The following is a 114781-nucleotide window of genomic DNA, read 5'->3' as shown; positions in this document are numbered from 1 at the left end:
GATGTCTTGCAATCCTGCCTTTGAAGCTGGGGCGTCTATGTCAAGCTCTTGCTAGATTACTATGACACGTGCCTATGTTACCACCTTATAAAACAAGTTTCTTTGGCTGTCTCTTTATAGGACTTAGTTCAGTGTTACCATCCTATTTGCATTCAGCACTTTTTATACAGCAGATACCTTATTTCTCACCAAACTTCCCATCCTGAAATGCTGAACACTGGCTCCAAGAACACACCATTAGCAAACCTGTTTTCCTGGAACAAGCTACTAATTTACAAGAACAGGAATTACACCAAGTCAGGGGAAGTTTATGAAGGACATTAGGAAGAATTTCTTCACAGAGTGTGAATGATCACGAATGAACTGCCCAGGAGGTGGTGGAATCACAGTCCCTGGAAGTGTTAAAATAAGGATGGGATGTGGCACTTAGTGTCACAGTCTCGTTGACACGGTGGTGTTTGGTGGTGTGTTTGGAGACTGGATTTGGTAACTTCAGAGGTCATTTCTAACCTAAATGATTCTCCGAATATAACTCAAATACAAACAAACTGACTTTCTGAACAAAGTTTATTTACACAGAAGGTATCAATCACCAAGGCTCCTAGCTTGACTTCCCTCTCCTACTGAGTCTCTATTCAAACCACTGGAAGCAGCCAGCAAACTCAGCCTTCGCGATGGCAACTTCCACCACCCTCCAGCCCTCCAGCCACACCTTCCCTTCCCGCGCCCCAGGACAGCACCCGGGGCCGGTGAGTGGGCAGCTCCCCCGGAGCCCGCTCAGGGCACGGCGGGGCCCTAGACGTGGGTGCCCCGGGGGGCGGCGGCCCGCTGCGCGTCCTGCCGGTATCCCTTGAGCAGCTGGTTCAGCAGCGTCTTGTCGGAGTCGCGGCGCGGGCGGACGAGCGGCGGGAGCGGGTTCCCCTTCAGCTCGATCACCGCCATCTTAGCGCGGTCCAGCCCGTCCCGGTTGGGGATCTGTAGCAGGCGCGTGTAGCTGCCGGGGTGCGGCTGGAAGCGGGGCGCCAGCACCTTGAACAGCTTGTGGATGAGGTCCTTCTCCTGCGGGGCGGCACGCTCAGCCCCGGCACCAAGGCGGGCCGGGACGGATGTGGGGCTGGGGGTGTACTTACGGTCAGCCAGAAATCCGCCATGCGCATGGCGCGCTCGTCCTTGTCCCCCCGCTTGGCGTAGTCGATGAGCTGCGGGAGGAAGGAGGCGGCGGGTGAGGAAGGAGGGGGTCGGTCACGGTGCCTCGGCCGCCCGCCGCCCCCCGGCCCGGCCCGGCCCGGCGCGGTGCCGCCGCTCACCCGCTCGGCGTAGCCGCGCATCTCATCGGCCCGCGCCCAGGGCGTCTCGATGCGCTCATGGCGCACCAGCGCTGTCACCAGGTTCCGCAGCAGGTCCAGGCGCGACCGCGGGCTGAGCCCGAACCGCCGGTAGACACGGCCATGCGAGATGGCGGCCGCCACCGAGAGCCGCATCCCGCCGATCGACCGACCGCCCCCGCCGCCGCATCCCGGCAGCGCCCGGGCGCCGCGCAGCGCGCCGGGAACTGTAGTCACAGCCACGCAATCCCGCAGTCCCGGAACGGGTCAGGTTGGAAAGGCACCGCGGCGGGACACCTGGTCCAGCCTTCCTGCTCGAACAGGGTCGTCCTGGAGCACACGGCATAGGAATGCGTTCATGCAATTCTTGACTGTTTCGGAAAAGGGAGACTCCACACCCTCTCCGGGAAACCTGTTCCGGTGCTCGGTCATCCCAACAGAAAGCAGCTTTTCCTCCGGCTCAAGTGGAACTTCCTGTGCAGTGGTTTCTGCCCGCTGTCTCGTGTCCTACTGCTCCGCGCCACTGAGCAGAGCCTGGTCCTTCGTCTTACCCACCCCCCCTGCAGACACTGACAGACATTGATGAGGTCTCCTCTCAGCCGTCTCCTCTGGAGGCTGAACATGCCCAGCTCGCGTACCCTTTTGTCGTAAGAGATACTCCAGTCCCTTAATTACTCTTGTCACCCTCCACTGGACCCCCTTCGCGAGCTCCACGTCTCTCTTGCGCTCAGGAGCCCAGAACTGGACACAGCGCTCCATGCTGGCTAGATGGACACGATCACGTCTTGCTGGCACTGCTCTTCCTCACGGAGTTCAGCCCGCAGCCGCGTACCGGGCGGGACAGGGAGCCGGGACAAATCCGGCGGAGCGGGGAGATGCTTACGGGCGTGAAAGAGCCGCACCGCGGCGATTCAGTGTCCCGGCGGTCCTCTGTTAGTTGTTTTTAAAACTATCGGATATAAGTTAATTAAACAGGCAGATTTTAAAATGTCTGACTTTAATACACTGCTGTGTAACTGGTTCAAAGTAAAAGAACTGCATCATCGTGTCATACGACTACCATCTGGCTTTCCCCAAATGCACACATTAAGTAACTGAGATTCTGCTTTCCATGAATTCTTTACAGTTCTGTTATCCTCATACAGTCATGGAACAATACAACTAGCAGGATCCCCAGTACAACCGGGAACTCCTTTATCTACCTTTTCATTCCTAGATCTGCTAACCATTGATTTTTGTCTTTAACATTTTGCTTCTACTATCTACTTTCTAAAACCGAAGACGGTTGTTACTGTTCTATTCCAGCTTGTTCTTTTTCTTTTTCTCCTCTCCCCACCGCCCCATGTTTCACTATGATTTATAGATACTTTTCATTTTACTTTGTTTACACATTTACCCGCATATGAGCGATGCTGGATCCTGGTGGTGGAGTGGGATCCTGCCAGGAATGACAGCCCTGCGTCTGCCCTTGAGGAATCGCGCAGGCAGTGTGGGCTCTGCGGGGAGTAAGGGGCAAGACGGGCTCCTTACTGACCCTCAGCTGTCGGAAACCGCTCTCAGGCTGCTCCTGGGGCTGCGGGCAGGGGCTTGACCGGATGCGTGTGAGGGGCAGGCAAGGCCTGATGGAGTTAATGGCTCATGTGTTGTCATTCCCCCTTTCCCCATTAACACTGGTGATAGGATGCCAGGGAGCTCTGGACCCCCGTATCGCATCCCCAGGCTGTGTGGAAGCTGCGCACACCCGGCAGCGTGCGGTGGGGTGCTGGATCCACCCTCATGTAGCCCTGATGTGACACAGGAGCCACCATCCATCCACAGAGCAGGGGTGGCTGTGTGCTTTATCCCCACCAAGACTGAAACCCACCCTAGCTTGCAAGAGCTCATGTCCCAGAGTCAAAGAACTATGACTGGTATTGTTCAGCTCCAAGAAAAATGCTAGAAGGCAGTGCAAGGAGATTTCCTGTCATCTGTTTCTTCCAGCCAACATCACTGTGTTTCAGGGAAAGGGTAATGTGTAACAAAAAAGCAGCTACCAACAGTATAAGAAAAAATATCTTTGTTATTATGAATACATCATAAAATCACAGTCATCTTAAACACATTTTAGTATTTCATATATAAATAAGTGAACAGTATAGTTACTGGAATGTGTAAAAGGAACAAATGTCGGATTTTTTAAAATGTGAAATTAACAGGGAATTGGACCCCACCCCCACTTTTTGTTGCTGCTCTGGGACTTGGTACATTAACTCTGAAATACTTCTAGGCAGAAGGCTATGCAAGCTGTGATGCTAACAGTAACTCCAGGCATTACCCTAATTCCATTTACAATCAATTTTCCTCTCCTTTTCCTAATTTAGCCTGGCTATATAGGAATTCCTGTGTGTCAGAACTACAGCTTTGCAAGAAAGACCAAACCTTTCTGTACTTGGCACAACGTTGAAAGCAAACATTTTTCAGGATTCATGATTTTGTTAACCCACTAACAATCAGAATTTTCTCTGTACTGCACACTCTTGAAAATGTTCCCATTAAATATATTTCTAATATTAATAAAATAACAAATGCTTTATTATCCTTCTGCTTATAATTTGGTGTCTTAACATCAAAATAATATTTCTTTCTAATAAAATTTACACTTACCATTTATGTGAAACAAATCTGTCATGTAAATGAGCCTGGTAATGAGGCTAGCCATGAGTGTAGAAGTTTCTGCTTTCTTGTTTTGGATTCTTGGGAGAGTTTCTTTTTGGAACCACAGGGTAATAAATAATTTCCAAGATAATGACTTCTCTGGCTACCTGTAACAAAACTTAAGATTGGAAATGATTCCTCTGCTCCGGCTTTATGAAACATTGGGTATGCTGAAGAAAATGAAACTTTTCTGAGTATTTATGTGTTTGCCCTGAAATCTGAATGAAATGTTGCTGATGCAATGTTTTATGAGTTATCACATAAGTAATCAGAAATGAGAAAGTTCCATGCAAAGATCCCAGCTGGATGCAGACCAAAGGCTGATCCTTCCAAGCCAGCTGTTCTCACAGGAACTCTCCCTGCTGCGAGAATACCTGGGTCATACTGAGTGGTCTTTGCTGTAGTGTCTCCTTGCTGCTGGGACTCAAACACTTTTGAGGCAGGAAATCTGGACAGAGGAGGGTAAGGACAAGGGCAAACTCAAGGAACACATTCTGTCACCTTTTTTTTTTTTTCAGTACTGTGAAAGCCAATTATGCCAGCTGCAGAAAAGGAAGTCATTGAGGATTCCATTCAGAAAGGAATGTGCTGTGTTTATATCCATGAATCTGTAGGACAACTTGCTGTACTTACAATAGAATATGTATTTTATTTGCTTTTCTAGTCCAGTCTCAGAATAGCTCTTCCCTAGTCACTTTTACACAGTGGGGCAGTTGTCAGCTCTCCCTATATTTGATGGTCGAACTGTGGGAATTTCTCATTTGGTATGTGCCTCTACTGAGAAAACCAGAACTTAGAACTGAAATAAGTGCGTTTTTTAGAGTACACCACCTTGTTGGCAGTAGGCAATAGAATTTAGTTTATATGTAGGAAGCGACTCATCTACCATAAGTTAGATCATTCAGTATTTGATCATTCAAAATCCTGCAGCTACTCATTCTCTAGCGGGAACCAGCCTGATCCAGCAGGGTGCAGTGGTAAACATATATAAGTTCCATAATTTGCTAGATTTAAAAATACAACATTTGACATTTAACAAATTTAATTAGAATTGCATATTCATAAATGATGTAATTTATACTCAGTAGCCTGATTGAAATTAAGAAAATAAGACAGAAATGCCTCAGTTCACGCTATCTTTGAGGGTTTTTCCAGCCTGCTGCACATAAAACAATGCCTCTTTTGGACACAGGTACCTTCCTCGAGTCTCCTTTATTATGTGATTCACAAGGTTGCTTGGATCTACAACTGCTGGCAGAGCTTCTCCCAGACAGAGAAGAAGCCCAAGGACCACAGAGTTAGATTACTATATATATATATATATTTATTTTTTTTTTTTCAGCTATCCCCATGACTTAGGCATTGCTTTGTAAATACTGTTAGATATAAAATATGAAAAGCAATACAGAACACTCATGTTCTTAAAAGCTAATGCCCTGGCTTGTGGCTTAGTGGCAGTGAGACATTGGGAAATAGCTACAGGAGTGAACACATCCTCTTAAGACAACACACAGAGGTTATGGAAAAGTCTAGACAGCCATCTGTTTATGCAGCATGACCTGTACTGATGCTATCAGGATTACACCAGCTTTCTTTTGGTCCAGAGAATATGGAAGGGAATCCAAACCTTTATGTATTATCTGGAAAGGTCCTTCTTATATTTTTACCTGTATTTATTCTACTAGAACATGCAAGCCCTGAAAAACAGGGCAAAGTAATATCTTTTTCTTTGCATTTGTGACATGGACATTACTGAACACGAAACATACTGTAGAAGTAGCAGCTACACAGACACAACATTGAAATTTTGTGCTTAATATACGTCTTTATATTCTAAGCATGGCAAAGTCCTCAGCAGCTGCGGTAATCCAAAAGAAATGGCAACATACATCATCCATGAGGTATGGTATAACTTGTGCATCCAATTTTCCAGTGTAAATAAAGGGCACTCCCTTTTATCCCCATTCACAAATATAGGATCCCATGTGCAGTACCTCACCTTAGCCATCCTCGTACCATGTCATGTGCACTCCTGCACCTACTGACACTCCTGATACACCCAGCCAAACATGCTGCCACTCTGTGTTCCAGTTTGGTGAAAGCCATTTAGGTTGGTCTCATGCAGCAGAGGAACAAAACAGGTGGAAGCTCTTTGCAAACATGAGGACTCTCTCTGGTTTGATTTCACTTCAACTTCAGAATTTCACCAAGGAAGACATGCACCTGCAGGAGGTCAGAACCTGACTCTTTCTGCAAGGCTGGGATATATTTTTTTCTTGCCAATAAGCCTGCTTGATTCACTTTTGATTTGATTTCCTGCTTTAAACATCCCCTTTATCTTGCTCATCTTTGTGTAATGTATCCAACATGAAACTGTTGAGAAAGCAAACTGGCCTTCACACTGAGCACTGGGATGATGGTGAAGAAAAAGTAGTTGTTCGTGTGTGTCCTAAAGTAGTTTAGGACGCACATATCTTTTGACTGTCTTTGAACAATACTCTAGCAACACAAAGCCAAATAATTTCCCAAACAAGCAGCAGCACCCTTGTTTAACCCTTTAACATATTTGTTCCCTTTTTCTGCCTTGATGAGGCATAATAGAGGACATGTCTCACTTACAGTTGGCCTCTGCTATGAAACAGGGATCCACTTCTCACACTCTCCTAAGCCTGGGGACAGTAGCTGGAGACTTGAGTTCAGTGGTATAATTTATTTGCATTCGTAAAATAACTGTGGACCAAGGTGTTCATTATCAACATCATTGAGGGATGACGTTCAGCTCACCCTCTGTCCCTGGCAAAATTTGTGTACTGGGTCATGTGGACATAGAATGCAAAGTAGGTAGATGGAATGCTGTGGTCTGTGTTATTAGCTAGAGCATGCCTTAATCATATTACATGCTAAGAAGGTTTTTTTGATAGTCTAGATAAAATGCACAGTGCAGGCTTGGCGATATGGAATTTCTGCAAGGAGGCTACCATGAACCAGGAAAGCTACAGTACAGGCAGCATGGTTCAGGAAAAGCAGAAAGAAAAATGGGAAATTATATATATATTACATTGTCAGTGCATTTTTTTATATTGAAGAATTCTAAAGAGGCTTTGTTTTTCAGTAGGAATAGCTAAGGATGGTCTGCCTTCTGTATCCTGGTGTTTCTGGATGTTGCCCGTGGTTTGTAGTCCTCTCCAGATCCAAAATCTACTGTGTCGTGATAGTTTGTGAATTCCTGAGGTAATGGAAACTCTTCCGTTGATGAATGAGTCCTGTGCCCAAACACTCTCTCTTGCAGCTCAGCGATGTCATTTCTGATGTCTGCCATCATCAGCAATAGGAAATCAAATGAACCTGGTGGGCCCTGCAGTCACAAGGCACTGCCATTAATAACAATCGACCTTGCTCTTACAGTTTTCAAACTGACTGATAGAATTACTCCTGCAGGTGTTGTTCAGTAAGATTCTGCTTTATATTACTTGCCAAAAGCTAATGGTTTCTTTCATAACCAACTTTAATCTGGAAACAATTTTCAAAAGAATCAAATGTTTTTACAGACAGAGCTTGCATTTACAAGATGCTCTGCCCTTTTGTCACTTAACAATTGCTTCACTTCGTAAGAATATCTTGAGACCTCATGGGAATAGAGGAGATTAATCTTGGTTTCTTGTCTTCTTACCTATTAAACTGACAGAAATTTCTTAGAATGACTAATCATCAAATTCTTTTAAGACTGTTATTATTTTGCAAATGTCTTTCTAATATGGTAACCTCATTGCCATCCATCACTTACTAAATATATTGGTAATTGCAATGCAGAGACTCTCTGATTTTAGAAAATCATTATTTCTTTTTAGCTGACTTCACACAGTGAAATAAACTGTTTAATACTGAGCATACCCCAGGCACACTCTTAAAAATCAACTCCAACAATGAGAAAATACCATAAGTAAATTAATAGAATCGTAGTTTGGGTTGGACGTGACCTTAAAAACCATGTAGTCCAGCACTTCTGCCATGGGCAGGGACACTTTTCATTAGACCGGGTTGCTCAGAGCCCCAGCCTGCTTGGCCTTACGCACTTGCAGGGATGGGCCATCCACAGCTTCTCTGGGCCATCTCACCACCCTCACAGTAAAGAAGATCCTAATATCCTAATGTCCTAATAAATATCCTAATATCCTAATATCCTAATATCCTAATATCCTAATATCCTAATATCCTAATATCCTAATATCCTAATATCCTAATATCCTAATATCCTAATATCTAATTTAAACCTTCAAAGCTTTCAGTTTGAAGCCATTCCTTAGTCCTGCCATTACACATCCTTGTGAACAGTCCCTTTCCTTCTTCCTCGTGGATTCCCTTCAGGTACTAAAAGGCTCTAATTAGGTCACCCTGAAGCCGTCTTTTTTAAAGGCTGAAAAATCCCAACTCTCTCAGCCTTTCCTAACAACTTAGTGGCCTCCTCTGGACTTCCTCCAACAGGTCCATGTCCTTACTGTGCTGGGGATCCCAGAATATTTTTAAATAAGTTCACCTAAAAACAGGTTGTCAGTACTCATTCCTTTTTCTGAACTCAAAACATATAGTTTCCCAAATCTGAAAGAGATGAAGAGCAGGATTTTAAAAAGTTCCAGGGATCAAGTTCCCATTGGGAGCAGAGGTCTGAGAAGCAGCCTGCATAGTTCTGCCTTCCGAGGGTGTCTCAGCCCCACTATAAGGCAGAGGTGCCCCTACTGCCTTCAGTCACACAGCCAGCAAGGGAAGAGGTTTGTAGAGAAAAATAAAAATAAAAATAATAATAATAAAAAAAAAAGAGTATGAAAACAATTAATTACTTTGTTTCCAACATTTTCTCTGTATCTATGTGTTTTCTTGGCACAGGAATTTTTTTTTCTTTAACTTTTGGCTGACCTGTAGTTAGTAGTCAACATCACTCTGTTATGTGATGGAAATTCCTCCTGTGTGGAATACTTACAGGTATCCCCTTTGGTCCTGGTGCTCCTCTCTCCCCCTGTAATCAAGACCACCCCAGTTAGTTTGCTGTGACTAAGGGAAATTAAACAATCACCATTTGCTTCTGCAGCCTCACTTACTGTCCCCAGATCAAGAATTGTCATCTGGTGCTTCTTTGGAAAAAGAAAAGGAAGTGAAGGAGGAATGCAAGGAAATTTCTGCTGATTCTAGTGGGAGCAGAGTGGGCCATTTCTGATATTTCTCCTGGACAGTAACAAGTGAATCAATGAAACGGAAGAATTTACAATGAATGAAATGGGCTAAAACATCAACATTTCTTCATGGGAAAGCCAAAAGAGCTGCAGAGAAAGAAAAGAATGCTGTGTGCCATGTTGCCTGGCAGGACTATTTGCAAGACTTTCAGAATGGCAAACACAAAATAGCAGAAGGATGACACGAAGATGTTGGACAACAGGATGCTTTCATCCTAGCAAAGGAAATGAGGTGGTAAAAGGATGTGACTACAAGTGTGTAGAGTCTCTCCAGCAAACCTGCACTTCACATGTGCATGTGCCTATCTTATGGAAATTAGTACCTCTCCTCACCTTGCTACCATCTCTCCCTGGGGCTCCAGGTGGGCCCTGCAAGAGAAAAGAAAGTATTCACCAGGGTATGAGAAGTTGTGGAGCTAAGGGCAATTGTGCAGGACATGTCAGGAGGCAGGAATACTGACCACAGGGCCCCGTCTGCCCTGCTTGATGTGTGATATGTCTGGAGATGGGCCCATAGGTCCCATTGATCCACGAGGGCCTGGCTGCCCAGGAGGTCCAGGTAATCCAGGAGCTCCTTGACTCCCTTTAGGTCCTGGAGCCCCTGAAATCAAATGCAAAAGTTATGTGTCAAGGAAAGCCTTCGGAACACTTCATCAGTGCAATAAGGGGGAACAAATATTTTTTTAAAGACTCAATGGGCTGGTTACTTTTACACACCCAAATCCATAGCAAAACAACCAATTTATCTGGGTCTGCACAGCAGCAGCCATCTGAGACAACATAAACCCTTGTTACAGTAGCTACAAGAGCTAACCACCAAACAATTAAATCTTGTGTATAACAAGAATTTGAGTCTGCCAGGTGCTCAGGGGCACAGATTGACAATGAAAAGAAAACCACAAATGCCTCATTTTCACACAAAGAAGAACAAATCACATTTGAGGAACATCTCATAAACAGAAAGCCTCAGAAAACTCATGGGAATTTTGGGTCGTGGGCATGTATGTTACTGACAGAAGCAAGATCTTCGCAGTGGGGGGCTGCTCCTCCCTTTTGCCCACTGCAGTAGCTAATGTGTTAAGTGCAAAAGAGGCTCTGTTCTTCCATTTTGCTTTATATAATTTTCAGTTTCTGCTGGTTCAGCAGAGCAAGTTACTTTTTAGGAAGCTCTCAGGCAATAAAACATATATTTAGCTCAAAAGAAACAGTAAGAAATATAAACCAGAAAATCAGGCACCTGAATCAACATTTGCAGACAATAAAGACCATTAAAATGCTGCTAGCTGAAACACTTCATGATTGGGGGCGGAAACACTTCTCTTCATATTGAGGGCACACAAAAGACATAGATAATAAAAAGCAGAGAGTAAATAGCATTCATCAGGACTGAATATGTACAGTTAGGATTTACAAAAGGAGACAACTCAAGTTCAGTGATGTCTCCCTGGGATTCTTCCTGGGGGGGCAGCAGAGGAGGGGAGCAGGGGTGGTTTTATGGGGAGCAGATTTCTGCAGTACCTCGGACAGCTCAGTCAAGGGGAAACTCAGTGGGTGTGAGACCTGCAGGGTCAGGCCTCTCTTGGGGGGGTTGCAAAGCAACCCACTCTATCCTTCAGAGTCTGTTGTAGAATTTCCAAACACACTGTCCTTGCACTTATGTTAAACTGAAGACTGGAGATACTCATCCTCCAGGAAAATTACTCATCCTCCAAGACAATGAGATAAAAACCCAGAAAAAAGCAAGACTGCAAAAGGGGGTATAAATGGGAAGGTTGGATGCATTTCAGGAGGGAGTAAATCAATCCTCCTAAGGAATATTTGCCAGTACTCTGTATGAATCCTTCTGAAATCCAGCACAATGCTTGGATTTATTGCTGACCCAAAATTAGATCTGCATTCAACAGAATTTGCAAAATTTTGGGTATTGCTGGCCAGCAGGTGCGAGATGCCTGGATTAAGTTTGGGCTTTAGGATCACTCTAGTTTTTTGCATTGTTTCCATCTATAACTTAGCTAACAAGGTGGGAGTGGAGTTACACTTTGCTTTTCAGATTCCTTTCAATCTCATATACAACATAAAACCAACAGATGAATCCTCACAAATCAAGGGAAAACAGAAGAGTTGGCACAAACTACTACAAACTGAAAGCCCATTTTTTTCCCTACTACTGACAGTGGGTTAAAGCAATAGATATTCCTGAAATTAAATGGAGAGAGTTTTAAGACAGGGTTTAAATACAGGAAATGACAACTGAAGCAGGTGAGGTATCCCAGGGAGAGGGAGAAATTTAACACATGCAGGACAAACACAGCTTGCCTGCCGAGAAACACATGGAGTCACAATGGATGATGTCAGACCGTTGGCAGACGCTGACCACAAGAACCATAAAGTTTTTTTTTTTTTTTTTTTTTTTTAATTTAGCACAAATGCAAACAAATATATCAATAAAATATGAAATATATGCAATGATATCACACTGGAAGACTGAAGTTTTACATTTTTAGTCCTAGCACTATTGCACATTTCCACCCTCTGGTCTTACCTGGAGGGCCTGGTTGGCCAGGCTGGCCTGGAGGGCCAGGGATATATGCATTAGAGGCAAGCACTTTTTCACCAGTGATTTGTTTGCTAAGATCAGCAGCATTATTTGGCAGCAAAGCAACCTGCCAAGACAGGGGAAAAAAAAGAAAGAAAGAAAAAATCTATGTAAGATATTCATTGTTCAGCCAGACAAATCACCTAATTTAAGCTTTCATGTAAACAAATTATTTAAATTTTCTATTTAAATATTTCAGGAAAATATAAAATGTTTATTCATATCCTTGATTGATATACTCAGAAAAACGTTCTTATTTTGTGAGTCTGTTCACTTTTCAAGTCACTGTGTAAATATTGCAAGCCAATCCAAGAGAAGACAGAGGAAATTCAGGAGCGATACAGCAACAAGTTCTGAAAAACTTGAGTCTCATTACTGCTTCTCAGGAAACTTATTTTTCCTTATTTGAAGTTTCCTCTATTAATTTACTGCCTATCTCAGGGCAACATTTGCTCAGAAATTTAAGTTCTGAATTGCTGCACAAGCCACTAACTTTCCATAGGTTTTAATGAGAACCCTAAATCCTTTGTGAATCTGGCCCTGGAAAGTAACCACACTGTTTAACCCATAAGATGCCTGGATCTGCTCTGCACAGACACACAAAGATAAAGTAAGTGAGAATGTGAGGAGAATTGCACACTACAGTTTAAAGTGCCATTGTCCATTACCTGTTTAATTATCTGTGAAACATTCATCTACCCAGTTGAATATATTTAATAATTAAACATATTTAGAAATACTCTGCAAATGTTTAGTCTCTTAAGAGGCAGCTGAAGGGAGACGAGAAGCCAGGAGGCTGGTCTGCAGTGAGGAAAGTTTATTAGTGGTGAGTGGCTGCATGTAGACTTAGGGATTTTACTCTGCCAAATTTAACTGGAAAACTGTTTCAACAACAGCACTGCAGACCTACCTCTGGTTAAGCTTTGTTGAAGCTTCTTGAAAGAATTTGGCCCATTGGATAATTTGATGCTGAATTCTGCAACATTTGCCTGTGAGAGCTGCATTGAATAAAATAGATGATGACTCCTGCTATTTGACAAAGCTTTTTATCAACTATCTGTAATTCTCTGAGGTGGGCTGTTCTCAAAACTCCTACCCATTTCTGTAATTATTTGACATATGTTCTTCTGCCCTTACTGCAAACCTAATGTTAGTAATACATAGAGAAAAAACACAGTATTATGCACCTGCAGTATCTACTTGAACTGGGAAAATCTCCTTTGGCAAACAAGTTACTGCTTAAGGATTACAATTTAAGGGCAGCCAGTGCTGCTTGTAGTTTGGGGTTGAATGCACAGAACAGTTTTGAAGAAAAACGTCGGGAAAAACAAGTTGGAAATGCTGAGACAGTTTCTGCTGGCATTTCCAGAACACCAGTTTGATTTTGAGACTGGAACTCCAAATGTGATGACAGGGACACAGGGATTTATCAGCCATTTGTGAGTTAGGTTTCAGAGAGAATTGCAGTTTCAAAGACCGGATGACTGCACTACAGGCAAATTAAGGATCATGATGTAAGTCCAACAAGAATTTGGTAGATTTACTCCACCCCTGTAGAAATCAGTGGCTGGATGAGGTCATATTTTCACAGAAGTCCCTCAGGGTGTTTCTTATATTCTCATTCTTATGAATTTGCTTTTCACACAGAAAATGAGGATTCAGCACACCTATAGCTCTGGGGTAAGCTGTTGTCTCTGCTCTTTCAAAGGAAAATATATGCTTTGTTTACCAGTGATCCTGCAGCTTTCTCAGTCAACTTCCCAGCCAATGCAGCACAGACCAAACTGTGGGATTACTGAAGACAGAGGGCTGCTCTGGGGACACAACACCCTGTCCCTGGGGCTGAAGAGGAAAATTCAGTAGGTGGGGGCTTTCACAGCCTCACAGGCCAGGGACCAGCATGGGAAGCTCTACTGGCTGGCTCTGGACAGCAAAGATTGGCTTCCTCGAGGCGTGTCCTGTCCAGAGCAGGTTCCCGGCTGGATATAAAGGAAAGGCTTACAAGTACCTTGGTGCAAGACTTCCACTAGATGACACAAATCAACCAAGGATTCTGCAGTGTCAACGCTGCAGTACTAAAACTGTGATAAAAAGTCAAATCATGTGACTACCTGAGAGAGTTGTATTTTTAAAGAAGTTTTTGTGAGAATATTTTCAGTGTCATCAATAAGTGCTTCTCCTTAGGTGTGGCCACAACTGAGTGGCAGATTAATTGAAGTCCTCTTTTCAGCTTGTGTGTAAATTTCCCCAAATACCTCATTCTAGGGACCTATAGCTATATCAGTTGATAAAAAGATGTCACTTAGTACATAGACTCAGCCATGAATACTCTTCAGGTTATACTGCAAATGAATACTGGCGTAAAAAGGTGCAGTTAGTGGCAAAGACTCATCATGAGGTGGATTTGGAAGTGTATTCTTTTCTGATGCTTAAATATTTACTTATTCCTGCCAGCTAGGTTGTTGTAACAACTAAGTTAGAAAAGAAATCACATAGCTGCTGTGAAAGCATCTATGCATGCTTCCCCACTGACTCAGCTGGGCTTGAAGTATATACTAGGAGTGCCAAAATACCCAGGCTCTGGTCTAGCTCACTGCTCTTTGATATCTTCTGGCCAGAAATTGGTCGTTACATGCAGTGTGCCAAACCATGTGTTTTGTTGTTGACTCACATCCTCTTAGCTATTGGCTATACTCACTGCCCTAATTTCTGTTCACCTTTTAACTGAACCAAGATCCTAGTCCAGGGTAACCTTGGCTTTCTCCATCTACAGATCCTGATGGCCCTTGGAAAAGAATGGTTTGTTTTTTCCCCCATGCGCATGCAAGTATTAGCAAGAGTAAATTCTAAAGAAAGACTCTTCTAGAAACAAGGCTTCCAAATGCTGTGCTGCATGCTGCATTTGGAGGTTTACATAGTTTCTAGGAGGTCTGTGGTTTAGAAAATTGGACAGTGTTTGTCAGGACTGATGTTGAACATGACTTTCTAATTAAGATGTTTAAACACATTTGTGCAATAGGATCAAACTTACTCGGTTTTTTTCTTTTTTTTTTTTTTCCACTGTTGGCTATGTGTCAGTATGCCAGATATCTTTCCCCCAGTTTTTCAGCTTTCCACTCTTCTTCCTTTCATCAAGGTCTCAGATCAACCTAGGACTGCCCACAGACCTCTAGTCTATCAGGACAGTGCATCTCATTGGATGACAGGCTTTTCTGCTAACCGCAATTTTGAATGAAGTTCATAAAATCTGAAAGCCTTAACCACAAGACTGAAGATTCATTTCATAAACCATCTCCCTGGCAGACAGAAATTAACTTTTCTATGCAAAACAGAACAGCTTTAACCACAGCTATTGAGGGCCATCCTCCCCAGGAGAACTTGGCCATGGGGAGTGGCTGGTGAAACATGAGGGCTGATGTCTCCCTGGGCAGAGAAGCACCATGGGGCCAAGTTCTCCATTCAACACAGACAAAACCTCTCCTTTCTGTGGGGTAACAGCTGCTGAGGGTATCAGGAACCTTCTCTTTCAGCTCTTTCTGTGTGGAGCACAACCCAGTGGGCTCCCTCTGAGGTTGCCAAGTCGATCAAGTCTCACTAGGGGGATACTGGGGGAAAAATTAAGTTAGGGACTATGACAGGACTTAGCTATGAAGCAAGAGTGGGCTGCTTATTTTGTCCACAGCTACTGTACAAATGCCCACAGCAACAGGTATCAATGGTCTGAGTTTTCCTGGAAGGAGTTTCGAGCACAAGCATCTAACAGCAGAAGTTAGACACCAAAAAACTTCCATTAATTCCATTAATCAATTCTCGAGCGAACAACGTAGCCAACAATGTGACCCTCGGATCCTTCCCTGGAGGTCAGTGTGAGCCTGCTCAGCATCATGGACAACAGCTGAAGAAACAGCCACCCAAAATCATGGATCCTTTTTTAACCTCTTTGCCACCATGTTTTTGAAAATCAGAATTTTCATCACACATGAAATTTTGTCACTGACACATTTGTGTTCATACTGATTCAGAAAGAATTCATGATGTTACGAAATTCTGGAGAAACGTAGTATCTTCAACCTCAGTGAATTTCACTTTAGTGGAGATGATTTCTTTCTGCCTAATATTAAATGAGTAACATTAAATGCAAAGAGTGAACACGCCATATTGTGTTTTGACACAATGGAAAAAAATAATTGAGTACCCTGGGTGAAATAATTACAGCCTGTCAACATGAATTGCTGATAATATTCCTACAGAGAGCCTCAATTTGAAAGAACCTCAGTCTTCAAATGAGTTCTCATCAGAAAAGGCATTACACCTGCATCCCTGCATAAGGCTCTCCAAATTTGAGACTGGGTCTTTGCATTATTTCAATCCTACCGAAGTGCAAAAGGAAGCTACATATAGGAGCAATTAAAGCCCAGAATAAGTTTCTAAATGCAGTAGTTTCTAAAGTTCCTAAACACAATTCTCTACTTGCAAGGGGATAGGTGAAAAAAAAAAAAAAAAAAAAGGGGTTTGTGATTGAGGGTTTTTCTTTTTTAAGGGGAAAATCATATTTAAAGCTAGTGATATTTTTTAGTCTCACACCTATTCGGCAAGAATCCTGTATCAGCATCCTATTAATGAAGAATCATGTTCCTGCATCTACGAAATGTCTTGCAAGTGCTTACTCTGAAGGTTGATCGTGTCCAATATCCTGTGCATTCAGAGTGAATGAAAAGCTCAGGCTAGCACAGATTGCCAAGAAACCTGGGCCCAGCCTGGGATGGGTGTTTGCCACACTCTGTTACCACAAACTTGGTAACACAGCTCCACGAACGTGGGGAGCAATCTGCTTACAAGTTGTATAGAAGCATAGGGGAGAGATGCCATCCCTACATGATTTTAAAAGATACTGCCATCCTCTTTCATATGTACAAGAACCACATGTCAGTGACAGCCCCAAACATAGAAATTAACCTCAATTGTTGTAAAACATGCAGGTCTAGTGAAGACATGGGTGATCAGCGTTCATACCTTTTGCTTCAGCTGTAAAACCGTCTGCTTTATTTGATGGAATTCCTTACAAGAGGCACAGCATGTCCCTGGTTTTGCCACATTTTCAGTTTTCTCAGGAAGCCCAGCTGAAAGAAAGCAGTTTCCACTATAAATATAAACATCCAAAAGAAAGAAATTCATGAAGGGATAGCAAAAGTAACTTGAAGGTTGTTGTATCTCCCTAGACTGTGGAAAGAGGAGGAGATCCTGTCATTATTAAATATTTGGCTGTGAATTTCTGTGTAAGACTGAGAAACTTTGCAGGGACAGCTCTGAGCACATTTTTAAAGCAGCTGTTTCCAGTTAACAGTCCCCAGAGAATTCATTTGTTTAATACCTGGAAAGGTTCACACCCCTTCTTTTATCTTTTTGTTTAGGGTAGACTAACCCCATAGATCTGAACAGATTTATAGTCCCCTGAAGGGCAAATTTTCATATGCTATAAATTACAGTAAAATCCCTCAGAATATGCTTATTTTGCTCGTTTTGCACAAACTGCTCTTTACCATCATGGGTTATTCTCCATGTGATGGAATCAGCCTATGCAGAGATGGGGATTGAGATTAATGACAGGGATTTAAATCTGGACAACAAGAAGGGTCACATCTGTTGATACTATGCATGAATAGGATCTTTTCAAGAATCTATTAAGTTCTTCAAGCAGTGAGAGATATTGCAAATGTTATTTTTGTCCTTTTCCCAGTACCATACACAGTCAAACAGTTCTGCATTGCAAGCAAACAAGCATTGTTGTAACAGATGTCTGTGTAAAGATAAATCTGGATTCCAAACACCAGGGTGACACATACTGACAAACTCTAAGTGAGGTTTTTTCACTTCAGCATTGATAGGAAATATCAAGTCTCTTGAGGCTTTGCATATGACGTGTGGCCTTGTATGATGTTGCCTGGGAGGGTTGCTGGGCACATTTGAACACTGACCTTTTAGAGCATGTCATGCAATGGAAAAACTCTGCAGGTGCTCCTGTTAAAGCCAGGGAATCTTCAAAATCTTCCAAAAGGATCAACTGCATCATGCTGAATTACTGTGTTACACTTGTCTCTTGGACACATCCTTAAATGCCCTTCATCTTTTTGGAAATGTGTATTGATTTTGAAAGGTCTGCCGCTTCTTACATGAGCCCTGAAGTTTCTAATACTAAAAATACTATGTACTACTTGACTTTAAATATTTGCAGGGTCCAGTATGGAAGATTGCAACCATCTGATGGTCATTTATGGTCCACCTATGCACATATTTAGGAAAGGCTGATTTTCAGTATGTTTAGTCCATTGGCTATAATGACATATAAGGTATACTTGATTTTAGAAGACAAAAATTTATCATGCTTATCTGCTAATCAGTTAGGAGAGAGATGTAGGGGCAAGATGCTGGAATAACCAGGAACATTAAGACAGCTATTAGTACTGAACTGATTAGAAAATTGGGACAAAAAGGCTTGGGTATTTTTCTCCAGTCATGAACTGCCTGTTCTCATGGCTGCACTCCAAGAGCCTTACAATACTACACATATTATTTACCATTTTTATGGCAGCACATACACACTGCTGTTTGAGCTTCCCAGCCCTTTCCCCAGCGCAGCTGTGGTACTTGATCAGCTTTCTGTGCAGTGTTCAAATGGCTCAAAGATTTAAGTCCAGATGGTACTACTTGGTGCTTTTCAATGGACTCTACACGGCACAGAATAGAATTTCATCAAATTTCAGCTATTCTGGATCCAACGCTATTTAGCCACAAGACCTCCTGGAGGAACTCCAGTGTTTTTGTGAAGGTACGGGAATACACAGCATACGCTGCTTTCCTGCTGCTCTCCTATATTCTTAATACTTATAAATTTTGCTGTTGATTCCCTCCAAAGTCTCCTTGCCCATAAACCTTTCTTTTGCAGATGAAATAATCTGCACCATGCAGGGCTTTTTTTTCCTTAGAAGGAATTGATGTGCTGTAATGAAGACACCACTTTACACTTCTGTAAAATAAATTTGCTCTTGACTAGAAGTCAGTTTTGCAGAGTCTTCCCTCCCTCTTTAATTTTTCATCTTCCTTTAGAAAAACACAATGTCTTGACATGCCCATTTTTGGACCTGTGTAGGAGTTACAGATGGATGTATATGGAGCCATTAGGGAAAAAACCCAACAACTTTTTTTTTTTCCTTTCTTTTTCAAAGACCAATAAAATCTGGATTTTGTACTCATCTCAAAAAAAAATTCTTTTAATAGCTATCTCACCAAATGAGTTCTATCATTGTGTTAAGAAATGTTGCTGAAAGCAGCCCACAGTCATGGGGAGAAACTGCCAGAGCCTCTGCTATTGGAAACCTAATGGAATCCCACCAGAATCTGTGGAATTATATGCAGATTAAGAAGTGGTGAATTTGGCCTTGTGTTTCATTATAAAACCCAGTTTGTCTTCCAGAAGGATGTGACACACGGGGCTGACAAGTATAGATGAAATAGAGCTGTAACAATCCATGGAGACAGATGCTGGGGGGGATCAGTAAATGTTTGGGAAATGTCATACCAGTGAGATTTCTCCAAATCTGGCTGGATTGACTTGTCGGAGAAAGAAGTCCAAGACTGTTGTATGAGCAAGCATGAGCTGCATCCCAGGAGAGAGGTGGAATCCCCCTAACTCATACCAGACAGAGGTGATGATTTGCCCAGGGAAGGAGTCATCCATCAAACATTCGCTCTACCCCCACCCAACCGTGTATCAGGACCCAACTACGAATAAGGCCAGAATAAAGTGTGGATAAAGCCAGAAGCCACCTAGGACAGGCCAGCAGAGGCAGAAGGCCATTAGATTGAGCCACCCACGCATGGTGCAGAAACCGACGTCGTTTACTGGGGCTAGCTGGGCCAGCATGGAGCAAGGCACTTACATAACTTGTTGTCACTGCACAGACCTACACAAGGAAACTGAAATTTTTTGGAAGAAGGCTTAAAGCAGCCCCATTTTATAAAGGTTCTCAGAATACAGAGTCTAGCTACGCGTGATGGCAGTCCTTTAATCTTAGTGAGGTGCTGGTGAGCCCCGTGGCACCTAATTGCTAAGAGATCTGCCTGGGGGAGTGATGTGTTTTCCTTGTGTATGGGTTCGGAGGCCGTTCCTTGCTGGAAGAGGAGGAGATGCTGGCAGGGGAGAGCTCTGCAGGAGCTCTACTGCAGGCGGTCTTCACATGGAGGGTCTTGAGCTAATCATCTGTGTTGTATTATCTGGGCTCAGCCTGCTGGGATGGTTTCATCTGCCTGCTTCTGCATGGGTAACTGCATTGTCTCCATCAAGTGGGACAGTGCATGCAAGAAAAAATGCTCCTTCTTCTTGAGTCCACTAACCAACCCAAAGCTCTCTGTCAAGCCACTTCCAGAGCCAAAAAAAGTCTGAATTCCATCCTTCAGGCGTGGAACGATGAAAACACGGCTGTATCTCGCAGAAAACACACTCCATCGTTAGAGATGGAGAGGGTTACACGTGTTTTTGCCTCTCACAATAAACTTTAAAATAAAATGCGAGTGTTCCGGCTACGATGAAAAGCAAATGATTTGTTTGTTAGGCAGCCGCTCCGGCACGGATCCGGTGCAGGACTGGGGCTGGCCGCGGGGTGGAGCGTCGCTACAGCTGGTTCCTTACCCAATACTCATTCCTCGGAATGAGTTATGGACGCGACTCCTCATTTGCGCCAGAGGTCTGAAAATTCGTGTCATTTATGTGGAGTACAGCGGGGTAGCTGAACAGAAAGGCATCCCCCTTTACCTCGCACAGCTGATTTGGGAGATACCTGGAAAGATGGTGGGTGTCTCATTCCAGATTATTTGCTGGAACTGACATTTTTATGTGCTGTGTACATTCAGTGTAAAAATGGTGGTTTTCAAACAGTAGAATGATTTCCATAGCCTTGAGTATTTTGAATGGTTGGTTATCCTGAATGCTTTGGACATTACTGTACCAAGAAATTGAACTACCCAGGGGAGAAGTTTAACCCCCTCCCTATTTTTAAGGGGATTATCTAGGTTATATATCTTTGACACACACACACACACACACACACACACACACACACACACACACACACACACACACACACATTCTGATAAGGAAAAAACCCCAAAGCTACAAGGAACAATTAAAGTTAATGGAGTCACTCTTGTTACACATTTTCAGATGAAAATGAAAATTATAAATTGCTCTAGCCATCCGGTGGGAATTGGATCACCCTGTGGTACCACATTCAGGCATTAATTGATGAACCTGTGGCAGGTTGCCATTCATCAAAAGTTGGTGGGTTTTTTTGTTTGTTGGTTTGTTTTTTTTCCCGGACCACTGTTCTCTCCCTCCTTTCTTTTTGGATTTTCTTATCAGCATTTAATCCGCAGCATTCTAAATGCTGTAATTTAATAACTGGGATGAAGTCAAAACCTTTAGAATCATTTGTACGCAGCACATGTATACACTTTGAAACAACGAGATGCAAGGACAAGCCCTTAGATTTACCCCTTTTCCATCACATTTCATTTTCAAAAAAGAAAATTAAAAAAAAAAAATAAAATTTGACCCCAGCCACAGGATGCACAAACTCATTGCAGTTCAACAGCATTTGGTCTTAGTCACTGTAATTTAGAATCGATTTAAGCAAGGCTCAGAAAATGTGTTGTACTCCAAAGCACACATTTTCTGAGCCTCTAAAGGCCAAGGGGCACTAGTCATCCAACCCAGGGCCATTTGCTAATCTCAGATGTGGGTATGTAAATACAAATTAAAATTACTGAAATTATTTAATTAACAGGTGAAATCAGTGACATTTTTTAAGGCTCATTATCTGGAAAGAGTTTTTCTTATGTCTCCTTAGTTCTGGACCACAAAAAATTTATACTCCAGGCTAGTATTGGAGCAAATTATGACTTAGCAACTGGATCTAGAAGGAATGATCTAACTGAAGCTGTCATGGTAAGTTTCATTATTTATCTGTTTTGCATCCCTAGGAGAAGATGTCTTCTATATCCTCCAGTGTACTTGTACATTGGAGGAGAGAGTTTGGCAGGGCTGCTCCAGAGGTGCTCAGGCACCCAGCAAACAGCCCAGCTGCCCCAGGAGCAGCAGCTACATCCCAGTTTTGGACCCCTGGCTCCAAGTGTAACATCGGGAACAGTTCCTCTTCATGACAGACCAACCCTTTAGACATCCTTTTGGCCTAGGACATTTAATCTGCAGTAGCACCTGCCTTTATCTCCTTTGGTGCAGGTCCTGCCATCCTCCTCCCGGACATAGCCTTCGTGGCATTCGCACCTGTAGCTGCCCACGGTGTTGACACAGATCTGAGAGCACAGAGTCCCATTGCTCGTGGCACACTCATCAATATCTAGAGAGAAGCAGAAATTAAAAATGTCCTGTAGCTGGAGGTTTCAGACCTCCAACACAATAAAATACTTCCTTTAGAGGTAAAAAGAGATTTTGTGGTCAAATAAACAAGTAACTGCAGCACCACAATTGCAATTGCAGCCGGAGCCTTTGGTCTGGAGCTCAGGGCAAGCTGCACTATTATTATCATTATTGTTGTTGTTGTTGTTGTTTGTTATTGCTATTGCTATTATAATCACACTTGCCATTTTATCAGTGAACATTGCTTGACAGTCTCCTTGCACTGAAAACCTCACAAGCAAAGCTCAATCCTGCAAATCTTGTCTCCCTGCCATGGCAAACCACGCAGGGCAGGGCAGGACTAGCCACAGTAGGACCACACATAAATGATCAGTCCTGAATTACATACTGGCCATCTGAATCAAACCCCAAGGATTAGTTTTAGTAGTTAGGCTTGGCAATAATGCTTCAATATTCAGCAAATATGGCTCACAACCTGCAGGAGGAATTAAAGGAAAAACTGCATCAGCCCAACACTTCAAAGTGTTTGGGTGTGTATGTCTTGTTGTAGGTAATACCTCCTAATAATTCTGGGGGAATCTAGATTTCTCAATTCTTAACATAGTTAACCCCCACATTTCTTCTGTAATAATATTGAGAATAAGAAATGTTTCAGATCCAAATGGACTCCTAAAAGACCCAAGGAAGCAGGATGAATCATTAACCATGGAGAAGCTCAACATGCTCATCTACCCACCCAGGCAGTAAGGCTTCTCTCTGTTCCTGTGCCTCTCCCGATCGTAGCGGTATCCAGGATAGCAAGTGCATAAGACTCGCCCGAAATTATCTGTGCACTGCTGTTCGCAGGGAGCTTCGGCACAGACATCGTAGTCTAAGGGAGAGAAAAGCAGGTTAGGAAAAATACCAAAGTCAGTAGTTGGATGATACTTAGATTGCATATGTTTCACTGTTTTTAAGTCTCTGTTTTTAAGGACTGAAAGAACCTAGATATAAAACATTCATGAGACCTAAGCAAAGGAATATATTAAAATTGTAATTGCCATTCACAGCCTTACTGCAGTTAGACTATTTCTTAAAGCTGTATTTTAAACAAGGGTCACTTTTGCAGTTGCCAGATTTTAGAAATTCATTTCACAGAAATATTAAATTACCTAAAACTTTCCTTTACTTTCTGCAACAGATTTTAAAGTCTGATAGCAACATTTCCTGTGCAGAGTACTGTGAAAAACCATGAGGTTAACTGCCAAAGCTAGGCAGAAAGTATATCACAAGGAAAAGTTAATTACATCACATATTAATTGTTCAAAGAGCAATTCTTCTACCAAAAAGTGCATAGTTACAAACCCATAATCTCTCTTAATAGATGCAGTGTGCAAATCAGGGTATGTCAGTGAAATCCCAAAAGACTGAAATCCCTGTTTGAAACCCAAAGGGGGGAAAATCTGTTTGTAATTTCACTGCTGTGTAGCAGCAGAACTGAAGCCTCAGGGATGGACATCAGGACACAGTGGGGTTTGACCCGCATCCCTGTCCTACCAGGGGCTGGATGTGGCCCCTGGCATGGTGCTGGTGGCAGGGCTGAGGGAGAAGGACAGCTCCCAGCTATGGGTGTGAGGGTTTTGCAGTGCCAAGGAGAACATCTGCCAGGAGGCACCGGGAGCTGAAGAGGCATCTGGTCTCAAAACCAGCTGTGGCGCAGCCCGCCCAAGGTCAGGTTTTACACCAGAGCAAGTGGCGGTTTCTGCGACCATTTCAGAGAACATCACCCTGCAGAGAGCATCCAGGTGGCTGCAGCAATCCAGTGAGCGGGTGCTGGGGTCCACAGCAGAAATATCTCATCCATGCTCCAGACCAAACATGTCCAAACAAAATCTAAGTGGTTCAAGCGAGTTCCCAGCAAAGCATGGTGTTTCCATATACATAATTAAAACTCATTATTGACTCACCCTAATGACTAGCAGATACCTCTGGGTACGATGATTGTTCCAAACAATTTAAGTGAGCTAAGAGATGGTAAAGCAAATGAAAACACATTTTCTGTACAAAGTATATAGAGCACATGCATAGCACTGGGGTTAAAAGTGACAGTACGCCAAAATACAGAAAAGCACAAAATGAGGCTGAACAAGATGCTGTGTGTCACAGCAGAACCCCTTAGAAAAAAATGTATTCTTGTAATAGACACACTACTGTAACAGTGCCAAGCATTCTGCTTGTCACCTCCTGAATAATGGGCATTCTTTCTTTCCTTTTGCTTCACAACTTGAAGTCTGCTCTCAGTGCTGTGGTGGTGAATGGCAATGCCAGGACCCCCTGCAGTAACCAGGGTCCAACGGAGCAGAGCCATGGAAGGGGAGCATAACTCTTGCCTTCAAACTGTTCAGTTTGGGGGTAGTTTTGACTCTCTAGGTGATGCTGGGCCATAAAGTCCTGTTACATTTGGCCCTATTAAATAGTCCCAGCTATGAAGCATTGCTGGTGTTTTTCATGGACAGTTTACAATTTTTGTTTTCCACTGAAACAAAATCAGAGTGAGAACAGGATGGTATGTCCAGCATGGAGGTGAACATGCTGCTCCTTACCCAGTGTACCCACTCAGGTGTGGGACTTGGCCTGTGCCATGTTCAGCCATTCAGAGCAGAGGTAAAACAAGCTCTGGCCTCCTTGTCCTTCCATGAATAGATGTGCCCTAACAAAATCAGGAAAAAGAATGCTGGAAGGGGCCATCTCCCATCACAAGCAGGAGTAGCTATGCATAAACCTTTCCTGGTTTTCTTTTCCTTAAGGGATGGATATGGCACACCCTGCGGACTAGTCCAAAGATGAAATATCCTTATCCTTGCAGACAGAAGAAATATCCTTTTACTCACATAAAATCCCAGCTCTCCTTGGAGCCACTTAGGCCCATTATTTTTGTCCTCTTCTCCTTGGTCATAAAGAACAGTTTACCTTCCCCTGTGCACCAAGTTTTCACATACCTAAAAGCTCCTATCATATCTCCTCTCAGCCTCCTTTTTTCTAGACTAAACAATGCCAGTTCTTTTTATCCATCTCTCGCCATATTTAATGTAACCAGTCTTTGAACATGGTGTTTATGTCCACCTCAGCACAGCACCATCATGTCCATTGCCTCACACATCATGCTGTTTAGTTTCACACAAAGCTGGGGAAGGGTCCAGGAAGTACAAATATCCCTGCTGGCGGTCCCACACCATCAGCCCTGATCACACAATAGTTATAGGCAGGTCCCAGGTCCCAGAGCTGTATCCCCAGGGCTTTGGTCTCAGGTAACTTGACTTAGAAACAGTTCTCACAACTGAGATGAAATTAGGTGAAAGCTGCTGCACCACTTGTGTGTGCTCTGCAGAGCTGGAGATGAACCTTCCCTCCTGTGTTCAAACCCCTTGTTTGTCAGCTCAGCCTAAGAAATGTGGTTTCAGCATGAATCAAGACCATACAATGAGGATCAGGCTGTTCCAGACCTTAGGAAAATGCAAAAACCAAAACAGAATAACAAATGTCTCTATATAAGTTTCAATGAACTCAGAAATGATGATACACCATGGAAAGTTCTACCAAGGAAATTTTTGAAACAACATTAGTAAGGAAAGAGCAAATCTGACTATAGTATGCCTGTAAGAGAGTATTTTACTCTGAATTCTTCCACAGCCAGCTCAGGAAACAAACCAGCAGTAGGAAAGGTGGTCTCCAAAATTAACTGCTGCATACTGTCCTTTCTGCACTCTGTGATGCAATGAGACAGGACCCAAGACTGGACTTGGCTGGAGCTGTGAGTCTCCAAAGCAAAGAAAAAAGCGATTACACAGGAAAAAAAGGTGAGGAGCTGGGTTTTTAATTTAATCCACTTTGCTGAACAGGTGGAGCAGGGATACTCTAGAGAGACATGGGGAAGTAAGTCCACTCAATATTTATATTTCCTGAGGATCGTTGCTCCCTGGTCCTGCAGCTGAAAGCTACGGTGAGGAGGTGAGTACAAAACAAATGAAATGCAGAAACTGGAGGCATAGACTCCTACTGTACTACACTGATTTCTGTTCCTTTCAAGGACAGATGGAAAATAATAGGATGAAAACCAATAAGGGACATGGACAAAGCCACAAGCCTTTGGGAGTGTGTTCAAGGAACAGATGTCACAGAAGGAGATTGGTGTGTTCCCCAGGCACCTATAAAAAGGTGGACAAGGGAGGATCTATATCTCTGTCAGCCCTCCCTGCAGTCACTGCTAAATCACAGAGAAGACAGGACTGGAACTACTTCTCACAGTTTCAACGTGCCAGTACTGGATTAAAAGGTGCAGATGTGCTCTAATAAATTCACATCTGCAATGCATTTATGTGGCTGTTTGGAGATATGGATTTCATACTGCTACTCTGTCAAGATTATGCCAAAACAATGTGTGAATAGCCAAGTGATTTCTTGTAACAGAGTAAGTGAAACAAATACTTCAGTAAATCATGTTTCTTGTCCCTGTACCAAGGGCCTGAGATTGTCTCGGATGTTATAGCAACTGCTGTGGCCTCGAAGTTCCAGGCAAAATACAGATAAAGCTGAAAAGATGGAATGAAGAAACAAAGGGAGAGAAGCCACAGCCAGCAGAGAATTGAATTAGGGGCGGAAACTCTCAGGTTACTAAAATGCAGTTAAAAGACAGTATTAGACAAAGTCAGTGGGCACATAATAAAAGCTGCTTTCATAACCACCTAACATCTCAAGAGATGAAAATTAGAAGCTAAAGTAATAAATTGCCATGGCTCTCATTTTATTTTTGCTCCTGTTAATTCACCTGCTGTATCCATTATATTCAGTGAATAGCCAGTATATAAAATCCATAGGAAAGCTTTAAGCCAGACTGTGGAGTCCTGGCTTCTTTCCATCCTGAAAGGATTCAGGACTTGTGCCTCCAATGCACACAACTGCCTCCTCCAAGTGTCTGTCACTCTGAAACTGTCACCCATGTCACCCAAATTTCACCCAAACCCTACCTGGCTCCTCCAGGCACAGAGTCATCATGGGCTGTTTCCCTCTTTTTTTCCTTCCTGCCCCTGCCCCCACCAATCCGCCAATTGTTTTAATGTTTCTAGCCAGCAGCAAAGAAGACTCAAATTGAAAACAACAACAGCAACAAACCCACAACAAATCCACCAGGATCAGTGCTTGGGTTATAATCCCTTTTAACTCAAAACCAGCTGATTCTCCAGTATGTTAATTTGTCACCTTTTTTTTTTTTTTTTTTTTTTTTAACATCACAGTCACAAACCAGGAGAATTCTCAGACCAAATCAAAGCTTTCCATATATCATCAAATAGAAGATTGTGTTGCCATAGATTAACTTTTAAACTTACATTTTGTTAAAAAAAAAGTTTATTGGCATGTCTTCTCTGGGCATTTGCCCCTGCCTGGCAGTTCCTGTGGTCCAACAACTTCAGAGCCAGTTTCATCCAAATGAGATCCATTTTTACTACTGCATGAACTCTCCTGATTAAATCTGCATCTTCCTTGGCCCCTGGTGACAAGGAAGCCATGCCCATAGGAAATTAAAGGCAGGACTAACTCACCTCACCATCTCCCTGTGCACTGACAAGCCAAGTCAGCTGTACCAGATCCAAGGGATAAAAGGGGAAAGTCATCATCCAGGAAAGGTGTTCTTCTGGGTGCAAAGAGTGCTCCCAACTACCCAGCCAAGGGCAGAACTGACTGCAATACTCCTCTGACTGCAGTGCAACAGGTCATGGCACAAGATGTGTGCAGCCACATGTACTTAGGGGAGGATCAAGGCTTGGCATGCCTTGGAAGTTGTGGATATTTTTATTTTCTGGACAATTTCTGGGAAACAGTTCCTCCCCACACTGATATATGAGATATGGACAAGCCTGTGCTTACATCAGGTTGGTCTTCCAAACAGACGACGCGGAGAAGAGGGCAGATGGGGAAAAATAAATGCGTGGAGACGAGATATGTAAGAACAGTGAAATCACATACCTTCAGGGATGCACTGTCCAAGAACAAACTTATAACCCTTACAGCATTTTTTCCTGAAAAACAATAAAATAAATAAATGAATAAAAAAATGTGTTCTTTATATATAGGTTGGTGCTGCCTTTATAAACAGCCATAAGTGGATTGTGGATGTGATGAACCAAACCAGAAGAGGATCCCGAGCAGCTGGAGTTCAGAATTACAGAATACTACAGGGAAATGCACCTGGCCCAGGAGGGATTTCACATGGCAGCATGTCCAGCCACCTCAGAAGCCTGGGGCAGAGTACCCCAACACCGACCCACCCAGCATCCCAAATAATTTCCAAATATCCTGGTTTCTTGTGTTGGCTGAATGTTGTCTGGACAGCTCAGTCCTGTCCAAACAGGACAACTCAGGTCATCATTTTTGTGGCACAACGAAGGGTGTTTTCAAATATCTGTCATTACAGTGTAAACCGCAGGGAAGGGGTAAGTCTCAAAGAGGAGTACACAGAGGATAAGTATTATCAGTCATTTCTCATCTTCTAATAAACCTGGAGCAGGTAAATTAAATATATTGGGTATTTGAACTGGAGCAAGGGAGAGCATCTTACATAGTCTGAGGGACAAAACTGCGGTGTAGAGTCAACAGGATCAGACACTTCTTATGTGCCTATGATAGTAACAAAGTCTGAATGCTGAGAAGTTACTGTTTTGGACACACTGGCCTGAAATGGCACTTAGACATCCAGCTAAACCTGCTGGTTTTCTCTCTAGGCAGTAAACCACACGGAGTCACCAAGGCTCTCAGCAGCACTCAGGAGCCTTTACAAATGACTGTGTCCCTTATCATCCTGAGAGTCTCTCACTGTAGGGACCTGGTGACTTTCAAAGGGTCCCATGTTGGTGACTAAGAAGACAGCTGAAAAAGAAAAAAACCCTGCTGTTCAGTGCATTATTACATGGAGTATACATGAATCTGAGGAAAAAAAAAATCCCCTCAGTATTTACGACCATGCTGATTATCTCCTGAACTGGGAAACCATCTGTCCTTTCCTTTGATTCAATAACTAATGCAGAAGAGTGCTAAAGCCACATCAGTCAATGGCACAATACTCCCCTGGACAACATGTAGCCATTACAAATCATCATTATGTTGAATTTAAATCAGTTTAAACTATCAGTTGCAACTTACTACTTAAACAATACATCTCTACAAACAGTGTAAAAAAAAAACTTTGGCTCCGTATTTTACCCTCCTCCAAAGATTAGCTGGAATATAAATTATGCTTAATGAGTGTTGAACATCTGAAGAGGAAGCCTTGCTTTGTTATGCAAACAGTGGTGCCTCATTAGACTTCTCTCTAAACACTGCTGTGAAGTTTTATCTGCAAGACAAACAAATGCAGGAGGAATGAGTTCAAAGGTGCATTGGGAAGGCCATTCATATGCTGCAAGCCCTGCTGATGGCCTTCCAAGTGCACATTGATCTCCTCCTGTCAGCAGAAGAAGAGAGGCTTGCTTGTAGCTGCTCTTCAGAGGAAGATACAGCCCAGTTTGAGAGGGATAGGAGATGAGCAGGGAGAGGAGGTCATCCCTGCCATGACTTGGTGACTATGAGGTTGTGCCAGCCAGAGCTAACCAGCCACAGGGAGCAGCAGCTTCCATAATTTGTACCCTTCTCCATGGAATTCCCGCCGTATTTTCAGGTTTAGGACCAATAAGACCTGTGCCAGCAGATGATGTGATAACCTCCTCCTGGGTGAGGGGTCACCTGCTGGGAACCTTGCAGGAGCTGGCTGTCTCCTCTCAAGTTTGTCTGGTGATGGCTTTTGGCTGGACTCATTGTCTTTCTTGTGGCTAAAATGAGGTTTTATCTGCCTGACTGGATCCTCCCAAAAGCCAAACCACTTGCCCTGATCAAATCCTTCTCCCGCAGCCATATATTGATAACCCACCGCACGCCAAGTTACAGCCATTAAACTCTGCCCTGGCACCCTGATATTGCCGCAAAGCAAGCACAGCCTTGTGCTTTAGCTTTCACTTAAAACAATCAGAAAATCATGTTCCCCTGGCTGATATCCAAGTGCTTGCTGAAATCCCCCTTTTCAGCGACTTCTTGCAGCAATGGGTTCCACAGTGGGATGAGATGGTTTTGAGAAGTGATTTCCTTGTTTTCAGTCTCCCTCTCAAATTTTTGTTTGAATTCACCCAAGCCTTACTGCTAAGGAGGTTTTGAAATATTTTCTCTAAATTTGTTAAGATTTTTCTGCATTGTGAATATTTTTAAATCATACTTACTGAAGTGTTTAGAAGAGGGATGCCCTGCCGTCAGACTGCATTCCAGAAACCAATTCCCCATGATAATCTCTTCCCAGCTGGAAGTTAGAGATCTCTGCATTTCTGCAGTCTGCGCTCAATAGCACTCTTATCAGCATGATTTTGCCAGGGAAAGTTCTACTTTAGGGTTAATGCAAAGGAAATAGAGTATAGTACCTGTTTCTCTGAACATTGCATTGCAGCCCTGGGATTCCTGCATGCTTTAGCTTTCTACATTCTTAAACTGAAATCTGTCAAAATGATGGACACATGAGCATTAGCAAAGGCATTTTAATAGCAACAATCATTTTCAGACGTCCAGGTCCAGGCTGACATGTCTAATCAACGTTGCACAGCAGCAATCTCATTGTACATAATGGGAGGCAAGAAGGGGTTCCTACTGATAATTTTAGCTACTGGATAACTTTAAGCAAGGTGGTTGCTATGCAGCTGTACATGTAGCCATGCATGAAACACAAACACACAGCTGTGTAAGAAGCTCAACCACTAAAACCTGGATCTCTGGGGAAATTAGGTTGATTCATTAACCTGAAATCTGGTTTACAAAGGATGAAGCTTCTGGCAGATTTTATCTGTTGCAGCTTTTAATAGGGTACTTCAGCAATTAAAAATATGGTAACTTTTGATTCTTGTGCAATATTTGCTCAGGAATATGAACCCTGGCAGAGAGTTTGAGGCACCATGATTTTGATTGACACAACATTCAGCTTTTGTGGTTTTAAGAAAGTTCCTAGTGATAGGGACACCCCCAAAGTCAAGTCACCCCTTTTTTTTTTTTTTTTTCTGGCGGGTAGCTGCTGGAGAAGGAGGGAAATATTGTGCTCCTCCCTTCTGCTCTGAAGTGCGAGATGCTTCTGGATCACTAAATGCCAGAAGATGGGATTCAGGGTCAAACTTTCGATACCAATAAATATATCCATGACTATATGCAAGTGGCAGATCTGTCTTTTTTTTCAGGATTTGTGGCCCATTACCTTTCAAATTCAGAAAGAAGCTGACCTTTTCAGGAGCTCCCCTGTGTCCCATCCCCCCTAGGCCCCCCAGAGTGCCCAACACAAAGGGGTGCATCAGCACAGCACCCCTGCCCCATCCTGCAAAGCAGTAGCTGCTTGATAGCATCGCTTCAGACAGGCTGGACTAGAAGTAAGATGGGAGGAATGTGGCTTAATTAAGGCACTGCTTTATTAAGTTAGCTTATCTGGCAGCTATCAGGAGTAACTCATCCAGCAAGGACCATGTTTTTTTTCCCATAATTGCTTCCACCTGGCGCAGAGCTGCCATCACCCCAGCCCACCTCCTGCTCTGCACGGGACACCGCAGCGACGCCAGAGACACCGACTGCCGCCTGCTGAACCCAGAAAATAAACACCCTGTGTGAGAGGGGAGGGAGTCACTCAGGGTCCTACAGCTGCTGAAAATCTTCAGAAATGCAAACTATAACAGGATAAACATGTAAAATTATAATTAACCTGCATCTGTCTGCAGTAACATGACAGTGAGTTGGGTTATAACAACAGCTGCTCGGTGCGTTTATTGAGGTTTTGGAGAGGCAGCTCTAAAACTCTGCCATGAGTCACGCTGAAAAAAAGACATGATGATTGTGTAGTATTTGAAAAAAGGGAACACAAGGTGGAAATGCAAAGGGAAGAAGAAAAATTCAAGTTTTATACTGGTTTAAGACTAAACATAATACGTTAAGGAGGCTCTTGCTAAAGATGTCAGAAGTAGTAAGAGTCTGCTCAAAGAAATATTTGCCTCCTAGGAGCAAAGCAGACACAGAAATCTCTATGCTAAGCCCAAAAGTGAGTTCTTAAGATAAAATATTGCCTTTACTTTATCCCTAAAATGCTGACAGGCAACCAGTCTCCAGGCTGACTCCTCCCAGACACAGGTAGTTCAAGAAGAGGAACTTTGCCTCCCATTCACTGGGGCTGGGAGAGCAAACGTGGACAGTTTCTAGAGCTCAGCTGAGGCCTGAAGTCATGCCACTGGAAGATGCAGCGACTCTGTAGGTGGTCAGGCAGGTCAAATCCCTCCTCTCCAAAACACTCTTTCTGACCTATGAATGTGAGATCAGCTGCAATTTAGGGGGCAGAAGAGATGCTTACAGATTTAAATAGATCAGCACTCTTCTTTGAAGCTGGTGCTGGTAGAAGGCAATGATAATACACTCAAGAAATATCTTTAATAAAAAACTAATTTCCGATTGGGAAAAGAGAGAATTTCATTTTAATATCAGACTTCTTCAGCCTAAATCATAACTTGAACTCAGAAGAACTGGTGCTGTGTTCTGAAGACCTGAGTTAGCAAAGGCCATGGCATGGTGTTTTAATTGCACAAAGGGTCTTTGTTAGATCCCTCTCGTTATTGTTCCTGCCTGGTGTTTCTTTTTCAATTACTCTGGCTTTGAGAAATACAATACATAGCAAAAATGCAAATGTAAAATGCAGAAATTTATGTACAAAAAATAGTTAGACATCCATAAATGCCAGCAAGGTACACTAAAAAACAGGCCTAACAAAACCAACCAGCAAACTCAATTTTCTTCTATATGACATCCAAATGAGCAACATGTCTGCCAAAGCATGCACAGACAAAGCCCATCTGCAGCACAAGTGCAGCAGCTCAGTAGCTGTGCACATTTTCGCCGTAATTCACATGGAGAGAAGATTTATGTCAACATGGTGTAAAACTGAAGCAGTGCACTTTATTTTTGTTTGCCTTTCTGTGGGACACATACCGAAATCTTGAGTAAGAGGGGATGGCCTCCTTGCAGACACTTGCTCAGCATACACTTTGCCATGATTTCCAGACTTAGTCCTTCGTCAGTTTTGTAAAGAGATAATTTATGTTCACATTGGGTGTAATGCAAAGTCCAAGGCCAGCCCAAGCCCTTCCTGTCATCGTCCCAGCTGAAGACAAATAACCCAAATACAGTGAAGTCTTCCAATGCTGCAGCACCTATGACTGCTGTGCGTACCTGTGTGCTTATTTCCCTTAACTGACTGATCAGAGCAGGATTTGCCTGAACAGCCCCAGGGAACTCAGATCTCTGAGAGCAAATCACTGCAACTTACTAGATGATTTCTGTAGAAGTAAAATTTTCAGTGGTAAAAGCATTTTCTGAATCTGTCTTGTTTTTTGTAAGCTGTTAAAGTCAAATGAATTTGCCCACATATAATGGTTTACTTTCTCTTAGGGGGAAAAAAAAAAAAGCGCCCTGGTATCTGCTCTTTTGCTCAACTTTGGCTATTAAGACAGATACCAGAAATGAAATCACATTCCAGTCATTGCTAATGGGAAGGTTTTGATAAGATTCACAGTTTCTGGACTCCTCTTGTGTGAACGCAAACCAGGGATCAGATCCTCCCCTGGCAAAAGCCACATACCTCTCTTGACTCTAAGGAAGTGTGCCAGTGCTTACCCTGGGAGACCCTGACTTATGCTCTTGAAAGCTTTCAGACACGCTCCTTGGCTGCTCCTTACTGTTAACTGAACCCTCCCCTCCTCAAAGTGCTGTTTCATGTCATCTTTTTATGGCCAAAGGGATTTTTATGATGGCAGAGCATAAACTGTTGTTCCTTCTTCTCAGCAGAGACCTTCCAAACAATATGATGGTTTACAGCCCCTGCAGAGCACAATATTCGTGAAAGCTTATTCCTCTATAAAATAGAATAAAAATACTTTGAGGTGTGGAAGGAGCCCTCTACCCCACATGGATATCAGTGGGCTTGGAGGTGCTGACCTGCATGAAACTGAAAGATGCACAAAAAACCTCCTCACAGGTCTGGCAGATTTAGCCACCAATAAAAGAGTCTGTTCTTTTCACAGGACACCCTGGGCCTCTGTCTTCCATGGGCACAGTGCAGGACGCCTCTCCCAGTGGGGTTATGTAAATGAGATGTGGTGAGGTATTTAGTAGAGGTTTCAGACAACATCAAGGCAGACAGACCATTCTCCCAACAAATCCTCCTGCATCAGCACATCAGCACTCGCAGGAGAACATAATTTTTGGATTTTTGTAGGGCTTCAGGATGCAGAGAAAGTGGTTGGTGTGAAAATCCTGAAGGCAGCCACACCAGAAAAAAAAAATCTCAAGAGCTTTTGCTCACTGCAGAAAGAAGTGGCAACTAAACCTCAGCTTTCTGTCTCTCTTTTGGGCAGAAAAAAGGGGCCTTTGGAAAAATTTCCTGAGATCCTCCCTTTCAATGTGTAGTGAAACAAAAAGAAGCTGTTGGGATTTCCACATGAGCCATACAGACCGTGGTTCCACACTTTTGGGGAAGCCATGACACTGTGCAACAGGGCCAGAACCAGTGTTTTCCCTTGTGGGTTCCTGGCCCACCCGGAGCCTCGGGGCTGCAAACGCATTGACCAAAGACACCTTTTTCTGCAGCACAGACCAACTGGCAGCACTGGTAACCATCAGGGCCTGTGTTTCACTTAGCATACCAGTGCCCAAAAATGACCAAATAAAGGTCTGCCGGTGAATGTCCCCTAGGCAAAGAAGGAAACTCTCAGCAGGAAAACATTATGAAACTTCAAAATGATAATGACCTTTTCTGCCACTGGAAAAGACATTTGTTGGATATTTTACATGCACGTAAACATCATCCTCAAAATCACATATGAGATTCCTTCAGTGCTAGACTGTACTTTCTTCTGCTCTTTCTTGGACTTTTATTTCTAGATTGTTTTTTTTCTTAACGCAAGGGAATGCTCATGTGGTTTATCACTAGACAACACGTCAAAAATAGCAGAATGATTAAATAAAAAGCTTTTGACTGTTTTCATCTGCTTAGACTCAGCCTTATATACATGCTGTCAGCTTTGTCTCGATCTCTTTTCTAACAAATTTCTTCTATTTTCTGGCATTATGCCAACAAAATTATTTTGTTTAGTTTTGCAGGTGAAATTGGTATGGATTCTGCAGAATCAAGTCAATGTTTGACAGGTATGAAATCTGAGGAGAAGGAAAAAAGGAATTTTATACAATGATAGCACTGATTGCATTTAATAAAATGTCCAATGAACTGGCAAAGTATAATGCATCCTCATAAATATATAGTTATTTCTATGAACGAGTAGCCTTGTAAATATCAATTTAAAGGATCCAAGATTAAGCCCGAGTTTTAAAATAGTTCACTGCTTTGAGATTTAAGCAGGAGAATTGAGCAAAAGTCTTCTATTTATTCCACCACCTCTGACTTCCAATTAGAGGACTGCAAGCCAAATTTCCTTCCAAGTCTGTAAGTAGTTTGTTTTGCTGACGGCACACATTCAGTTATTTATCTAACCCAAGGTGAGCCAGAGTACAGGACTAATCACAGCACATCTGTCCTGTCTCGGATTTTTTTAAACTTCCATGACTCTTCATTTCATAGCTCCAATTTCCTACCAAGTATCCATGTGAGATAGAGAGTAATAAATTCCATTTCAAGAGGGAAGGCAGAGCCAGAGCAGTGCTGCGAGGAGCTGCGCTCATGGGCTGGCTGCTGTGCTGGTGCTCGGTCATTGGAGTCAAACAGCAATAAATTGCTGGCAAGCCCTCAGACTTACTGAATCCAGTCCAACGCAGCCCTGTGTATACAGCATCTTTCATCAACAAGATCACAAAAATGCTGCATAAGCAATGTCTAATAAACTCCTTTCAATAAACAGCAAAAGGAAAGTGCCTTTTACGCACGCATGCACAGAAAAACACATCACACAAACTGTGCCAGGAAGTCAGATCTCTAAAGCTGGGTCTCAAAACAGGACATAAATCCCAATTAACCTTCAGAGACAAGCTAGTCACTCTGTCTACATTTACTTACTGGTGTCCTGATATTAAAGGGCCTGATCCTGGTTCTGCTGCAATCCCTGGCAGCTTTGCCAGGAATACGTGTCAAACAGGGAACAGGCTCAGACCAAGGATCAGGATGGTGGGTGAGGACACGCTCAGCTCTGAGGATGTGCTACAATTGGACTTCTCAGAAGAATAGTTCCAAATAATCACTCTGACATAAACTTGATCAAGTCTTGCTGGCATTTGTCTGTGAAACAGTTGCAAGACTTCCTGGTTTTGATGGATTTGGGATGTAACTTGTACCACTGCTTCTGTACTCTCCTCCAGGCACAACATCCATCTATACCTTAAAGCATCCATTTACATCCTAGACACACACCCAGATATTTAATACAACTTTTAATTTCTTCTTTGAGTGGTTTTTGAAATTCCACTCCAGGAAAAAGGTAAGTAAATAAGTCCAGCCAGACTGACACTTTCAACTTAAAGAGTCTAGAAGTGAGGAGAGCCAAGCACAAAGCCTTCAGCTTTTAAGGAAGTCAATAGCATGGAAAAGCTCTTGAAGAGATACATCTTTGAGCACCTTACTCTCCACACTGGCTGTCCATGGTGTCCAGACGACATTCTGGCTTCCAGCATTTGGCTGGAAATTAACAGCATGAGGATGATGTCTGCATTTGGATACTCTGCCTCTCTGTGGAAAGCTCATAGTGAAGGGACAAGAGGCACACAGGGCACAGAGGTTTATGTGGATTGTTCCTGATTACTGGGACAATGTGAAAATCTCCATGGCCACTCTCCACACCATCTGTAGATAAGGGGTATGTGATGCCTCCTCTCTTCAGAGCACTTTGTGCAAAAGGCACAGCAATCTAATTTTATATGTTGAGAATCGCATAAAGGTGCTTAACAACTCCTTATGCCTAAGGATTTTTATTCTTCCAGAACTGTCTTAGAGTCACTAGGGCATGACCCTGCTTTAGCACAGCCTAGGGGATTTTTCAAGGCAAGGTTTCAGCCAAGCAACAGAAACACCCCCCGCTATTTTTAGCAAAATAGATTCACAACACAACTTGAGTGGCAAGGGACCTTTGGAAAGCTTGTGATCCAAGTGCACCTGACAGCAGAGAACTGCACGGAGACTTGCCCAGAGGAGTGTTGAATGTCTTCAGGGGCGGAGATTGCCTCACTCCTCTTGGAGCCTCTTCCAAGTGTTTAACCAGTTCACTGCCCATTTTCCCCTTCATACCTGCTTAAAATGTCCCTGCTGCATCCTGTGGCTCTAGTATCATGTTGTTTTGCAGTGCATCTCTGAAGAAGGTCTGGCTCCATCTTCTCCATACCCCCAGCACCTCTTCCCTGTAACTCCCTATTAGTTAGTGGCAGACAACAATTAAATTCGCCCCTTAGCTCCCTCCTCTCCAGACTAAACAAACACAGATCCCTTGGGCCCCCCTTGAATACAATGTGCTCCAGCCCCTGAGCACCTTAGCTCCAGCTTATCGGTGAGTGTATGAAACTGCACACGACCAAATCAAAAAGTAACACTAGCAGGTATCCTTTAAAAATAATAATAATAATAAAAAAAATGGAAACAAGCAAACAAAAAAATGAAGAAAAAAAAAAAAAGGGAGAAAAAAGAGGTGATCTGCTAAATTGCAATGCAATGGCAGCTTTGGTCCCCTCTCACTATTATCTCTTCCCACTTCATTTCCACAACAGAAATTTAAAAGAAGAAAAACTGACAAAAAAAGGTAGTAAAACTTGAATGGAATACAAACACTATTTTTTTCATTAAAATATTTTCAAACAGAAGAATTGGCTGGTTATCATCACTGTCTGAGCAACAAGAACTTAAAGTTGTTTTTTTTAATATAATTCCAACATCAATAGCAGCCATGAAATGAAGTTCTTAGTGTAAGTCCTTGGAAATATCTATAAAGACGCTAAAACGATAATATTTCAAGAGTGTTTCACTGATCCAGATGTTTCTCTCTTTCCCCCCCTCTGTTTTATTGCTCCCAGAGAAGACCTTATAAATGCTGAAACTGCTTATTAAGTATACAGACTTAATGAATTGGACAAGGGAAGAAATAATTCTTAACGTAACATGTTCACAAGTCAGACCCATGTTTATTGTCAATGGAGATGATAGCAAAATACTCTTCATGCACTGAGTAGTCTCTATTAGGACAGAATCTCTCCATGAACCACTTCCAGCATACTGAAGAGATTAATTTCTAAGACAACGCAGTATGAAATTTTGTTGAATTATGTAGTGATGCTGTACCATGGCCCTAGTGCCAAGGTTTATTTTTAGAGCCACACATCTGCAGGTTATTTGTTGCAGGATGAGGTGGTTGGAGTGAATCCTTAAACTGTTTTCTAAGTAGGGAAGCATTACTGGAAGGAGCAGTTGTTTATATGGTGTCACTGGAAGGCCTGGTATCTGGGATGTGGCAGTGGTGTTGGAGTTGCCTGGATAGCTGAGACTACTCCACTTATGCTGCAGTCAGCAGACAGTGGAAAGTTCACAAAGCAGCTTTTTGATGTGGCACTTACCACCTCTGCTCAAAGTGTCAGGAGCAGGAATGCCACCCAGCCATGGGCTGCAGTGATTTTGGCACGGAGAGCAGTGCTCTCTCAAAGCCAGTGTATCTTGCTCTTTAATTTATAAGCAAATGGCAGTTCTAAACATATGGCAGTTCTAAACATAAAAAGCAAAGCTATTTTCAGAAACTTCCCTGCATTCCCCCACCATGCTGTGTCCTTCACAGGGCTCAGGTTTCAATCCAGCTTGAGCTAGTCAATTACCTGTTAGCCATGTACTAATTGCCAGAGCAACCACACCATGCCCTAACTCATCGAACCACAGCCTACTCCCAGGTTTTATTGTCTAATTTAATGGGACTGGCACTGGCTGCTGCTCTTCTTTCTCACCCCACTGCTCGAACATGGTTTTAGCTCTGAATAATCTTCTGAGGTTGAACATAAGACTTCCAAGATATGTGGAAATGCACACTCCCATTTCACTCTGTATTCTTGATATTTGCAGCCATGTTCCACTTGAAAGATTCTTCTCCCTACTCGCACCCAGTCTCTCAAAAATAGAGGCGAGGTCTGCTACCAGGCATGACACTTGGGCAACCTGAGGCAGGATGAAGAATCACTTTGCTCTGGACATTTATGAAACACTGAAAGCAAAGAGGTAGAAATGAGCCAAAGGAAATTGGACTTGCTGTGGGGTGAAACCTTGCTGCTGGGACGGAGACTTTTGCTTAAGGCAAAAACTTCTGGGATGCAGAAGGGAGCTGAGAGGAATGGACGCAAACCCAAACTTGGACCCTCCCATCCTCAGATGGGCAGGGAAGGTGTTGTCCTGAGCTGGTGATGGATTCATGGAGAGCTGCAAGAACGATGAATTCTGAGAGGAAACCTGATGGCTTGTAGCATTATGCAGTTACCCTTGTAGTAATTCCACCTCCCATTAAAATGGGATTGTGTTTTCACATCTGGTTGGTGCAGGCATACACCGAACTTGTATTACTACAACCTTTCCTAAAACCAGTGCACACTGGGGATGACTCTGCTGGAGCTGGTGCAGCAGTTCTGGTTCCAGGCAGCAATTCAGAGCTGCAAATGCTGGAGTGACTGCATTTGAAGCATCAAAATGAGCTCAACCTTTGAGTTCAGAAGTGAAAAAACCTGACATCAGTGTGAGAACAGAGTAAGAATTATTGAACAATTTGGCCAAGAAGATTGAGTAGGCCCCTCAGTTTGCCTCATTTCACCAGGTTTCCCCTCCCTGCAGATCATCCTGGACAACTGGCCCGTGCACCAGCCCAGTTGTGACATTCAGTGGTTTTGTCTGTGCCTGCAAGTTCTTTTCAACTCACTTGCAAACATTTGTTTTCTTCTAGTGATGGGACTTTGCTTTGTCTGCCTTATTTCTGTGACCCACAATGAGGGCAAACATCCTGCTGGGTGTCGGTTTTAAGACATGCTTGCTGCTGGTCATGCTCTCGTTTGCCTGTGGGAACCCATCTCTCCCCATCTCTCTGCCATGGGCTTTTGGTATTTCTCTCACAATGTCACTTTTTTGTTGGCTAATTTGGTGGTCTGGGTCAGGCTGCTGTTTCTTGACAATGCTCACTGCCACATTTCTGGTTCTTCCTTCACTATTAGTACATTTAAGGTATTACAGCATAAATATCTTGCTACTCTAATGCCTGTTCATACCCAGGAAATATGTGGAAGGATGGTCCTTGTGGGAAGGACCTGAACCTACCTGCACAGACCTCACTGGACTGGCACCATAGATTTGAAAATTTGGTGTTGTTAACACAAAAATTACACAACTGCTACAATATGTACTTTCATCTCTGCTAATCCATTATTCTCTAAACAGTGTTTAAACTTCTTTTTCATGTCACAACAGTCATGGCTGAGAGGAGGCCTAGGACAAGGCCATGGTCAAGAGTCATCACCTTCATCTAAAGCAAGCCACCAGGGAAAGTTTGGGTGATTTCTTCCTATTGACTTATCCTCCCCTAATATGTTTCATGCTGTGTCATTACTAAACTTCCAGAAATTTTCAAGCTGATGTTGCACTTAAATAAGTAAATACAGAGAGACTGCTGAGGAGGTGTAGGAGATAAGACAGCAGTGTATTTTTTCTGACTGGCTTGCCAAAACTGGTGTGACTGTGGGTGACAATCGCTTTGGCTCTCCATGAGTTATATTTTGTTCTTCCTGGAAAGTGCAAGTTGTGTCCAAAAAGTGGTCTTGCAGGTAAACACACTGTACACCCAAGGCATCTGTCTGTGCTAGCCTATAGAGACAATGCTAAATTTATACCTGAGGCTAAATAAGTATAAGTAAAAACAAGATTATAATTGCTAGATTCATACTCAGAGTATCCATATTGTGTTCCTCTTGGAATGTACATTTTGTGTCACTTTGTACTGCTTCTACACTACCACCAATTTATCTACATGTAATATTTGTGCATTGCCTTTGAGTGCACTGTTCACACCAGAATACTTTTGTAGGAGTTGCATTTTATGCAGAATAAAACAACTGAGGCACTCCAAGGAAGAAAACTCAACATTTTTACAGGCTGAGATATCAATCTGATTCTGTAAAGCTGTTTGAAAGCACTATGATATAACTAGCACACTCGAAGATATTTGGAATAAAGGTTTGGCATGTGGTGTAAAGCAGTCTCCCCCAAACCCATGAGTGCAAGCAGCAAAGTGAAATCAATATTGAGTGCATTCCTTGAGAAATTTCATCTCAGAGTGGATTTTTTTCCCCCCTTTTCTACTGATGAAGTGCTTGTTCATCAATGTTACAACCCGATGGGCACAGTATGTATTACAATCTCACCATCTGCATCATTTACATTCCCAAATGTGGAATCTCGGCCAGATGTCTAACTTATCTCCAAGGCGCTGACTGCGAACATATGGTTTTATTTAAATGAATCACAATACTAACAGAAATCCAGTATCTATTATCTGTCACAATTGCAGATAATAACTCAGAATAAATTTAACTTGAGCTTTTTATTGTTGCCCACATAGGCACTTCTGTGGATGAATCTCCTAAAGTACAATAATAAAAACTGAATGAAAGTTAAGGCAGAATGTTAAGCAGAATATTTCATTATAGATGAAGTTTCAGATTCTATTGCAAGCACAAGAAAAATGTGCAACTTTTAGTAACGTAGAGATCCTGAAGCAATGCATGACACTGAGAAACAATTCAATGCCAGGACATTAGGTAACCCCAAGCCATACTTCTGTTAATTCCTTTAAGAATCCAGCAAAACCCAGTGCGCTGATGCTCAGCAGTAATGATTGCCTTCATGTGTGGGGAGGTTCATAGCCTGAAAACAGCATCACAGTCTCCTGTTTGCACACAGAGCTTGAAGTTTCTACTCAGAACTTGTGTAGTGTTTGCTGGCACAAAACCACCCACTTGGCATAAAATGTACATATTTGTTTAGAAATGTCTCATGGTACATATTTAGCTCTGACTTGGATTTCTGGACCTTTCCACACTCCTAATTAGTACTGGTAGTAGTAATAATATGCTTTTACTTCCACAATGTTAACTACTAGGGGATGGATGCTGCAAATAGAAACTAAGTTCAGCATAAAGAAAATTGATAGTTCCTTACTTTTTTTTTTTTTTTCTTCCAACTTCTATAATTCTATGATTCTAATTCCTTAGATTTGCTACCAAATAAACACCATTCTTTACCTTTCACAGAAGAAAACTATTGGTGCTTACACTAGATTGATGTCAAAAAGTGACTATTGTGGACAAGAATCCCAAATCCTTATGCAAACCCTGAGCAGAACAATAATTTCTGGCTGAATATATTTTCAGTTATGACAGGATGGAAGGACCAGGACAGAGTTCTCCATGTTAGCACATTGTGAGTGCACGAAAATGAAAGCCATCACATTCCTCAATATAACTGTACACAATTTTCTATGAAGTAGCTGAATTTTGTATCAAAATCACCATGTCAGCATGCACAGGGACAAATATGCCCAAGTGCAGTTGCATCTGTCTTCCTCAGGGAGGGACAGATGCTTCTGGAGGGCATCACAGCCTGGCATTGGCATGGTAAAACTCCCAACCCCCGTGCCTTGCTTGAGACATGAGCAGAGAAAACTTGCACTTTAATGCCCCCGTTTTCACCGGAGCTACATAATTTCTTTACACTCTTTCATAGCTTTACTCCTATGAAATGTGGCCAAAGGCCATGCAATGATGAAATTTGCACCAAAACCAAAAGGAGAAGGTGACCTCCTTGCTCACTCTGCTGACAGACTCCAGCCACATCCTTTCTGGGGTAGGGAGACCCCACAGAGGCACCTCCTCAACGCCAAGCACCCCTATGCACCCACACATCACCCCGTGTGGGAGGCTGGGCATGTGCCTGTGGTTTGACAGCTAAGTATTGTGAACCCAGAGCTCCTCCAGAGAGGGGTCAGCCTTGAGGGATCTCTTATAGGGGAACTCTGTTTGCAGAGCTGGACACAGGGGCAGCTGCCCCCTCAGCTGTGCAGCTCCTCTTGCTCTCCCTGTGGATTCAGCTGTTTTGTAAGCCAGGGAGAGTACAACACTAAAACATCATTGCATTTGGACCTCTCAGGAAACCCTTCCAGAAATGGAACTGGAAAAAAACTCCAGACTACGATCATGTAATTAAGTGCTAAATCACAACAGAAAACCACAGAAGTCCAGTGAAAATTGTGCTAGCATGTGGTTAACACTGGCTTTTCTTACTTTGTTAGTGCCACAACCCTTTGCATGTTCACAAGGTCACTGTCATGTGCAGTGGTGACTTCATTTGCTCACCTTTCCTTGCACACTAAACTCCCTTTCAGTGCTGCTTGAAGCCATCAGCGATTACACTTGTCTCTCTGCCCTTTTTCAGCCAATGTCCAACTTAACTACTTCATCTGCCAGAATGTTTTAACAATGCAGTCTTGCAGAAGATGGGGTCAGAGCACCACAGTGAGACACCATGAGCTGCCTCAGCGGCTCAGTGCCAGCCCTGAGATGGGACTCTGCACCATCCAGGATGGATGTCTAAAGGGGGGTCTAACTGTAAAACACGGGCTGGGGTGAAAAATCGTGGGAATTGTCTCTCCGGTTTTTATGCCTGGATTTTTTCTAGCCCAGCATGGAGTGCATACACCTATGTCAGGGACAATGAATTAACTCCCTTGAGAAACCAGCTGATGGTGCTCCACCCCCGAGCACAGATCCTGACTAGCCTGATTCTTCTCCGACTGCTTGTGCCAGGAGGCTTCAAGCACTGCGCATCTCCACTACCTGATGACATGGGTACTGGCCTCACTGGCACACGGCTCGAATCTCTGAATTTTCATTGATTCAATTCACTGTTCACACACAGTGTAGTGTGGTAGTGCTCAAAGGTACCCAAGCCAGGTTTGAACGTGCTGGCATGGCCTGGATGTGGGGCAGCTGCCTGAATCCATCGCTCTGCCCGAATCCATCGCTCTGCCCAGGCATTGCTCTGTGTTGATATACTTCCTTGTCCTATGGCTTTGGGGATAAAAAGAGATAACAGAACTTTTATTTTGCTTTTATTGTTATCACCACAATCACAGTAAAGCAGCCACTCTGATCAGTTCCTGCCAGGGGATGATCTTTGGAATGAATGCTGCTGAGGATTGAAAAAAAAATGGCTGACGGTTTTGCTTAAGGAGCAAGTTCATGGCTTGAGATCATCCCCTTTTTTTTTCATCTGTGCAATGCAAAACCAACACAAAGTCCAACTGAAGCCTCCTGCCCTTGAAATCTGCACAACTGTTTAGGTGTTCTCTGATCCTATCACAACTGTTCTCTAAGAAGGATGAGCAGGAGCGATCTGCCCCTCCCTGAGTGATAAAGCTAAGTTAAGAGAACATATGAAATCTTATAAAAATGATTAATTCACTTTCCACAGAGAGTCCATAAGTTTTATGCTGGTACCTACTAAACATCAACCACTCAGTTTCTCACTGAGATTTAGCAGTTGCATTTTGACAACAGTGGAAAAGAACAGCAAAATGGCCAAATCTGCTCTTATTAGAACTGGGCAGTAAATTACATGCTCTGCTCCATCCACAAAGAAATGTTTATCAACTGCTGCCAAAAACCACAGCACCCTGGTGTTTCCTCAGGCTTGCCTTCCATTTCTACAGCCACTGAGGAGGCTGTTACCCTTGGGAAGTCTCATTTAGAATAAACACTTCTTTATGTTCATTATCGTGATTCCCAGAGAAAGGACTGGAGGAGCTAATTAGCAACTAAGCATGACTGGAAGCACCAGGCTGGACCCAGTGGATATGCAAGTGAATCCGCCAGGCTGAAGAGCTACAGCAAACCTCATGACTCTTCCTCTGGCCTCAAGGACGCCTGGGCTTTGAACTGGGGAATTTCTTCTTTTTTTGGGGATGACAAACTGTTCACTGGAGCAGGGCAGGGGAGAAACCTAACTACAGCACTGTTCCAGGAAATGACTGATTCTAAAAAAAATATAAGATGGACCTGAGTGTTCCGGTTCCTCACCAAAAAGTGGTGTTTGCAGATCAGACTTGACCAACTGCTTCACAAAGGTGAAAAGGAAACTCTAAGCCCCCAAGTACGAGTGTTTTGGCGGAAGACCAGCTTGAATTTTTTGGTGTTTCTATGCAGTTCAGTTAAGCCTTTGGATCTGTTTGTCTCTGGTTCAGTCTGACCCCTGTGATGATGGAAGGTCTAGCCAGGCTCAGTGAGCTCAGCGCTCAGGTAGGAGCACCCAGCAATGCTCACAGCCTGCTCATCTGTGTGGACCAAGGGCTCTGGACCAAGAGTACTGCTTGCCCAGCTGATGAGGCTGGGGGCTCACACTCAGGGTTGGCCAGCTCATCCCCCTCATCCCAGCACACTGGGGGTCCTGGACCCAGCAGCTGTAGTCCATCATTCAACCAGTGAGGGGAAAACAGGACTGATAAGCAACTCTTCTCAGAGCAGGTCTGGTTTAAGTCCAGCAAGATGAAGAATTTTGCCAGTTAGGGAGTTAGCTGCATCTTTTGCCAGTGGCACAGATTTTTGATTCAGCTTGTTGCCTTCACCAGAGATTTAGCTCAGCTTCTAATAGTAGGGGTTAATCTCCTCTAGTCAACACGGCTTATTAAGAGATCACAGTAATCCCTGTATGGATTCAAAATCAACAAGTTATAAATATATTAACCTATGCAACGCCATGGCAGGTTAAAAGAAATGACACTCACGCTGTGGCCTATCTGTAAGCTGGGGGGTGGATTTTGCTCTGCTGGTTGTACTACCCAAAAGAGCTGTATGATAAAATACAGCTTAATTGCTGTCTAATGTTTTTCTAATAGGCACAGCAATTGTATCACATTTGAAATGTCTAAGATTTCAAGGACCCACAAAGACAGTCTTCCAATTCCCACTGGCCTGCAGGAAATGCTTGTAACCCAAGAGTTTGAATCAGAACAGGGCTTTTTTATCAAATCTTGTTCAAGTTATTTTTTCCATTACCAATTTCTCCCCCCAAATCATTATTTACTTATACATTCTTTGCTACTTAGAAACACAGGAGGAGAGAACAAATGCATCAGCCAGCAATGCACTGAGGATCATCTCTGGGAACACTAATGACTTCTCACACAGCAGACAGATTTTGATGTAGGCATGTCTAGTTCAGGGAAGGAAGTCGAGGGAATGGCAGCATTTCACATGAAGGCACATAGAGATGGCCAAACCCCTTATATAACACAATGGGATTGTCAGCGTGGTGAAAAACAAAACCATCACTGTGGTGTTGGACTGCGCTGTATACACGGTACCCTGGAGACCCGTCTGTCCTGGATGCAGCAGGGTGTACAAAAATCTGGGCTATTTACATGGACGAAGAAGCACGGCCGGCATTCCGCCGCATCCACAGAGCCTGGGTTAGCCGATGTGCTCTGGATGTGCAGGGAGGGCTTTCAACTGCACCAAGATGAGAATGTGCTGCGTGGCGCCGTCTGCCTTCCCCACCTCAGCCTACCTGGGTTTGTCCCTGCAGGCCAGCAGGCAGAAAGGAAAGCAAGGAAATAAGGTCTGGCATAGGGGAAATAATATTAATAAAATGGCAATACTTAAGTTTCCTGTTGCACTGAAAGCCAGAAAACACAGACAGGATGAGCTGAAAAGGCAGGTTTTTATTTGTAGGGAAATTCAGCATCTCCCTGCTGCAAGACTGCACAGGGGGCCCAAAAGGCAATGACCTACTTTCTTTGCTTTAGCATTTCTAAAGTACCTAGAAAGGCATAGCACTGTCTTATGAAAGCAGGACAACAAGGAGACAGCCCTACAACTGAGGTGGCACCCCAGAACTGCTCCCTCCTTGCAGGAACCTGCTTCCCTTGCCACCAACCCATTTGGAGCCAGCAGTTGTCTCCCAGACAGCACAGGGAGCCATTGCACAGGGTTACTCAAAGAGATGGGCTAATCCTAGGTACCCCTTCCTCAGCTCCTGGCTGCTGCATGTCCTGCTCTCAGCATCACCCAGGAAACTGAGGCTCCAGCCGCCCTCCCTCCACTGCAGCCCCTAAACAGACTATGGGGTTGATGGTCTGTAACCACCAGCTTGCAGGTGCGTGAAAGGTGCTCCCAGGATCTACAGGACTGGGACAAAACTCCTGAAGGTAATTGTAAACATAAAGTGAGTTGCATCCCCAGCTCCCAAAGAGCTCACCAGAGGACACCCATAGAGACAGATTCCTGGAGTGGGGAAGAGATCTTCAGATGTCTGGAGAAAAGGGACAGGAATGTTCAAAAGCATGGAACTCTGCAAAGAAAATTTGTAAAAAAGGCAAGTTGTTTTCAGTGTAAAAAAATGACAGTGAAAGGGAGGTGGAACTATGGGCTGAAACTCCAGAACAATGGGGAGCAGGCAGATAAGGAGCACTGCTGTGCCATGTCTCACTTCATAAAGTCCAAAGATAACCCAAGGAAATTATGAGGCAGCAGAATTAAATAAACCAGATAACAAGTACTTTTTCATGCAACACCAAGCTGCAATATTTGGGGTGAGTTGGAGGCTAGAGGATTAAGGAGGTTCACACAAGAGTCAGACAAATCCATGAGGAAGGGCTTGGTCTAGGAAAGCACCACAGGTACAAGCCTGTCTGTCCCCACTGTCACAGACAGGCAGAGATGCTGCCAGCTGCAGATGGCTGGTAGGCACAGCACCGATCCCGCTTTGTGCTGCTTTTGTGCTGTCACCTGCCACCATTTTATCTAAGCTTGCACAAAAACACCCTCTCTGGTCATTGACTCCAGCTATTAACCCAGCACTGCCAAACGCACCACCGAACATGTCCTGGAGTGCTACATCCACCATGTCTTTTAAATGCCTTCAGGGATGATGACTCCACCACTTTCCTGGGCAGCCTATTCCAGCGCTTGACAACCCTTTTGTTGAAGAAATTTTTTCCTAGTTTCCAAACTATTCCTCCCCTGGTGCAACTTGAGGCAATTTCCTTTGGTCCTAAGCTTTGAAACCCTTGCTGCAAGCAGGAATGCTGAGGAAGAGCAGCTTACTCTCAGCCTACCCAGCTACCTGGGGTAGTTTGAAAGCAAGATAAAGCAGCCCTCCAAGTGTTATGACAAGAAGCTTTTCAACAAAAATGAAGCAGGGAGACTCTGTTTACAAGAACCGCTTGTAAATGGAAACCGAGACCCAAATCTGAAAGGAAAACCACATGGCCACAATCTCTCTCTTGTGAAAGGAACAGTAATTACAGTGTCACACAGCAAGCTTAATGGTCTCTAACCAAAGGAGGATTACAACTGCATTCCTGGATCATACCTGACCTGGAGAGTGCTCTGAAGTGCAGGGAAGAGATCAGGCCTCTCCCCCAGCTGTGTTATATGTCCCTGGCATAGCTGGACAAAAGGTTACAGATCAGCTCAGTGAAGTTTACAGAACAACCCAAATGATTTTTCTGGAATGAAACCTTGACACAAATGTTTCTAGTGGGGATAGATACCAGCTTGCTTCCACAGCTTCATTGTCAACAGGAAACGTGTGAAGTATGTGATGGGATTCTCCACGTTTCATAATTCAGCCTGTAGGTACTAAGTGGGGATTGAGGAGGCTGTTGCAGTATTTATTCTACCAGCAGGTGTTCCATGCAAAGCCTGGACTTCAGCTTGTACTTCAACCCAGCTGAACCATGGGTTAAGTTTGGATTTGCTCTGAAGGACTGCTCAGGGTGGGGCTCACAGGGGCCAGCATATGCTGCACATGTGCACTTGGACAGATACAGATGGAGAAACCAGCACCTGTACAAGCAACAAGCCTTAATAACTTGGCTCTTAATGCCTTGGGGCTATGGAGGAGAGATTCCACCCAGGGACTTCTGCACCACTGTTCTGGCAATTGGAATGTGGAACACCTCCAGAGCTGAGCTCCTCCAAATCCCCATCTGCCTCTGACATGGCACCCATGGAAATGTAGGGTTGGCAGAAAGTCTAAAAACCAGCCAGGAGTGGCAATGCAACTGGTGAAACATTATGGGGTAGTGGCTTGGCTGCACTGAGTAATGCCAACAGGGAATAAGAGACAGTCTCTAAAGACCAAAACCAAGGTCTGAATTAGAAGGCCTTTATCATCTGCTCTGAAAAGGAGGCAGCAGTGTGCACTGACACAGGACATTCAGTCAGAGGCACAGTTAAATATGTAAGAAAACAGGGAAGCCCTTGTTTTCCTTGGGAAAACTCCAGAGACACTCTTGTACCCACAGAGCTAAGCATCCCATTGCACAGTCCGGCAACACGATTCTCAGGGGTGGGCATGATGAAAGGGTTCACTGCAAAGCCCTCACATCAGCAGGCACCTCCCCTACTCCAGATCACCGCGCACAAAAGGAGCAGGCATTTGCACGAAGTCCTTACCCTCAAACACAGCCATGGTGCAGACAGAGGCAGCCATGCCTGCAATTCACAGCATTCTCTCTGACCAGCACTTGTTGTGGTGAATGCTCACATTAAAGTGCCTGAAAAACCACTGCTATCAGGGCTTGCCCAATCCCAGACCCCAGTCAGCTCAGATCCCCAAGACACTGCTCTTTTTTCCAAGTAATTTGCAACATTCAGCTTTCACTCGAGATCTCAACACACTGCATATTCCAAGAAAACTGCTGATATTTTTAGCAGCATCACACTCAGAAACCAAAACCAAGAAATAATCCTTAAAGCATCATCCAAAAGCAAATAACTCAAGGAAATGTACTGACACCCTCTTCTAGCTAAGCACTGGTTATGCACCAGCATATTTCTGATGATTGAGTGGAGGCACATGCCAAGCTTTCCCTACATCAAAAATACAGCAGTCATCTTTCAAGAGCTGAAACTTCACCAAGGGCTGCTAGCCACTGTGCTAACCATCATGACAAGCTGGCTTGTTGCAAAAGGGAGTTGTTTTCCTTGTTAATTATGCTGTTATTTCCAAAAACATGCTTTAGATGATAGGATATAAATCTTGATGGGCCTGTCCTAAGCACATTCTGGCTCACATAAATATCAGCAGTGAATAAGCATTTGACAAAAGCATTAGATGCAAAAGAGGAACAGGGCTGGGGGGTGAATGCCGGTGAGAAGCACAGCCCTCTGCACTGTGATAGCACAACAGCCAAAGACGTAAGGGCTGCTCTGAGGCTGTCCTTTGTGCAGACGAAAAAACAGATAAAAGATGTTAACCCCACAGGTAGCAGCCGTGCCACAACCAGCATGTTTCCAGTTCCAGGTGGTGTTTATTATTTCTCCTCATCCGAGCGGTTAGAGCATTTTTAGAGATCCTAGTAGCTTGCAGGAGTCACAGTGGCATCCACAACACAGTGCATGCTGAAACTGCTGCACAGGACAGGGGACTGCTGTTTTTATCTCAAAGTTGAATAAAATCTTGCAGGATTGTTCTGTCTTCCCTGCAAGATGAAAGTAAAGCTCAGACAGGACCAGGACAAACAAGACAGGATTCATCTACGGGAGGAAAGGGAAAGAGTGCTGCCAGTTGCTGCCGGGCGCTCAGGCAGGCAGCTGACAATTCGTGACAATAACAGCGTCAGAAAGGAGGTGGGAAGGACTCTCAAGAATAACCCATTGCAGATGGGAAGCATCCCAGGAGTGACCAGAAAATCCAGTCACTGAGCTCAAAAGATGCATTCCCTTCTTCAGTTATATGATCTGCATGGAACTTGCAGATTTCTCCGTACCATTTGACTGGAGAGATGTGGTTTTGTAATATTGAAAGAGACATTTCACCTTTCGCAATAAATTCTTGACTGATGCAAGCACAAAGATGCAAAGGAAACACTAGAAGTGATCTTACTAAGGGGCTAAGAAAACACTTCAACCCATATGTCAGCTAAGGACAGATTCATGTGCAGCACGTGCTTATCTGTGCTACGGCATTTTTTGAAAGTACTGCTATGAGAGATAGAGAAAATTTACTAGCATGCATACATTTCCAAATACCATTTTATAGGATTCAGATTAGAGATCAGCAACTGCAGCCAAGAGGAAAGATTACAGGATAAAAAACCCTATATTGAGCACAAAAGTCAAAACATAACTGCTCAGTCAGAATCAGGATTGTACCAGTTTGGAAAGATGAATGTGTTGCCCAAGAGCTGTTTTCTAACATTTAATTTTATATAGCAAACTTTATGTATTGAGCTAGGCACACACTCTTCTGTATACACACAAAAATAAGCAGGTTCTGAAATTTATGGAGAGTTTCCTTCTTTCTTTGCCAGGTAGTGAGCTGAAATGCAGGTGAGTTAAGATACAAAAAACCCAAACCAACCAAACAAACAAAATCTCCACTTACTGTGGAGTGGTTTGTGCTTGCAAGAAGTTGCTTTTTCAGTTTTTGCGCTTTTCTGTGTTTGAAGCCTGGTTCCCATTGACACTGTGTCTAGCTGGAAATGCTCCCTCCTACAGTAAAGGCAAACTGAAGTCCCAAGCCAGGTATCACCTGAGAAAACAGCTTAAAATATTTTCTGCACCAAAAAGGACTGGAGAGCTCCAGCTCTCCCCAGACTTTGTCTTCTGCAGCCCTTGCTTTATTTCCACATGCTCTTCTCCAGCATTCCAAGAAGCAAAGGGTCATACAGAAAAAACCCTGTTGATCTTCTCTGTGAGAGGAGAGAAGAGAGGTAAAAGAGAATTTCACCTTCCACCCCACCTTCTCTTCTGGGCAGACACCACTTCTAGGGATGTTGGCCTTGTCAGAGATGCTCTGGCATGGCCTCATCCATCCGCCACCTCCACAAAGGACCTTTCCTTGAAATTAAGGAACTTTTTAATATGATGGAAAATTGCCTAAAACAGAAAATGTAAAGAGGCTAAGAAATGGTTAAGAAATGGTTAAGAAATTACTGCAAAGTTCTGTTAAGATGTACTTCATGCATATGGAGGTGCAACATTATGTCAGCAAGAAAACTTTCATTATTGTGTCCTTTTTGCCCTCTTTCAGCAGAAGTAAGTTGTAGTCTTCTTCTGTTGAGCACATGGGACCCAAGGAAGGCTGTGTCACCTGCCAGACAATGAAAAAATTGTACTGGGTACATTGCAGAGTATCTGAGGGTGCTTTTTCCTCCCTCTCTTCTTCATTTGCACTCAGAATATTGTCAGGCACTGCTCCCCATCTCCTTTCCCTTCATGCTGTTAGATGATGAGGGAAACATAAACCACAGGACAGGAACCCTTCACATCAATGATATTGCAAGGTCACAGCTACCCCTGTTTCTTTTTATTTTAAAGCTCAGTAACACAGCCACTACTCCAAAGTGAATTTTAATAAGTTCCTGTAGTTGACTTTGTGTTGAAATATTATTTAATTTCATATTTCTCAAATCTCTGGCAAAACCAGTAAGCCAGCAATACTATTAGGTTTCTATTTAGTTTTCTTTTCAAACACATTGCTGTAATGCTAAAGCAACCCCAGCTATTGTAATGAACCCTGCTTTAAATGCAAAACATGTTTTTCAGCACTTAAAAATCAATCAAGCTGCCAGAGATTGCTAAAATAGCTCATATGAATTCCCTGCCATTTTCTACATGCAAAGGTCAAGCCTGGGAGATGAGCAGGCACTATGAGTTTGCAGACTGGCTCCATCTGTTACGCATAAAGTTTGGGCTTGGCAGTGAAAACACTAGAGGAAAGGGGGGAAACCCAAGATTTACTGTCTGTGTTTACTAACTGCAGGGCCTAATCTTGCAGGGAGCTGAGTGTCTCAAGTCTTGGTGGGGTGGAGGGGACACACTGGTGTTCACCCATCTTTGGGAACCTGCGCCGAGCTCACCTCTGCTTCTTTCTGTTGAGTCACAGAAACCTGTATCTTCTTTGAAGCTTTTACCTCTAGCTATTTCTGTGCCTGTCCCACTGGCTGGGACCCATGAACTGCTGTGGTGTAGGAAACATGTTTCCACTTGGGTTGTCCTCTGCACCCACAAATTTGGAACAGGGGTAGTGAAAGGCTGTGCCTGTTTGAACCTCAGGACAACTGGTGCTGTTGACCGCAGCTGTGCCCCGTCTGCAGACAGTGATAAAGAGGGAGTCATGTTTTTAATTCCAGAATGCGAGAAGACCTTGTATCAGCAAGGACACGAGAGAGAGAGAACTGCACAGCTCCCTCCCCAGCATTCCTCCCGAGGTGATTAATGAGCGCAGACCATCGGCTGCATGGCCGTAATTGAGGGTGACATGCCAGCAAGGCCTTGTGTTTGTGCAGGGATGGAGGCAGCCAAAGCTGCCCTGGTGGGAGAAGAGTGGTGGGGAGCCGTGGGCAGGCAGGAAGGCAGGGGCATTCACCTGCCCTTGCCCTTTGGATTCTCAGCCTTCTGGCACTCCCAGGTTGCCCACTTCACCTCAGCTTAGACTGCACCCGTGGAAACACAAGACAAATGGATCTCTTTTCACCTTCATTTCTACCTCTCTTTCTGATTCAAAGGATTAGATGTTCCTCTAGCACTAGAGGTTTTTTTCTCCTGTTGCCCTTTATCCATGAAAGCCGGATATGCCAGGGCAGCAGCAGAGGGGATGCAAGGGACACAAGTACACCTTGTGACCCGACAAGGCTGGAAAGCCACTGCTGGCCCGGGGCAAATCTTCAGTCGGAGCATTCCTCCGGCGTGAGTCACATCAGGGACCAGAAGTGCCAGCCTGGGTTACTAGCTAAGCAACAACCGAAAACAACCCAATAAAGAGAACAATGTTATTGCATATTGAAATTACGCTTGTGGTAAAATTAAAACCTTCGCGAGAAACGCAAAGGTCTGCCAGATTAGAGCAGAGGGCAGGAGGAGGAGGAGGGCTATTAAAATGGAAGTCAGATCTGAGCTTCTTGTCAGGCTGAATTCTTTGCTGTGAATAATAAGCTTTTACAACAAAGAAGAAAGAAAGTTTTTTCACTAGCTGGGGTTTTTCCAGAACCCACACAACATCTAAAATTCTGCAGCCTTTCTTACCCCAATGAAAAATAATTACTCTAAAGAATATTCGTCAATGAACCCTTAGGGGACAAATTATGATACTTCACTGGAAACACTCTGTTCTTTTCCCTTTGCAGAAAAATGTTCTTGTGCTTGTTTCCAGGAGGTAGGCAGGCAGCACCGCAGCCAGCAGGAAGGCTCTTTGGCAATCCATTTAATATCGCTATTCTGTGGCAGCTGGACTGCACCACTCGTGAGGGAGATGCCTCAATTTTGCAAAATTCAGCAGCATCAATCAGAAGTCTCATCTAGCAGCAACCCTGCAGAAATGCCCAGCAAAGGTGCCTTATGGCCCAGGGTCAAGCACTACAGGCACTGAAGAGACATGCATTTATCTGCATTTGTCAGCGTAAATCTTCCCAAAAGCACTGGGGCAAATCTGGCCGGCAAATTCGGTTTTGAGTATCCAGGAAATACGGCTTGTACACAACAAAATAACTATTTTAAACAGGATGCAATAAGCTTTTCTTGTAGGATATTTATGTTGCTGTGATGTTTTATAAATAACAGAGGAAAAATAGTAAATAAAAAAGTATTTGGCTTCTTGTGAAAACACAGACTGTTTCAATCATGTCGGACGTTGCCAAAAGGGCTACTTTATTGTGCCTCTAGCTGCCATCCATCCAGAGTTTCAGATGTGCCTCAAAGAAGTATTATAAGGGCCAGTGATGCCATGGACAGTCTTTTTTTTCAAAGACTGCAGGGTGCATTTTTAATATACCTCCCTATCTCACCTGAATAATTCTTGACACAGGTGTCACTACACCACAACTTCCAAACATGTACTACCATTAAAAAAGAGTAAAAAAAACCCAAACCCTTACATTCACTGTGGAAGTTCAAAATCCAGCAGGATGTTCAGGGACTTATTAATGACTCATTTATTATGCAATAATTAAAGTAGCTATCCTTGACATAATTAAATTATTACCAGCGGAGTTACAGCAGGAAAAGGGATTACCCTTATTACCTTACCAATTTTGAACAGCACTGACTAGAAAAGCACTGGAATAGTTCACATGCAGGCAAAAATCCAAAAGAGAGTATTTTTGAAAAGCAGCATTCCAGATTGAGCTTTTTATAATAAGAGTTATTTTATTTACTTTTCTTTTCTTTATGTAAAACAATGGTGTGCTCCAGGCTCCCAGGAGAATTATTGTTAGTACTTTGTTGACTCTGAGATCTTGGATTATGCTCCGTAGGGCAGGCAGGGTGCATCCACAGGCCACTGCCACTAAAGATTTGCAGTGGTACTGTGCAACTTGTTTTATTTCAAGCTACTCCTTCCTGCCATCTTCCAGAGTCTCCCCTAACCACTGTGTTATCTCTGATTTGATCCCAACGTGGTTATTACTCACTCTATTACTCAGAATGAGTGGTACCTACACAATCATGTCACAGGTAATAACTGAGAGGATGGGGTTGCTTGAAGTATTTTCTGTTATTTTCCTCCACAAAGAAGTGAGATTTTATTCTGTGCTATAACATACAGCGGATTAGTTCAGCTTTACACACCTTCAGAGGAACCCGATTGCAGTGTCACAGAAATAAATCTTTATACATGTACATCTATTGCAAATGAAATCCCATTTTTTAAACTGTTTCTCAGGAGCTTCCTCTTAAGTGGCTTGTCTCTGACTTGAACAGGCTCTGTCAAAACTCCAGGCAGACCCATCCAGTACAGGAAATATGCTGATTAATCACAATTCAAGTGTTTTCCATGACTTGTGACACATGACGTGTCAATTTTGATGACATTTTCAATAGAAAAAATCCCATATAATTAGAAGAGCATTTCAAGTTTTCTTACACAGAAATGTTTCAGGCAACAAAATATTTTAAAGTTCTTATTTTAGCCCTTAAATCAGGAGATAGCATGCCCCAAGTATTGTTATTTCCTGTTTTCTGACAAATTTGTTTGTGAACTCTTTAATACAATTAGCCTCTGCTCCTGACTTGTGGTGCTCAACCAATTCCTGATCCCTTGGGTTTGCTCCCAGCAGGATGAATGACAAGCTTTGCTCTCCGAACGAGTGAGAACATACAAGTTCTGCCAAAACACAGCTGGACTCATGGTGCTGCCAAATAACTCAGGTAGCTTTGATGGCAATGGCTACGAGATTAATTTATATTCAAACGTCAAATCCTTGATTTTAAAAACGGGTATCTTATTCAGAAGAATCTGAATAAAGTGAGATTTCTTTTCCCCCTACAAACAAAACACTTCAGCCTGTTATCCTGCTACTCTCAGTGCCTGTAATTTACCCGTGAGCTCGCCCACTGATTCCAGCAAGAAACCATCCATGCATTCTCCAGCACTGATTTGACCAGATTGGTCGCTGTGATTTACTTTTACATGCGCTGCAAATAACAGTGTCCTGTTTCCATCGGTTATTTTTGTCCTAGCAATGCTTCATTTACACACTGCAGTCAGTCATTTTTCTCCATGCTCATGCTACTCGTTTGGTTTCCAAACGTGGAAGAACGGTAACACTAACCCCCCCCAAAATGCCACCCATTAGTGACATCAGCTAGGTAACTGGTGACGCTGAAAATGTCACCAGCTTTCAATCTAGCTCATGAAAGGACAATTTCTTCTTGTAAGTTTGTATGGCAACAGTCCAGGCCATCCCATGCCTTTGGACACGATATGTAAATATAGACAAATCTCACGTGTGCAATTTGAGATGTGAGGTGAAGTGGTTTTGTGAACATTTGCGTTAGAAAAGTATTAAGCAGCTGACTGCCACCAGCTGCTCGTGTGGCTCAGTGTGGAGCCACCCCATTGCCCAGCTCTGAGAACACCACGGGGCAGCATCGCATGCCTGCTTTCCAAACAGAGGGCAGTGATTCACGGTGCAGATAAACCAATATATCCTTAGGTAAACAGGCCCAGAATCCAAATATCAGACAAGGAGCTCTGTAGTTGAATGATGGATAAAGACATCAGGCAAGCCCTGCTGTGATCTTGTTATAGCTGCAGTTTAATTTTCAAGCAATGCCAGTCAATGGCTTGATCTGCCTGGAAATGCAGCGGATTCTGATGCTGGAGCTGCAGGACAGCATTTGGACACAGACTATTAAATCCTTGGCAAAGTGTAGGAAGAGAAGGTGTCTCTGTCGCAGAAGATTGCTCCTCACAAAATCCTTGCATAAGGAGCATGCCTTCACAGGTAGACAGAGAAGAGACAGTCATATTCCTCTCTAAATATACAGGACAAATACAATCAGAGAAAATGAATAGTAAACACTGCGGTTGAGGAACTGGGTCAGGCAAAGGAAGCAAAAACCGTACTTGAGTCATGAAACATCCTGAGAAATGATCCTTCAAAATCACAATGGCAGCTGGCACAGAGCATGAATTTTAGCGAATGTAGAAGAGCACGTGGCAGTGTGTAGGTGGTTTGCAGTGTGCAAGCCTTTCATAAGGTACCTGAAAATATTCAGAGATCATCCTCCCCTGGAGCCACTTGGAGTACCTGTGGGAGTGACTTTACTTTCTCTTCTAATTTTCAGCTAGCACTCAAACAGTGATAAAGAAGACATCTGCCTTAGCTCTGGAAGACCGCGGCCAGTGCTTGCCTTTCAATCCACAGGCTGCAAAGCAGGTAGTTAAGAGCTATGGAATTTAAGTTGTAGTTGTGATATAAGGAAAAAATTCAAGCTTGACTTACAGCTACAGCCATGGTGCAGCTGAGTGTTGGCTACACACCCACCATTAATTTCAAGGGTGGTCAGGTTCTCCCCATCATGGTTTTGCACAGTGGGACAAAAGACCAGAAGGAGATCTGAGGCCTGACCCACCTGCTAGCTGGCTTCACAGCACAGTATTTCACTGCTGCAATGGGGCTCCAGGAAGGGATTTTGGAAGCTAGAGATCCCTCCAGGATGCACAGGCCAGCTGATAGCCCCTGCTTGTGTGCTTCAATGTGCTGATTAACATCAGGGTTAACATCTGGTTGTCCCAAAGACTCCCCAAGGCAGCAAAAGCTGAATTCAGGAAAGATACTGACAAATAGACAGTAGGAATTGCTCTTAAGATGTGGAAATGGTCATGAAGGAGAGTCTTCTGTATATTTTTAGGGCAGCAAGAAGTAGTTTTAAAATAATTGCAATAAATTAAATTAATTTTAATTAATAAATTAAAATAATGGCAATGGATCATGCAGTGGCACAAGGCCAGAAGAAAATGAGCAGCACAGCAGACTGGGGAGTCTCACCTGATTCTCCTACAGGCACCCAGGCAATGGTGCCTCCTGCCAACTTTTGGGCAGGAATCAAGTGCTCTCTTTGAGAGGTTCAATTGCCTAAGCAAGATTTATACTACACCAAGATCCCAGTAATTGTGAACTTTTGTAAGCAAGCATTCTGTGTGTTTGTGACAGATAGAAAAACAAATTAGAGGATGAAAAATCCCCACACATTATAGAGAATTGCTTAGAAAGGGAAAAACAAGGAACATACTGAACAATGCAAAAAGAATATGGTAAATCCACTGACAAGATTGAAAGCATTGATGCCAAGATACATGCATTGATGTTAGACTTCTGTGGTATGCAGAAGAACCACTGAGCACCAAACAGGAGCTGGTGAAGGTACTCCCTACTGAAATGACCTACAGAGGTAACACAAAGGTGTCATACAGACACCTCATAAATTAGTAACAAATATGGTGTCATATAGATACAGAGATGAGAGGGCTGATGCTACTCACTAGCAGGGAGACCCTGCACAGCCTTGGTTTAAATCCCTGTGTCTTACATTTGGGAAGCAGCAGCTGCTGTATAGCCCCTTGGCTGATCCCTTTGCTGTTGTGTGCATGAAAAACTTAGAAAGGGCTCACTGGTGGGATGTCACCAACACTCTTGTGTGGGTCCCTTGCACTATCCCAACATCCTTTATACTCATCTTGCTGTCTTTCTACCCCAAAAGTCACAACATTATGGCAAAGGGGCTGTTCCTCCTGCTCTGTGTTGTACAAGTATCCTCCACCAGAGCTGGGAACTCAGGGCACTGGGATGGCACAAATAACAGCAATCCAGACCTCATTTTTACTTCCTTTGCTTGTGTAAACATGGGCATGCACAGGCTGAGGAAGAAAGGATAATAATCATCCTCTTGCTCATAGATTTGGGCACTTTACTGTTTCAACTGACATATGTGTCTATAAGCTAAAAGCAGCAGAGCATCCCTGCAAGTTATTTCCATTGTTGGCTGAGGGTTTTGATTTACAGCATTAAAACAGACTCACTATCAAAGCATTGCTGTATATAATCCAGCTGAGGCAGTATTCTTGTAGAAGTTGAGAATTAGACAGGTTTTAGAAGCTGGAACCAATTGCCAGTTGAAATGAAAGAGGAACTTCTACATAAATGGCTCAGGATTTCCTGTTATTGCAGATTGATTTCTGTGATGCAAGGCAAGATTCATTTTTTTTCCCCCCAATAATTAAACACATGTGAAGTAGCATTCTTTCCAGTCCACAACAATGACTTTCCTGGAGATTGTTTTGACAGCGCTTTCAACTGAAATATTTTTTCATTAATATAAATAAGTTTGTTTCTCAAAGTCATGACTGCACAATGATATCACAGCACACCAATCTACTTTTTGAGGAAAGAAATGTGTTATTTTAAGAATACTCACAACACGATTCCTTGAAAAAAGCCTATCTTGATCCACTCCATTTGCTGGAAATTTTTGGGCTTGCTGGCAAATACAAGGCTGGTGCAAAAAGCTTTAGCATACGGAAAAGTAAGATAAGGTTTTAAAGTACATTACTACTTCATACAAGAAAACTTAAAAATGACAGTTATTCAAGTCCACTGATGTGTTTTTTTTTTCCTATATGGCATTACAAAGGTAAACTTCTCAGATGGTTTATTGCATCTCATCTGTAAAATAATTGCTTTTGATATAAAAAATGTGTAGAGCTTATTACTGCCTGGAAGTGGACAATGGCCCCAGTCCAAAGTTTGTTGATGTTAGTGGGGATTCTTACACAGAGTTTAGTATCTTAGCTAGCAGGAAGTGCACTATCAAGAAACTTATTTTTCCAAATACCATGATCTAACCACTAGAGATAACTCAGTGTTTTCTACCAAGAGTTGAAAATACTAGCAGGGTAAGCAAAAAATTAGGACCAGTTTGTGTTATTCCTTGTCAAAGGGAACAGACACTCATGCCACAATAGTTCTGCTCAGTGCTTTTCACTGTGAAGCCTGTGATCCTAGCAGTCCTATCACTTCTGGCAGGACTTCTCCTCAAAGCTGTGTGTGCTCTGCGCGTCCCCAAGCCCAGCCCCTGTTTCATGTTGCATCTTCCTTTCTACCTACACTCCAAGGCTGAAGCACTCTCAATTTGCACTGTTCCCAGTACACATCCAGAACCCTGCTTGCCCTCTTCCCTCTGCAGAGGCCCCTTCCAACACCGGAAAGATGAAAGTGGACCGTATCAAGGAGATTTAGCTGTAAACCAGCAAATAGGCAAGTGGCCACACAGCCCACACTTCAAAGGGCAATACACTTCTTGGGTCTCTGTCCTGGAGAAAGACCTGTGTGCAATAAACATCAGATAACTGAAGCCTGAAATGAGCTCTTTGTATTTTCACTGTTGCTTTTTATTAAATGTGGGATAACATGTCTTTTATTACCTCCAGTGGAGCAATTCATTTGTACCCACAGTGGCTTTGGGGAAAGACCCAACTTCATTTTCACCTTGACTAAGCCCTTCCACCCCTTGCCCCCCCCCTCTTTTCTGTTGTTTTTTTGTGCCGAATGAATGAATGCTCACTCAGGCTTCAAAGTACATGGCAGTTTAAAAGGCCTTGTTTGTTAAGATCTCCCCGCCGTCTGCTGGGGAATTCCACACAAAAGCAGATCTCCCCTTAGGGATTATTTCGATACCTTTGAAGACTGTTTGCCAGCGTGGCTGCTTTTTATTTGCAGAGGTATTTCAGCCTTGTGAGCTGATGGACTGTGTTACGCGCTGGGGATGGCTATGCTGAAACAGCTTCACAGGCCAAGTGTCTTAATGCTGACTTGTTGATATCCAGCTTCCATGAGGGTTTTTTTTCCCCACTCAGCCTAATCTTTTGAAAAGCAGTTGGACAAATCTTCCCACTGAAGATGACATACATTTAGGGATGAAGGGTGTGAGTCCCACACCACCCATGGTGTTGGCAGCCCTGCCATTTGACCCCAGGGACACACAGCAGAAGGGCACCAGCACCGCTCTCCTGCCCAGGCACCCAATTCCTGAGTCAAGGCTCTCACTGTCAAACAGGGCTCATCACAAGTATCTTTCCACTTTCCCTATTAAAAAAGGTGCCTGCAATACTGAAGAATCCTGAAGCTGTAGGAAAGGGCTCCAGGCAGGCAGTGCAGCACTGAGTAACATCTTAACATAAAATTTGACACTGGCTTGCTCAGGTAGACTCTCCATCTCATGGGCTTTCATGGTGCTCCCTCATTCAGGTCCTTTGCCTTCCCTGGATGTCTCTGGATGTCTGACTTTGGGATCTGGAATTCATTAGGGAGCTGGGTGCCTAGAAGTCAGCCGCTACAATACCAAAATCCCTTTGGGATTAGACCAAAGCAGCACACCTAATGACACCCAGCAGCTGTAGTTAACTCCAGAAAGATTCAAGAAGGTCAAATGTGATTGAAAGATCCATTCCTGAACCAAACAGTCTCCTTTCTAGAGATGTAATGTAGCATTTTGCTGAACCAGATGCACCCTATCTTCCAAGTTCTGAGCACACACACCTCTTTCTGACTCCAAACTGGGATTTAGAAGTGCTGAGAAGTTTAAACCACTGAAATGCAAAGTCTGAACCTCATAAGGTGCCAAGATGATGGTTTTAAAGCTCATGATATGATAGATGTGGGCTGGCATTGCAAAAACCAGGGGAGATAGAAGATGAGAGATGGGGGACAGCCCACTGCACATCCTGTGTGTGCAGTCAGTGCAACCCATGTCTCCCTTTGCCAAGTTTCCTTAATATTTTAGCATAGATAATGATCTCCTTAAAACACATAACACTCTTCTCTAGATAACATGAGGGGAGTGAAAAGAAAACAGACAGGAAAGATAGGCAACCCCCTACACTCCATAATGATAAACAGTGTATACATGAGCTTAACATTTATTTTAAATCAGTAAGTTTAAGAATTTGTTCTGGGCATGTGCTGTAAATAAAACTAAAACAAACACAAATAATTGGGTGGTTTTTTTTATTCCATAGCTATGAGCTATGAGCTGCATGGAACAGCTAAAACTGTTATAACTCATTTGTCTAAGCCATTGCCCTGCTTGTCTGAGCTTCAATTTTAGAAATTCACCAACTAAACCAAGACATATTTCCAAGGCCAAACTGGAATGAAACAAAGGACTTCTCCCCTGAAGTAATCCCATAGCAGAAGACTGCTTTGTCCCATATGCAAAACTGTTACCAAAATACTGCCAAGCAGAAGTTTCTGCTCAATTTTTTTGCGTATGTTCAACTGGAAAAGTGTATGAGGAATGGCATGGATTAGCTGTACTTGCTGTTACTCATGGAGCAGTGCAGGCATGTCAGACCTGTCATAGTACAGATGGCAGATGCTCAACTTCAAAAAGCTGCACCTCCAAGTAAAGTGTAGTAACCTAACTGACCCAGTGGGACAACCATATATTTATGCCTGCAAAAATCCCTGGCATATCAAAGGTGAAAAATTAAGGACCAGCAAATCACCACCTCTCATTATGTCACATGCACTATGATGTAAAACTTAATAATTCATTGTCATTTCTGACATTATATTATGGGCCAAGAAGTTTTTAGAGCAGTAAAAGTAAAGAGAAACATTCAGAATGAAAAAGCTGTCAGTGTCCAACATTAGGTGAAATAGTAGGATAATGACCTGCCCTTGCTATTAATAATAATAAATACAAGTTAATTACCAGCTGCATGAGGTGGGAAGACCCTTGGCAGGCAAAATTATCTGGAAAGCTGCATTCACACAAATCCAAGAGACACCAGAAAGCCAACAGACATCCTAGCACCCTGGGAAACTTTCTGGGAAGAAACACAGAACATCCCAGAAGGAGCTTCTACACATTCATAAATTCTAACTGAATGTAAAACATCCAGGAAAGAGACCTCAGAGATGTGGGGAATCCAGTGAGAACATCTGTTTGCTGCACAGGAAGATAAGTTACATAGCCAAGAAAATATTACAACGCCTCAAGAAAGATAAACTAGTAGCATTCATTTTCTAGCAATAGGCTTGAATCTCTAGAGCAAATAAAAGCTAACTCTTTGGGGAAAACCTTTGGGGCAAAACCTAATTCAACCTGACTCTGAACCTCACAAAAAACCTGGTCTACAGTGGGTTATTGATCCTGTGTAATCACAAGAGGGGATGGCCATGTGAGAGAGAGACCTTTCATACCTGGGCATTCTGAGATTTGCTCTGCAGATTCCTGCTGGCACACCAGCCTGTCTATGGCACTTGGGCTAACAACCCACTGGCAAGGTCAATATTGGGCATTATCAGAACTTAAGAAATGCTTTCAAGAGCTTAAAAAAATACGCAGTTTACATCTGTGGTGTCAAATACTCATACAAAATTAAAAGACATAGTAAGAGTATAGCTGGTTTAAATCTTAGAGGTGACAAAGAAAAAAAAGCCCATGAAGACTGGAGGAGTTTTGGTATCCATCATAGGCATCCTTCCTTTTAAAGACACCCAGCATTCGTGCTGACAGTGGGAAAACATCACTCCTAGCAGCTGCTCAACTCATTAGTATCCAGACTTTCACAGCCACCCTGAGGACATCCCAGACAATACAGAAATAAGCCCTTTTTCCTAAACCTCCAATATCTCCCACCCAAATGACATCCACAGCTGACAGATACTCAAGCTAAGCAGTTATCTGAGGAGCCACTTATCCTAAGTTTAGTTAAGAAGCTCACAGCTGCTTAGCAAGCTTCATGGGCTTTACCTCTGATTTTCAGAACCGGCCTTTCCAGTAGTACTTGGTGAAAACCATAATTTATGTCCTGGGTGGCATGCCACAACATGCAGAGATAAGAAGCCTTCATTTCATCAGCTCTCCCTTTTCCTACAGTCCATCGGTAAATCCCGTGATCTCTGTTCTGTGTAAATAGGTCACCTATGGGAAATGCCTGTGTCAGAGCACACATCTCTGGAGAGTTAACAGCAGGCTCGTCTCCCTTTTCTTAACCCCCACATGCATCTGTCCCAGGGGTGGTCATTACACACCCAGCCCAGATAGACGGAAGACCAGCAGCTGCTTTGTGGGGGTCCCAGCTCTCTGGGAAGCTGACAAAGGGAAGAGGTCCCCACAATCTGTGCTGGCCCCAGCATGGTGATACACCAGCCTAAGGATGGGTGACTGAGGAGCTGCTCCTTGGCTCCAGAAATGTCGGGCCCACCAGTGGGGATGAGAACCGAACAAGCTGCAGGCTACCTGTTGGACATGTTTTGGGCAAAAAGGGGAGGTGAGGGTAAACTTTTTTTTTTGCCTGAGCTGAGTGGTGGAACAGTTTCCTGGGATCTCTGGAAAGAGTCTGGTCAGGATGTTCAGGGTTAAACCCATGCAGGGAACTGGCCCCAGACATGACCACAAGGCAGTGCTGTGCCAGGGCTGGGGATCAGTTCCTGGAGCTGGGCTGCTGGCACAGCGCAGTCTTTCACTCATCAACCCAAAACACATACACAACACAAAGTGAGGCCCTTTGGCAATCAAGGGCAGGTTACAGCCCTTGCACAGAAACCTCCAGGGTTGGAGGACCAGCTGTGGGAAAGAAATGCATCACCTCAGTGGTTAAAGAAGGCCAGGGTAAGGCTAGAAATCAGCCACAAACCCATAACAATGCTAAACCAGTCAGGCGAGGAGGTTTTAGGGAGACAAATGAGTGGTCAACCAACCCTGTGCCAGCAGAAACATCCCCAGGCTTTGTAGGTGCAAACCTGCCAATGCTGAATCTGGCCACAATTCCTCCCTGCTTCTGCAGAAAATCTCAATGGAAGTGCCTCCCTCAATAATTTATTTTCTAATTGACCACAAATGAGAAACTTTTTACTTAATGGAAAATATATTTTAAGAGATATTTGTCCCAGAAATCAGATTTAAGCAGTACAAGGGATTACAAACAGAGACTTTATAGGAGAAACTTTTGTGCCGGAGTAACAAAATAAATGTCTGTAAAACATTCTGGAGCCTGCCAGGCCGAAAAGTCTCAAAATGTGTGATTGCACTGTACTATCTGATAAGTGCTCACTGGCACATGGCAGGAAACAGGGAGCATCAGATGAAATTAGTAAGAATCAGGTACAGATGAAATAAACACAAGTTTTACCCACACAATGGCTATTTGAACAGTGGAGTTACTTGCCAAGGGATGATAAGAATTTCTTCAGTCCAAAGGGAAATTTGATTAAGTCACACAAGAATAATCCATTATTTTGACTAAATATAACTGAATTTAGAGTCAATGTCTCCTGCTCTGTAAGTCCCTGAATTGAAAAATGGTTGAAAACTGGAGGAAAATTACAGATGACTACATCAGAGTATTGAGGAGAACGGCTCTGGAAACTCATGAAGGTGACATATCGGGTCTGGTGGACCATCACCATCACTTAACTCAATGATACTGGTGGTTTTAGGCAGCACTTTAGGCTGTGGCATTGCAGCTCTGTGGACAGGAGGTGCCAGAAGTGCGGAGTTTTTAAGTATTGTCATCATACAGGCCTGTTAGGAGCATCTGCAGCCTGCTCACTCAGTCCCCTGAGTAATCACACCACACAGGAGTGGGGATGATCCACCAAAAAACAGGCACAGGCAATTTCTGTGTACAGGATCCAAAGAACCCACTCCAGTTATACAAGTGAAAACACCTTTACCCAATGCCATGCTCCTACAGATCCCACACCAGGTTTTTCCGCTCACGGTGGTGTCACCTCAGCTGCCCGCATGGGGTGAAACACAGAGAGCCTTGACTGCTACAGCTTGCAGAGGACTGGCTTTCTTGTGGCTTAGGTCTCATATTAACATAAACTCAATGGCTTGCAGTTCTGTTTTGTTCCATCAGCTGGCTCATAGAAAGCAAACCATCCTCTAACAGGCATCCCTGGAAAAACAAAACAAAACAAAATAGGGACATGGGACAAAAATGCTGGCACTGCATGATCAAGTTACAGGCAGGTTGTTAAACAAAGGCCCTACAATGATCCCAGGGACCAGCTGCACCTGTAAGTATAAAATATTTCCAGCTGGCACAATGACAATAGCATTACTGGAGGGAAAAAAAAAAAAAAAAAAAAAAAGAGGGGGGGAAAAAAAAAAACCAAAAACCAAAAACCAAAAACAAAAAAAAAAAAAACCAAAAAAAAAAACAAACAAACAAACAAAAAAACCCCAAAAAAGAGAAAAAAAAAAAACCACCAGAAAATAAATTATGAAAAAAAGAAATCTATCATGAGTTGACGAGAGACTTGCGGGCAACCAACTGATACCTTTTGCTTTTCTGGACAGATGCTGACACAGAGTAACCTGTCCTTTTATCACTTCCATGACTATCCAACTACAATTCCAAATATTTCCGACAACATGTTATGGGGTATCAGCCGTCATAACCCTGGAACTACAGACATTAGGCAAAAACAAGAAGAATGTAGTTAGCTGAAAAAAGGTTAATGGTATACAAGCTCACTAAGTTATGAAATGTAATTCTTAGTTGCATAATGTGGGTGAGTTTATTGTTGTTTTAAGGTTAAAATAACAGAGTGTCTAAGGTCCTGCAATTTTTTTCAGCAACACAGGGATCATAGGGAGGCTGTTCAGACCATGAGCCAAAGTGGAGGGAATAGGTGACAAACAGTTTCAACAAATCCAAGACTTAAAGTTGTCTTCCTTCCCCTTCGCACCACAATGTGATATTTTGACAGCTGAATGTGTCTTGCTCTCCTGAGAGATGCAAAGATATGGACTGGGATTTTACATCATCAATTGCATCAACACAAAGCCAGAAACAGCTGCACGCAGTGTTTGCAACCAAAGTTCTCCTTTACAGAAAACAGGGAAACTCACAAAGTATGGGTTAAAATCATAGTGGAAATGGAGGCTGCAGATTTCAGTCTGTTCAGAGACTTGGTTCCCGGCTGCACATCCTGGCATTCATGGTCTGTCCTTGGCAGAGCAGCCAGGCATCGCTCTGCCTCCAGAGGTATCGCAATTTTCCTATTATTTCTCAAAAAAAGAAAAAAAATCTTAATATAGGCTTTCTCCCTGCAGGAGCACTCATTCCTCCAGCAGCGCACGAGCAGAGCTGCTTGCCTTGCCGGTGACCCCACAAAGACAGCTTTTCTGAGCCTGGAAGAGAAGTTGTTGTGGGGAAATCTACTCCCTTGGAGAAGGGGAGGAATTTGGAGATAACACCAGCAGAGGATATAAACAATGGACACCCAATGGACTCACGCATGCAGAGCAAATGCCCTTACACAATAAAAAAAAAAAAGCAGAAGACACATTAAAATGCCCACCCAGGTTTGACAACACTGCAGACAGTCTCCTATTCCTTATCCTCCAGAGTCATATACAAAACAAAGGGCTATTTTTTTAAGATTAAGAGCAGAGACAGTGGGATTATATGAAAGATTTGACAAAGTGTATAATGGACAGACTCAGCATGGAAATGGTTTGGGTGGGTGCCAAAGGCTCAGGTCACAAAAACTACATTGTTTCTTCTTTTCCCTTGCTTTTAAAGTCTTTATAAATAAGCATCGTCGGACACAAGCTATTCTTCTTCCTATTTCTAGACATCAAAATGATTTCTTAAGCTTGGAAAGTATTTCAGATCCAACTTCAGAAATCAGAAATTTGAAGTTAAATTTGCTTCTAATGCTAAAAACACATGAATTAAATAGACACTTCTGCTATTTGGAGTTAAGAGAATAATCCTTTGTATTAAGTTTGGTGACATGAAGAACACCAAGTTTACCCAACTTCCAGGACACCTTCTGGCATTAGCATATGTGCTTAATGTACACACACAAAATGCAAGTAACTTTCATACTCCTGCAAGATAATATTCACCCTTATGTTAATAATTGAAATCAACTCGGTTGTCCCACAGTGTTCACTTCAGGACTGAGATATGAAGGGTAGAATCATGAATCATTTAGGGAAAAATTCACAAAGGTTTGGGACTCTCTGGCAACAAGTGACTTTTTGCTATTGCTCCCTGCAAACTCTCAGGTTACTCACACACAAACAGCCCTTGTGGGTGAGGTTTAGCTACAAGTTTGCCTGTGAACACACTTGGTGTCAGCCTGAAGCTGTCATGCAGGCAGACCGGTGCAGGGACAAGCACCAGGGGATGAGGGGACATGAGGAACTTGTAGTGCCAGCAAGGACTCTGCACCACGGAACTGCAGATGAAGCTCTGCTTGAAAAACACCAGAGCAACAAACACGGCATTTCCAGTGGGACATTCAGGATGATGCCATCACTGTATTTCCTAGCACCAAAGTCAGGCCATTCTGTATGTCACATCAAGGAAGTCCAATAAGAGCAATAGAGGGGGATGTGGTCTTCAAAGCTATTCTTTGGACCCTAAAACGGCAAGGATTGACCTGAGCCTATAGGAAAGCAGTACTTAAAGAGTGGGATGTCACTGGCGTTACGTGCTGAGGAAGGCAGCTTGTGTCAGGCACAGAGATTCTGCACACCTTGGGGGTCCTTCACTTGATGTATTTGGTGCTTTGTTTTGTTTTGTTTTGTTTAGCTTCTTGAGTTCCTCTACAGAAAACAGTAAAAAAAATAACCACCACCAAAAACAAATCCATCCCTTTACCCCGCAAGCATGGCTTTTTCTCAGGATAGCCAGGAATCATCAGTTCAGGTGTTAAGCAAGACCTTGGACACAAGATTCCCAATGAAACTGAAAGGCTGAGCAACTCTGCCACAGCAGCCAAGAGTTCCCATTGATAACTGCACAGGTTGAGAGTACTGTGCTGGCCTTTCTCTAGCCAGCAAACTTGCCAGATGTTTGATTCAAAGCTTTCCTCATTCTCCAGGAATCCAGCTGCAGCTTTTGGCATGATACCAGCAGAAATTATTTTTAAAGCCCCTTTGTGCACTTAAAATGACACTGTAATTAAGATTAGGAAACAACAATCAGTCCAGAATTTGATACCACTAAAAGCCTAAGAAAGAACAATTAAGATTGGTTTTAATTGTGCAACCCATGTGTAGGATGAATTTGTTAGAGACAATCTGGATAGGAATCTTTTTAGTAAGCCAAGAAGTTTAGGAGACATAAAAGGAATGTATTAGAGCATCCAAACTGTTAAAACAAATTTCAGAGTGTTTTGTCATTTTTGAATGTAGCGTTTTGGCTCTTCAAATCTTTCATGGCTTTTTAAGAGACATTTTTTTTATTTTCAAGTTACTGAGAAACTAAATCAGCCCGTCACCTCACTAAGTACATGCATGTGTTCTCCAAATACCCAGAAAGATGAAACACTATAAAACAAGATTATTTTGGAAATTATTATACAAAAGAGCAGCATAAATAACCAGTGATGATAAGACCACAAAACTGCCATAGGTAGGTCAGAACAAAAACCCATCTATTCCAGCTTTGTTTTAAGCAATAGCTTGAAGAGTATTAGAAATGGGCAGGCACAGCGTGGTTTTCCTTCTGTGTCTTTGTCCCAGTAAGGAGGTGGCATCCCAAGCAATAAGGAGGTGGCATCCCAAGGAAGTGGCACACACAATGTGGGGTCTAACAGCCAGAACCAGCTGAGCTGGAGTTTTGGCATGATACCAGTCAAAAGTGGGTGTTTTAAGGTGGCAGAACTCTTCGGGTTGCAGGGGACACTTCTCCAGCCCAAGGTGCAGGCCCTGCATGCTGTGCTCAGGGCCAGCACTGCTGCCCAGGGTGCTGCATCCTTGTCTGCCTAAAGCACCCCATAAACTGCTCTGACAGTTGGTAGAAAGTCGACCCACACATCCACCAATTAACTCCTTGTCTGTTCCTCACGGAGCAGGAAGACTGGCCCTCACAGTGTCCAAAACCTGCCCAGATTTTCACCTCTCTGGCAAAGAGTTTGGCTGAGGAAATGAGACATCTTTGTGTCCTGGCTCCATTGGTTTGGGTTTCAAAATATTCCCCAGTCCACCCCAGAAGAGGCAGACTCCTAACCCAAAAAATTGAGTAAACAGACTTAATTTGCCTTTGAAAACCTTGGCTTCTCTAAGGCCAGTGAGATTCATCTCCTTTTACCCCCATAAACAACTTCAAATTTCCCGTAGCTTTCTCTGGCACAGGATTTATTCAAAATTTGAATGGACCAGGACAATGTAGAAAATATCTTTTTAAAAGCTCTCAATTATGTAAACACCTCAGCTATTTTTGGTAAATGTCTGCTGGTATAAAAAAAGTGAAAAAGAAATCACATAGCAATTATTATTATTATTATTATTGTAACTATTCACAAAATAGAAACATGATTATTTTTGATTAAACAATGCTTCACTCATGGGATTACAAGGAAAGGTCAAAGAAAGGCTTTACTGCATTTACAAAGCTTCTCTGAAATCTTGGAATGGCCTCAAGTTTTTTACATTTCATCCACCATTTGGGACTAAACTGCAGCTGCAAAGGTACACTGTGTGATGGTAAAAAGGGCCTCTCAAGGGGATGCCTCTTCAGAGGTGGGAATTTTTATATTTTGCTACCAGTTCTCTGTCTCAAGCTCTTTGATGTCTTTGATCCTTACACTATGTCCCTATTCCTCTCCATCCCTCTTTGTAAGGTTGTACCTGAAGTTTTTGATCCCAGCACCCATGTAATAGTGGCAGCACGGTGGGGCTGAATGTGACACACTTAAAGCGCATTAATTCAGGCTGGATAAGAAATTTCTAGTTGCTGGGTACTACTGACAGCCCAGTGCGCAAGGGAAGGAAGGAGGTGATCCACAGAGCCAGAGGGAGAGGGCCCAATAGGAGCAATACAGCATCCCAGCCTCCAGGACAGATGGGGAGATGAGGAGTGTCCTTGCCAATGGCATTGATCCTCACCTGTGCCAAAGGAAGAAGACCTGGCACAACAAGAGGTGCACTCTGCAATAATGTGGCTTTTTATAAACACAGGATATTTCCTTGGGCAATTTTTTTTTTTTTTTTTTTTAAATCAAATTGTGTTCTAAGTTTTAATTTAGAGCTTTTGTTTAAAGCTGATGTTAGAAAAACCTATAAGAATGTTTGCTCATATAAATTTGCCAAGATTCTTTTTTCCTTGGTGATACATCTGATCTTCAGCTCTAGCCACACAACTTGTTTTCAGCCACAGATCAACAGGATATCCACAAAATAACAAGGAGAGCCTGAATAATGAGAATAAAAAAGTCCATGCACCATTGACTGCTTCAGGTTCAGAACTCAAGCTTTCTCATTTCTTAAGTATTAACTTTCTTTAAATTCAAAACTGATTTCATACCATCGCTCCACAGAAAACATTCTGGCTGCAGAAATGTAATTCCCCTCTCTTACAGATTGCAACTTAAGAAATATCTCAGTGTATCCCTTTGTTTTAAGGAAGGGTGAAACTGGGAAGATGCTAGAACCAGAACATCTGACATCTGCTCTGACCACTTGGGAAATCTCTGTGCAAAAGTCTGAGAGCACAGACTGATTTTAAGGAATCCTTCAAGTGTTGAATGATTTGGTGCATACTGAATGAGATTTTGGCTGACAGAGTTTATGTCACTTGGAAGAAACTGGGACAGGAACATCAGGAGTTGATACACCAATCAAAGCTGAGTGCTGGCCATGCACATGGCAGCTCTGAATCGCCAAACCACTGCTGCCAGGGGGCCTTTTCTGCCCCAGGTTTTGCTAATAAGCTTTACTTTTCCAGGTCCTAACTGTGGTGACTGCCAGCTCATGGGGCTACTCTTACCCCTGGAGATTTGTACAGAGCTCCAACCAGGCCAAAGACCCCGTATTTGCATCAGCACCAGCTCTGGCAGTGTAACAAATTCTACAGGGCTTGCTGGAGACAGATACTTCACAATGGCACAATCTCTAGTGTGGAGATGGTGCAATCTGAACAGAAAACCTGCTGTCTCCCTTAAGCATGGCTCATTAATTCCCTTCTGAGCCCACACATCAGCAGAGGGGGCCGGGTTGCATCGCTGTGTGAACATAGACAGGAATGCACACCTCGCCTGGGCTTTTGCTTGGCCTCAATAAGCAATCTTATCAAACAAAATGGAAAAAAGATGTCCAATATTAGTCCAACAAACCAATTCCTTCCCCAGTTAGATCTCCTCCTCCCCACAGCAGAGTTTGGGTTGGTTTTCTAGACACTTGCATGTTTTGCTATCCACTTGAAGCACCATAAAATAAAATTAAACAACACAGTAACAAAAAACATGATTGATCTGGAATCAAGATGTATTTGCAAGGCATTGCCCTGATACCTGTATCAGGGTTTACACACCTGGGCTCCCAGGCGGTCTGGTCACTTAGCTCAGTGATAAGCACAGATAGATGAGCAAGTTTGAGCCTGTTTTTAGGAATTTAGTTACAGATAATACGGCAGCATTACATCACTCTCCAGAGATCTCGCCTCTGCCTCCAAACCAGGTCTTGGTGCAGAGCAAACAGCATCTGCACAGGACAGCTACCCACTAAAGATTTCAGGCAAAACATGCAAGCCATTAGTATTCATGAGAACTCCCTCATTTCTTTGTTATTGTTCAACTGAAAGCACTTTGGAAATTCTGCAACTGAGTTTTAAAGCCGAAAAACAAGGGAAAACTGTAGCCAAATGAACCTTGACAAATGTTCCCCAGCACTATACAGATGGGAACAGATTACATCCTGCTTGCAGGAACATACACGTTTGCTATTGCACATCAGGAGGCATCTCTATTAATAATTTCCAGTATTTGGAAAAGTTCATGCTCTCTGTCTGAGGAATTTTTGATTAAAACGATTTGATTTTTCTTTTTCTGAGCCAAGTATGTACAGTGGCAGAATGATGCCTGCCCACTATGGTACCAAAACAGTATTCATCTTAGGGCAATATGCTGCAAGATCTTCCTGCTAAGAAATCCCACTTGGAAAAAGGACTTGAAAGCTAAAGACAAATTGTATTTTTTCAAATGAAGAAAATAAAAATTTCCATGAAGAGGATAAAGCAAGAGTCTGTCCTGGTGGAGGAGGTCATAGGTGGAAAAAAAGGCCTCCAGCAGAAATCCCTTCAGAGGTTTCTTCAGACAGGTTTCAATCATGCTGCTCTCTATCATGCTGGCCTTTGACTCCTGCTATCATCTGCCCTGGGGCACTTGGCCACACAGGCTTTCTGAGGCTGGGTTATGAGACGTGTAAAGCATCTTGGTGAGCAGGGAGGGAGTACAGCAGCCGGGCTTCACAGCAGGGAAGGGCTGATTAATTGGATGGATGAAAAGCCCTATTAGTAAAACATGCATCAAAAAGGCAAGATCGAACCATGCCAGAAGTGTCTTGTGGAAGAGATATGATTTAAATAAGGAACAGAGCTAATTAGGCTTTAGGAGAATAATTACGGATCATATGACTTACCGAAGAGTGAAATTCCTGTCAAGTATAACTGGGATTTATTTAATCTTTTGTGATTAAATCCCCTTTATAACTCTAAGCTATGGAATCACTCCCTCAGCACCAAAGGACAAATTAAACTCTCTAAATTGAGTTTAATTAATACTCTGATGGCTATTCCCACTGCCACTACGGGCCGATAAAAACCTTGGTGCAAATGCCACTTCTAAAACATAACCAAAGTGTAGTTTCTACTTTATATCAATTATTGATTTACTGTTCCTTTGATATATTTTCTTCACCTTTAATGTGAAATGGCAAAAACGCCCAGAGCAGTGAGGATGCTGCACTTGCAGTTCTCTTCTGAAAGCAGATTGCAACCTCCACTCTGACAATGCCAAATATGCAGCCCTATGGTAAATCAACAAGAAAAGGACACTAAAACTTCACTGAGGCCAAAGACTCCGTTCTCTCCCACTAAGCAAGGTAAAGTTCTGGTTTGAACTCCATAGTGAGCCTTTCTCTCAGCACCACATAAAGCCTCAAGGAACCAGTTAAATTCGGGGGCGCCATTGTTTTCTTTGGCCATCAGTGAGAAACACCAAATGATCACAGCATGGATAATAGTTGAGGTCTCTCTCCTAGATCTTTGAAGTCCCAGGTGGTCAGTCATCAAGGCACAAACTCATCCTCAATTACAGAGGGAAAAAAATCCCACTGTTGTTCCTGATAAGCCAACCAGCCGTAGCGCTGCCTAATTGCAACATAAAAGCAAATGGAGTGCTAAAAGCATATGGAGTTTATTTTTTATTTACATGTTCAACCGCTTTTTAACTGAATTGTCAACAGCTTACGACAATTATGACAGAAAATCCTGGATCAATTAACTCATAGACCAAAGAGAGGCCATAGGCACGGAAAGTATGTAAGAAAATAACTTCTAGGCATCTCCGCAGTCTTAAGGGAGGCACTGAATGGGCTGTATTCCTTCTGCAGTGTCATTTTACCAAGCACCATCAGAACTAAAGACTAAAAATGTCTTTAAGTTTGCAATCTGAATTTGCACAAGAAATAACATCCAAGAGATCACTGGTGTGTGAGGATTTGCCTGCCGTAGGAAAAATATTATTAGACTGTGTAATGGACATATTCTTATCCAAAACTGGAAAGCCTAATACTATTCACAGGATGCAAAATTTTAAAAAGCAGAAGTCCAGACAGGAGGATTATGGATTTATTTACAACCTTAATTAATTGTGTGCTATTAGCAAGTCCTTTGGTAATAACAAAGCCACTAAAAATTGATGTTGCAGCACCCACTATGACTGAAGATCTCAAAAAACAGGGTTTTTTGCCCAGTGTTGGCTAACATTTAAGGGCAGGGAGTCCTCTTCATTTTCAGTTTGCCAGCTCATCTACTCTAAATTCATTAACGATTACTCCATTTCCTGTGGCTATACTCAAAACCACAAAATTCTTACACATACAAAAATATCCTAGTTAAGAACTTTCTCTGTGTTAATTCAGCATTACCAGAAATGATCAGACTCCTGGTTATGCCCAAGGAGAGGATGTCTTGTCTGGGGCATGACCGCATTTCCAATTGTGTGCGTCCATCAGACATTCATTTATCTACAAAACCAAAATCAGGGGTTACAAAACACCAGCTGTGCTTAGGCCAGAAATGAATAATCAAATCACGTACCCTTTACACACCTATAATGCAAATATCATGCAAGCTGTAAAACTATTGAGCTCCCACTTTAAAAAAACCACCAGTTTCATAGGAAATCTCATGCATAGCAAGGCATACTCCAGATCTGGAGAAAATCTGGTTTCATTATTGACACTTGAAACATGCTCAATATATTAGACACGTACTGGTTGTCAGTCTCATTTTAATTACAGTCTTGGCTAGCTGGGGATGTCCTTTGGATGTTCGTGATACAAGCAGGGAAACAGATTTTCTCCCTTGTTTCTGGATATGGCATCTTATGGAAACAGGAAATTACTCTAAACATTTTTTCATTTTAAAATACTTAGAAATTACAGAACTTCAGATGACGATTTTAATGCTAAGTAGGCTGTGTTTTCTTATCAATCAAACATAAAGAAGTGTGTCCTTTTAGTCCTTCTTAGAGGATTAAAGGGTACAGTTTTTTTCATCTTTAGTAAATTTAATGAAGTAAACCTTTCTATGGTTTACTTCAGAGCTTTTTAGAATCTCTTTAGTACCTTTAATTGAGTTTATTTGATATTTATTTGAGGTTTTTTCAGTAATGTTTTTGGAACATTACTGAAAATAGATTATATAAAATACAAAGTATAAAATATTATATCAGTATTATAAGCAATCAAGTAGAAAGAGCTCTGTTAAGATGTATAAATTACAGACTGCAGTCTGACGACTGTAGAAGGACCTATTCATACTTCCTTGTAAATATGAAGATAAAAGTCGCTTGTAATTTCCATGATCTGATAGATTCTCCATTCCATCTAGTCTGATATTCCATTTTTTTCACAGTGCATATGTAAATTGACATGAATTTTTGACAGAACCTTTATATTCTCCAACATAGCTACTTGATCAAGTTCCTCTCTCTCTGATGGCTGTGTCAACTCCAGAGCCAGAGGGTTTGAAAATGGAAAAATATGTTCTGTGTTTGTGCTGTAAGAGGTGGGGAGAGCAGTAAGCTCTGAGTAATTTTAATTCAATGAATTGTGACTTTGACAAAACACATTCCTGTAGTTTTGTGTTGTTTGGAGCAGAATTTTCCTTTAGTCAGATCTTAAGTGGTTGCCTGCACGTTCGTTTACTTCTCATTTGTTCTTGATAAAACTTTGTAGTTTGGGAAATCTCTTTCCAAGCATGAAACTTTGGAACAATTTTTTCTCTGCTGGCCAGTTATTTTAAATTGCTAAAAAGAAGTCAGGGACTCTTGAAAGATAATTATCTCCTGCTGGATATCTGCCAGGAGCACAAAAGCTGTAAACCAGCCACTTTACATTACCTGGAGATTCATACAGAAACAAACTAAAAAATCCAAAATTGTAATATATTCCTTCCTTCCGTTGTCTAAAATACATTCTAACAATATGGTGTTGAAATACTGGCATTTGTTTTAAACTCTTTTTTTACAATCTGTTACGCATAATCATGCCTTTCCTTTGGAGAAGATCTCAGGAGTACAGGGAAGTGTTGGCCATAGAAAAAGCTAATGTGGATACCACCCATCTGCGGGACACGCTGGTTTGCCAGGGGATGTGGAAATCTCATTAAGCTGTGTAATGAAAGACAGCGTACACGGGTATTTGTGACTTCCCCAGTTGTGGGGCAATTTACACTGAGATGCAGATGCACAGCTAGACTGTGGGGATGGAAAATAGCTTAATGCCACCAACACCCAGTGTGGTTTCCTGCTTTAGGATATGTATTGTTTGAAGACCATGGCACTGTTAAATGCAAGCAGAGCCATGAAAACAGCCCCAGCTCAGAACTTATGTCACATTTACTCAATTAAATGGTCATTAGGATTTCAAAAGCCATGGCGGATGAGCCAAACCTCTCTCATGAGGCTATGGGCCATTTACAAGAAATGCACGTTACGGCCATTTGGACAAATAAATCATAAACTAAGCAGAGTAAATGTGAGTCATGGGCTTTACTGAGAAAATCACTGCATTTGTAGAGCCCAGCTGAGACACCTGACTGGTGGAAGAGGGTGGTTTTAGAGGCAGGCCCACACCTCAAGTCACCACAACCACAGAAATTTGACATCCCATGCACAAATGAAGCATTTGACCCCCCGTCACCTTGGGTTTTATGACAAAGTCATCCAAAATACACGCAATGCCAAAGGGCAGATCTGATGATCAGCAGAAGGGAGCAGAAGGAAAAGGTCCCTTCGGTCTGTGAGTGTTTATTTCTCCAAAACCAACGTATGTCTGTTCTAGGATTTTGGTCGGGGGGCATACAGTGTTGTTAAAGACATCAATAGTACAGGTGTAAGAGCTATTAAAAAATGCATCCCAAAACTATTTTTTTTTTTTTTAACAAAGTGTTTCCTGAAACTATTGATGTGAGTTAAGTGCAAGGTCCCAACCACAGCACACTCCTGGGGCTGACTGAAAAGTCGGGCAAAGTCGGCCAAAAGAGAAAGCAGAACAAAACCAATAAAAACAGTGTTTCCAACCTCTCAGCAAACTCCATCTGCACGCAAACTGAAAGCTACATAAATCTGTTTTGAAGCTGTGCCCCCAACAAACACCTTCCAGCCTGGGTTTTCTTGTACAGATCTCTGCAGTTTTTTGGGTCAGCAGAATTTACATTCACAAGTGAACAAAGATAGAGATATAGAAGATATAGAAGGCATTGCTTGTGAAATATTGTCATAGCATTATGGATAGTAACTTTGGTAGTTGTTGCCACCAATAATATAACTTTCAAAGTATCCTTTTTCACATGAACACTTTAAAAAAATGTTGCCATTTACCTAGTGATTAAAATTTTAAAAGAGAGAAAAAAAGATTTTTGTTTTTAAATTATCATTTGCATGCCTTTAAAAACCCCTATTAAAAAGAAGGGGTAAAAGATCACAAAGTAAAACTTGTTTTGAAGTCAATAAAACTTATTTGCAATTTTCAGTTTTTGCGATTTCAGTAACAGCACTTCTGTATTTTCAGTAATTGTATTTTTAGTTTGTCCCCTCTTCTCCCAGATTCCCTCTCCAGGATGCAGGCATATTGAAATGGAGTAAGCTGAGAAAAATCCCTAACTTCAACCTAAGCCAAAGCAAAATAATAAATCTTCTTGAAAGGAAGCTCAACAAAAATAAAAATTATTTCATGGTCTATCTTCAGCCAACAAAAATGTAAAAATAAGACACAACTAGAATTAAAAAATCATTGGGTTTAATCTACAACAAAACAGATCTTCAGGGTTTTACAAACTAGTACTAAATATATGACCTTCTGTCATCTAAGACATGGTGATTTCAACTAGTTATACTGAAATCCTAATTAAAAAGTAATTTTTAAAAAGCTGCAGACTTCCAACTGTAATCTCACCTAGGGAAACCTTTGCTACACTTATACAAATGCAATGCATGAAATTATGCCTTAGGGAATGATGAAGAGATTTAGATATATATAAATAATACATATACAAACCCATAAATATTTGAGATTATATATGTATTATACAAAGTTTATTATGAACATAGTTGATGCTATATGTTTTATCATAATTTGATATGTTTCTGCTAAAAGTAAAGCTCATCTTAAGAGTATTTTGTGAATACCAAACCTTCATGGGAATAATTCATAATACAAGCCTTCATATCTCAGTGTGTAAGATTCTGTGAAGTACACTGGTGCTACCAATACTATCAGTTTCCAAGTAAACTCTATTTGCCCAGACATTTCTGGGGACCAGCAGTAATGTAAAGCCCATTAAAAAACCCTTTGATCATCCTCTTTCTAAGAAGTGTTTAAAATCATGCCTTACCTATATTTTCAACAATATCTGACATATTTTAAATTTTCTTTCTCTTGATGAACTTCATCAACCATTTACATCTGTTCAGCTGTTTATACTCCACAAGCACGCTAATCACACAAGTGATAAATGGAGTCATTCGGGAATTTTGCGTGTTCAATTGACTCTCAATAACTCTTACAATTATAAACATTAGGTCATAGTCTCACAGCCTCTCCTAAAGGAGGCAATATATCCTGGAATACCACTTTTCTTGTGTGGTCTTGAGCTCTGAAACACAACTGGCAAAATATCAGCAAAAACGCAAGCAATTTAGGTTTCTATCCCACGGTAAGTATCACTGTATTGTTCCTGAAAACAGATCACATTTGGAGCTTTGTGGGCACTTCATGGAACCTCCTACCCCTTCCCCACCCAGTTAGTTTTGATGCCAGCTGATAGAAGATGCTGATACTGGCAGGAGCTGACTCCTTTTATTAGGCACAGGTATGGTTTGGACTTGTTTCTTGAGAGTGTCCTCGGTGGGATGTGCCCCATCCCCACCGTACACCCACATGGACAGCCCACAGCTCCTTCCCTTGGGAAGCGGCCAGAAGGATGCTACGACACCAGGTAAGGAAAAGCTCAGGATTATTTTCCTCACAAGCAACTGTGTTCACAGTGTCCTTCTTAGAGAATTTGCAGCTCCTCTGGCTCCCCCTGAATATGAAACACCGGTTGTATCCTCAGGGCCCCTGTGGTGCTTCATTTATCTCATCAGTGCTATGTAACAGAAATGAAAAACACCAGCCTAGTTTGGGAGAAAGAGCTCAAACCGCAAACCAATCCAACAAATGACCAAATGCTATATGAGTGTCTGAAAATCTTCTAGTGTCTGGAAGACGGTAAATAGCAATCTATATCACAGGAAAAAGCAATTTTTATACCAGTTAGCAACAGTCATCTCTTCCCCCCCCCCCAAATCCTGCATGGCTTGAGGATTGTACAAGAAAATGTACACTTTCTACTTATAAAACATGGTTTCCTGAGCTGATTTCACCCTGCAGTGTGATATGATCTGAACTCTGCAGATCATATTCAAGACAAGCGGAACAGAGATCCTAAAACCTATTAAAACTATGCCCCTTTGCTAGTTTTGCCTTTTCTTATACATTACAGCAAGCTTACAACTGTCACAGCTGAAAATACTGTTTCACATTTCCTTATAACCCAGGTATAAATTACAGATATTGGGGGGTGTCAGAGCCTACAAAGTGCTTTCCAGCCCTGATTTTACCTTTGGATTTTCATTTCAATTGATAAATACAAGAAATCATATATTGTCTGAGAAAACTTTATTACTGATACCTCTCCAGAGAGTGGAGATAATTCATATTCTTCCATTTTCTCCCACAATACTTGGTCATTTTAGACTTTTCCAAGAAAGTTAATGCTTCTTGAGATCTCCACCCATTTTTGCTAAACTGTACCCCCTCTGTAAATCCCTGCCAAAATAACAGCAGGAGATGCAGCTATTGGCTTTAGAACTGGAACTGTATTTTCAGATCCTGACCTAGACACAGTAACTACTCTTAATTTGCAACAATTAATGGCAGAAAAAATATTTGAATGATTTCTGGCTTCCTTTTTAAGGTGCCATGCACAAGAAATAAAATCTCTGTACTGGGAAGCAACAAAAAAAAATCAAAAAGCAAAAGTAAAATTGGAGAATGAGATAGGATACAGTTGTGGGAAACATTTCTAGACCCATCTGGAAGGGTGGCTTGGCTCCCCAGTAGCGCTGGGGTGTCAGTGAAACTTGCTGGTATTCCCACCAGTTCCTCTGTCCAAACTCAGAGAGTTTAGGTGTGGGCTTTGTTTTATTTCAAAATTGCATTTGGGAACACATTGACCCACAGTACATAACTTCACATTAGCATCTTAATTTTTTGGAAAAGTAAACATAAAAACAGAATACCCCCACAAGCTGAAATCCACTGCTTTACTTTTCTGTAAAATTCTTAATTTAGCTCATAGTAACTCCTGGTTTAAGATTTGCCAGGTTGTTAAATTGACACAGAATATTAAATTTCACTTAACTATTTCATCACAATCTGATAGAAACCAAACCCTTAATATTGTTTATTTACTTGCATTTTTCCCATTCTGTTTGTTTTATACATGAAGTTACAGGATTATCACCACATGGCGCATGCCAAAATGAAGCACCTGTGCGGCTGCATTACTCTTCCAGTACCTTCCAGCACCCAGAGCCCTCCTGGCAACCAGGTACCAGCCTATGTGGTGGCGATTTCTAAAGAATTAACCATGTCTGTGCCTAGGACTAAATGTGCCAGTAGCTTGAAAATACTTGGCAAGCTTGGCAATATTTGGCTTCTTTCTGTTAACTGATCATAATGCATTTTGTGGTGGTCTGCTGCCATGACTTGTGAATGTGCTGTCCTTCATTCATGTCCCAAGGACCTAAAAAATAATAAAAAGAGCAGAATCTGCACCAAAATCCCTGGTGTTTGTGGTAATGATTCTTAAATATAGAAGGCTGGGACAAAACAGATCTAAATGTCAGTTTGGAAGTTGAGTGGATGCCTGGGACATGTTTGTCTTGAGTTCGTCCTGTGATTTCTCATTCCATAGTAAAATCCTACCCCTGGTAAAAATCATCTAGATGGAGAAATTTCTACAAATGACAGAAAATAGACCCATGGCCTCTTTCTTTCTGGCCATTGAGTCATTTAAATTTGCTGGAATTTATTTTTTCAAAGACTTGTCTGTCCTTCTTGATGAGAGACACACTGAGAAGTTTGACAAAGAAGAGAGCCCGCTGTAATAATATTAATTATCCTGTTTCAGATCCCTGTTTGCAGTAGTATAGAAAGGATGTATTTTGTCTTCATGTGGCCTTAAGCAAACCCAGAGTCTGACCCTGCAGCCTCTGGAACAGAGTCACGACTGTTGGGGAGATAATATCACTCATGTCACTGCTGTATCAGCTTTCTGCTGGCATCAGTTCAGATCTTCTTACAGTAACAATCTCCCTTTTCTTAGCCCTCAGCTAACTTTCAGCTTTTACTGGTGCGACTGCTGCTTTCTCAGTTATCCCAACTTTAAGGTCACTGGAGACTCAACCTAGAGATTAAGTCTCTGCTCTCTTATATCTGGTAACGAGAATCTCTGAAAATCACCTTAACAAGACAGCCCGCTTCTTCAGTCTCCTAATGAAACTTAGCAAAGCCAAACTACCCCAACTTGTGTGCCAGCAACCTCCAGGCTGCATTTGAGCAGGCAGCATGCATACAAAAAGTCTTCTTTTTACATGTGTCTTGAGACGTTTAATTCAAAAACTGCCGAAGAGCAAAAGTTCTGTTCTTAGAAAAACATCATGGCCGTTACCCAAAACTGTGTCCCTGGAGATATTATTTAATTGATGTTAAAATCTGTTGAACAGGTACTGAGCAAAGCAGACTCAAACATTTCTCCCCACCCTCAAAAAGTAGTACAACGTTGTACTGTAACCTAATTAAAATTTAATTTTTCAAGAATTTGTGCACAGTCATAACATTAGGGGTCTAATTCCATTTTGAGTTTTAAATCATTCTGTACAAAAGACTTGTCATGATTTAGATCCATGAAAGAGACTCTTGACATTTCAAACTCCCCATGATATCCTGCTAGGACTAAAAAGGAAAAATCAACATTCAGTACTAGACAAAGAATGTTCTGCTCTAAATGTGTATTAGTAAGCTCCTTGGGAAACCCTTCAATTTAAACACAAGTCTGGTTTATAGCAACTATTTTCTATATTTCCTTGTTTTGTTTATTTCCAGGGATATTTGTTCCCTGTGAACAATGACAAGGGAGACATTCATAAAGAGGCAGCACCATCACAGGATGTTAAACACAGCCATGGAAGCCATTCAGACAAGAGATAAGATTTCCCACATTCACCACATTCAATAACAAGGCTAAAACGCCAAAAAGGAAGGAGCCCATGATTTTAAGGCACCAGATGATGACTCGGTGAGCCGGAGGGTTTCCATCCTGCTGAATTAATCAGTGGTAGAACCACAGACACTGGTGCAACTGTGAGGGTTTAAGCTGATGTCCAGAACACCCTGCTTGTGCTGACACAAAACACCTCCAGGCTGGAGCAAGCAGGACCACAGGGAGCTGCTGGTTTCTGACATGTGAAGGTGGCAGTGGCATTTCCCATGAGAGCTGGGAATATGCTGGCTCAGCTTGGCCACTAGACAGTTGGCTACATGACACATACAAGGACATAGTTTTGCTGGCTAGTGATAGCCTCTGAGCTATGCAGTTGAAAGAGGCAACTCCAAACTGGGTGCGTGCATAAGGATGCCTGCAAGGCGTCATCACCGTGTCCAGGATTCCCAGTGCAAAACAGTCCCAAATCCAGAAGATGATTTTCACATGAATATGGCACTACATCTAACAAGACCCATGTCTTAAATCCTAGTACTCATTGTCATTCAAATAACTACATAACTTTTTAATTAGGACTGCCTTCAACTTTCTAGGAGGGGTATTGCTTCTTTCCATCTCTAGGTCACTTCTCTCTTGCCATCCCATGGGCTGACCCTGTTTCTGAAAACCTTGTTCTTGAAAACCTTGTTCCAGCTATGTTTCCTCATCTTTGCAAGTTAACAACCAGGATTACTCTGGCTCTTCCAGCTGAGGTCTTGTCAAGGGTTTGCACAGTAGTATTAAAAACTTTCTCATAACTACTGAAAAGACTTCACCACACAGACTATGGCACCACACTTGACTTTATTATTTCCAGTTCCTGGTTGTCCAGTAAACAAACATTTCCTCCCGTGCCTTGTCCAGCTGACGAGATTCTCACTTGCAGTGCCATCTCCTTAAAGAGACATTCCCACTAGACCAGATAAATTTATTTTACCTACAAGAATCTTATTCTTTAAAGGATATATGGAACAGCAAATGGTTTAAGTAATCCCTGTTGGGGATCAATTCCTGCCAAGGTTACACCACTATTCATTTTCCCTGATTTCCAGAAATTTCAGTTCCAGAGGTGATGATCCACCAAACAAGACTGTTAAAAAAGCACAAACATTCCAGTGATCCAGATATTCCTCTAAGAAAACACTGCGAAAAATATGACTGGAGTGACTCTCTAAAGCAGACACAATGTGCAGTTTTCTCCCCTGAGACGTATATCCTTTGGCTCTTCTCAGAAGACAGAACAAGGAGAATTTCAGAACCCCTTCTCAGGGTTCTGGATACCCCAGGGAAAACTCGCCGTTTTCCTCTGAATTCTAACAAGAAGTCCAGAGTTTTCAAAGACATATTTCTCCCCTTATTTATTCAAGTTAATGGGCTTTTTCCTTGTCACTGCCATGACAGACTAATGGTTTTAGGGATGCTCCTCCTGCATCTCTACATTTCTAACAATACATGTCCCAGAAAATTATGCACAATTCATTTTCTGTTCAAAATCAAAATCACAAATGCATTTCTACATTTGTGATCAGATCCATGTCTTTAATTTCTGCTCAGACTCACCGCATGGTACCATGTTACACAGCATGGAACAAGGACAGTGTAATCCTGCCATGTTCTTATGCTGGTGAGGCTTCCCTCCTGGGAGTATCCCGTTCCTGCTTTGGCAGACTTACACACTCTCCCCGGACTCCTGATAAGTCTGAAGTCTTTTTCATCTCATTGCTTACTTGCAGCAGTGTTTTAGCAAAGTTATGGTATTTGCAAGCAAATAAAAAAGAAAATTTTGAGGCAACTTTGCAGGGATCTGCACAAAACTTCCTGAGTTAAAGTGACACATCTAGGAAGGAAAAATGCAGACCTGTAAAACAAACCAATGCTGAGTCTCCTGGATAATTAACAAAGGAAAAACAGAGTATGTTCTGCCTTGGCATCTGGAAGGAGCAGACACAGCTTTAAAATTAAGCATCTTTTATGTTCTCTGCAGTTAAGGGATGGTGATAAATGCAGGAGAATTCAGAGGTCTAAGAAAGTGACGTGGAGCTGAGGGAATACAGAGCATCCTCCTATTTGATCAAAGATACTGAACACAGACTTGATCATATTCTAAAATGATACTTGAGACCTGTTGGTTTTGTTTTGTTTTCCACATCAGCAAGCTGCAAAGTTCTACCACATACCAGAATCAACTGCTCCTTCCTAAACCTTTTATTCCATATACCCTCTATTTGAGCACAAGTCCTCAGGTGATACGTAGGCATTGGACTCCTACCAAGCTTAATGGGTTGAACCACCCAAATGTTTTGATCATCCATCTCTTAGGGCATCACAGGGCTGAGAATAAACTTACACTGATCTTGACAGGGCAGGGCAAAAAGTACAAAGTCTCATAGATTTTAGTGAAAATACCTCAGTTCATTGAAGATTTCAAACTTTTAGTATAATTGCATGTATTTTATTTATTTATTTAGAAGCAGCCCAGAAGTGCTGACTAGCCAAACAAATTATGCAGGAAACCTGAGTTTTGCTGGGTTTTGGGGGGGGCTTTTTCTCTTGCTGTTTTTTTCTCCTTTAAACTTGCACAACTGACAATCAAAAATAATTTTAAAAAACTATGGTGAGACAGAAGAGTTCAAAAAACCAGAATGTAATTGCTCATACACAACAATTGCTGAGTTAGATGATTGATTGTTAAATGCAATCAAATTATTTCATCCTGATGGGAACTGGGAGACCTCACAGAAGTCAGTTTCAGGGATGAAATCTTATTTTCACCATCATTTAAATAAGCAGAATGTAAAGGTTTTGGCTTCTTTTTCTCCCTGCCAATGTCGGGATAGAGAAGCATGGGAAATTTAGGTTTGTGTTCAGACTTGGTTGTTTATTGTTTCTTATCTATTTAGAGACTCATGAGCCATGAGCTACAACTAGCAAACTAAGGAAAGAAGTAAAATGGAGTATTTCTAACTCTTTCCAAGGTTATTTAAGAAATAATTACCCTATACCAAGGTGACACCCATATTATTTATGTTTTCGGCCCAATAATGACCAGCCAAGGCCCACAATGAGGACCTTTTCCATCCAATTACAGAAAACTACCTAAACCCATGAAGAAAAAGGAAGAAGAAAGTGAAGAAGAAGGAAGAAGAAGGTGAAGAAGAAGGATGTAGACAATGCCCAAAGGCCTCCATCTTGATTCACATGTATTACTACATCTAAAACCCCAAAATCCAAGTTTCCAGAATTCCAACAACGTAAGTCTAGAGAAGCTCAGTCAAATCCGATGGAACTATATCCAATTTGCACTGATGGTGCAAGACAGGTTTTGACTCCAGCTAGGTTTTTTTTTTTACATAGGCAGGAAACTCAAACACAAGGTAATCATGGTCTCTTGGATGAGAGAGTAATTTGTATATGTGTACATATGCACATTTTTATGTGTATATGTTGTCATACCTCAGGCTAAATTTCTTCCAAGAGAATCCATACTTTGACATTACAGACAGCTAAGAGATTGTCAGAATCTTTCTAACTTCAACAGCTGAGATGGTAAGTTAAGAAATCATTTCATTTTGTTATGGTTTTCACCTCTATACTTTAAAAGGAAAACCTCAGGATGGCTAATCCTCCATATAAACATTGACTTTACAAAGGGAATGACAAAACCCAAATGTAGCTTATGAACTATCTCAGAGCAGTTAACACAAAAATACATGGTGAAAAATGTACTCTTTAACAAGGAAATTTATAAAATGAAGTTGCATGAAAATCAGTATAAAAAATGCAAACAAAAGGCAGCAGGTGTCTGTGCTTCTCAAAGTCTTTCAAAGATGAGCATTTAGTCTGAGTAAAGCAGGCAGTTAATCTGCTGTGCTCTGTGTGTGTGCCAAAAATAATGAAAAACATCTTGCATCTACTTGTAAAACTTGTATATCAGTAAGAAGGGCTACAAAAAAATATTCTGCCCAATAAACTAAGCTACATTTTGTAAAGACATCAAAAAATGTTTCAGGGAGCCTTTCAAATGGAGAATATTTTCCTACAATGCAGTAAAAGATGGAAAAGCATCTCCAAAGACAAACAACTTCTTTTTATTCTCCAGAATCCAGGAAAAATTTGGAATTATTTAAGATCTGTGGTTTAGCCCTTTTAAAAAGAAAACTTATTTCTAATAGAAGCTAGCATCTACTTCTGTATTTATCAAGTATCTCCTTCTCCAGATAAACCTTCCTCACAAATAGACTTTTTCATGCATACAAATGATCTCTGGAACTACAGTTTTCCTACAAAAAAAATCAGGATTAAGGTAGCTTTTCATTCAGATACTGATATCCAGCTGCAGAACACCAATTTGACACTTGACTTCCAAACCCTTGTTTTGGGAGTCTCTCCTTATATCTGTCATTATCATCAGGTAGTTTGTGCTGATGTAAGGATACGTGATACAAATCTTCCCCACAGCAGCCTGATAGGGAAACAAGGGATGTACTTAGAGTCAGCTCTAAGTCTCCTGTTCTCAAGCATTTCCCACAAACATCAACCATATGCCTATAGAGCAAGACATCACACAACCACTTCCAGTTCTCTGCTGCTTTGCAGCTCTTTTCCACATGCATCCCATTGAAGCAAGCAGGATATTAAATCTTTTGAAACACTTAATCTTCTCACAACTGAGACTGGATTTCAGTAATAAACACTTGCTGTAATTTTTCATCCTTTGGGCCATTATATTTCCAAGAAGCAAGGTCAAGATGGCATTTAATAAAAGGGTTGCTAGATTTGTTTGTTTCTTTCTTCCAAAAGAGAATCCTTACAAAGGCAAGCAACAAATGGAATGATATGGAATACAGCCAGGGTCTTCAGACCTAATACACAATTAAGAGGAATCTGAACACAGGAAAGTTTCCCCTCTAATTCCATCCTGAAGATATATTTGTCCTGTATTAAATCTTTGTCAAGTCCTGGAGGAAAGTTTCTTGGAAGAGTTTTCTTTTCATTGGAACTACTTATAACTGTAATGGCTGTAAGGTCAATGAAAGTGTTTGAAATCTACTTTTACTGGTATTTAAAAATATCCAGAGGTCTATAGTGCAAACAAGGATGTATAAATAAATATATGTGTATTTTTGCCATTGTTGTTCCTGACTACTTATTTTCTACTGCTCTTTTCACTCCGCCACAATTATTTTCACTGGAGATGTTCCAGTGATGTACCATTAGCTTACTCCCACTGTGGAAATACTCTGGATACTTTTGAAACATAAGAAAACATCTCAAAAATCTAATTTTTCTCTTGGTGGATATGAAAAAGTATACTTTTAAAAATGAGCATTTTTTCATCTTATCTCAAACAGTAGTATTTTGTTGAGCTGGAATGACAGCAAATCACCAAAGAGAACAAAGTCTAGGAAGTTATTTGAACATTTGATTTACAGCAATCTTCTTTGCTGTAACAGAAATGCTACATCTTCAGCATAAGCTTTCAGAATCTCTTTCTTCCCTATGAGGCATAAACTAGGCTTTTCTCTCCTTTTATAGCTGGAGAATTAGATAATACTGACATCCTATCGTAAACTCTAGTGGGTAACTGAAAGCAGAATTTGGCATAATACCGCTCCTTGAGGAGCAGAGGAATGAAGCCCGGGACCTAGAACTGGACTTCTGGCAAGCCCCTCCTAAGGTTAAACCCTGTTGCTTCTCTGGATCACAGTGCTCCCACTGACGTAAATCTGGAGGGGCACCATCCAGGACCCTTCCAGGCACAGTCAATAAAACCGCAAATTCAATTCAAGCGTGGGTCAGCGTGAGGACAACAAAGAGCACAAACAGGACTCTGGCCAAGAGTTTCAGCTTGGAAAACCAGGCAGAGAATTCACTTTGTTGGTAAGATGCGTTCAATCTGCTTTAACATCTTTCTGCATTTTTTTTTTTCCCATGGAATGCTAAGAATAATTATGAAGAAGTCCCTAACTGACAAATTTTGGTGTAGGTCCAGCGAAGTCTGTAGAGCTATGGAAATGCAAACCTCTGCAAATCTTTCCATACCACCTCTTTAGTAGCCATGCAGGGACCAAGAGAGACATCTTTTAACAGAGGAGAGATTTTCTAAGAAAAATCAAAGAGAGGCCAGTTCTACAGACACATTCAAAAGTGTTCTTAAGCACCTGTGCCACACAGGGAAATTTCTGCAGGAAAAGGGCCTAATTTAAGATCAAACACAAAGAGAAGGTTTGATTTCATGTTGAATTTACTTCAGATCCAGAGGAGATTCAGGAATGCAGGTCTGTCTTTATAAAACTTTGTGGATAAAGCTCTTTGCTGAGGTTATATGACAGCAAATTTTTCATTTCTCTTTAAGAAGTTTTCCCTTTCTCCTTGTTGACCGTATACAGTGAAAAGAACCAGAGCCTGGACTCCTAAAGCAGACTCTGAACAGAAATGTCTGAAAACTGGCAAGTGTCAGAGTGTCCCAATTCCCTCTGTCATCCCTAATTTACCGTGGATTGATGGAAGTTAGAAACGTAGAGAACTGAAGTGTGACACTGAGCAGGGCAACACATTTCGAAGCAGCATGTTCAGTATCTTCTGGTTTGCTATTAGGCAAGCTGGAAGGCGAGCAGGAATAGAATAACAATAATTCCCATGTTCTCTATATCTAATTACATTCTCCATTCCATTTATGTTTCTTAATTTTAAAATGAGAAAAGTTTGAAATGAATACTTTTGCAAGAAAACTCTAAAAAACCCCTCAAACCCCATTAAATTAAAAACAAACAAAACCCCACAAACTGTACAACAAACAACAAACAAACAGGTGAAACAAAGAAACAAACAAAACAAAGAAGCAAAAAATTCCAAACCAAACAAACAACAAAAAAGAAAACACAAAAACTTACAGTGACCCGTTTGCTATAGACTCCTTATCTCTCCAGGCCTCCAGGGAAGCCCAGCAGAGCAGACACTCTTTCCTCGGGAAAAACAAAACAAGCAAACAAAAAACCCTAATAAGCTTTTAAAGTCCAAATATACATCAAAACCACCTTCATACAACTGCCTAAACAAACACAGTATTGTGCATACGAGAAGCCTGTTAAGTAACGTACCAAGAAGTCACAGTCTGAGGCACCACTTGCCCATAGACTGTCCAGGCCACTGTGAGGACCAGCAGCTGGGTTCATCATGCTACAGAATCCCAGAGATCAGCCCAAACTGCCAGCACTGTCAGTCTGCCACTGCTTCTTACTCCTGCCTCAGGAAGCTGCACTTAAAAGCACATATTGCCAGTAGGATTAAGCATTTACCAAATAGTAGCTCTAGGCCAGGTCCCTCAAGTCTCTTTCTCACTCTCCACTTCTCACCCACTAAGAACTACCAAAGAACTACCAAAACCCCTGTTTTCACCTGTTTGTTTGGGTTTTTTCCCCTCTTCCCACAGATGATGCCTTAAAGATTAAATAATTTTCCCTCTGGTTATTTTTGTTTCAACTCTCCAAGGCAATAATCTCTAAACTAAGGGGATTTGTCAGAATTCCAGAGAGCAGTGTTTAGGAAACGACACTGCTATTTTGGTGCAGCTATGATAATAAACTCTTTAGTAAAAATTGAGTATGATAATAACATGTTATTGAGTAGGCAAGATGTCCGGTTTACAACATACATTAAACGTGTTGAATGTGATCACAGGAGTATCAGCATTCCACAGAGACACTGGAACGCTGGACAGGAAGTTATTTACAAAGAAAATATGCATCCAATAAAGTTATTTTCTCTCTCTTATACAAAGAGTTCTGAGCATGCTTTTTATGGGTCTACTTTCACAAATTTCTATATTTTCAACATTCATCCATTTCTCAAGAAATATTATGATAATACTTAATATATTTCTTCATCCATTTTGAACACTATACTGTATAACTTCTTGGACTTGCAGACTTTGTTACAGAGAATTAGGCGGTCAGCCTTCCTCCTTGAGGGCTGATAATGAGATGATGAAGCCAACATGAACACTGCTATTTTACACAGGGAGCTATGCACCAGAATTTTGCCATAGAAAGACAAATTACATGCTTGCTAGCCCAGATGGATACTGTCTTACATTTCTCCAAACTCATGCTCTACAACAACTTGCCATTGACCTATAATAAGCTTATTCATTTTTCCAAATATGATCCATTTAAAAACTTGGATTTTGCCCCTTTCCCACTTAAAATGCTGTGTCTGCAACACTTTATCTCCCAGTCCATTTGAAAAGGATGGGGAAGAATTCTGTTTAATGTGTTTACTATTGAGTGGCTGCTAAAATTAATACAGTTAATACAAACACTGTGTATTTCACTTCATTTTGATTACAGCCCAGACCGCCAATTAAAACAAATGTGGTTGGAACTTGAAATTAACAAAGAAACTCAGAAGAAATTATTTACAATAGCTGGATGCACACTAAATGCTCCATGGTCTTGTACTTCATTTTTTGAACAAGGATCAGCAATGAAATCAACACAACACAAGGGAAAACTCTCTTTAAGGGACGAGGATATTCCAAACACTAAACTCTGAGATTACTGTCTAAAACTGAAATTGTTTTTCTTCTTAACTGTTAAACAGAGCTACTCTCAAGGAGATGCAAACAAATTGCTTTCTTTTACTGGGCCAAGAAGAAATCAAGCCAGTGCTGTATGGATTCTGCTTCCCATTGTTTCTGCTTACAATTGGAACCACATAGAAGAATTGGCAAAGTTGAACAGCAGAGTGACATTTGCTACTGTTAGCTTACAAAAGAAGCCCCTATTAGTTTGAAAACTGAAACTTAGCAAACAGAAAATGGACAACACAGACAAAAAAAATTCTGGGCAGATTTTGGGGAAAGCTTTTTTTTTTTTTTTTACTGTTAATCAAAGTCAGCTTTTCTTGTTTGAGGTGGTGGGCACAATTGAAAAGAGGAACCCTGGAGTGACCTATGTGGTATATATGAGATGTAAGCCACAAAAGGTCTCCAGAGAAGAGAGACCTGTGTCCTTGTCACTGACTTATGACAAAGCCCTGTGCCATCCCCAACAGCTCCAGCTGGAATGAGCAGTGACTCACACTTTGAGACAAAAGTCGTCTCAGGACTCAGGGTATTGAGGTGGAGGCAAAACGAAAATACTAAACTCAAGATTGCGAGAATTCAGCACAATCTCAATGAAACCCAAAACCAAAAGTGCCCTAAATGACCAGCGCTGCTAAGGAGTGCGTGCAATCTGAAATGAGATCTATCCCAGGCAGAGTGTAACTGCTTATCTGTACATCAACATCAGGCATCTCCCTTATACGTGCTTCATGTGACCTTGCTCTCCCCATACAGTAATTTCCCTTCCACACATCCAACGACAGAAAAACAGGCCAACACAAGAGAGGTTTCAAAACTCCTATTGCTCACATGTGCTTTGTACTGAGCAATGGGTTTCACAGCAGAATGCGGGCAATCCTGTCTTACCTGGGATCTCTAGAAAGCCTGATCTATTTTCCACAAGTAGTTTAAATATTTCATGCTCAGCTACTTCCCAAAACCTCTTTGCTATGACAAGGAATGCAGGCAATCTGAACAGAGCAAGGACTGAAAGGGAAATTTAAATATCTACCTGTAAGTTGTCCCTCCTGCCTCTGCACAGACACACACTTTACAGAGAGGGACAGAGAGGGAGAGAGATTTTCCAGACGGAAGGAAGGAAGGAAGGAAGGAAGGAAGGAAGGAAGGAAGGAAGGAAGGAAGGAAGGAAGGAAGGAAGGAAGGAAGGAAGGAAGGAAGGAAGGAAGGAAGGAAGGAAGGAAGGAAGGAAGGAAGGAAGGAAGGAAGGAAGGAAGGAAGGAAGGAAGGAAGGAAGGAAGGAAGGAAGGAAGGAAGGAAGGAAGGAAGGAAGGAAGGAAGGAAGGAAGGGAGGAAGGGAGGAAGGGAGGAAGGGAGGAAGGGAGGAAGGGAGGAAGGGAGGGAGGGAGGGAGGGAGGGAGGGAGGGAGGGAGGGAGGGAGGGAGGGAGGGAGGGAGAAGGGAGAAGGGAGGGAGGGGAGAATCTGTCAAGGGAAGATGCATCAGCACCTATTGCTTAGGTCCAAGTCTACTTGGGAGAACGGGAATCCTCTTAAGGGTGCCAGCATGTGGATTTTTTTTTCTGATTTTGGCTGATGTTTTGTTTTTATGGGTTCAACTTAAACAGAACCTTTCTTTGGGGAGTGACTATCCTTCTGACCCTTCTGTCACACACATATCTGTCACACAAACCACCACCAAGATGGAATTTTTGTCTTTTTATGGCTATATCGGTTCTTTTTTCCGCTTGCTCTGTGCCCCTGGGTGTTTTGTCCTTTCTCTTCACTGCTGGTCCATATCTTTATCCTTCCATTACTGCCTTTTCTGTCTTGCCTGTTTTGTCTGCAATCAGTACAGCACAACTCAGCTCAATGGGTGTCTACCACAATGGGAGCAGTAATACAAGTATTAATAACATCCTGCTGTTAGCAGGAGAGACTACAATCACTTTTTAAGGACAAAACAGCCTGACCTTAGGGAACACATACAATACTTAGGATAATTACAAATGTCATGTTCCCTTTGGCGGTCTATTTTTATTACCTCTTTCGTATCAGCCATGGGAGGCCCTGGGGCTACTATTTTGTTTGTCTGGAGTCTCTGAGCTAGACAACATGGCCAGGAAAGTCAGTTCATATTTAACCCTATATTCTGTAGATGAAAACCATAATGCAAAGCACCTGGGTTTCATTATCAATCAAACCACCAAGCAGGGCACTCATCATAAAGCTCTCAGCTCACCAGTTCTAAAATTCTCAAAACTGCTTTGATGTGAACATCAAAAACTCCTGGACTACATGAACGACAACTTGCCTGACCTCATCCTTTAATTAGCACATGGTACCTGAGAGCACTGCTCAGAGTAATTATGCAACATTCTTTAAGACCATTTATTAAATTGCTTCATTTTGGAGTGAATTGGCTGTACAGAGGAGACACGGCACAGGAAACTCACAGGAGCACCATGTTTTGCTTCAGGAGTCTCTGCTGCAGCCAGTATCATCCACATCTACTGAGATCTCAGGTGTCCCTAATGTCACCAAAATACAGAAATAATTAGATTTCTTATTCTTAGAACCTGAGACAGAAAAGTGACACAGAAAATCACAACAACCCAAATGTGGTTTGGAAGACTAAAGACAACTGTGTGGTGTTGGTGTTACCTTTTACCAACAGATATTCACAATATGTCTCAGTAGCTCTGATCAATCTGTTCTTTTGGCAATCAGAGCAAAGAAAAATGAATGAAACTCAGGACTGAATGCAGTCAGAACCACACAACTTGAAGGTGCTTCTTCCAAAGCAATAGTGAGAAAAAATATCTAGCAAAGCCAGGAAGAATGTCTTGGCACCATTGTAGCATACATGGTTTTGTAAAAAATGTACTGTATTGAAGAAAATTTTATTCATAGATACATACAAAGTTCTACCTGTGATGGCAATTCCCTGGAAGAATTTTTTTCTAAAATGTGCATATATATATATATTCTGTATGTTTAGTTTTCTGAAACCAATACAAAATCTGAGATCATATTCTCTCTAAATTTTCAGCAAAATTCTACTATGGAGTGCATTTCCATTCAAGATAACTGGAGAGTAGGCAGCAGTTTGCTCTAATCAGGTTAGTTTCTTGTTTAACTTGTTTAACTGTTTAACTTGTTTAACTGTTATATTATAATATATCATTTGGGGCTCTTTCAGTGATGTGGAATAGTCAGCAAAACTTCAGAGAGGAAATGCAAGAGCAACTATAAAAAAGAAATTTATGAAAAGTAAAATCAGTAGATAAGATTACCGAAGATTATCCCTGCTTACTCCAGCTGAAAGCTCCAAAACTATATACAGCAATTTTTTTTCTCATGTTGGAAAGCTCTGCTACATGCTTGCTGAGTATCTGGGAACCAGGAATTGCACATGGTCCCCAAGGGCTTATTAGTGAAAGTGCTGCTCTTTGTGAAACAGTTACAATCCAACTTATTTGCAATTACTTTTATCTTTTAAGAATGTGCAAAATGATACTGTCTATAAAAATAGTAGGCTCCACTCGCAATATCAGCATTGAGAGGGTAAAAAGAAATGGTTTTTGAGGCATGTGATCTCTGTCTAGCATCAGAACAAAGTAGGGCATAAATATATATATATCCTCTTTCACAATACATTTGAATCGTCTTTTTGTTAAAAAGTGTAGAAAAAAATTTTACAGCATAATTTGAAACCTGAAGTGCTGGAAGGGCCTGTGAAAAATTCTTGTAGCTGCTAACTATGAGATGAAGAAGCTGACAACCTACACTGAAAAGTGCTTGTCCTATTTAAAAGACTTTGCTTGCAAAATATATATTAAAAAAAAAAAAATAGATTAAGTTCTAAGCCAAGATTTATGTCACACAACATGGGGCTTGTTTGGGGATATATGTAAAGACTTGGTTCATCTTTACAAAGATTTCACCATCCTTAGCTAGAATTTTTCTGCCTGGTGCCCTAATTCTAAACTGTTAACTCCTTGCTGGTCCTGTAGAAGGAAAGGCCAAGAGCAGTCTCCATCACTACACAAAAAATCAATCATCATCATCAATACACAAAAAATTAGGGTACAACATGTCCTTGCACTCTTCATTTTCAGGGAAAAATGCAGGAGACCACCTATGGTGGTCAGAGAAAGATGGATAATTTCTCTTACCATAACAATAGTCTATTTGCTTTAAAAAATAATCAGTTTTGTCAACTAATTTAGACTAACAGTTTCATCTGATTAAAAGAAAGATACCCAAATCTCCTCTTGGCTCAGGAAGACGATGACTAAGGTATTCTTCCCTGCTGTGCAGATCCAGGTTCAAAGTTTCATCTGCCCGATCTACGCCTGCTCATCTCCTTAAGTTAACATTATATAAAATTTTTTTGAGGAGGTGCAGGACTATTTATTTCATGACAACTTACAACAGTATTTAAGTGTCTAGTAGGCAAAGAGATGGGCACAGTCAGGCAATTAAAATCATTTTCCCATGTTTCATGCTTGAATCTTCCTACAACTTCTAACAGCTTCCCTCTAGCAAATGTTCCTGTCAAGTACGTACGTTGCACAATTCTGAATAATTCACTGCACTCTCCGAATTCTAACTGAGTAAAGTATTAGCTCTCCTAATATATAACAGTTACAGTGGCAATCAAGCTTGCTGGTTTTTAAAAAGGGAGAAACCCCAATTAATAAATTGTACCAGATTAGACATTGATCCTCCTGAACTTGGAAGTGGCATAACCACTACCACTCCCTTCTAGGAATGCAGCTCCACAATCAGGATGAAACAAGGGGATACCTATCCTAGATGCTGCTTTTACTTCTGGACCAGAGCAACAACATACAGGAGCACTGTTTAAAATGGACATGAAGGCAGGACTTCTGCAAGGATGCACAAACTGAATTGTCGCAGGCACTGGAGAAAAATGCAACGTTTGTGTAATTTTTCATGCTAACAGAGTGTTTAGAAGTTTATCTAAGAATGAAACAGTTACCATCATATCTAAGTAACTGGAGAAGATAGTAACAATAGACTGGGGATTCATATTCTTATGCTATCCAAATTTTCTAAAATTTGATGAATTTTTGCATACAGTAGGAATTCAAAGTCTTACTGGGCCATATCTCTGTCAACAAATCTGCAGAAATTCTTCTCTATACCTACCTGATGGGAACATTAGTACTGGGTACTTTGTGCAGTTGCATACAAGAATTTAGATGGGATTTCCACAGAAATGATTTTGTATAATCTCCCTCTGCTTTTTGCATCTGTTCCTCCATACTCTTATGAAAACAAATACAGAGGGCATGTTTAAAAAAAAAAAAAAAAAAAAAAAAAAATCACCAACAACAAACTAAACCAAGGGCCAGACTACACACATTCAAAAGAAAAAAACCAACAACAACAACATCTGATTGTGTACGGGGTTGCTACGACAACAGGGAAAAATGCCAATATATCCTCAGTGCTTGGCCCCACTTCTGGCTTGGCCCTCCACTTGGATCATCTTTAATCGTGAGTAAATCTGCTTAAAAAAATAAGATCAAGAAATACATTTTGTGATGAAAAGATGCTATTTTTATTGAAATGTTCTAAAAACATGCTGATTTTCATGACAAATTCCAGCAGGAGGAATAAAATGATGAAATTATTTTCTACCAAGCATTTTCAAGAATGTTGACATCTAACTTGATATGTATTCCTTATTTTGTTTAACTAATTGCACAACATATCATCCGTAGTGGTGCATGTTGCCTTATGCCTGATATGTTATGATATAATCTGTTACGATAAATTTTGTGTCAGTTTGTATAATTTCTACACAAACGGTACTTTGACCTAGAAAAGAAGTTAGGTGTGTCTGCTAATAGTAAATAGAAGACGTTAACTATCCCTTTATCTACCTCTAACACTGTATATAAATTACATAGCTATTGTCATTACGAAATACTGTGAAAAAGATGTCTAGGAAGATAAAAAAAAGGAAGTGTTGTAAGAATAAATTCTAGAACATCAAAATCTGAAACTTGGAGTGAAAGCTCCTAAAAGTCACAGCTGAGTTTCCATCAAGCTGGAGTTCTTTAAATGATGGTTGTCATTCCAGAGGAAAAAAAAAAAATCTTAAGCTCCTGAATATCCCATGAAACAAAAACCACCTTGAGGCACCACAAGATTAGTCAACACTTGCAAGTTTCCTGTCGTCTTGTTAACAGCCTCAAATTCAAAATATTAATGAATCTTACATTAAAATGTGTTCTGCCAAGGGTAATCCCACGTCCCTGCTGAGAGCACACCTTGATATGGAGCAATGGGGGTGCCGTTCTGCCCTCAGGTTCACCACCTCGGGGGGGGGTGATGCTGCAGGTCCGTGCCAGAGCATGGCACAGCTCCGGGGGACAAGACTGCTAGCACACTGCAGCTCAGGAATGTGCTCGGTGCAAAGCTGCTCTTCTGAGTGGAGTTGTTCCCTCTCAGAGTTGCTGCCCTGCTCTTGTGCATGGACATCACAAAAGAGACCTCGCAGGGTGGGAAATGGAGCCCTCACCCAAGCCTAAAGGTTAAACTTTAAAAACACATGATTACACAGAAATGGATTTTTTTCTTTTTTAAACAAGGAATACTTAGAAGTCATAGTTACAGAAAATGTTTGAACTAAAACAACCAAGAGTTCAATCCAGCAATTTGGAAATTCTAATCCACACAGACTGTGCTGATTTGGGACTGTGAATACCATTTGGGATTGTGCAGGAGGATTTGGGAGGGAGGGAGGGAGTCTCATCACAACCAGAGCCCAAAGGTCAGAAACACCTCAGGAAGGATGAAAGCACAAGTGGCAGCTGGACAGAGTGCTGCTTTCCTTGCACAGTGGTCCACAGCAGCCAGTGGAGCCTGTATAGCCCTCCTCTGTCACACACAAAGCAGAATCACTTTCCTCCAATGGATTTTGGGATATGCACAAAGAAGCAGGATGGTCATGTAAGTGCTGCCTTATGCAGCTCCCACTCTGGCTTCTTCATTCAGTAACTCCCCACTCAGAACAGTTTTGTCCACCCCAGTGCTCTGCCCCCAAACCAGGGATATGCTGCAGGTTCAACCAAGTACCTGCAAAACCTTCCCTGCAAAACCTACTCACTGCCCCTCTCCAAAATGTGTTGCCATTAGGTGCTACAGAGCTACTTTTAAGAGGGGGCTGTGCCTCACCTTCGCGGGGAGAGGAGAGAGAGGGCCATCTCCATTCCCTGCAGAGCCCTTCCCAGGCACTGGGAGGAAGCTAATGCTGCTAAAGAACAGGGCAGTGACAGGACACTGTGCCAGGTGGCTGCGGCTGCCAGAGGGCATGGACAAGCCTGAGAGCGCAGGAGAGGGATGACACTTCTGCACCGAGTGTCTGCAGCTCTTTGGAACTAATGCTAAACAGAAGAGATGAACAACCTCTGTAACATTTTCTACATGCATTACCGTATTTTTGGTATACAGAAGTGACTCCCTGCCACATCCATGCATACACACGCAGGCAGAGCACAGTTGCCTCCACAAAGCAACCTCTCACAAAGAAGCAGCTTTCATACATTAAACATCTCGCTTCTGGGGACAGGGCTAACCTGAGGCCATCAGTGAAGCCATACGTGTATGCTCATACTTTGTGTACAGCTCTTCAAGAAAGCACATCCACTGTCAACTGCTCTGGGCAGCTGTCATCATTAAAACAGACGATGTTTCTGAAACACACAGCCGAAAAATGAAGACTCATTAATAGCTTCATCTTACTTAATTTGAGAGGCCTCTCTCAAATTCGGCCTCTGCCGAATTTCTCCCCCAGAGCTGGTTGCTGAAGCATTTACTAATTCTGAGGGTGTGGTCCATCTACCTGACTTACGATATCTTTTGTGTGGCACAAATCCAGAAGATCTCACTGATTATCTTGCAACTGATGCAGCTCTAGCCCCAGTGTGGTCCCGGACACTCAGGTCAGAGGAAGCCTCTCTCACCGTATCAAAAACTGTCGGTGGCTCCGGTACAGCAGTGAGAACCACACGCGCCCTCTCCAGCGATGTCTCGGAGGTGACGTTCGCAGCGAGTTACCGAAAACCTTCCCTGGGACAACCGCAGGACTTGCGAGAGGAGATGTGGAACGTGGGAGGGATGTGACCAAGTTACCTGCATCGCGGTCCGCGGGGGGTGGGAATGCCGGGGAGGGCTAGCACAGAGCAGGAGGGAGACAAACAGCTGCCACATCTGCGGTCCCGGCGCCTGACACCCACCCGCGTGTGTCCCCCGCTGCCTTCCCCGCGGGCAGCGGGTACCCAGCCGCAGACACGCGTGAGCCCCGCGCCCCCTCTGGCCCCCGTCCTCCGCGGCCGCGGCTCTCACCTGAAGCAGGTGGTGAGCTCTCCCGTGGGCTTCAGGCAGGGGTACCGGGTGGTGGCGATTTTGTTCTCGGAACAAACCTCCCTGCGAGGCGGGGGAGTCGGAGTATTAAAATAACCCCAAAAGGTAGGAAAAAGAAAAATAAGGCGGTGGATGGGGAGGAAACGCACAGAAGCAGCCTCGCCATCGCAACACCCACCTGTCGCCGTCCTGCGGCTCTTCCCGGTAGGTCCAGGCGTGTCCCAGGGCCAGGAGCAGCAGCAGCCGGAGCGGGGCCAGGCTGCCGGCCGGCCGCCCCATCGGGCCGTCGCTCCCCTCCGCGCCGCGCCGGCTCTGCCCGCCCCGGCCGGCGGCGGGGCTGCGCCGACCCGCGCTCCTCCCGCCCCGCCGCGGGGCCGCCCCCCGCCGCCGGCAGATGTGCCCGCGGGGAGGGGCCGCGCGCGCCCAGATGTGCCGGCAGATGCTGCCCCGCGGCGGGGCGGCGGCCAGATGTGGCAGGGTCGCGGCAGATGTGCGGTGGGAGTGAGGGGACATCAACACGCAGCTCCGCAAAGCCACGCTCCGCTCCCGACCCCCGGTTGCGGACAGCACGGGGGAGAGGGGGAGGAGGATGCCCTCCCCAGAGTGAGTGGGACGGAAAGCGGTGGAAAGGTCCGAAGCGGCGGGGGTGATCAGCGGCTCTCGGTGCACCGCCAGTGATGCTTTCCAGATTCGGCTTTATCTCAAATCTCTTCCCCAAAGGAGCAGAGCAGTTCCAAGCATTTTGCTGCGACGGCTATTTACCCTTGTGTACAGCTGACACTTCCCCAACATTCATAAAGACGGAGATAATTGACATCAGACTCTGATAAAGCAGCGCATCAGGTCTGGCCCGTTGTACCATATCCTGTTTTCACCGTTAAAATGTTTAGGACCAGGGGAGCGAAGCTGCAAAACGACCGTGCCTTTGCAAAGTGTTGGGCACATGCGTTGGCTTTGATCACCATGTAAGTTCCTACAAGTACCTGAAGCTCCAGGGATATGATGGAGTGCAAATCAACCTTTCCAGCATTTTCACCTGCAGTATAAAAGACCACATTTTGCAGTCAGAAAAAAAAAAACCAGGGAAATGCAAGCAATAGTTTGTACTCACATATCATTACAGCTGGAAAAGTCAGGGTTATGCAAGGAACTGTAATTCCTCTGTTAAACCAACACAGGAGTAATAAAGGGGTGTAAGATCTGAGCAACACCGTTCTATTTTCTCCCCTGCTACAGATAACATTTAAACAAGTAATTTCACTATTCTGTACCTCAGTTTCCCATGTCTCTAAGAGGAAGCTCCTGATAACAAAATAAACAATGCAGATCCCCGTATATGAATCAGCTATGATTAAGCTGTTGATCCCTTTGGTATGTTGTCCAGTACCCAGAAAAAAACCTAACAATAGATGAACTGGGAAACTGTGGGATTTTTCAGAAGTTTTCTCTGGCTTGCACATCATCCACTGTCACCATGCTTGCTGCCTGTGCTGTGAACTCCCAGCTTCGAGGTATTTCTCTCCTCTAGGCAGCACTGCACATTGTCTCTACTCCTGTGCTCAGCTAAGCAAAGAAGTGCTGCACAGCGGACTTTTTTCCCCACTTGTTTTGGCTTTTGCTCTCAAGAGTATGTTTCAGATGTTTACTCTGTCATAATTACTTCTTTTTCCTTTATACAGATGAGTAAGCAAAGACAGGACTTGCTGTCTTAAAGCCAGAGAAAGCTGTGGGTCTTTCTCACAGGGCTAAGCCCTGTGCCTCTTCCAGGCAGCCTCTGCTGATTTGGAGATAGCAGGATCTGGGTGCTTGGACCCAAGAGCTCAGGAGACACCTGTCTTCACATCATGCTCTTTACCCTCCCACTCCAAGCAGAAAGTATCCAGTGACAAGGTCTGAAATGAAGATAGGTTTGCAGTGCTGTAACCCCTGTGATGTCTGTCTATAGATAACAAAGAATTTAATTTAACACATTCCAGAAGTGGTCACCAACCCCTCCAAAATGGTCTCTTTTTTTTTTTTTTTTTTCAAAGAGATTGAATCCCAGAGCACAGAGCCGAAATCCTTTGGATGATTTCCAGCCTAGATCCAAGTGTCATGAATGCAGAAGGAGTTTTATTTTAAAAGGCCTGTATATAGACCGTGGGTTTTTTCCCCCAGAACTTTGCCACTCAGTGCAGATCTGATTCACTACCTGATCTTCTTGTGTCCCTGCCTTTTCTTTAATCCTTGCCACCCACATAGTGCTGTATCAACACACTACTATCTTTTTAATTAAAAAAATAATTATATTAACTTACATATGTATTTATTTAACCCATGCTAACAGCCTTGATAATTTAAAAATGGTAACCTGCAGGTGAAGCTAATTCCAAATGCTAATCTTTTTCAAAGCAGGGCCCAAAGTTTTATAATCAAAAGAATTCCAGTATGATCAAAAATTCAACAGAAAAGAGAGGTTAAACAGCACCGTACTTTGCAATTGGTAACTATATTGCAGCTGAATACATTGAAGTTGGTGGTTTGGGCATTTTGCTTCGTCATCTCCATCTCAGCTTTAATGACTATGCAGCCAGGGTCATCCTGAGAACAAGGCTTTCGTCCTGAAAAGTGTTGAAGGGTGGTAGTGGTTAAGGAAACATGGAAAAGTTCCTGTTGCCTCAGGGAAAGAATGGCTGTGGCTGTTTTCATATATAGTAAATAAGCAGAATGGGATTTCTCGTGCGAGGGACGCTTTTCCTTGTGCAGGGTCATGTTAGTTTTGACTTGCCCAACTCACGCACGTATGAAGTTGATTAAGCTGCACACTAAACTTTGGAACGCTCTCAAAGAAAAGAATGAGGAGTTCAGTGCAGTAAAGTGCTTATCAGAAGTTTTATTTACACTGTTTACATAGGAAGAAGATGCATTGTTTCCTGCAGTTCGTTCATAATGATGTTATTGAATTAATAATACAAATTCAAGTTTCTTTTCTGGATATTGCTTGTAACTGGAATAGCCTAGAAGCAAGTCTTGATCACTGCCTCCGAAGAGCCTTTTTGTGCAGTGGAAATGCATAGCCTCTGAACATGAGGAGAAGGGTGTTCAGAGCACTCCTGGCTCCATAGAAATAGAGAGGTTGTCTGCACTCACGAAGATCTTGAGGAGTTATTAATTATTTACTAATTGATCTCTACCACAACAGTTGTATTAGGCTCAGTACAAATGCATAAAAGACATTTGAAACTCTGATAGTGATCCTAAACATAGAAGGTTATTTTTACCCCCTTTCTATTCCCACTTTTAAAAGAGCCATGATCACCGTGTCTGGGGAGGCAGGGTGGGGGTAGTGGAGCACAGGGATTTTTTGTTTGGTTAGCTGGTTTTTCAGATGTTTCACTGTAGTCTTCAGAAGTATGCACTGTGATTATTCTTGATCTGTCTACAAACTACATTTTCACTGGTGTATTTTCCATCTGCTTCAAACATAAAGCAAGTAACCAGTTACTGTAAATAGTCTTAATCCCACTACAGCATTGTGTTTGCATCAAGTGCCAGGTCTCCAGCTGTCAGCATTTACATGTTCGGGACATCAGAGCAAGGCTGAAGGTGTAAACAGACAGAAAACAGACATTTTCAAGAACATCTTGGGTGGATACTCTGAAAGGCCTCATGTTCATCATTCACAGATTAGGCTTCCTTCCAGGTGAATGCCCAAACTGAACCTGAAAGCCAGGATCCAGGCTTCCACTTTCAAGGAATATTGTACAGTCCAAGCTCAACTGCTACACACTCACCCAGCTTGGGGAGCGTAAAGATTTCCCATGCCATTGGAAGTCCAGGAGGCATGTAAAGCAGCGTTCCATCTCAGAAAAAATGCCAAAATTAGATAACAGAGAAAGAAAAAAACAATTCCTAAATTATTGTCTTTCTCTCTGTCTCTCTCTCTCTCTCTAGAGGTGGAATTTCTTCCTAACCTCTACATGACCAACAGAGTGACCCAGTCTGTGAAAGGCTGCATGAAGCAAGGAATAAACAGACAGAGCAAAGGCTAGGAGTGAATGGAAAAGCTCTCAGAAATGATCCGCCAGAAACAGGTCTGGGACCGGAAGGGAGAGATAGTGCAGAAAAAAGAGAGAAGAAGAAACTGAGTAAAACTAGGGAAGAAAAAAGGCTGAAGAAGTATCAGGGAACCATAAGGTCTGCCCAGGGTAAACAGCTATTACCTCCTAAAAGATGATGGTAGAGCACCCAGGAAAGCATCTGTCAGAGCAGGGAAAATGTAGAAAGAGGTGAGAAAACAGTGGCACAGCCACAGCAGCTCCAAATTATATTTGGGCGGCAAAGAGCAGAGGACGAGGTGAAGAAGGACTGAAAACTGAAGGAAGGCTGTTATTCTTCTTACCTCTTTGTTCCAGCCATCCTTTGGCCACTTGAAAAAGTGTCAAATTGTGAAAGTTAAAATATTTTATTTATTTTGCCTAGTAAGTTCAAGGGGTGGTCTTACTCTATGTTACAGCCCAACATGTAAAATGCCCAACAAAACTTGTATTAAATAAAAATATTGAGTTAGAGAAAGCTACTTCTCATCACAAACATTAGAATGGCACTTAATCCATCTAGGAGACAAAAAGTCTTTGCTTTTTTGGAGACACTTTTGGTAAAACATGTCAGGGAAGGACCAAGGCAGTTGAAATGTGATGCAACTGTTTTGAAAATAGCCATGGAAAAAGGCGCGTCAGAAAACATGAAATGTTGACCGTCAGGCACTGCCTCCAGAGAGCATCACAGCTACAGAAAGGAATTGCTTCTATTTCACAGATATTTACAGGGCTCATCTTAGATTAGCAGCAAAAATAAACACCTTTTGAAAGTATCAGCTAAAACAATAACAGTGCTGACGGAGAAGAAAACATGTAAATGAGAGCGCTAATCTACCAAAAACAAATCTTGATGGATACATGGGACATGGCATCACACTAACCAGACCTGACTTATTTTTGGGGGGTGTTATGTTTGAATTGCATTTTGTTATAAGAGATTAGAGTTGAAGAATGTGAAATCTTCCACGGCATCCGAGCTATCAAACACATCCACCTCTGCAGCTCGTACGTGCTCCTTTTCGGTCTGACTCCTTTGAAAGTCCTGGGACACTGCTCTAAGTGCACAGACAGCAAGATAAACAGACCCCTTCCATCTTACTGTCTTTGTAAGAGTCAGAATGTGCTTCTGAAGTTTACAAGGTTATCCACCTAAATTGCTCCTTTGATGAGCATCCCATGGCAGTGTCATATTCTAGAAGCCCTGGATGTTAAGGAGGAAGGTCACTGACCCAGAAATCACTTTTTAATGACAGGCATTTCCCACACATACACAGAAGAAACTGAATAGGCGGGAAGCTAGATCTGATGATATGAATTAAACTAAAATTTGAGTACTTGTTCATTTATTTGCAGAGGCACATTGTGGTGGCAGCACAGAGGAAGATGGTCCTGGGAAGTATTCCTTCTTTTCCACAAGCCAAAGGTGTCTGTTGACTAAAAAAAGCTGTGGGAGCTCTATTCTAGCCTGCAAGCTGTTGGCAAAGGAAGTGTAATACTCAAGACTGCTGTACGTGCATACCATGGAAACAGCCTGTAAATGGCCAGACTCTGACACCATCAACCCATTTAAGATTATGATGGGTCCCCAGCAAGGTGTTGGGGTTTATTTTGCCAGCTCTCGGACAAGTAGTGCAGAGACTAGACACAGAGGCTTGAGCTAGAGGAGACCTTAGTACAAAACCCATGCTAACTGATAATTTGCAAATAAAGGGTCGGACATTTTTTTTGTTTGTTTTTAATGACCTATGGCTAGCTGACAAGCCTTTATTTTGTAGTATAGAATACTGCTTATGGAAGAAAATAGCTTCTTGCAATGGTTTGCAAATCCTAGGAAAAATATTCCAATGACTAAGGCATCAAGCCATGCCTGTATGTAAAGTCTCAAGTATTTATTTATTCTGATGACAGTATCAAGTTAATAAAATATGCACCTTTAAAAATAATTAAAAAAAAAAAAAAACAACAACAAACAAACCCAGACCTGGGTATTTATAGAAATTATGTTCCACCCTATAGAATATTAGAATATATAACAATAGTTTCCTACTTGCTTCCAATGCAGATTTCCTCAAGGAGTGTTGCACGTTGTCCTTCCTAGCTGCTAAACCACAATTTTTCCATTTTGAGCCCATCCACAATAAGTTGCAGACAGCTCAGGTATCTGCCATGGTCTGGTCCCTGCAGATGGAACCTCTCACAGATTTGCCATCCCACCTGCAGAGCAGGAAACATTATCTCATGGGCTGTGCAGCTGTTTTGACACTATGGCCTGAGCTCCAGGCAGCTCAGGTAGCTGTAGCTACACCTGTGAGAAAGCTGCTTCTCCGTAGCTCACCGCAGCATTCCTTCAGAGTACTCCCATACTTGGAGCTATGCAGGGGAGCTGAGGAAGGCCTGTGACACAGGAGGAAGCAAAGCAGCCCCCATGCTGCTCCTCTCATGGCAGTCCTTGGAGCCTGTGCCAAAGCAAATGCAGCCTGGAGACTCTGTACACGTGTCCCTGCTGTGGCATCTCCCTCCAGATGTGTTTTCTTTGGCTCAAGCTCCTGTGGAGCCATGGGCACTCTCCAGTGGTAGATGCATTAAGACAGATGCAACTGGATAAAAATCCCAATGTTTTTGAGCACTCTTGGGGAGCAAAAATTCCTTGTTCATATGGCTATGGAATCATAGTGCTCATAGCTATGGGCAAAGCCAGGTGCAGGGAGGCTTGAAAGATGATTGGTATGCCACAAATTGAAATCTGCCTCTCCTGGTGCGCTGACTGCACCTGCCCTCCTTGGAAAAGCTGGGGCACACACTCATACAAGCACAACCCCTTGACCGTTAGCTTTAAATCTACCAAGGAAGGAATGTTTTAAATTGCAAGTAATTTATAAGTTGGCAAATGAACTTTACACAAATATAACCCCCCACACTCACAAACTTGGGCAGGTTATTTAAACTGAAAATCAACCTGGCATGAAGTGGAAGCAACAGTTTTGCACTGACATTGCAGTTTTCCCTGACATGGAAATGGTTGTAGGCTTCACGCTTTTAGTCTCCTGCACGCTGGTTTTGTTGCCTTATTAGTTGTGATACATTTTTTTTCATCTGATTTCCTTGTCATAAGGCAACTTCTACTGAGGAGTTTTGTTCTGCCCTACGGAGCAACACATGTAACTCATCACAGAAATGGGCTCGACTCAGACCAGTCACCCATCTCATTGAAGTTAATCTGGCAAAACACTAGCAAAAAAAAAAAAAAAAAAAAAAAAAGAGGAAGAATATGACCTTCACTCCACAGCTTGTGACAGCTCACTCTCTGCTTATTTATTCTGCGCTCCTTGCAAAAACACTCCACACATTCAATCACATCTCAAAGAAAGGGGTCAAAAGGCAAGTGTTTTTAAACTGTCTCGGTTAAAGAGTCCCTTCCCATTAAAGCTGTGCTGGTTGTGTCAGAGATAAAAGAGTGTTTTCTATGAGGACTGCCCACTCTGACAAATTAACAATAAATTACTCAGAAATAGGCTCTGGCACATTAATTACAGGAAAATGAATCTCCAGGCACCCTCTATGATTAACAGTGAATACTTCCTAATTCTATGGATGACTGTGTGAAATGTACATAAATTATCTAAATCTTTCGCTGTTTATTTCATGATTAATGGTATTACTTCTGGCCTGATCCCTGCAGTGGATGGCCAAAGATTAAGAAGTTTAAGGCAGTGGTATGAGACACTCACAGGGAAGAAAATCTGTGACAGAAAATAATTGTAAAAATCTATTATTTTGAGATTTTAAAGTGCTGAATACCTGTTTTCAGTGATGGATGTGGGAGATTTCAGAGTCTGTCAAGAGCAGGCAGGAAACAAACTGAGCATGTTGGGAAACATAATTTTCCTGCCAGAAAAGGGGAAAATCCACATTCAGATCTCCATTAATTGAGGTGTTAATTGTTAGGATAAATACAGAATTTTGCTTTGAGAAGGACTTTTCTCTCCAAAACAAGCAATTTACATCTGCTTTGACTTCAGGCTAAAAGAGTTCCTAATGCTTGTCCGTCACTGGAAAGCTGATTTGCCACAAGAAGAAATTGTGCATGCTTTACACCAGTGAATCCAAGATGCATTTGTTCGACATTCGCCCCTTTGCAAGTCCTTTAATACTACAAGCAGGCAGGGCTTGATCTCCTGCATCTTGCAAGAAGGTCACTCAAAATGTCTGGTAGTGGCCAGTGATTCATGATGTGCGTGTTCCAGGTGTTCTCAAGGAAATACACAGTGAGGTCTCTAAGGCCTTGGGGAGCTGTGATAACAAGGATCCAAGCTCTTGCGAAAGAAAAAATAAATCAATCAGCTCTATTCAAGTTCTTTACAATGTTCAGCATCTCTCAGCAGCAGTCTGGAAGGACCAAAACACTGGAGAATTAAGTTACACTGTTCTTGCAATTCCATGTGGTCTTTTGCAGCCAGAAAACTGTATTTCAAAATCGTGTTTCTCCTTTTTTTGCTATGTATCAAGTAATAGCTTTTCCAGGTCTGTATTTCAGTCAAAAAAAAAAAAAAAAAAAACGAATAAACCCCCAAAAAACCAAAAACATAACCAATCAAACAACAAAACCCAAAAAACCAGACATACAGAGAAAAAAAATACTTGTGGGATGATATTTAGTTTATATTTAGCTTGATTTCTTAAAGAGGTGAGGGGGATCTCAATACTCCAGAAAGGACATTTCTGTATTACACATCTGCAGCCATTACTTACCAAAGCTATGTCATCTATTTTTCTGTCTAAAAAATAATGGCCACCAAAAAAAAAAAAAAAAAAAAAAGGAGCAATCAAAGGAACGATCACAATAATAACTCATTTCCACTGAATAACAGTTAAAATTATCAGTGCATACCTTGGCACTTAGCTGAACCAAGCTGCTTTTCCTAACTGACTCTTCTTCCAGGCATCCTGTCAAAATATTTTCTTGAAATACGTTCATAGTGTGTGCAGGAGCTATTTATAATCTACAACACTTATTTTTGGATTAAAGACATGTAGGTGGCTAGTTGCCATGAAACCAAAGGGGGTTCAGTGAATCACAAGAATGTGTATGAAATATTACCCTTGGGATGACGCCTTTCCAAGCTGAGCAGCCCGTACAAGAAGCAATCAGGCTGTCAGACGTGGTGTCAGAGCAGGCACAGCACAGACACGGGCCGAGGGATGCATCAGCATGGCCTTACCCCGCTGCTCCTTTCTGCTTCTCTTTCTGAGGCAACCCTCTAGAACCTGTCCCGGGTTTCAGGCCAGCATGAAGGAGCAGCCAAGGAGCAGCTCAGGAGGGTTCCTGTTTGTTCAGTACCTGCCCTGATTTTAGACAGTGTGTCCATCAGCTGAGGTCAGCCTCATCACCAGCCAAGTGCCTCTGCAGAGAAGAAATGTTTGTGGAGTGTCTGTCTGAAGACTCCCACATGTAGCTTGGGCAAGACAACCCTGGCCTCTATGCCATTCATTGCTGACTTGCTGCCTTCTCCTCCAAGCATTTTTCCTCTGTCTTTCCACACACCCATCCATTCCGGAATTCCCACTCCCTTGCTGAGTTGGCATGGGTGACTCCTTGTCCCCAGCAGTACTGGTTTGGATCTGGGGTGACAATTCCCCTGAGGTGCCAGACTCCCACTCCAGGGACTGATGTCACCAGCCACTCCACAATGGATACGATTAATGTGTAACTCTAGCAGCACCTTCCCCCTCAGCAGTTCAGTCAGAATAGAAGGGAAAACATCCCTTGGCTAATGGTTAGATGCACCAGCTACTTGTGCTATTCTCTGATGAAGGGTGGCTAATCATTAATAGCACAACACACTGGCAAACTAGTTCGTATGTGGTTACTTTTCAGTTGCTCCTGATTTATTGCAGCCTTTATCAATTTCAGTAAAATAATTTGGCATTCAGCGTATGTTGGGCAATCCTAGCTTGTGCTGAGAAAGCCCCTGGTATATGTGACACTCAGATGCTCCCAAAGCCCTGGTGAGCCTTTCACAACTGAAATACAGAGCAGCAAGCATGCCTTTCTGATATGAAAGGAATGTGACACTGGTGACAAATTATCTATCTATCTATCTATCTATCTATCTATCTATCTATCTATCTATCTATCTATCTCCCTCTACTCTCCTGGCCCAGTCACAGTCGCTGCTCTGAATGTTCAAGATTGTCCCACACTGGAGTTTTCATCAGAATTGTGTCTCTCTTTGCTCTATGGACAGTTACCCACAAGTTGTCATTTAGTAAAAGGTTTGGGCTAACCTTTGGACCAATAGGCTTTGTGGATATCACAGAAATACATCATATCTCATACAAAACAGCCTTCATTAGTGCAGCAAATATTCCTAAGGATCAACAAACTAGACTTGATTCAATACCACTTTTTCTCTCTCTGTATTTCCCCCTTTAAAGAGAAGCATTGAGGCTGAATAAGGTCAAAATACAACAAAAAGAGCCATAAACAGGAAATGTGCAGCTGAATTTTAAGGATTTTGTTGCTTTGAAAAATTAGATGTAAGCTGTAAGTGAGATGAGGAAGGGAAAAGCACAAGACAATTTTCAGTAGTATCAGCTGCCTGCTCTGGGATGAGCTCTGGGAAACTGCCTGCTCCCATGGATGAGGGTCAAGGACACAGCACAGGAGTGAGAGCCTAAACCTCTGGCTGGTAACAGCCAAGACAAGAAGGCTGAAGGGAGGGGTGAGAGAAAAGGAGGACTTCCAAGATACCTGTTCAACTACACAACAACATAAAGTAAAAAAATCCTTCCCTTGTGTGAGGACTGCTTTGCAAGAACAACCAGACTGACATTGCAGCAGAGTTTTCTGTGTTAATTTGTGAGCACATTACGGAATATGTAACCCAAAAATGTCTTATTCAAAATATTTTGGATCCATGCAAATTCCTGGGATGTACATATCTGTTGGAGCTGCAGAGAGCAAAGCCAGAGCAGAGGAGGGAAAGGGAAACACCAGAAACCTATGCAGGACAAAATTTTTGGACAAGGATGAAACTTGCAGGCTTAACTGCACAATGGCAATGAAAAGCTGCTCATTGTATTCCAGTGTTTCTGAGGAGAAGCAGCCATGTAAATTAAGGGAAATACATCTTCAAAGTGTCCTCTGTCACCCCAACAAATAAAAATGGGAATAAGAGACAAAAGCAATAAATTAGAACTGAATGCAACACGGATATTTTCCCCCACAACAACTCTATAAAAATATCAGTTTAACAACTGTGGATTCTTAAGCTACCTTCTCCCTACCCACTTCTGTAGGACTCTCAAGTATGAGAATCTCTACAGCAATTCTATCCCTTCTTTTGCCCCTTCAGCCACTGGGGTTTGCCAATGAGATGCTGGTGGCATCTGGCCTCATGTACAGGTGGAGCCACAAGGGAAGTGGCACTCTGTAGCTCCATGGTGCAGGAAAAAACCCATAGAAAGCCATCTCCTCTAGAGGATCTCCTCCCTTGCTTCAAAGCAGCTGCTTGGGACTAGGGAGCAGAGATGGAAATGGCTTCCTACCCCCCACAGCTCACCCCATATGAGTGTATCCCAGTAGCTCAGCTTTCCACCCAACCCCCTTTTCTCTCCCCCACCCATCATCATAAACACTTCAATCTTCCAAGTGCAACGGTGGGAAGGAGAGTTCTGCTTTCAGTGTTCACAGCCCTTCAGCTTCAGACAAAGACCAAAACAGAACCAAAAGCTCTGCCAACTTTTTGACCCAGTGTGCCTTCTGGCTCTGAGATGTGGCTGGCTCTGCTTCAGAAAAGCTCCAATGACAAAAACCACAAGGTCTTTTTCACAGGGCCTTTCTTACACCCAGAGGCATCCCAGGTTTTACAAAAGTTCTCCTCATCTCTTCCTCAGACTCATAGTTTGTTTTTTACTGACCTGTCCCATTGGTGAATGGCTGTGTAAGACCATCTGCCAGAAACAAACAGCTGAGAGAAAGACAATGGTTTAATTTCATCACACATGGATTTTAACAACATTCCAGCTTCTAAATGCAGTAAGGAGGGAGAGCATGGAAAAGAGAGACGAAAACCCCATTATGGGCACTCAAACCCCAAAGTCAGGTGTAGCTCAGATAATGTGAAAAACATGATCAAGGTATGATGAGCCCAAGCAGATGAAAAAAATTTCTTTCCAAAAGGGACACAGATGTTAAATTGATGCGAGGATAGCTTTAGCCTAGCTGTCTGAACAAGGAAACAAGGACACCCTCCATGTCAAGGACAGCCAAGGGCTATGCTTGAGACACCTATCTAGTAAAATAATTCTTAATAATTCATAAATCATCTTGGGACATCAGTACTGTAAGATTTAGCAAGTGCCCATAACTTTGCTGACACTTCTGCACTCTGTGGGCAAGAACCAAGCACACAGGATGCAGTAAGAGCCAGCAGCTGTGTATGAATCCAGAAAAGGCTGTTGAGAACTGAGTCTTTCAGTTTGTAAGCAGAAGTTTTGATGACTTTTGCTGAATGGAGATTTTTTCTGCTGTCTGCAGTGACTCTTTACATATCACACATCCATTGAGTTAGCAAATGGATTTATGCAGATGGAGCACTAAGCCTGATTGCAGGAGAGATTTTTGTATCACCTTAGCAAAGGCAGAGTTGGATAAGTATAGAGCAAGGAAAATACACCAAGGGAGTGACAGCATTCACAGGTAGGAAAATATAGAGTTCCCAACTCCACTGCATTAAATTCTGCTTGGATTCAGATACATCAATCCAAAGCCAGGTACAAATGATATCTAAACTGTGGAAAGAGGCAGGCAGGTTGGTAACATTACATTTTATTTAGCTGAGATGAAACTTCCAAAAAAATTCCTGCTGCCTTACCTCTGCAATGTATACAGAAAAGCTATTCCTCCCATCTTTCACTGTCCCTTTTGTACTGGAAAAATCCCCTTGCTCTTCCTCAAACTGACTGCTGTTGCTCTGTACAAGTCCTTTAGGACAGACTTTAAGAACCTAATTACTAAAACAGACATTGCATTTGAACAGCAACACTGTTCTTGCCAGAATCGGCTCAGAGGAAGACCAACTTAAAAGCAATTTAAGATCCTGTTTTAAAGTTCATCTTGGGCCAAATGCATCAAATCCTAACAGATAGCTTCCTCTACAAACAATCAGTTTAAATTACTTCCTCTGACCTCCTGTTGGCAACTGACGTTTTATTCAAAATTATCAAAGTTATGTGAGATTTAACAGAACTTCGTCCCCGGTAGAATTTTGGTGCTCAAGTGAAAAATTGGGTTTCCCTGTTGTGTGTGTACCATCCAACACAGGGACAGAGAGCTCATTTGGGTGTAGGAGGATAAATCACTCTTAAAACACTGTGACCATTGGGTATGCAGGGCCTAAGCCAAAGTGGCCTTGGGTACAAGTCAATTAGGATCAGGGGTGATCCTCAGCCAGGATTACCCAACTGCAAGCTTGAGGAAGCTGGAAAGAAACATGTATGTGCAATATTGCCAGAATCCTCCTGTCCTAGGCAAGTAGGCTGTTAGGAAGAGGTCATGCCTGAGTAGCTGTCTCAGCTCACTCTTTGCTTGCACACACAGACAAACTCCAGTCTGCACTTCTTGTTCACTGCTACTCTTACTGCAGAGAAGAAAACTGTCCATTTTGACCCATAACCCTTTTTTACATGCTTTCCCCAGGGCAAAGAACAGTTTTCTTCACTATATATAACTTCCTTGTGCTTATTTCCAGAGTGACTTTTCTCTGCCAACAGTTATTTCTTTGAAGGCTGTGCAGGGTTTCGTTTCCCCAGAGGAAAACGTCCATAGCACTGACCAGTCCTGAGTCTATAGCATTAGCCAGGGGTGCAGTCTATTGAACATTGACAGAGGGATCTTCAAATACTTCGAGAGTTTCCCTTGTTTCATTAGAAGCATTTGTAGTCACAGAGGCCATCCTCTGCATAGTTAACAGTAGCACAATGTTGTCTGTTTTCTTTAAAGCAAAGGATTTGAATAAATATGTTTTATGACTGTTTATGTCAGAGTTTGAATGTGAATTTGACTTTTCAAATCGTGAGGGAATTAAGCAAGTTAATCTCACAGCTAGACAATTTACCCAGTTGTGCCATTTCAAACATGTCTCTTTCTGTAACTACTGCATTTCTATGCAGTCATACCCTCCCCATACCCCTTTACTTAGGCC

At 42.4% G+C, this 114781-nt stretch overlaps 2 protein-coding genes across 2 annotated transcripts; both read right to left on the bottom strand.

Moving 5' to 3' along the window:
• Positions 1-549: 549 nt before the first annotated feature.
• MRPL17 (mitochondrial ribosomal protein L17) lies at positions 550-1504 on the bottom strand. The gene is made up of 3 exons (XM_040091238.2): positions 1308-1504; positions 1131-1199; positions 550-1059 (listed from the first exon to the last, which is right to left on the bottom strand). Exons 1-3 carry the CDS (start codon positions 1479-1481, stop codon positions 796-798), a joined length of 507 nt encoding a protein of 168 aa, XP_039947172.1. The 5' UTR covers positions 1482-1504; the 3' UTR covers positions 550-795.
• Positions 1505-3366: 1862 nt separating this feature from the next.
• CCBE1 (collagen and calcium binding EGF domains 1) lies at positions 3367-100794 on the bottom strand. Its single transcript, XM_040091261.1, has 11 exons — positions 100676-100794; positions 100480-100560; positions 28273-28325; positions 23009-23143; positions 22115-22252; positions 16854-16960; positions 11787-11907; positions 9706-9845; positions 9578-9613; positions 8995-9030; positions 3367-7374 (listed from the first exon to the last, which is right to left on the bottom strand). Exons 1-11 carry the CDS (start codon positions 100774-100776, stop codon positions 7141-7143), a joined length of 1182 nt encoding a protein of 393 aa, XP_039947195.1. The 5' UTR covers positions 100777-100794; the 3' UTR covers positions 3367-7140.
• Positions 100795-114781: the final 13987 nt, after the last annotated feature.

The sequence above is a fragment of the Hirundo rustica genome, chromosome Z (assembly GCF_015227805.2).
Source record: "Hirundo rustica isolate bHirRus1 chromosome Z, bHirRus1.pri.v3, whole genome shotgun sequence".
Classification (NCBI taxonomy): domain Eukaryota; kingdom Metazoa; phylum Chordata; class Aves; order Passeriformes; family Hirundinidae; genus Hirundo; species Hirundo rustica.
The sequence above is the reverse complement of the archived record's forward strand: the minus strand, read 5'-3'. Positions and strand labels throughout refer to the sequence as shown.

Coding starts and splice junctions, on each gene's coding strand:
- CCBE1 (XM_040091261.1), bottom strand. CDS start 100,776: ATGGGGCGGCCGGCCGGCAGCCTGGCCCCGCTCCGGCTGCTGCTGCTC. Junction 100,561..100,675: donor GAGCCGCAGGACGGCGACAG/GTGGGTGTTGCG, acceptor CCCGCCTCGCAG/GGAGGTTTGTTCCGAGAACA. Junction 11,908..16,853: donor TTTTACAGCTGAAGCAAAAG/GTATGAACGCTG, acceptor CTGTCTTGGCAG/GTTGCTTTGCTGCCAAATAA.
- MRPL17 (XM_040091238.2), bottom strand. CDS start 1,481: ATGCGGCTCTCGGTGGCGGCCGCCATCTCGCATGGCCGTGTCTACCGG. Junction 1,200..1,307: donor TGCGCGGCTACGCCGAGCGG/GTGAGCGGCGGC, acceptor TTCCTCCCGCAG/CTCATCGACTACGCCAAGCG. Junction 1,060..1,130: donor TGGCGGATTTCTGGCTGACC/GTAAGTACACCC, acceptor GCCGCCCCGCAG/GAGAAGGACCTCATCCACAA.